Source organism: Trachemys scripta, chromosome 7 (genome assembly GCF_013100865.1).
Source record: "Trachemys scripta elegans isolate TJP31775 chromosome 7, CAS_Tse_1.0, whole genome shotgun sequence".
In the NCBI taxonomy this organism is placed as follows: Eukaryota; Metazoa; Chordata; order Testudines; family Emydidae; genus Trachemys; species Trachemys scripta.
The window spans coordinates 91,687,757-91,831,935 of NC_048304.1; the positions used below are offsets into that span (position 1 = coordinate 91,687,757).

General features: G+C 41.3%; 1 protein-coding gene across 1 annotated transcript; it reads left to right on the top strand.

Annotated features, from left to right (window-relative positions):
- Nucleotides 1-3,678: 3,678 nt before the first annotated feature.
- On the top strand, nucleotides 3,679-99,571 carry PTEN (phosphatase and tensin homolog; the record flags this gene model as incomplete). The annotated part of the gene is made up of 9 exons (XM_034776858.1): nucleotides 3,679-4,387; nucleotides 31,005-31,089; nucleotides 52,370-52,414; nucleotides 61,773-61,816; nucleotides 65,970-66,208; nucleotides 81,802-81,943; nucleotides 84,396-84,562; nucleotides 96,225-96,449; nucleotides 98,308-99,571. Coding segments are annotated over 9 exons (1,839 nt in total), but the record flags the coding sequence as incomplete, so codon positions are not given.
- Between the last annotated feature and the right edge of the window lie 44,608 nt (nucleotides 99,572-144,179).

Genomic DNA, 144,179 nt, shown 5'->3' on the forward strand with positions numbered 1-144,179 from the left:
CTTTCTGCTCAAAAAGAAACTGATAATTGATAGTATCCATTTGCTTTCCAAGTCAAAAGGCAGAAGTTCCATCTGCTGATGCGTGTGTGGCTGTGAGAGAAATCTCTCTCTGCAATTTGTCGGCTTTGGGGATTCTAGCTAACCTCATGATGGAAGCTTCTCTCATCTTAATCTGATGCAAAATTACTCCTCCCATCCCCACCCCTTGATAGACTCTGGGGTACCTGCTTCTTTTGTTTTGCCTTTTGGGAACTTTCCACTGCTTCCATCAGACAAGAGGAGGAAGTGTTTTCTCTCAGCGAGAGCAAACCCATTGTCCGAAGGTGTTTTACTTTGAATAGACGATCAGTCGAGTACTGATCACTCACCATTGTCTCTGGCCTGGCAGAGACTAATACACTCCTGCTATCTCATAGTGGATCCACATACATATATAGGCTTTCCATGACACAGTAATTTAATGATTCCGTTTAATAAAATATCCGACAATTCAGAAGTGATATGGAGAGAACCCCCAAATCGTCACACAAAGCAAGTAATTTTCCCATTCAGATGAGGCACAATTGGGTTCATAGGGGCAATTCCTCAGAACTAGCAGAAGTGGAGTACAAGTATTTGAAGTAGCAGATATGAGAGATTTTTATAATCTACACACTATGCTCTGTCTCCAATGCTCTTTAGCTATATGTATGGTGGGAATGATGCAAAAACAAGACATATAGCTGTGTTGAGTATGGAAGAGGTGAGAAAGAAACATAATTGGTGAATTGCAGTTGTTAATGTACTGCTACTGTGCCCTCCTGCTCTCTGTTCCTATTGTCAGGTTGGATTGACTCCTCTGGGACCTATGAGGCTGCAGGGGGCAGTAGGTGCCCATATACTAGCTCAGAAACCACCTCTATGTTGGAGCTTATTCTTTAGAAAATTTAAACTAATTAATTGGCATGACAAGTTATACTAAAATGTTGCTAAAATGTAAAGGAAAAGAGACCTCAGCTCTTTATCAGAGGTAGATACAACACATTGTTTTGGTAGTTTAATCTCATATACATTTCTCATTAAGTATCAGGTTGTTATATAGATTTCATGCTACATCCACCATTATCCTCATGCACAGATTTTTCATTGTTATTGTTTGAAGTCTTTGATCATTTCTCATAATTGATGAAATATCTCCTTCTTCCCTTCTATTTTAGACAATGGAGTAAAAAAATCTCTCTGCTTCAGTCTTTTCTGTTATGCTGATTACACAATCATTCCATTGGGTTTGTGTTTCCACTTCTTGTTAGTTATCATTGCATATGTGTGGACAGCATACCTTATTACACATATCTGTTTTGTGAGGTATCTGTTATGGTTATGTGACCATCCTGCTTGTGGTTATTTTTACCTTTCTTCCCAGTGTCTCATATATCATGCTTTTAGGTTTTGGTCTAATGTTTTTAGCATCACTCTGTAAGGCTATGTCTACACAGCGTACCTTACAGCAGCACAACTGTGCCGCTGCAACCGTGTTGTTGTAAGATATGCAGTGTATCCGCTCTTTGCCGGCTGGAGCTCGCCTGCTGGCAAAATAAAACCACCCCCAATGAGGGATGCTAGCTTTGTCAAAGGGAGCACATCTCCCACCGACAAAATGCTGTCCACACCGGTACTTTTTGTCCTTAAAACTTTTGTGGGTCAGGGATATGTTTTTTCCACACTCCTGACCGACAAAAATTTTAACAACAAAAGGGTAGTGTGGACATAGCCTTAGTTGTAGGACTTGTGTAAGAAGGGTATGACAGACAGCAACTATGTCCCTGAATTTTTGGGGAGAGGAGTTGTGGCTGGTTTATAGGTGTTCCCTGCTCATAGAGAACAGGTGGACCCATAACCCACGCTGCAGACTGATTACTTATTCACCCTAACGGGAAATGACAACTCTGTTTCACACCAACTTTAAAAAATTGTTTTCCTTCTGTATTTTCATTAAAACAAAATTGCATCAGAGGAAAGAGGTAGTTGTGAGTCTCGCTCTATCCTGGTGTTTAAGAGTACTGGCCTGGACTATAGGAGACAAATTCGAGTCCCTGCTCTGCATGATTCAGTGCAAGGACATGAACCTAGGTCTCCCACAAATCCCAGCTAAGTATCATAATCCACCCACCTATAGAACCTCTGCCCAGCACCCAAAATGTTTCCAAATGAAAGTTTCATGGAAACTGATACACTTCTGTTGACATTTAAACAATCTTTGCCAAGACAGCATATTTTACCAAAACATTTCAACCAGCTGTACTCACTGCAGCTATTCCTAATATTACAGGGCTTAATACAAACTATCTATCCACATATGGTTCCTGCTTCTCCTACACCTGATGCAGCCCCCAGGGCCACCACATTTGGTGATTGCTCTACTCCCTGAACTCAGCTATCCTGCAGTTTTTCTTGTATAGCATTTGTTCCTCCTTGGAAACAACTTTCCACTGTAGTCAGTACCTGGGAAGATGCTGCATGCTCTAGCAGTTCTCACATTTCCAGTCTCTACATGGTGGTCCCAGCAACCAGGAGCAGCATCTGCATTCAAAGCAGGAACCAGTGGACGCTGGTGACATCATCAGTATTTTCTACAGTTTTGAAGAACCATGCTCTCCTCCATACTGATGTTTGCTCCTGTCTCTTCTCCTTGGCCTCACTCCTCACCTACTCAGTCACCCTCTCCCACTTCCTTTAGCTTATTCCCACTCACTGTAACCCCCTAAACACCTCCCCAAAAATAAAAGGAACGGATATGCCATTTGCTACTATTAGATTGTTCACAGGGGCTAGGGTCCCATGTCCCTTCCCCAACGCTGGCCCGTCAGGTTACATCATATAGCCTTGGGGGTAGGGACCATCTGGTCTGTGTGAGCAGCGCCTAGCACAGTGGAGCCCCCTTTCTTGACCGCTCCCTAACATTAGGGAAACAACATGAACGACAGAAGCAGCCTATAGCGTTAGCACTGCATTGGCCGTACCTGGCCTTGCTACCCTGGGTGGGGGGGAGGGGGGAAGGAAGGTGTGTGTGTGGGGGGGTGTACGCGCGCGGCGGGCAGGTGCCCACATATTACTACACCCACCCCTCCGTAGGGCAGCCAGGCTGCATTGGTCCAAGGTCCGGTTCTGCCCCGGAGTAGCCGAGCTGCAGCCCCACCAACCAGCCCCCCAGCTCCTACGCGGGAGAGGCGGGCAGGCGCTGCGCCCCACCACAGGGAGAGGTGGGTGGAGCGCCGCAGGCAGAAAAGGGCCCCGACGAGCCCCACGTGACTCCACAGGCAGTAACTCCGTGGCCGCGGTAGTGTGAACATATCCTTCCGCTTCCCTGTGGCCTGCTCACCGTTTGCTCCCCGGGACGGATCTCCCAACCTCTCTAGGACCAGAGCGTTTCCCCGGGGTGCAGGAGAGGGCCGAGGAGCAGGCGGGGCAGCGGAAGGGAGGAACAGCGGTCGTAGCGGCAGCGGGACGCTGATGTGGCGGGACTATTTCTCAGTGGCGACGGCGGAGGAGGCGGGGGGCGGGACAGTCTCCGTCTCTCCTCGGAAGCTGCAGCCATGATGGAAATTTGAGGCGCTCAGTGTCGCTCGGGCGCGGAGGAGGCCGGGGCCGATGAGAGCGGGCGGCGGGCAGCCCCGCACGCACAGCAGCGCCTGAGCCCGCGCAGACTCGCTTCTCCGTGCGAGCCGCCTTCGGACACGCCGCCTTCTCCTCACGCGAGGCAGGGAGCGCCCGCCCGCCCGGCTGCGCGGCCCCAACGCGCGGGCTGCGCCGCCGCCCCGGGCGGGGAGCGGAGAGGAGCGGGACGGGGGGGCCCGACCCGCTGTCACCATTTCTGGGGCCCGGCGCGCTGGAGAGTTCCCCTCTCCGCCTCCATCGCCTCAAAGACGGCGGCGGCGGCGGCACATTCAGGGACCTGGGCCGACTCTAAACCCTTCCGCCGCCGCCGCGGCTCCAGCGCCGCTCGGGGCAGCTGGGGAAGGAGGGGGCCGCCGCCGCCGCCGGGAGCAGCCGCTGCCGCCGCAGGGGGAGGAAGGTTCGCTGCTTCCCCCGTCCCCAGCCGCCGCCTGCGGGCCTCGGGCAGAGCCGCAGAGGCAGGCCCTGTCCACGGTGCCATCTAGCAGTAGCAGCAGCCATTACCCGGCCGCCGTCCAGAGCCCAGCGGCCGCCGCTGCAGCAGCGGGGAGAGGGGAACCAGCCTCAACCAAGGCCAGGGCCGTCTGCATCCTGCAGAAGCCGTCGCCTCTGCCCTGCCTGTCCTCGCTGTTCCTGAGCAGCCCCCGGCTCCCAGACATGACCGCCATCATCAAAGAGATCGTCAGCAGGAACAAAAGGAGATACCAGGAGGATGGCTTCGACTTAGATTTGACCTGTATCCTTGCCCGGCCCACTCTGGCGTTTGGGTCGCCGTTCCTCTGGGAGCCGTGATCATCTCCCCAGCGACCTGTCGTGTTAATGCTGAGCAGGGATGCGTGTCTGTTCTCCCCTCCCCCTTCCACAGTGCTGCCATGTTCCTGACTGAATCCGCTGTGCTCCCCAGTGCAGCCAGAGCCCAGGCGGGCAGGCTGAGCGCTCGGCCTAGGCCCTGCACCCAGGATAGAGATGAGATTAAAATGAAAATGAGTGCTGCACCTACAGCTATTGCATCAGACCCTTACAGCAATTAGCTAGTGTGCCTGCCTGTGTTATTTGTATAGCTAGGGTCGGCATAGTTATTTCGAGCAAAATCAAATTAAAAAATGTGTGGCCAGGTGTGTACAGTTATTGTGATTGCAAGTTGGTCAGTTTTTAGCAACCGTATTACTTTGTTTTGTGAAAAATTGAGGTAGTCTGTTATAGAAAAAGCATATCCCAGGTTGAATGTTGTCTTCCTTCCAGTTGATTGATGTAGGATTGGGCATGAACATTACCTGCTCTGTACTTGTGTTTTAGGTTCTGTCATATATAGCTCAAAATAGAGATTGAGTATTTATTTGGTCCCTAATGATGGTGTCACTCAGATTATTGGGTATTATATTTAGCAAATGGTGATTGTAGAGATTAACACTGGTGCTCATTTGAAATTAAAGCATTCTAGTGTGGCCTGTATTGACATTTCTCTTACTTCAGTGTCCTGTCCCATTTACAGTGATTTCATTGCTCATGTTCAGAATAGTGCCTCTTATCTTGATATATGATTTTAGTTCAAATATAAAATGTAATTGTCCTACTGTGCTGCATGTACTGATGCCTTTTTCAATTGGTAACTCGACTACTTGAATCAGAGACATAATTTTAGTGGATGTGTAGTTTTGATTTGCTATTACCTGGGTCTTTGTGTAAACAGATACAAAATATGTACTGACTGAACAAATAAGTTCATGTTTGAATATAAGAAAATAACTATCCATATTTAAAAATCAGTCTTTTTTTTTTTTTTAAATACTAATTGGTCCATTCAGTGATATTTTATGCTGGTAGATCTTGTGTGCATTAATGTACTTATGCCTATGTGTATGAGGACATTTCACAAACGAAAATAGGAGATGAGGTTCTTTTTGTCAGCTGACTGCTATGTTTTGAATACATAGGACTCTGAGAAATGACCTGTTTGGGGATATGTAATCTAACTCTTAGTCCTAACAAGTCAAATCATGAAGCATTAGAACTGCATAGTCCTTTGAACAGATGTAGTATAGTAGCAGCAGTGGACAGATGTTTGTCTTTGAATGTGTGTTGCAAAGTTAATACAATATAAGGTTGTATTGTCATGTATTAAACTATGAGAATTAAGTTATTTATCACATGCTATTAACTAAAAGTAGAATTTGCTATTGAAGTACCTTCAGTCAAGCACTAAAACTATCTTAAGTATTGAAAATAGTATTCATTTTCAGAAGGAGGTTCGAATTTAGAATGGGTTTACAGTAAAGTCAAGATAAGCTTATTGCTCTTCAAAATATGAGCAGTATTGCATCACAGATACTAGATTTCTTCTGTATGGAGAGAGTGAAGTGTCTGTAGTACAGAATATGTACTGTTACATTGATTTGGGTGTCAGCCTAAAATTTTGAAGATTATTAAAAAACAAAATGTGTGATCCCAGGAAGTGACCATTTAGATTTTTAAAACACTAGCTACTACTTAGTAAAGCATTTGGGATTTTTGGTAAATATTTTTTATTCTCTTTTGGGAACATACTGATGGATTTAATGAGTTGCTATCATTTCAGACTTCCATTCTAAGTTCTTGCAACTTTTTATTTCTCTGTGATGTGGATAGTAATACAAACCTGGATTTTCAAGATATAGGTTAATATTATAAAACCTACAAGACTAATTCTTGCTTTAAAATAAAGCTTACGGACTTCAATGTTATTGCTATGCTAAATAGTGTACGTACTTATGACTTCTGTAATGATAGTAAAAATGGAAAACCAATAGCAAGAAACCTAATTTCATACTTCTCAGTTTTAGGGTTGGTCCTTAAAACATTTTTTTTTAAAATGTGTATGTCAAAAGGACATACTATAACAAAACGGAACTTCCTTTTAACTATTCATCTGCTTATACTTATTTTTGGCTTCTTGGTAAGAAGATTCTTGAATTTTAGTTAATGATTTTCTCACTTATCCGGCTCAGGGTTTTGCATGATACATTCAATATTGTTACAAAATGTGTCTACTTTGTACTTTGCTGACTTAAAAAAAAAATCATAAACCTATTTTTTTTTAGGTTTACATTAGAGGTTTGTGAGAAGACAAACTAATTTGGACAGAGACAACTCCTGGTTTTAACTTGTTTAAGTTTATGGAAAGATTGGTTTTAGAAATAGTTCAGAATATTTCACGGAGGAGTTAGTATCAAAATAGGTATTTTCCATAAGGTTCTTATTCACTGTAGAAGATTCTGAACAGATAATGAAGGAAGAAAGCTCCATGTACTGAATGACAAAATATAATTGGATGTATTAGAATACTAAACCTGATAAATTGGTGAGCATTTGATTTTTTTTTTTTTTTTTATTACGTTTGTGAAGGCTTCACAAGGAAGCCCTTTGACAAAGTTGTTAGGGGGTAGTTAGTATAACTTTTGAGGTACTGGATAGGACTAAGTTGTTTTCTCTATATAACTTAATCATTCTTTATACATGTAATCTGCAAATTAATCTTAGTTGAGTTAACTTTTTTTGTGGGTAGAGAGATTGCTCATAACTTTGAGAAGGAAAGACTAGATTTTAAATGTAGCACAGAAGGAGGTGTATGAGCATATGATCTCAGGATTGTCAGCTTTTTGGATTTTGATTTTTCTTGTGTTTTTTAATGTCAACAATCAGGATGTCCTTTTTTTCTTTTAAAACAAACATATTTACATAGCTTACACATTCCTGAACATACTTTACAGGCCATAAAAAGTCCCTTTCAACTACAAAATGTTTTTTTGGGGGTGAGTTGGAATTGTGTATGGGTAGTGGTCACATCCCAGGTTTAATAACAAAGATGTTTTTATATGTTGGTCTTAAGTTATGTGATCAAAACATCATAAACTAATCACTTAACAAGTGTCATACGATAAAATCAGTTTAAATTATTCATGCAGAAAGAAGATTCTAACTTGATTACACTGATTTTTACACATTACACAGGTTGAACTGCTAAACAAAGTTCTTATATGTCACACTACAACATGCACCATTTGTGGAAGTTTTTACTTGGAATAGCGGTGGAAAGGGATGTCTTCAACATTATATCCATTCATTTAAAAAAAGTTAAAAGTAATATAAAATATTTTTACCTGCCTCTGATTCCTTCTACCATATTTATCTCTGCTTCGGCATGAACATTTTTAAGTATAGTTTGTGAAATAGTAGGTGGGGGGCAAGGGACAAATATAACTTTTTTTATATTACTGGTTTCCCTTTAACATACAGTGACACCTTAACTGTATTTTTGAATAATTTTACAATGCTTGAATACCGGTATTTCTGAAACTATGTCCTTAATTTTTTTTATTTGCTGTGGTTGATGAAAGTTAAGTGGTAACAATTGTATAGAACTGTCTCATGTAACTTGGATTGAATGCATGTGTTTTAGATGTAGTCTGTAGAAAGTTACTTAAATCTTTTGTGGAGCTTTCAGTCAGTTAAGAAGTCTTAAAAAAATATATAGTTGGTTGATACCTATATTATATACCTGTTCACAGCTTCAGTCAGGCAAATTATGATCACTGCATTTTAAAATGTTCATTTCACACCAGAGTTCCATCCTGCATTGAGATCAGCTAGCAAGGACACCTGTACTGATCTTGAAGCAGGACTAGGACCCCAGTTGTGTGCATAGTGACTTTTATCCATATTAATGTCAATGAACTCCTATACAAGTTCTTACTGTTATTACATTTAAAAATAATTGTGCATATATTGGTTATTTAAATCAAAATTCTGAGCAGACGTTTCAGTGTAATTAACTAAATTTTCCCTGTTAGAACTACTGTCAGAGAATTGTGCATTTTTGAATGAAATCTTAAAATGATCATATAACTTCACCATAAATTATTGCTTCTTGGTTTTAGGAAAATAAATCCGAAGTAATGGTGTGATGTCTTAATCATCGAATATTTAAAAATCTAATATTCCATTTAAATTAGAACCAATATTTGAGGTTGAATATCTAATTAAATGCAGTCTTTATAATTGAGGCATAATATAGTGATTCTTATTAAATATTTTGTAATGGAAGGTTTTATTTGATATAAAGGTACTAAAATCCCCTATATTATTCATGACTCTTAAGTGTACTAGTAAATCATTGCATTTACTAAATTTACTGGTGAGAAAATATTCCTGTGTTTACATATGCATTATGTTACTTAGCAATATTAAAAGCTTGACAGGTTCGAATTGCTCTTGGAGAATTATCTAGGAAGTTGCATTTTGATCATGAAAAATTAGTTTCAGTATCACTGTGAATTACTCGTATATCCTCTTGTAGTATTGTACCTAATAGCTATTATTTTTAAATGTGCACCAGAAGAGTGTTGGGTCACGAGCCTGGGGCTCAAGAAACCCAGCTTCAATTTCCTGGTCCACTGCTAACTTCTTGAGTGAACTTCGGGCAAATCACTGCCTTATTTTCCCCATCTGTAAAATGTGTTAATAGTACTTCCCTACGTCACAGTAGTGTGTGTTCAGGATAAAAAGATTTTGACATGTCCAGGTACTGTGATACCATATAAGTACCTAAAATAGAAAACCAGGTGCTGTTAGATGTAGAAATTTGTGCTTTTATTAAAAAAACAAACAAATAAAAAAACCACTGATTAGATGAGCCCTTATCTTTTTGTGAGGAAGATTATTTAACTTTGCCACTTTTGTATTATGTATTTATGGATAGCACTGTTTTGGTAACTAAAGCCCATACAAAATATGTATTTCAGTAATTGCCTTTGCAAAACATGCACTTTTGAGGTCAGCATTTTTGTGCTGTATTAGAAGGGAGACTTAGTGTATTTTCATTCAAATTTGGGCTTGGCTCTTAGTATTTTCCTGTTCTATAAATAGTATGATAGTGCCAACTTCACGAGGAACTGCTTGATTTCTGCATTGTCTAACGATTTTAGTCAGTGTGCAGCTTTTCTGAAGACTGCACAAGGTAAACATAAAGTTAAAAATTAACAAATTACCTGTGTACACTTTTAAATGGACAGAAGCTGCCAACTCTTATTCCATGTGTTCACTTGTAGCTTCTAGTCAAGTGATGGCTAGATGTTCTGTTTGAATTCTTCTGTTCAAGTATGAGGGAAATGAATACAGAAAAATAGTGAATAACTTGTAAATGTCTGAAAAATGAATAGTGATTTTTTTAAAGAAATAGCTAGTAAAATTAATTCTTTAGTGAAATTGTATGCTCTCAAATATTAAACAGAATCTTTGTTGGACAAGTAGTTCTGGAATATATAATGGACTTGTCTAATCTTGTATTAAAATAGGTACTGCCCTGTAATGTGTAAAAATGTTGCAGGGTTTATAGAGCAAATGTATACTAAAATTGAAATTTGGTTTAAAAAGACTAAGGAAACTTAAGTTCAAGGCTGCAACTATGTTAACCAAACATTAATGTAATTATTGGAGATACCCTATCTCCTAGAACTGGAAGGGACCTTGAAAGGTCATGGAGTCCAGCCCCCTGCCTTCACTAGCAGGACCAAGTACTGATATTGCCTCAGATCCCCAAGTGGCCCCCTCAAGGATTGAACTCACAACCCTGGGTTTAGCAGGCCAGTGCTCAAACCACTGAGCTATTTTGTAGTGCTCTGTACCAAATTATGAACTCCCGGGAGATATCTGCAATACCATTTTGAGCTGTACAACTAGCTGTCTTAATTCTGACTCTACTTGCTTTTGAAAGGTTATTAAAACCATATTACTTTACAGTGGAATTTTCAGAAGTGCCGACTATTGGTGTTTGATCACTTACTTCAATGGGAGTGCAGTCAGGCCAATGCTGAGCACTTTCGAAAATTCCACCCTTTAAGCCTTTGTTTTAAGGTAATATGTCAATGGGTGGGTTAAACTTCAGCCTTTGAGAGTGTTGTCATCTTTATGGATGTGTACCCTATTTAGCAATTTGTGGCCATCACACTAATTCCGAACATTAAGTCTTAGTTCTGTCCTCAGATAGTCGCATGTAACTACTTTTGTTAACTTCAAAGAGTATATTACCCATGTGTCTCGGGGAATAATATAGTCCTGTATATGGAGCTTGTGAAACATTTGGGCTGGTTAGTATTGCTGCAGCATGGCATATATAGAAATACGAGTGAGATCTCTTCATATCTGTTGATTGTTGACTAATAGCTCTTAGTAAAGATTTTTTTTGTCATTGCATAGTTGGTTATTCTCAATACACTTAATGATTATATAGTAACTATTGAAAGTTTCCAAAGTGTAACGTTTGCTGTGTGGGTAGCAGTTACTTTCTTTAGAAAAACTTGTTAGTTTTTATCATGTGTTAAATAATTTTCAGAAGCATCTAAGTACCTTTGATTTATGCCAGAGGAAGGCACAATTACATGTGTGTTTTTGTATTATCTTGATCTGTAGCAATTTGAGTACAGAAATTCCTCTTAACTTGATGAGAATATACTAATTTATGGAAGTGACCTATGTGACTTAATGTAGCACAGTAATTCCTTACTTAAAGTCGTCCCGGTTAACATTGTTTCATTATTAGGTTGCTGATCTATTAGAGAACATACTCGTTTAAAGTCGCACAACGTTCCGTTATAAGGTTGTTCGGCTCACCCTATTCTGCCCGCCCAGTGCTCCTGTCGTGGAGTAGGCTCTGGGGCTTGCCCGCTTCCCAGCTGGAATGCCAGGTGGGCGGGGTGGGGCAAGCCGCTGCGCCCCATGTAGGCGGAACAAGCCCCTGAACCCGCTCCCCAGCTGGAACGCTGGGTGGAGTGGGGCAAGCCCCCACACTGTGACCCTGCTCCCTGGCAGGAGTGCCAGGCAGGCAGTGCAAAGCAAAACCCTGTGCCCCGACCCCACTACTCCCCTGCCTCAACCAAGCTTCACAATCATCATTGGTGAGTAAAACATAAATTGTTTAAAATTATTTAAAACGTATACTGTATATGTATATAATGTCTTTTGTCTGACGAAAAAAATTCCCTGGAACCTAACCCCCCCCCCCATTTACATTAATTCTTATGACGAAATTGGATTCACTTAGCATCATGTCACTTAAAGTAGCATTTTTCAGGAACATAACTACAATGTTAAGCGAGCAGTTATTGTATTTCAGGAAGCAAAAAATATTTGAAAGGAAAATTTTCAGCATGTGAGCTAAAACCATACAGAATATATTGCCCTTCAAAACATGATAAATTAATAATATTCTTAGGCAGGACTTTGTATATGAAGTTTCTGCCTAGAATGTAATTTTTGTTTGGTACATATTGCTGAACTTTAGTCTTTATAATGAAATGACAGAATTTGCCTGAATCAGTGTTGTCAGGCACCACGTTAATGCAGCACAAAAAAAAGTGAAATTAAACAACCTGCCAGTAAATCTAAAGTTAGTATTTTTAGTCCCTTTGCACTATGTGTAAAGTTACCACTTAAGACATTTTAACAGTAATAGACTGTATCCCCGACCAATGCAAGCCATAAAAAGCAAGGGAATAACAGGTAGGTTTTTTTTAAACACCTTATGAACACCCCTTCGTTCTCAGTCTAGTGTGTGGTGATTGCTCAGATTTCTAACCTGGTTTATTGGTTATATATATATTTGTCTTGGTATCCTGTTGGTGGTTCTTTTGTAATTACATTTTGTGTAATTCTGTACATCATTTTATCCATGTGTGGAAATGATACAATAACTAATTGCAAATAGTGGCTAGAAGATGTTTTTCTGTAATGTTTAGGAAGTGATGAAGGTCCGTTAACTCTAATTTGGTATTTATACATAGAAATTGCAGAATTGAAATCTGAATGTGTATGCAAGTAGAATGAAGTTTTTACATTAGTCTTTGAAGGTTAGGGTAGAGATTATGCAAGAGTGATAGTTGAGATCAAGAAGAGGAACTAGTAAATAAAGTGTAGCAGGGATGTTGAATGACTGACTTAATTATTTCCTTGATTTTCATGGTATGTGTTTGGTGGGATATGCAGTGTAGAAAAAAACTCAAATTAATTTTTTCTGTGTGGGGAATTTTCCATAGTTTTTAATCTCTGTATATCAGTATGGTTATTCATGTAGTTTGGTATCAACATTAATACGTATTGTATTAAAAACATAAATGAGAGGATTGAGGTTGCTTTTTCCTGTGCAGTCTTAATTCTGGACCTTGGTGTGTATGCATTACTCTAGTTCTGCCTAATATCACACATGAAGTCCTGAGGTAGAGCCAGCAATAGAACCCATTTCTCCTGGGTTTTAAGGCTTGTCTGTGGCCTGGTCTACAATAGGAAATTAGGTCAATATAACTACATCACTCAGGGGTGTGAAAAGTCTACAACCCTCAGTTACTCAGATAAAATGACCTCCTTCTCTCTCTCTCTCTCCCTCCTCCCCGGTGTAAACAGCACTAGGTTGATGGGAGAATTCTCCTGTTGACCTAGCTACCACCTCTGGGGAAGGTGGAGTACGTGGAGTACCTATGTCAATAGGAGAAGGCCTCCTCTCATTGGCATAGGTAGCATCTTCACTGGAGTGCTGCAGTGTTTTAAGTGTAGATGAACCCTACAAATGAAGTTACTTCAGAATAGCTATTCTGCAATAACTCCATGTGTAGGCACGCTTTTATTTGGCAATAAGAGTGCCTTGTTCTGGTTTAGCTTAATCTGATTTGGTAGTGGATTCAGGAATAGTTTCTGTGCTTTAAATTCACACCGTACCTTAATCTGTATTAATTTCTAAGACCTTCCTTAGTTGATTGTAACATAAGGTAACACCGTTTCTGTTCTTGCAACAGTCTGCTTCCTTCACTGCCCATCCTATGAAGTCAGTGGACAAGGTTCAGTAGGAAAAAAGTACATGATCATGCAATTAAACGTTATCAGAATGCATATATGCAGGGGATTTGAATAAAGGTCGTGTGGACAGTTTTTAATGTAGGGTAGTTCTGTTTCTCAAATGGTAGAAATCTGTGCTGGGATGCGGAAGTGCAGTGTTCAGACCCTACTAATGTACGATGGGGGGGAAGAGGGTATAATTTTTTAATTTTTCCTTTAAAACAAAAACACAAAATCTAGGAAATCACATGTGAAAACTGTTAAAAGAATGTTATTTACGTTTCAAAGTAAAGTGCAGAAAAGTTAAATACCGGAGTGATGGCTGCCCATGCAATCTTAATTCTGCTCTCTTGAACATATGCAGTACAAAACAGTTTTTAATTACAGGGTCGCATTTTTTTTCTTGCTAGGATCCCTGCATCATTCAGTACACTAGATGGATGCATAAAGTTGCAGAGAATTGTAAATCCTGCATTTCCTAAATTGAGTGCTTGATTTAGCAGCTAACATACAGTTTTTGATCTAATATTACAAAAACACCTCTACCCCAATATAATGCACCCTGATATAACACGAATTCGGATATAACACGGTAAAGCAGTGCTCTGGGGGGGGCGGGGCTGCAGACTCCGGCGGATCAAAGCAAGTTTGGTTTCACCCATAACACGGTAAGATTTTTTTTTTTTTTGGCTCCTGAGGGCAGCGTTATATCTGGGTAGAGGTGTATATCGAAAATAATAGCAGTCACTAGACTTCATTAGAATAAAACAAGTGTATTCCACCCCCAATCTGGTATTGAAGATTGCTTTGCATTCCTGCTTTTGTCTCTGTATTAATGATCTCCCAGAGGAAGTTATGATTGAGGATGTTAATAGTAGAAAATTCTTGTAAACCCCTAAATTAGATTTCACAAAACTTTCATACAAAATGTCTCTGTCCTCCAGGCTGATATGCTTTTGTATTTTTCCCTATTTATGAAAGTTTTGGATATCTCTTGGGACTTCTATAAAATTCTGTATTCTAGTTCTTGCCAAGAACAGTGATGCAGTGTGTGGATACATTAACTTGAAAGCAGCTATCAGAAAGATGTAACTCTCTAGCCTAGAAATTCTTTTTGGCTAAGAAGGAATACAATGTTGTAGCTCACTCTTAGTTGTGCTGGTCTTGCCGGCTAAAATGAGTAAAGAGTAGAAGAACATATTGTTTTTGAATATGAGCTGAAGAGATTCACATTCTTGACTGTACATATGCGCTCTGTCTTTGCCAGAAACATCTACGCAGACTTTGTTGGGGCCACATGCATGTTTCCTTGTGGAACTGAACACTTATACCTGAAGTTACATATCCTTCTAGCTGCTTTTGTTAGCTGATTTCCTTGTTGAACTATATTTTCCTATAGTTTGAATAGTGTAGTCATGCTGTTGCTTGGTTTGTTAGACCCTTTTTATTTTAATTTCTTATTGCTTATTTCTCTTGGTGGTGAGAGAATCTCATTCACATTCTGTAATATCAGCAACCACTTCTTAGGGAATTTATCAGCTTTCCAGAGGAACTCATGCCATCTTTTTCGTTATCCACATTTTTTGTGTTCATGAATCTGCAAAGCAGGTTACAACTAAAAATCCAGCACACCTTTTTCTTCAAACTCTTTCTCAAGCATCTCTTCTGGAGTAAATCTGACCCCTATGCATGGTTTCCCACATTACTATAAAATAGAACTTGCTTATAGCCTTTGTACTCCAATTAGACATTTTTATTGTTTACATGAAGTTTTGTAAATAGAGGATTTTCTCCCATGCACATAGTATAGATAAACAGAATTGCTTACTGTGCTTAAATTACGTGCTACAAGTTTCAGTTTAAAATATAAAAAGGATTTAAACTGAAAACATCAGACATTAAAAGGTTAAAATGTTACTCCTAAATTGCAAAATTGTCCTATCAATAAACCACATCTGAGACTCTCTTCTTCTTCTTTAAGTCACAGATGGCAGAGCTGGCAAAGTGCAGCTGATTGGCTACAAGGAACCCTCCTTAACTCTCTGAAGAACTTTCTTCCTGTTCATTTCTTTTCTACTATCTGACCATCCAGAATCGCTGAAAAATAGCAGGCTGATTATGTGTCCCAGACCAACTAACAGGAATGCAGCCTGTATCTAAATAGGGAGTGTGTGTACAGGATAGTACTGCCAACTGGCAAATGTCATGTGTGCCAACAGGCTTCTGTATATGCATATCCAGTGCAGCTCAGTGGATTTTTTTTATTAGGAACAGCCAAAAAAAACCCACACACACATGCGTTGGCTCTTGAGGTACAGCCAAACTTCTTTAAATCTGCTTCAGAGAATGCTTGTGGGTGTCACTTTAGGGGTGAATCCTGTCCCACATCTGTCACTGCTCTTGAATCAGTAGGATTTAGTGGTGCAGAGGTTGAGATAAAATTTTGGGAGCTCATGTAGAGGATTTGCACACTTTGTGTACCATTGAGGTCCAGCTCTGCAACACTATGCACCTCATACAGCTAGGGTTTAGCGGTAGTCATTGAATCCAATGTCCATTTCCTTTACACAGTGGAGCAGAAGAGACATTGAGACTATTCCAGCAAATGAGGAATGATGACTCTGCTGCTGCGGAGAGGTGGCATGGGGATTGATCCCAGCGCACACTTAATTTGCTTAGGATATGCACTCTGCCTAAGATTTGGGTCTTTGGCAGATTATAGTTCTAGTTTCAGACGGTCTGTAGACTCAGGAAGACAGCACAGCATTGATTACACCAGTTTCATATTTGAAAAGTTTGAAATCATGAAGGCTAAAAATATAATTTTTTTTTTCTATATAGAAGTTTAAGATTCGTAGGACTGGGTGAGAGATGGCTTTCACTTGTCAGGAAGTTGCCTACTCTCCATTGGTGATTTGCCAGGTGGATATGTCAAGACCTGTATCTATCTTAGTGTATTTCTTCACAGCAGCTGGGAGGTGTAATTCCCAATATGGGTAGACATACCCATGTTGGCACTTCCCAAGCTAATGCCTAAAAATAGCAGTGTGGCAACAACAGCACAGGCGGCAACTCGGGCACCTCCCCTGTGTTACATGCTTGGGCAGTAAGCCTGTGCCAGTGTGGCCATACCAGTATTATTAGGTGCTAGCTTGAGCAGAACTAGCACTTTCCACACTGGGGATTACACTTCAGCTGCTGTGTAGACATACCTTTAGTTACTTCTAAAGAATGTGGTGTGTGTGTATATATAGAGAGAGAGACACACCGAACAAAACTTATGAATCTAGAAAGAATGCTGGCTTTTCTTTGTTACCCCATATTCGAAGGAGCATGTATTGATATTACTTTTTTTAAAAAAAGTCTAATTGTCAATTTACAAAATGTCCATACACAGGAAATCCTCTATTTAGAAAGTAAACGTTCTATGGGCTCTCTAGTATGGTTTTTAAATACCATGCAGAACTTTCCATTTGTTGCATAGGTAATTGTTATTACCTGTGAAAGAAAATGTTTAAAAGTGTATTTTGTATAAAATTCATACACCAAATAATTCTTTAGGTAATCTAATGATTTAAAGCTCTAATTTTGTTGATTTAAAAGAGAATGTGCTCTATTTGACAAGCAAGGTTTTAGTTGGGTATGAGTTTGCAACTCTCTTGGGAATGGATTTAAGAGCATCTTAATTATTGGAAAATATTTCAGGGTAACTTATTAGGCTTACTTCCATTATTTACTGTTCCATAACAGATGAAGTTACTGAATAGAATTCTTACGTTTTTTCTGTTTTATAGTAAAACACTGGCTCACCCTAAATGGAACTGCTTAAACAAATGTATTAAAATACTGGAAAGGAAAAAAAAAATTATACTGCATGCCCTTTAATTGTTGACTTATACTCAAATGTAACTACAAAGGAGAAAAAGACCACTTTTTAAATTAATTACAACTTCTAATGGTTACATTATTTACAGTTTGTTCCTCTAGTAATAGCACAAATCTCAACTTTTTAAAAATGAAAAAAATTCTTTTCATTTTGGGAATTATTTCAGGGTTATGGAATAAAGAAATCTATTTACTGTCAAATCCAGAAATACAATTATAAAAGAGCGCGCTGTGATATACAAGTAATTCACTTGTATGTTTCTTTTTCACACTTTATCTTCTGTTTGTCTTACTATCAGGGAAGCATCACTTTTTCATTGTAATATTTGCTATTATTACCAGTGTAATTCTATTGTACTGTGTTCAAAAATTTATTGCGATTAATCAGTTTCAATTGCATTGTTAAACAATAATAGAATACCATGTATTGAAATATTTTTGGAGGTTTTCTATATTTTTATACAGGGCCTGCGAGGCCGGGCTCCGGCCTCCCTCGGAGTGCAGGGCTCCAACCTTCCTCCCTACCCTGCTGTTGGCAGAGCTGGGGCTTCAGCTTCTGCTGCCTGCAGAGCTCCTGAGCTGGGGCTGCCACTGCTGCCTCCCTCCGCAGCCAGAGGTATGCAGTTAACATATTAAAAAAATTAATGCATTAATTTGGTTTTCAGTTCATCGCAGGCGTTAACTCTGATTAATTGACAGCCCTGGTAAATACAATTGTCAGAGCTGAATTCCTTCCTTTTGTAAGTTTGTCAGTGCTAATGTTAGGGAAATACTTTACTCTTAAAATCTTTATCAGGTAGCAGATTAGGAGAATCTTTGTTTGACTAGAGAAGATTTTATTGATGTCTTTGAAACTTAACTTGAGGCTTACACTACTAATTTTTCTTTCCAAGGTATCCTGATGTTAAGCAGCCAGTGTTGAATTGGCAATGAGACGACAAAGCTATGAAAATGTTTGTGTTTAATAAAGCAGTAAACTATCAATATTGATGTAAGTCCTGATTCTGCAAACAGCTGCACCAGGAGGGATTTCTGTTCTCCTGCTGAGTTCCATTGAAACATGAAACAGTGCACTGGGGCCTTTGTTGGCACAAAAAATGAATGTTAAAACCAACATGAGCAAAACCATATGTGGTATAAAGGGAAAAATTGCTTTAAATAGGAATAGGGGTTTGAATTTTAATTTAAATAGGTTTGACTGTGATGATTTATTTGGCTGTCTCTGATTTAAATCCAGTGTAAGCTACCAATTCATGAATAATGTAGGTGAGTTGGATGGAATCTCCAGGTGTTGGAGAGGTAGCTCAAGATGAAAACAAGAAGATTCAAATACTGCTGTGGTCAGTTTGGATTCTGTTTGATCACTCAGAGCCACACAAAGAGAGTCATGCACATTTGTTGGAAAATCAGTCCTGACACCAGGATTTTTAACTGTGCGCATGACAATATGGTGTCTCCTCTCTTCTCTCCTCTTCCCCCCCACCACCCATTGCATGTGTGTTTTTCTTTGGGGTTTTTGTTTTTTGGGGGGGGGTATGGGGGAGGGAAAGGGGAAAGGAGTGGAAGTCTAACACATGGTCCAAAATCAGAATTTCCCTAAAAGCTATCTTCAGAATAACTTCAGTTATTGGTTTAAGGCAGAGGTGGGCAAACTATGGCCCGCGGGTCACATCGGGCCTGTGGGACAGTCCTGCCCGGCCCCTGAGCTCCTGGTCCGGGAGGCTAGCCCTGGGCCCCTCTCCCGCTGTTCTCTCTCCCCTGCAGCCATGATAAGGGGCAGGAGGTCCTGGGGGGCAGTCAGGGGAGAGGGAGCTGGGGCTGGTTGGATGGGGCAGAGGTCCCGCCGGGGGCGGTCGGGATGGGGAACAGGTGCGGTTGGATAGGGCAGAGGTTCTGGGGTGGGGGCAGGGGGTGGGGAACAGTGGGGTTAGATAGTCGGTGGGGTCCGAGGGGGCAGTCAGGGGAAGTTCTGAGGGGGGCGGGCGGGGGGGGGGGGGGGGGGGGGTCAGAGGGGGGTGAGGCCAGGCTGTTTGGGGAGGCACAGCCTTCCCTTCCCAGCCCTCCATACAGTTTCGCACCCCGATGTGGCCCTTGGACCAAAAAGTTTGCCCGCACCTGGTTTAAGGTGTATTATTTGCCTTCACGTTTGTAGCTAAATAAAGTTCCCCATTTTTTTTTTTCTTCATGCTATCTGAAAAATAAAATCTAGCTCACAGTTAATCTTGAGGCTCCAGTAATTTTGCTTTGCAAAATGGTAACTTTTTTTTTTATGCATTTAAACTCAGTTTAGGCCTTGAACTTAGAATCTCACTGCAACCAACAATTTTTTTTTAGAAAAACTTTTTTTTCTTGAGGGTAAGAGGTAAGGAATGTATATGGTGGGTTCAGGAAAGATTTTAAAACAAATGGTATACTTTTTTTATATTAATCAGTGCATGCGATTTAACTGTTATGTTTCATCTCATTGAGACTCCTTTTCAAAGGCATAGGTGGCTTCATTTACTATAAGTAAGTGCATGAATTTTTGTCTCTGTGCTATTGCCATATTACTTCAGAATAGTCTATTGTAATATGAGGATGCGTTTGTCCAAAGTTATTTGACAGTAAGTTTGACCAGGTTTATTTAGTTCTACTTTTCATGTTAAATAATTGGCTTCTTTAGCATGAGTTTTTTCTTTTAGAGGCATTTCCAGAAATAATAATAATCAGTATTTGAAATTTGCGAAAGCTAATTTTCTGCGTCTTTAGATTAATGGTTTCTCTTTTCAGTTTCTTGAGAGCTTCAGAATTAAAATGGTACTTGGATTTCAATGAATTTCACTAATTTCAAGATTTCTAGGTTTATCATTAAATCACTTTGGCATGGAAATCTGGCATGGATTCCCTATGGTGCTGTGGTTGGAAAAGTGTATAAGCAGTTGAGTATAACTGAAGTTTTAGTAAAATCTGTGATCCGTAATACTCTGCTTATTATGGGCAAGATTAAAATACACCGGGCCCTCGCTAGAACGCACGTCTGTATAGTGCGAATTCGCTTATAACGTTGTTGCGGCCATGGATCCCAAATTTAATTACTTTCATTGGAATTCATGTTAATGCGTTCCCCGCTATAACATGATCCCCACGTTAACGCAGTACCGCGCATGGATCCCAAAATCCCACATTCTAGCGAGGGTCTGCTGTCCTTGAGTTACTCCACAAGTAACTCGCTTCGCTTCCATGGAGCTACGTGCATAGTGAAGTATGTTCAGTGTCAGTAAAGATGGTGGAATTCAGCTTAGAAATGAAAAACTCTGATGAAACTTTTAAGTCAGTCAGCCATCTCTGCTGTTTAAAAATTGGGTTGTAGTATATACAGTCCATAGCCTTAAAATAAAGGCGTGTTAGATTTGGCCATAGTTGTTAATGTAAACATCTATAAGGGGTGGGCAAACCTTTTGGCCCGAGGGCCAGATCTGGGTGGGAAAATTGCATGCAGGGCCATGAATGTAGGGTTGGGGCAAGGGGTTGGGGTGTAGGAGAGGGTGCAGGTAGGGGCCAAGGGGTTGGGGTGCAGGAGGGGGCTCAGGGCAGGGGGTTGGGGTGCAGGGAAGTGTGCAGAGTGCAGGAGGGGGCTCAGGATAGGGGTGCAGGGTGTGGCAGGAGGCTCAGGGCAGGGGTTTGGGGTGCAGGCTCTGGCCTGGCGCTGCTTACCTTGAGTGACTCCGGGGTGCCAGTGGGGCTAAGATAGGCTCCCTGCCTGCCCTAGCCCCACGCCACTCGTTGAAGCGGCTGGCATCACATCCCTGCGGCCCCTGGGGGAGAGAGGGCAGATGGCTCCGCGCGTTGCCCTTGCCTTTAGGTACCTCCCCCGAAGCTCCCATTGGCCGCGGGTCTCCGAGAGCCGCGAGAGGCGGTGCCTGCAGGCGAGGGCAGCGCACGGAGCCCTCTGCTGGCAATCCTGCGGGCCGGATCCAAAGCCCTGATGGCTGAATCTAGCCTGCAGGCTATAGTTTGTCCACCCTTGATCTATAACTATCTTGGATACTGAAGAAACTTGTACTGCTTGAAAACTGACAGGTTGACGTCACCCCACGGGAGGGTTTTTTAAGTAATGGTGCAGGAAAGTAGGGGCAGAGTTTGTGTAAACCGGAAATCTGTAAACGAACTAGTCGAGGTTACAACTTTTCCCGTCTGTACCTTTGTTTGACCATGTATGCTGTTTGAAACAATATATCTATTAGCTTGCACATTTTAAATATCATAATTGCTTGGATGCTTTGTTTGGTCTGTCCTCTTTATGGCCTATAATTAAGGCTGCAAGTCTGTCACAGGTCACGGAAGTCACGGATTCTGTGACTTTCTGTAACCTCCATGACTTTTGCAGCTGCTGGAGATGGCTCAGGGGCTGCCTGACTCAGGCAGACCCTGGGCCAGCAGCAGTTTGGGTGTGGGGGAGGGGGCTCTGGCCTAGGGGCAGGAGGTTGGGGAGTGCGGGTTGAGGGTGCTTACCTTGGGGTGGGAGGCTCTTTGGCTCCAACTGGCATGGCCCCCCTGCAGCTCCTAGGTGGTGGAGGGGTGGGGGGCCTCTGCGCTGCCTGCACTCGTAGGCCCCGTCCCTGGAGCTCCCATTGGCTGCAGTTCCCGGCCAATAGGCGCTGCGGCAGCCAGCGCTTGTGGCTGGAGCAGTGGAGCCCTTGCCCTGGCCCCCTGTGTCTGCCACCTGTGAGCTGCAGGGAGGCAGAGCGGGATAGGAAGCCTCACCAACCTTCCCTCCCCCCAGCACCAGTGGGGGTCCTGGGCCACCTCCCCCAGTACCTGCAGTGCCCCCGGACCACGCCCGCCCAAGTTTTAGTCAGGGCAGGTATTTTTAGTAAAAGTCATGGGCAGGTCACGGGCCTGTGAATTTTTGTTTATGGCCCGTGACCTGTCCATGACTTTTACTAAACGTACCCGTAACTAAAACATAGCTTTACCTATAATCTATTGTTTCATCTGTAGATTACTCCATATAGAAATCCTGGAAAGTAGTTGCATAGATTGAGAGTGATAGTTTTCATTGTTTTGGATATTTTTCTGTCTTGAGAATAATGGCATCATGATTGTGTGAATAAATATTCTCAAATGTGTTTTGGAGTAGCAAAAACTAGATTTTTTTTTTTTTAAACGGGTGAATTAGTTTGCAAACTATCTGAAGTGTGTTTGAATTAGGGGGAAATTACTGATTAAATACGGTGTTTATTCCCAATTGTAGATGCAGAGGAATTGCTGTATTTAAGGTTGTTTCATGCAATATACTGCAGCATTGGATTTACTAAATATTTTTGTAATCTTTATGAAATGCTTTTATATATTCTTGAGTTGGAGAAATAGTTCTTTAATAGAAAGCTTTGCTCTTAGTTATGATGTAGCAAAATGATAAATACTAATTTGATTTTGTGTATGTTAGTGCATATCAGAGTAGATTTGATTTAAATCATGATTTAAATCACTAGTCAGGAAGACTCGATTTAATCATGGATTTCTACATAAAAGTGCTTTCATGTTGGTGGTTATAACCTTAATACATATTCTTCACAACTCAGTGATAGGTGAGACCCAAACTGGGTCTCTTTTACGGCCTGCTGCCATTATAGGTTTCCAGTTCCAGTGAGAGAATGGTATGGTAGATCTCAAATCAATGAAGGCTATGCTCAAAGACCTCAAGACTTCTGGAATACCTTGCTCAAACAGTTTCACTTTTGTTTCTACTGCCTGTCTCTCCCTTCTCCCATTTATCTCCAGACTTCTTCTCTTTGTCTAGATCTATTCCGCCCCCAACAATCTACTATTCATTGAACTTTTTGAAACTTTTCATGTTTAGAGAGAGGTAAGGGATTGACTCTGTGTACACATTTGCAGAGGGACAATAGGATTGAGGTCCGTTATTTCTCACCTCTGTATATTATTTATTTAAAAATATTTTTGCTGTTAACAAGCATGTTATCTCTGGAGACACAAATCCACAGTTTGAGACCTGCAAAATTAAGCATCTCTGATGGTATCTTCTAGACTGAGCATTGAGTCCCATTGGGAGAATAGAAAGATTAACCTAAATCTATACAGAAGCCCCTGGAACTCCCATAAAATTGGGTTCCCTAATCCATGAACTATTGGAACTCATTTACAAAACTGTTCTTAAACATTACATGAATATATTGTCTCATACTATGGAATTAGAATTTATGATCCCTATTCTATGATGATATGTTTGAGCTATAATGTATCTTAATTAAAACTATCTTTAGATAGGTTTATTCCTCAAAAAGCATTTTATCAAAAAAATCTGACTTAAATAACAAAATTCAGATTTTTTTTTTTTAAAGCTTTGATTTTTATCCACCCTGGTGCATATGCATTGTCTTTTTATAAAGGCAGTTGTGTTATACGTTTACATATTGGCCTGTTTTGGAACAGTGGTTCGTCATAGGTGAACTTTTTAGTGCAGGATGCAGACTATAAGCATTTTTGTGAACAAGACATAGTTCTGTAACAGGAATCTGGTTTTATCATATGCTTCTGAAACCTATGAAGAAGGTTATTGAGTATACTAATTTAAAAGCTAGCTAGTTGAGTAACTTATGGTTAACTGCTTAAACTATGTCCATGGACCACTTATTTTGTTACATAATTATTAGCCTCTAATGCTGTAGAGTACTCCTATGTTAGTAATTACTAAATTTGTAAATACAAAGCAGTAGCTAGTTTTTTGTAACTATACTAATTGAACACAGCTTATTACTACTTTTAACAGAAAGCTGTAGACTGCATGCAGTCTAATGTTCAAGACAGCATGTATTTTGGAGTTTCATATGGTATCCAACCATGTAAATCTATCGTTGGTCTGAAAGAAGAACAGCTTAGTGACTTAAATATTAAAATGGTAAATTTTATTTTTTAACTTTGGCTAAAAATTGAGGTTCAATAAAAGAAAAAGGTAACTAATAAATTACCCATTATACAAGATTGATGAATTCCAGAATAAATTAGAAAGCATTTTAAAAACTATTGAGTATATGTTTAACAGTAGGTATCTAGATGTCTTGATTAGTCATTTTTTAGTACCTGAGAATAAACTTGTTTTAAATCATTAAAATAGATACTGCTCTGTAATATTAGAATTACTATGTATTAAATGTTTGTGACTTTGTTGAAAGTTTAATACATTAAATTCTTAAACTGTTTTAAGACTTTATTGTACTTTCACAACTTGTTAAACATTTTGGTTAACACAGTTTGTAAATACTGAGGTCTCAAATTTATTACTTCAGTACAAGCCACATAGACTGCAAACAGATTTGTGGGGAGTTTGGAATGGTTAACTAAAATTACTTAACTGTTATCTTGTAGCTCATGACAGTCTAATTTTTGAGTAATACTGGATAATTTGTGTAAACATATTCATATCTTCAGAAGATGTGACAAATTACCATCTTAGTGATTTCTTCAGCTTTTTTCATTTTTCTTTGTATAAGGGTAGTATTTCTTTGTTTTAAAATATTCATTTATTGTATTAGTTTATTTAGCTTGATTGTGTACTTGCATCTTTCTATATTCTAATAACTGAAGGACTACAATAATATTCAGAAATGAAGAAAATGTGAAGACAAAACTGTGAATTCATGGTTTAAATTATAGTACAGTAACTCTTCACTTAACTTTGTCCAGGTTAATGTTTTGTTGTTACGTTGCTGATCAATTAGAGAACGTGCTCGTTTAAAGTTGTGCAGTGCTCCCTTATAATGTTGTTTTGGCAGCCGCCTGCTTTGTCCACTGCTTGCAGAAAGAGCAGCCCATTGGAGCTAAGTGGTGGGGGCTGGGAACTAGGGTGGACTGGCAGCCCTCTCATCAGCCCCCCGCTCCCTTAAGTTCTCTGTGAGGCAGCCGCCCAGCAGGCTATCAATTGCCAGGCAGTTCAGCTGTCCCTCCCCCCACTGCAGTGTGCTTCTCCTGCCCTCTGCCTTAGGCCTTGGCTACACTTACCCGGTAGTTCGACGGCTGGAAATCGAACTTCTGGGTTCGACTTATCGCGTCTAGTCTGGACGTGATAAGTCGAACCCGGAAGTGCTCGCCGTCGACTGCGGTACTCCAGCTCGCCGAGAGGAGTACCGCGGAGTCGACGGGGGAGCCTGCCTGCCGAGTGTGGACCAAGGTAAGTTCGAACTAATTCGAACTAAGGTACTTCGAACTTCAGCTACGTTATTCACGTAGCTGAAGTTGCGTACCTTAGTTCGAATTAGGGGGGTAGTGTAGACCAAGCCTTAGAGCTGCTCCCGGGAGCCATCCTGTGCAGAGGGTGGGTAAGAGGGTTGCTAATGTCAGGGTGTCCTCTCCCCCTGCTCCTGTACCTCCACTCCACAGAGTGTGGGGGACAGGACATGACAGGGCTCAGGGTGGAGGGAGCTTCTGGCAGCAGCTGCTCTCTCAACTTGCTGATCTACTTAAAAAGGCAGTGTACTTAGAGTGGGGTCAGCGTACTTAAAGGGGCAATGTCTGTCTCTCTCTCTTTCCTCTCTCTGCCATGCTGTCTCCTCCCTCCATTCATGCTGCCTTGTTGAATTTGAGGCTACATTAACAACAATGTGTTTAACCCTTGTGGGCTCAGTTGAGTGCTAGTTCATCTTTTGGCAGTAAGGTATTCCTTGGGAAATATCCCACCCTCTGACTCCACCACCTCAACAGTATTAAATTATTTGTTTAAAACTTAGGGAGAGGGGGAGAGTGTGTGTGTACACATACACACACAAAAATAGTGTTTTGTCTGGTGAACAAAAATGTCCCTGGAACCTACCTCTCCCTCTTCCCCCTCCTCCCCCCATTTACATTCATTCTTATGGGGAAATTGAATTCACTAAATATTGTTTTGCTTAAAATTGCATTTTTCAGGAACATAACTGCAACGTTAAGCGAGGAGTTACTATAATTTAAAGTTTAGTTCATGGATTACTATTTAACCCTACATTCATCTAATCAACATCCAGTGAGGATTCATCTTTAAATAGCGCATCTTGAATTTTGTTCAGTCAGGCTTTCTGTACTCAAATTCACTGTTTCTTTTCTAAGCTCTTTTGGTTTCATGTATCTCTCTTTATTTTAGAACTTAATTTATTTTTTCTCAGAATATCTCAACTATACTGAGATACTGATTACGATATCTGGGACTTTAGTGCAGATGTAGAGCACTGTTATGGTATGTAGCTGTTCATACTTAAACATTTAATTTTTCTTACAAACATTTTATTTACACATAAGAACGGACATACTGGGTCATACCAGTGATCCGTCTAGCCCAATGTCCTGTTTTCTGACAGTGGCCAATGCCAGGTGTGTCAGAGGGAATGAACAGAATGGGCAGTAATCGAGTGATCCGTCCCGTCATCTACTCCCAGCTTCTAGCATCAGAAGCTGGGGACACCTAGAGCATGGGGTTGCATCCCTGACAGTCTTGGCTAATAATCCTTGATGTACCTATCCTCCATGAACTTCTCTAATTGTTTTTTGAACCCCATTATAATTTTGGCCTTCACAACATCCCCTGGCAATGAGTTCCACAGGTTCACTGTGCATTGTGTGAAGAAGTACCTCCTTACGTTTGTTTTAAACCTGCTGCCTACTAACTTCATTAGATGACCCCTTCATTGTTGTTCTTGTTACCCGAAGGAGTAAATAACACATACTTATTCACTTTCTCCACACTATTCATGATTTTACAGACCTCTCATATCCCCCCCCATTAGCCCTCTTTTCTGGCTGAACAGTCCCAGTCTTTTTAATCTCTCATGTGAAAGCTGTTCCATATCCCAAATTATTTTTTTACTCTTCTCTGTACCTTTTTCAATTTGAATATCTTTTTTTGAGATGGGGTAACCAGACCTGCTCACAATATTCAAGGTGTGGGCGTACCATGGATTTATATAGTGCCATATGATCTTTTGTCTTATCTATTCCTAATGGTTCCTAACATTTTTTAGCTTTTTTGACTGCCACTGCACATTGAGTGGATGTTTTCAGAGGACTATCCACAATGACTCCAAGATCTTTCTTGAATGGTAATGGCCAATTTAGTTCCCATCATTCTGTATGTATAGTTCGAATTGTTTTCCAATATGCATTACTTTGCATTTATCAACCCTGAATTTCATCTGCCATTTTGTTACCTAGTCACCCAGTTTTGTAAGATCCCTTGGTAACTCTTCAGTCAGCTTTGGACTGAACTATTTTGAGTAATTTTGTATCATCTCCAAATTTTGCCACTTCACTGATAAGCCTTTTTTCCTGATCATTTACCACTGGTCCCAGTACAGATCCCTGTGAGGGACACCACTGTTTACTTCTTTCCCTTCTGAAAACTGATAATTTATTCTTATTCTTTGTTGCCTGTCTTTTAACCAGTTACTGATCCATGAGAGGACTTTCCCTTTTTATCCCATGATAAGATTACTTTGCTTAAGAGTCTTTAGTGTGGGACTTTGTCAAAGGCTTTCTGAAAATCTAAGCACACTATATCCACTGGATCCCCCTGGTCCGCATGTTTGCTTGCCTCACCTCAAAGAATTCTAATAGATTGGTGAGGCATGTTTTCCCATTACAAATACCATGTTCTCTTCCCCTAACAAATTGTGTTTATCTATGTGTCTAATTCTGATTTTTGTGATCGCTTCAACCAGTTTGCCTATTACTGAAGTTAGGCTTACTGGCCTAGAATTGTCAGGATCACCTCTGGAGCCTTTGTTTGAAAATTATCACATTAGCTATTTTCCAGTCATCTAGTACAGACGCTGATTTAAATGATTTAAAGGTTACATAGCGCAATTTCATATTTGAGTTCCATCAGACCCTTTGGGTGAATAGCATCTGGTTCTGGTGACTTATTACTGTTTAGTTTGTTCCAAAACCACCTCTGACACCTCAACCTGGGACAGTTACTCAGCGTTTTCACCTAGAAAGAATGGCTCAGGTATGGGAATCTCCCTCATATCCTCTGCAGTGAATCTGGCTGCAGAAAATGGATATAATTTTTCTACAATAGCCTTATCTTCCTTGAGTGTCCCTTTAGCGCCTCAATCATCCAGTGGTGACTCCGCAGTGTTGGCAGGCTTCCTCCTTTCGATGTACGTAAAAAATGGTTTGCTGTTAGCTTTTGAGTCTCTTGGCTAGTTTCTCCTCAGTCTTTTTTGGCCTGCTTTATTATACTTTTACAGTTGACTTGCCAACATTTATGCTCTTTTCTATTTTCCTCAGTAGGATTTAACTTAGAGTTTTTAAAGGATGCCTTTTTGCCTCTAAGCATTTCTTTCACTTTGTTGTTTATCTATGCTTCACCTTTTTGGTCCTCTGACCTTGTTTTTTAATTTGTGGTATACATTTAATTTGAACCTCTCTTATGGTATTTCCATGCAGCTTTCAGGTATTTTACTTTTGTGACCGTATCTTTTAATTTCTGTTTAACTAGCTTCCTCATTTTTGTGTAATCTCCTTTTTGAAATTAAAAGCTACTGTGGTGGGCTTTTCATGTGTCTTCCCACACTCCCCCATAAGAATGTTAAATTTAGTTAAATTATAGTCATTATTATCAAGTGGTTCAGCTATATTCACCTCTTGGACCAGATCCCTGTGCTCCAGTTAGGAATAAATCAAGAATTGCCTCTCCTCTTGTGGGCTCCAGGAGTAGCTGCTCCAAGAAGCAGTCCTCTTTTTTGGAAGAGGATGCTTATGTTCTTTCCTCAGATTATATGTATGGCATTGAGATAAATGTGTGAATCAGGAGCAATTCAGACAGAATAGTCCAATGCTGGGGCCAAAAATGGGGAAATAGGGAAAGCCCAATCTATACCATAAAGAAATACCTTCATAATACTTCCAAGATACTGTAAATGCTCCTCTGCTGAATGTTACATATTTAGGACTTCAGACATACTGAAGATAGAATGCCACCTCAACCATTAGCTCTGAGTGATAGATTGCATTATTTGTGTAGGGTTGCCAGTCCCTCCTTACCCGATGCATGTATTTCAGTATCTTTAAGTGTACTCTAGTACTGAGCTTCTACTTTAGGATCTTGCTGATGTCTTAAGGTAGCTTTTAGTTTGGAATGTTTTTGTAATTTAAAACTGCATAACATTTTTATTTTTAAAATAGACTTTTATAGGTGTGGATGCTATAGGTGTGAAGAAGTATAGCACTCTTTCCCCAAAGTTCTTGTTGTCTTGGTTCTGTAATGGATTGTTTTTCTAGTGAATGTTAGTGTTTTGTCCAACTGTAAATGTTTCTGATGGATTAATTTTGTCTGAGTTTGTAACAAGTGTGTTTTTTTTGTTTTGTTTTTTGTTTTTTTGTTTTTTTGTTTTTTTTGTGGCAGACATTCAGTGTGCTCTGGGATTACACTCCTGGGGAAATTCTGTGCCACTGCACAGAATTTGTCCCCCACAGATTTCTTTGCTTCCCCATAGAAAAATGACTTTCTGAGGGGGAAGCAAAGGAAAGCCACAAGAGCGGTCATGCGACTCTACCCAGTAGTATATTTCGGGGACCCAGGACAGCTGGCAGAGAGGTAAATCACTGTGGGGCAGGAGGCTGGACTAGAGAAGATCCAGTTGGAGGTGGCTCCTACCCTGCGCTGGTTTAGCTGCTAGTCCCAAGTGGGCTGGGGAGGACGGGACTTCCTCTTCCCTTGCATGGCATCCGCGGCCAGGTCAGACCCACCCCCAGATTTCTCCCCCAGCTGACGGAAGCTCTGCAAACTCTCCCTCCCGCTTACTGCACCCATTGCTCCTCAACTGCAGGAGGAGGGATCCCTGTACAGGGAGCTGCTCCCCCATCCACCCAACCCCTGTGCATCCAGACCCTCCTGCCGAGCCCCCTGCACTCAACACCCCCCCCGCACCCAACGAGCCCCATTTCCCCTGCACCACCCCGATGAGCCACCCGCATCCAAACCCCACTGAGCCTCAATCAGCTGCATCTGGACCCACTGTGCCCCTGACACCAATACCCCCTGCTGAGCTCTGTTCCTGCCACACCCAGACCCTCCCTGCTGATCACCAACCACTTCACCTGGACCCCCCCTACAGAGTCTCATTACCGTTGCACTCAGAACCTCTTGCTGAGCCTGCCTGTCCACTCCTGGTACACCTGGCACAGAGGGGCCCGGTTCTTGCGCTGTGTCAGGGTTGGATGCAGCCTCACCACTGAGTCTGTATCCCGGGGGGAGCTGCCCAGTGATCTCCTACTCTGTGCAGCCAGTGGCCTGTGCTCCCCATTGCCATGCTGGAGCCTCCACATTTATTTGAAAAAATTTGCTGTAATTTAAAATATTGTGTGCAGAATTTTTATTTGGCACAGAATTTTTAATGTTTTGGCGCAGAATGCCTTCAGGAGTAGGGATTCGTCTGTTATGCAAGATGCGCCCTCCCCTCCCCCCCCAACCACACACATTCTGGAAAGAATCATTGCTTTCGTGCATTTATTGCTTAATTTATTTTTGTTCCTTAATTAACAGCCATGTTTCCTTATTAAAGTAATTTTGAACTGTTGAACTTAATTCATAGTTTACAAATTTATTTTCCAAATGTTTCCTTAACTTGAATATTCAGATATTTATCCAAACATAATTGCTATGGGTTTTCCAGCGGACAGACTTGAAGGAGTATACCGAAACAACATTGATGATGTAGTAAGGTAAGATTTATATTTTTGCTGATACTCTGTGAATTATTTGCATATCTATTTTTTTTAAATACTCATAATTCATGTTGTAGTTTAACCTTTAATGCCTGTAATAAGTAGGTTGGATAGAGTACACGTGATCTTCTGCTTAGAGGTACTTAGGGGAGGGCAAAGTTTGGTGTAAAAGTGGTCTTTGGTTGTATTTCTGTAAAATGAAGTGTATTTCTAGGGATTGTATTCTAGGCCATTGTTCTATGTACACATCAAATTCATACAATCAGCTTTTAAGGTGTAACATTGATCTGGGCTAATTGTGTTGGAAAAGTGCTTAAATGACTTAAGAGCATGACCCCTAACTCCTTTGATCTTTTTGAAAATCTGAGTTTTCCAGAGCAGCTAACCTTAAATTTCTAATGTAAAATACCAAGCAGAAATACTTGCCAGAAACGTAAGTGAGTTAAGAGCACAAGTCCCATTTAAAAGTTGATGGAACTCATGTTCATAAGTCACTTCAGGTGCTTTTGAAAATTCCACCCTCTCTGTGGCAACTGGAGAATAAGTGAAATTATGATCTCACAAGAGTTAAAACTAAGGAATTGAGAGGGAAGCACAATTAGTTACATAAAGTATTTTTTTTTGTCCATTTAACTCCAGTGTCTAAAAAACACTTTGTAGAAAAATGTTCATAAGTTTCAGCATTGTTTCCTCTGTCTGAGGGGGGAATACTTAGGCAAAACCAGGGAAGACCTGGTTTGATATACCTGGTATTTCCAAGGTGTAAATGGCATTAAAGAAAACAACCTTAAACCCCAGTGCCTTGGAGGGGGAACTTCCAGGCTTCCTTTGTCCATCGTGCGTATGCCAAAAGTTACAAACCTAATTTAAAACACATCCTCATTCATATTTAAATTAAACGGGATTTTGCTATATTGGTTCAGAATATTAAGGCACTTCTCTGTTAGATAAAAGGCATTGTATTCAGTACTTGCATAGCGCTTTGGCCTTGTCTCCACTGTAACATGAAACCATTATGCACACAGTTGTCAGCAATTGGGTTGACTGAGCTCATACTGAGTGTGCTTGAGCTTCTAGTGTAAATGGGGACAAACCATGTTCAACAACATTTAGATAACACTACATAGAGTAAACGGAAACAATCATGGTTAAACCCTGCACAACTAACTGCCTCTGTCTACACTTGAAGCTTGACCATGCTCAGTACCAGGTTAGCGAAACCAAATTATTACAACTGTGTGCATAATGGCTTAATTTTGTGTTCCAAGTAAGCCTTTGTGTCCTAGTGCTCCTAATATTACATGAGCAATGCTAACACATCTTAATGCACTTCTTAGAGCAACATTTCTCAAAGTCTAGGGCCACAGCCTCCCAAGGGGCTTGGTAAAGGGTGTGTGAAGGACTGTCTAGTGGGGTGTGTAAATTATGATTGAGAGGCCTTTCACAACTCATAGTAAGGGAGAAGTGAGAGAGGTACAGTATTGATTTATTTACAAGTAACAGCGCTTATTGACCAGTTAATTGCATAGCTGTGTGATTCCAGCCTGGATGGGGGAAACTACAGATGTGGGTCCTGGTCTTCCCATATCAGTCCTGTCAATTCCCCTCCCCCTCCCCCACCACCACCCATTTTGTGCCTTGTTTATTGACCGTCTCAGTAGGTAGATCTGGGAATTCCCAAGGTGGTGCTTGACTGGTCTTTGTCCTAATTTTTTCTTTACAAAACAACTTTTATTTACAATTTTTAACAAAGTATAGTCACTCTGCTCCTCAGGAGAGATTTTATTCAGAATTCTCAGGGATCCCAGTAACTCAGATGATCAATCCATAATTAAGGCTATTTTTTAATGTCAGATATTTTTAGTAAAAGTCATGGGCAGGTCACGGGCAATAAAAAAAAAAAAAAATTCACAACCTGTGACCCGTCCATGACTTGTACTGTATACCCCTTACTAAATCTTGGGGGGAGGGGGAGCGATCCTGGGGTTGTCACTTGTACCAACCTATTTTAGAACTCCTTTTTAATAAGCATTTTATTTCTGAACTGCTAAACATTTTCTCTTATTCAGAAATATTCTGTTTTTTGATTTAACATTGCAAATACTTCCTGTTCTGATTGAGGGTTGAGTCTGGATAGTTGGGTTCTACTCCTATTACAGTTAGCCATCAGAGGCATCCCTCTTAAAGACCAAGCTACCAAAACTTGTCCCAAGATTCTGGTCTGATTTGCTTGAATCTGTTACTGGAAGGACTTTTTAGGCTCTGTCTCAAATCCTCTGATGATCAGGGACTCAGTCCACATTCCTGTTTCATGGCACAGATTCCAGAAGATGCTCTTTGAAACCAGTCCCTACTGAAATCTGGAACTGCCATTGGTAAGGAGTTGGCTTGCTTCTTCAGTACCACCACAGCTGTGGTATTCAGTCTTCAAGGTAGGTCACCCAGAGACCTCTGGTGACAAGTGACTTTCCTTGGTATAGAGTAATAACTACCTTGAGAACTTCAAACCAACAAGAGAGATAATGGAGTCTCCATTTAAGTCTTCAAAGCAAGATTAGATGTTTTTCTGGGAGACATGCTTTAGTTAAACACAAGTAATTGGGCTCAGTGCAGTGATAACTGGATGGCATTCTGGATGGCTATACAGGAGGACAGACTAGATGATCGAATAGTCCTATCTAGCCTTAATCTGAATCTGGGGAGTTAAAAGTTCCAACAAGTCTGTACTGAGATCATGGGTCTGATCAGTCAAAATTCTTGGCAGCTTGGAGTAGTACCATCTGCAATAGCATTAGTACTGTTCTTCACCAGGAAGCATAGTCAGCAGGGAGATGGCTTCCTCTAAGACGGAGTGCTTTTCGCTGTTGCTGAGCAGAGAAACAGTCTTTCTTCCCTCATTCCCTCTCTCCTCAACCGTGTACAGCAGTTATTTGGTTCTAGGGAATGTCAAACTGCTACTAGGAGTAAAGGTTAGAGCTCCATTGGTTCCAGGATTCCCATATTTATCCTGTCTCAGCAGCTTTCTTGTTGCCTTCCGTTTCCTGGGCTCCCTTAGGGGTATCTTGACTACAGACTTCAGGACTCCTCAGGTGAGTACAATAATTGAGGCTCTTTCTTTTGAGGGACCGGAATTGAGCTCCAACATGGATGACTTTCTCTTTCCGTGCCTTAAAGGCCTCAAGCAGCTTGAGATCTTTGACCATTACCAAGAAGTTTTAAAAGGGTCATGTGACTTCTGGTGGAGCAAGAAAGTAGCCCTGGTTAGCTCCCACTCACCCCTTCTCTAATTTTCAGCAAAATTTACGGCAGAGCCCTCCACTTACAGTGGCTCTATACCACTGAGGGAGTTGAGCGTAGAGACAGGTAAGAATAGATTGGTAGTAATAGGAGCAGAAAATATCCGAGCAGGCTGAAGGCCTTTGTTCCCCACCACCACTGGAGCTACACTGTCAGCATTGCTGGAGGTGAGCGAGAGGCCCATTTGCCTCCTTGCTGAGATATACACAGTGAAAGGCTTTACCACACCCGTAGCCTTTCTGGTAGCAGGAGACAGTCTGTCTTTATTTTCTGGGAAGCTGAAAAGAGAAGTGAATGGGTTGGCCTACTTTCTAGGAGGTCTGTAAGGTTGTAGGAATAGGTCCACCCTACTTTCTAGGAGGTCTGTAAGGAGCAGCAGAATTGCAGTCTGAGGACGATCTCTTGAACTCATTGGTACTGCAGCAGCAGGATGCATACTGTTTTCCAGTCTGAAAGTTGAAGTGGCATGACTGGCAGGTCCATCCCCTTTGGAGAATCACAAAGAACAGCAGCGGTGCCAGAAAACAAAGTGTGAAGTAGGTGGACTTAGTTAATATCTAGCTAGAAATCTGGGCAACAGTTGGCAACTCTGAAAAGTTCAGAAGAGGGTAAAACAAAAGAGGAAAATATACAAGTTAAAGAGCTGGAGTGAGAAGAAGACTTAGCAGTCCTGCAGATGGCTCAAGAGTGCCACATATTACTGCCAATTTAACTCTGGTGCTGGAAACCCGCTTGAGCAAGCTTGAAGAAAAATTAAATGACATTGGACAGTGAATAGTCAGATGAACTAGTAGTATCCATTACAGAGATGACTCTAGAATTACTGCATTGAGGATGACCTGGAGGGTCAAGAGGAGAGATGTATGACCCTAGTGTCTCCTAACAAAACATTGACTGAAAAGGTGGAAAATGGGGGACCTAGGAAAAAATACCAGGATTCTAGGGCTGCCGGAAGGCACCAAAGGCAAATAACATATAAATACTTTGAAACTTGGAGTCTGAAAGTCTTGAATCAGTTGGTCAGATCAGATAAAGTTAAGATTGAAAGACTTCAATCCCGTGTGCTATCACTGCACAACAGAAATTTGACTAGACCACATCCTGTCATAGTACGGCTACACAACTTAGAGACCAGGTTTTGGTTCTCAACACAGCTGGGAAGTTAAAAGAAATAAAAGTGGAGGGCGACTGAGACAACTCCTATCAAGACCCTTTTATCGGTGCACAGAGGAAAAGGGTTGAGTTTACACAAGTCTGCACACAGCTCCATAGGAAAAAGCTTTCAATCTGCATTGTCTCCCCACCCACCCACCCAAGCAAGCCTGAAAATATGTGGGGTGGGTCAGTCTTACACTCTTTATATACCAGAAGCATAAAAGTTCTTGAACTCAGTCCTGGAACCAAATGCAGGAGATCAAGAACTGGGAACTAATTAGATTAAAGTTAAATAGCGCTTAATCAAGGGCCCTATAAGTATCAGGAAAGTGGAATTTGGACAACTTTTGAACGTAATAAAACAAAATGGTTATGCGTGTTCAGGAAAATACTGCCTCCGTGGCAGAAATCTTTAGAATGATTTTATATTGTGTATTAGGAATATTAAATTTTCAATAAATCATGGCACGGAAATTAAAGTGAGGAAAATTTGTAAGTATTAAGGATATTAGAAAATATCAAGTATAAGGAGGAAATTAAAATAGAATGTTTCTTTGAAATACATCGTTTAAGGTTGTTATAGTTGGTAATGATATTGAATGTATATGCAGGGAATCTGATAATAGGAAGGACTTCAGTTTTTTTCCTCCAAAACTGCCAAAGGGCATACTAGGATAAATCTAATTTTGATACCAAAATTTCTTTTCCATTGAATTATTAATGTTAGAGTTTGATTAATACATATCTTGGACCAGGCACCTGTCTTCATAAAAATAGTCTAATTCATGAATAAAGGAAAAGAAGAAATTTAGTAATATATTGTTAAAAGACTAAAAACTTTGTAAATAAAATGGAAAAAACATTGATAGTTCTTGTGGCTATATCCTGTATATAATTAGGTGGGAGGCCTTTAAAGCTATAATTATCCCAGAAAGTGGTTGTAGGGAAAAAGACCAGCAAAAATAAGTGGACATAGAGGAACAAATTTACAGTTTGCAGAAGCATTCTTATTTGACTGATGATACAAAGTTAAAACCAAGAGATTAAAAACACCGAGAGCATTAGAAGCACTGGTAATAGAGGGTTTTTTTTGTTTTTTTTTTTTTCTAACAGCTCTCTTATTTGTTAGACAAAGGCTTTATGAATGGGGGTACAAATCTATCAGACTTATTTCCAGCCTAAGACCCAGAACAGCTATGCAGTACCTTAAGGACAAAATGGAATACACAAAAAAAAAAAAAAAGGGGGGGGGGAGATCTACAAATTACTAGTGGAATATTTGAGAGATACTAGCAAATATGTACATATGGAAGAACTGAGAACTAGTATATTGCAGTATCTTAACATGCCCAGACTGACATACAATGAAAGAGTAGTACTAATTAGCTCAGTAACACCAGAAGAAATAGAAATGGTGTAGTCATCACTAAAATCGGGGGAAAGTCCTGTTCCAGATGGATATGCTTCTGAAGTCTCTTAAAATTTTTTAAAAATAAGTAATGCCCTTGTTAGCAAATGTATTTGAAACCTGTCAATTGCCCAAGAAGATTGAGAGTGGTAGCTGTGTTAGTCTGTATCGGCAAAAAGAATGAGTACTTGTGGCACCTTAAGAGACTGACAAATTTATTTGGGCATAAGCTTTCATGGGCTAAAACCCACTTCATCAGATGCATGCAGTGGAAAATACAGTAGGAAGATAGATATCTATCTTCCTACTGTATTTTCCAACTGCTTATGCCCAAATAAATTTGTCAGTCTCTTAAGGTGCCACAAGTACTCATTCTTTATTTTTATATATATATATATATANATTGTAGCATAAGCTTTCGTGGGCTACAGCTCACTTCATCAGATGCACGTAGTGGAAAATACAGAAGGAAGATATATACACACACACACACACACACACACACACACACACACACACACACACACACAGAGAGAGAACATGAAAAAAGGGTGTTGCCTTACCAACTCTAACAAGACTAATCAGTTAAGGTGGGCTTTGTTGCAAGGATAGGTTCCTGGGTTAGTGTTTTTGTTGTGTGGTTGCTGGTGAGTATTTTCTTCAGGTTGGGGGGCTGTCTGTAAGCGAGGACTGGTCTGTCTCCCAAGGTCTGTGAGAGTGAGGGATCGTCCTTCAGGATAAGTTGTAGATGCTCTGGAGTGGTTTTAGTTGGGGGCTGAAGGTGACGGCTAGTGGCGTTCTGTTACTTCATTTGTTGGGCCTGTCCTGGAGTAAGGCCTTATCTACACTATGGGGTTAGGTCGAATTTAGCCGTGTTAGGTCAATTTAAAAATGACTGCATCCACACAACCAACCCCGGTCCGTTGACCTAAAAGGCTTTTAAAATGGACTTCTGTACTCCTCCCCGATTAGGTGATTGACGCGAAAATCGACTTTGCTGGGTCGAATTAGGGTTAGTGCAGACCCAAATCGACGGTATTGGCCTCTGGGAGCTATTCCAGAGTGCTCTATTGTGACCGTGCTGGACAGCACTTTGAATTCTGATGCACTAGCCAGGTACACAGGAAAAGCCCCGGGAACTTTTGAATTTCATTTCCTGTTTGGTCAGCGTGGTGAACTCAGCAACACAGGTGACCATGCAGTCCCCCCCAGAATTGTAGAGTGTAGAATGTTTCTATACTCCCCCAATCATCTCTGTCCCTGAGGTTATATTAGAAGGCGAAAAAAACGCACTCGTGATGACATGTTTTCTGAGCTCATGCAGTCTTCCCGCACTGATAGGGCACAGCTTAATGCATGGAGGCATTCAGTGGCAGAGGCCAGGAAAGAATTAAATGAGCGCGAAGAGCGGAGGCAGGATGCGATCCTGAGGCTAATGTGGGAGCAAACGGACATGATGAAGCATCTGTTGGAGCTGCAGGAAAGCCAACAAAAGCACAGATCCCCGCTGTGGAGACTGCAGGAACTGTGGGATAGCTCCATAAGTGAGGACACACTCCACCGAGTTAATGTGCTTAGTGTGGACATACGCAATCGACTGTATAAAATCGATTTCTAAAAATCCATGTCTATAAAATCGACCTAATTTTGTAGTGTAGACAGGCCCTGAGTGACTTCTAGGTATTCTTCTGGCTCTGTCAATCTGTTTCTTCACTTCAGCAGGTGGGTATTGTAGTTTTAAGAATGCTTGATAGAGCTCTTGGAGGTGTTTGTCTCAGTCTGAGGGATTGGAGCAAATGCGGTTGTATCTTAGAAATTGGCTGTAGATAATGGATTGTGGTGATGTGGTCTGGAGGCATGTAGGTAAGTATAGTGGTCAGTAGATTTCCGGTATAGGGTGGTGGTTATGTGACAATGGTTTATTAGCTCTGTAGTGTCCAGGAAGTGGATCTCTTGTGTGGACTAGTCCAGGCTGAGGTTGATGGTGGGATGGAAATTGTTGAAATTATGGTGGAATTCCTCAAGGGCGGCTTTTCCATGGGTCCAGATGATGATGATGTCATCAATGTAGTGCAAGTAGAATAGGGGGGTTAGGGGACGAGAGCTGAGGAAGCATTGTTCTAAGTCAGCCATAAAAATGTTGGCATACTGTGGGGCCATGCGGGTACCCATAGCAGTGCCGCTGACTCAAAGGTATACATTGTCCCCAAATGTGAAATAGTTGTGGGTGAGGACAAAGTCACAAAGTTTTAGCCACCAGGTTAGCTGAGACATTATCGGGGATACTGTTCCTAACAGCTTGTAGTCCATCTTTGTGTGGAATGTTGGTATAGAGGGCTTCTACATCCATAGTAGCCAGGATGGTGAAAACTCCATTTCCATTGCCAACTCTGCCCACATCTATTCAAGGGATACCATCATAGGACCTAATCACAACAGCCACACCATCAGAGGCTCATTCACCTGCACATCTACCAATGTGATATATGCCATCATGTGCCAGCAATGCCCCTCTACCATGTACATTGGCCAAACTGGACAGTCTCTACGCAAAAGAATAAATGGACACAAATCAGACATCAAGAACTATAACATTCAAAAATCAGACAGAACACTTCAACCTCCCTGGTCACTCAATTACAGAACTAAGTTGCAATTCTCCAACAAAAAAAACTTAAACCAGACTCCAATGAGAAACTGCAGACTGGAATTAATTTGCAAACTGGACACCATTAAATTAGGCTTGAATAAAGACTGGGAGTGGATGGGTCATTACACAAAGTAAAAACTGTTTCCCCATGCTAATTTTTCCCCTACTGTTACTCACACCTTCTTGTCAACTGTTTGAAATGGGCCATCCTGATTCTCACTACAAAAGTTTTTTTTTTTCTCCTGCTGATAATAGCCCACCTTAATTGATTAGTCTTGTTAGAGTTGGTATGGCAACATCCATTTTTTTCGTGTGTCTTCCTACTATATTTTCCAGTACATGCATCTGATGAAGTGGGTTTTAGCCCACGAAAGCTTATGCCCAAATAAATTTTAGTCTCTAAGGTGCCACAAGTACTCCTTTTTTTTTTTTTTTCTCCTTTGGGCAACTGAGTGCTTACCAAATACCTTTGATCAAGCAGAGAGATATTTTTGATACCTAAACCAAATAAAAACATAACAAATCCAGCATTTTGGAGGCCTCGCTCATTAATAAATAGATTAGAGATGACAATGCCTAAATTAATGGAACAAAGCCCAACTGGATTTATAAAAGGAAGAAGCCCCTGAAATAATATAAGAAATCTCCTATGTGTGCTGCAGCATTCCTCAAGCGCTTATAGAGGCCTACGTTCTTACGATAAATGCAGAAAAGGCTTTTGACTCGGTAGAATGCCCTTTTTTATTTAGAATGTTGGAGATGTATAGGTTTGGGGAATGCTTTCAAAGTGGATTTAAAATCTACAGAAATCCTATGACATGTATTTGGTGAAATGTCATAAAGACCGAGCCTATACCTTCAGACAAAGAAACAAGACACTGGTGTCACTTATTTGATTTGATCATTGAACATTTAGCACAAAAGAACTTAAGATCCTGAATTCAGGGAACTAAGTATATTGGGGATAGAAAGTTTCATTATACACTAATCTTATTCTTTTGATAAAAGATATCAATAAAGCTGGCCTCTATTGCAGGAAATAATTGAAACATATGGTACAGGAATATAGATTTAATTGGTCTAAATTAAAGATACTATGCCTCGGCTCCAAAAGATGCTTAATAAACGCCCTCTGAAAGTAGTTGATGATAAAATTAGGTATTTAGGCATTAATATAACACCTGAAGTGGGAGAGCTGTTTAATTTAAATATTGAGCCATTAATGAAAATTATTTACAGTGATGTGGGAAGGTTAACATACCTATGTTTGACTTTGATAGGTAGAATTCATGTACTTAAAATGAATGTCTTCCCAGGGTCTTTTTCTATGGTTCTCTTTACACCCCCTGAAAATTTCTTCAAGGCATTTAATGTTAAGATTCCTGTGGTCAGTTGGGAACACAAGAATCAAAATGGAATGGCTGCAATCTCCAGTTGAAATGGGAGTTTAGGTGCTACCAAACTTCAGAGATATTGTAGGTAGCAAAAATTAGACCAGTATTGGAATGGATCTCTAACAGAGCAACTTTCTCATGCATATAGATAAAACAAAAACTGCCAAACTCAATATAATTGTATAATTATGTACCAGATTGTATCCCAAAATTCTAGCATCCATGAAACATCACCTACTACTAAAAAGTTTAGTGTGTTCAAACCCAGGTTGAATAAGTAAGTTTTTAGATGTTGGTCCAAATTTGCCCGAACAAATGGAAGACTTTCTTTAGGGATGGGCAACCCTTAAACAGATATATGATAAATTGTGCATTCTTTTCTTTAATATAAGTTTGTACAGATGGTTTACTTTATTAAAAATCACTTTCAGAGAAGAAAGGAACCAACAAGGCAATTAGTATTAGAAAATGTTATATAAGGTCTCAGAGTTTCAGCACTCAGGAGTGTCTAGAATGTATAATCTCATGACTGTTTTTAAGAAGAAATTATACAAAGCTATTAAGTTATGAAGTTCACACTGTACTTATGAAATAACAGCAAAAGAATAGAATGAAATAATGTAATGGTAAATATTGGATCTAAGACTAACCAAATAGTACCAATTCAGTACTATTCAGTTTATAGCAGGAATAGTCCCTTGGCGGACCACAGGACAAATCCAGACTGCCAGACGCTTTTGAATGGACCTCAAAATCTTATTTGCTTACTATCATTTTTATTTTTCTCTAGTCTGGACCTTGACTATACCTTGACAAAGAAATTTGGACCTTGACAAAAAATAGACTACCCCTGGTTTAAAGAATGTAGGTTTCTCCATCTCAGTATTATTTATTTTATTATATAGCCCCCGATGTCTGTCTGAAATGTAAAACAGTCAGCCCTCTTTCATATATATGATATGGTACTGCTGGATGGTAAAACACTTTTGGAAAACCATAATGAAATTTAAAAAAAAAAAAAAAAATCAGTGATAGAACTTGAATTGGACTTACAAGATGTGTTGGGAATTAGCCTGTTAAAAAGATTCAAACCAGGAATAAGGAAGCTATTCTTGCTATTGCTATGTTTTATAAGCAAAAAAAAAAAAAAAAAGCTATCTTAAACTTGTGGACCCAGGATTCCTATTGTAGATAACTGGAATAAAATATTAATAAACTATTTTGTACTGAAATTATTTTTCGTGAGTATAGTGCCAGATGGATTTCACCAAGGAAATAGTACACCTTTCACAGGAAAACATAATAGAAATATTGAAATCACTGAGATGCTTTGAAAGAAACAGTAATTCTATACTTAGGCAAGAAGACTGTTCAGAGGATAATTGAATTACTCCCTCCCACACACCTTAACTTTCCTTTCTTTCTGTTCTTCTGAGGCTTTTTTCCCCTCTACTCCAGAAAACAATATTTTCTAAAAAAGAAAAAGTTAATATGAATGAAGCAACAGAGTGTCCTGTGGCACCTTTATGCTCCAATACATCTGTTAGTCTTAAAGGTGCCACAGGACTCTGTTGCTTTTTACAGATCCAGACTAACACGGCTACCCCTCTGATAATTAATATGAATGGTTTATGTATTACTGACCACCCTCCCAGTGTGTTCTTTTTTAAAAAGAAAATGTTAATGATATAACCTATGGTAAATATACAATATGTTGCTTAATATTAACTCTGTATTAAGATATGTACCTATACATGTCAAGACAGTGTCATTGTAATGTCTTGTTGTAAATGAACCAAAATATCAATACATAAAATCTCTCCTCAATTAAAAAACATCTTTAAAAAGAACAAAATGTCCTGGTATTGGGTTGTTCCTAGGTATCAAACCACTCAAAGTTTACCATTAGCATAGAAGCCCTCCCAGAAGGAGTCGAAGCACAGCCACATATTGTGCTTAGAAGCATGGTTGATTATGCTGTTTGGTAACTTCGGATCTAGCAACTATTTGGGGATCTATACCCCTTTTGGCAACCGCCTTTTGTCCTTCCTTGTGGTATGAAGTGAAATTACTTTGACCAAACTGGTCCTGGAAAGAGTGGATCAAGGATGCACCTTCTAATTCTGCTCTTGTATTCCTATCGTTTTTTCCCTCTCACAAGACAGTGCTAAGTGAATAAATTGCATCCTTCCTCTAGATGGTGTAATAGAGATGGTCCCTAATATGTTAATGGAAGAGGAGTTCATTGTCATTACTTCCTATTACCAAGACAGGGTAGGGGTTTCATCCCATTGTGGACTTCAGATGACTCAACAAATTTGTCATGCCTCAGAAATTCTGCTTGGTGACCAACCCCTTCATAATCCAGTGCCTTCTACAGCAGTGTTTTTCCACCTTTCAACACTACTGTACCCCTTTCAGGAGTCTGTTTTGTCTTGTGTAACCCCAAGCTACACTTCACTTTAAACTGCTTACAACATCAGACATAAAAATACAGAAAAGTGTCAACACACTATTACTGAAAAATTGTGTACTTTCTCATTTTTACCATATAAAAGAAATCGATTGGAATATAAACATTGTACGTACATTTCAGTGTATAGTATATAGAGCAGTATAAATAAGTTGTATGAAATTTTAGTTTGTACTGACTTCGCTAATGCTTTTTTATGTATCCTGTTGTAGAACTCGGCAAATATTTGGATGAGTTAATGTACCCCCATAAGACCTCGGCGTACCCTCAGGGGTACAGTGTTCTCCTGGTTGAGAACCACTGATCTCCAGGATTGGTTTCTGGCTCCCAACCAGAAGGACACATTTAAATTTAGTAATCCCGGAAGCTCATGGAAAGTATTCTCAATTCACTGTAGTTGATCAACAGTATCAGCTGCCCATAGTCTTCAGTGTCTAGCAGTGGTGGTAAGTATTTTGAGACTGGGCTCTTGTACTCACCTTCGCTAATATGGGATAAGTCACTTCAGGGCGTGGAGAACCCTGAGGACAGTCTGCTGATTATTTTACTCTTTCAGACCAAGAATTAGTCTAAAAAATGTCCATCTTGCTGCTGCTGAGACACTAGAGTTGATTGGGCAGTCCTGCAATATAGATCAGTGAAAGCTTATTTTCTGCAGAACCAATGCTAAACTGTGGTTAGATGAGATGGGCTTGTGAGCTTATGTAAGTTCACTTACATCTTCCTTAAGGATGGTTAAGGACTGTATACTGACCTTGTTGGGCTGACATCATCTATCATCTGTGTAACAATGGCATCACTTTACTATGCTGATGGACAAAACTTTGCCAAAGCTGCAAAGGCGTCCCATTCTAGACATTGCTGCCTACAGTACTACTCATGGATGCTTCCACTTGGCAATGGGGAGATCACCTGGACCAGATATTAACTTAGGTGCTCTGGACTCGAAGAGAGTCCAGCCTTACTGCTTTGCAGGAGCAAAGAGCAATTTGCTTGACTTGTGAGGCATGCCTATCTCAAAATGCTCACAAATACTACCCTCTATCTTGTATGTCATCTCTCATGGTTGGTTGAGCTCTTCTTGAGTCATAGATTCTAAGGTCAGAAGGGAGCATTATGATCATCTAGTCCAGGGGTCGGCAACGTTTGGCACGCGGCTCACCAGGGTAAGCACCCTGGCGGGCCGAGCCAGTTTATTTACCTGCTGACGTGGCAGGTTCGGCCGATCGCGACCCCTACTCGCTGCGGTTTGCCATCCCGGGCCAATGGGGGCGGTGAGAATCGGCATGGGCGAGGGACGTGCTGGCCGCGGCTTCCCGCCGCCCCCATTGGCCCGGGACGGCGAACTGCGGCGAGTGAGGGCCGCGATCGGCCGACCCTGCCGCGTCAGCAGGTAAATAAACTGGCTCGGCCCGCCAGGGTGCTTACCCTGGCGAGCCGCGTGCCAAACGTTGCTGGCCCCAGATCTAGTCTGACCTTCTGTATAGCACAGGCCATAGAAATTTCCCAAAATAATTTCTAGAGCGCATATTTTACAAAAACATCCAATCTTGATTTAAAAATTCAGTGATGGAGACGCCACCTTAAACCTTGAGAACCACTGGAAAAATTTACCATTAAAAATTTACTTTTTATTTGCAGTCTGAATTTGTCTAGCTTCAACTTACAGCCAACTTAGTACAACAATTTGATTGTTATACGTTTCTCTCTAGATTGAAGAGCCCATTATTAAATATTTGTTCCCCAGGTAGGTACTTATAGACTGTAATCAAGTCACCCATTAACCTTCTCTTTGTTGAGCTAAGTAGATTGAGCTCTGAGTCTGTAGCAATAAGGCAAGGGAGACATCCAGGTCAGTGTCTTGAACTGAAAGTGCAGTGCTCAACATAAGTGATCCCCGAAAGAAACCGTCTTCGGGTTTCTGTTCCAGAGGGGAGGAAATTGTTGGGTAGATCCGTGTGCCCTCATTGGAACAAGAAACAATACCATTTTTTTTCCTCCGGGGGAGGTTGGGGAATCATGGCGTACAGTCGTCCATCTTGTGAACAGTCTCAAATCTCCTTGTGCATTTCTTCCAATCCCTTTCATACCCAGACTGATAAGTGTAGGCAGGAGAGGAACACTGTGTTAAGCAGCCCTAGCCTGGGCAAAGCACTTTGGTGATCAGGCCAAGGATTTGTTACTGGATCTGTAAGTCCCACTGCCTGGCATTCCAGATTTGATGTCACAGAGCCGAAACTGGATTCTCCATCCTATGTCTCTGTATTGAGACATTCAAGACTCTGCTTGAATGTGGACAACCAAAACAGAAGATAATGAAAAGGAAAGCAGAAAATCTTTTGCTATGAAGCAGTTTTCTGTACAGCCACAATAAAACAGAAGTGATCTCTTTAAATCCATCCTTTTCATTATAGTCTTTCTTCTGTATTTTTTCCTCTGTTCAGTGAGTTCAACTTGCCATAGTCTGCTTTCAACTCCCTAGTGCTAAATTGTTTTCTCACCTTCTCTTCATTATGACTAAAATGATTACTCCATATGCTTTGCCTTTGAGTCACCTTCATCTTAAGTTATCAATATGATGCTCACACATCTCATCAGATTACTTTCTTCAAGTCCATTGAATCAGCCTACAGTGGCAGAGATACAGATGCTACTGGCTGACCCATTTTACATTGTGCTCCATAGGACTTGGCTGGTGCTTCACCCTTACTCCCAAATTTCTATCTCAGGTGATTTCTGGTTATTCCAGTGATTCACTGGTGATTCCAGTGAATCCAGTCAGCCTGCCTGTTTTTTCCTAAGCCCCACTTACATCCCTTGTTGAGTGTGGGTTCTACGCATAAAATGCCAAAAAGGGTGGGAAATCTTCCCCAACCTGGTGGTCCAACCCAAATTAATATTGGGAGTGTATCTTTGGCTGTCTGCCCTCCACAGTTCCAAATATTAATTCTAATTGCTTTAGAATGTAGAAGAGATGTACTTGGTTTTGAGAATAAACACTGTACATTATCTGCAAATTATAGACTTTAAATAAGTTAGATGAGCAAAATAACATTTCCATAAAGTTAGATGGCTAAAGGAGAACTTTTCATTTTGCAAGGCAATATCATAGGTATGTAATCAATGACATTTGGGTATTTTAAAATATGCAAATTAAATGACTCTAGGGGACCTGGATGTGACTTGGGTTATATTATCTTGAGTTCCTTGTTTTCAAACATGAAGCATGACTTTACAAAAGTATAAGCATGCAATATTTCAGCAGCAGTAACCTTTTTTCATTTTATGAAAAATTTTTGAGTTTACTAATGCTTTACACACAATCCATGTACATTTACTCACGGTCCAGGAGAAATTAGTATCTGGTTCTAAAGACATAACATTTTTCTTGAATAGTGTCAAATATGGTGTAAAACTAACTAATGACATTATTGTATTGGAAATATTCTGTTTTTAGAAAACTACCATTACTCTTCATCTTTTAAAATGCAAGCAGTTACTTTTAAGTTTGTTGTACCGCTGTGTTGAGGCTTTTTAACTTTTTGTGAAGGCTTAGAAAAATGCCTTATTTGACAACCCTGTAAACTAAAACTCATCCACAAAGCCAGTAAACTACTGGCAGAACCAGTGCCAGCTTCTCCCCTCCTGCCCTCCCATGTATTCCAACTCTAACCTCATGGGGCTATCTCTAGGGATGAATCTGTGTTCATTAAGCCATTTGACCCCCCCTGAAACTGCTTACAAGGGTGCCAGTTGTAACTGTGTTCTAAAATATTTTTCTGTAGATAAAATTGCAGTCCTAGTTCAGTGCTATACTCACATCTGTTCTTATTTTAACACATCAGTTTAACCACAGAGGTTCTTCTGGAGTATTATGACTGATAACTTGAGCTTGTTTTTGCTTGAGCTTTCCAGGATTTTAGCAGCTCATGTTTCTTTTCAATGTGAACAGCATGTACTGCCATGGCTAATTTAATTCATTCTGGCTGATATGCAAACACACTTTGTTGATAAGTGTAAACACTTGTATGTTGTTTCTTATTGAACATTGCCAGGTGACACATCATATATAATAGCGGCACTTTTGGTGTATCATGGTTATAGTTCAGCTCGTAGAGCTGCTACATGAAGTGTAGAAAAGAGACTTTTTCCTCTTCCCCCATCCCCACCATTAAGGGTGGGGAGGGAGAAGGGTGTTTGGACAGTGCTTTAGCTGACCTGAACAAAGCAGGGAAAACTTGACCTTGTTCCTACTTAGTTCAGAAAATTTATCACTTATTATTCTGTGGGTTCTGTTCCTCGAATTCCAATTGACTGACTGTGGTAAGTGAGGGACACTTAGAGGGAAGCTGTCAGATTAAATTTGACCTCAAATTTAGACTTTTATTTAAATAAACTTCTACAAAATCCAAGATTAATAAGAAAAAATACTAGTATTGTTTTAAAAACAGATCAAAATTCCTGTTAGGTTTTGCAACTCAAACAATCCAAACTTGTGCTAGTGTGTGAGAAGATAAAAATGAAATGGGAAACAGTGAAATTCATTAGCCTACCTCAGGGGTAGGCAACCTATGGCACGCGTGCCAAAGGCAGCACGTGAGCTGATTTTCAGTGACACTCACTGCCCGGGTCCTGGCCACTGGTCCGGGGCGGCTCTGCATTTTAATTTAATTTTAAATGAAGCTTCTTAAACATTTTTAAAACCTTATTTATTTTACATACAACAATAGTTTAGTTATATATTATAGATTTACAGAAAGAGACCTTCTAAAAACGTTAAAATGTATTACTGGCACGCGAAACCTTAAATTAGAGTGAATAAATGAAGACTCAGCCCACCACTTCTGAAAGGTTGCTGATCCCTGCTCTACCTAAACTGTGGTCTATGAAAAGTAGATTATGTTTATTTTTAAAATGTCCAGTTTCATTAATTTATGGTGCTTTCTGTAAAATAGGTAATAACACTTTAAAAAAACCCACCCAAAATAAGCAAATAAAAGCTATTCTTGTTTAACTTTAAAATGAGTGTACTCTCCACATCAAGAGGATATGATGAAACAGATTTGAAGGGCTTCGAGAATTTTGATTGTACCACATTATAAAAACACAACGGTCTAACATTGACACTCACTTAAATCAGTGTAAGTATCAAATTTAGCCCAAAGTATTCTTATCTTCATGCTGCTATCTGAAACTTTAGTAATATTGTAGAGGATTATATTGCAAAATGATCATTAGCGTTTTAGCACTGGAAAAAACATTTAATCTATTTTTAGAGATTGATGGCTGTTTAAGTGATGCTGGTTCAAATAATTGGAAAATAACATCCTTCCTCCCTCTGTGTGCCCAAAGTACTAATTGGAACTCCTTATGCAGTGTGTTAATGGATAATAATGGCTATTTCAATCCATTTTGGAATTTGATTTTTAATTGCACTAGTGGAATGAGGATAATCAATGGGACACCGTAATACCAGGGTACAAAATATATGGACAGAATAGGTTGTACTGGTGGGGGAGTGGCACTGTGTGTGAAAGAAAGCATAGCGTCAAATGAAATAATAATCTTAAATGAACCAAACTATACTATAGAATCTCTATTGATAGTAATTCCATGCTGTAATAAGAATATAGCAGTAGGGATATATTACCGACCACCTGATCAGGATGGTGATAGTGACTGTGAAATGCGCAGGGAGATTAGAGAGACTATAAAAGTAAACTCAGTAATAATGGGGGATTTCAACTATCCCCAGAGTGACTGGGTAATGTCACCTCAGAATGGGATGCATAGAGAAAGTTTCTTGACACCTTAAATGACTGCTTCTTGGAGTAGATAGTCCTGAAACCCACAAGTGGAAAGGCAGTTCTTGATTTAGTCCTAAGTGGCGCATGGGATCTGGTTCAAGAGGTGAGTATAGCTGAACTGGTGACCATAACATAATAAAATTTAACCTCCCTGTGAGGGGTGGGGAACACTGAAGCAGGCCACCATGGTAGCATTTAATTTCAGTAAGGGGAACTATACAAAAATTAGGAAGCTAGTTAAACAGAAATTAAAAGGTACAGTTCTAGAAGTGAAATCCTTGCAAGCTGCATGGAAACTTTTTAAAGGCACGATAAGAGTCTCAATTTAAAGGTATACCCCAAATTAAAAAACATAAAGAGGGCCAAAAAAGTGCCATTGTGGCTAAACAACAAAATAAAAGAAGCAGTGAGAGGCAAAAAGTGGAAGTTAAATCCTAGTGAGAAAAATAGAAAAGAGCATCAACTCGGGCAAGTGAAGTGTAAAAATATAATTAGGAAGGCCAAAAAAGTATTTGAATAACAGCTAGCTCAAGATTGAAAGGGGGGAGGGAGGGAACAGCAAGAAATTTAAGTACCTCACAAGTAGGAAGCCTGCTAAACAACACATGGAGCCACTGGATGATATGCTAAAGGAGCACTTAAGGCTGTAGCCCACGAAAGCTTATGCTCAAATAAATTTGTTAGTCTCTAAGGTCCAACAAGTACTCCTGTTCTTTTTGCTACTATTCTGAAACCTGTCATTAAGGAAGATTAGCCATTGCAGAGACACTAAATGAATAATTTGCATCGGTCTTCATGGCTGAGTGTGTGAAGGAGATTCCCAAACATGAGCTGTCTTTTTAGGTGACAAATCTGAGGATCTGTCCCAGATTGAGGTGTCATTAGATGAGGTTTTGGAACAAATTGATAAATTAAACAGTAATAAATCACCAGGACCAGATGGTAGTCTGAAGGAACTCAAATGTGAAATTGTAGAACTACTAACTGTAGTTTGTAACCTATCATAAATCAGCTTCCGTACCAGTTGACTTGAGGATAGCTAATGTGAGACCGATTTAAAAAAAAAAAAAAAAAAAGGCTCCAGAGGCGATCCTGGCAAGTAGAGGCTGGTGAGCCTAAATTTAGTACCTGGCAAATTGATTGAAATGATAGTAAATAACAGAATTATCTGACTCACAGATGAGCATGATTTGTTGGGGAAGAGTCAACATGGTTTTATAAACACAAATCATGCCTCACCAGTTTATTAGAATTCTTTGAGGGGTGTCAAACATGTGGACAAGGGTGATCCAGTGGATATAATGTACTTAAATTTTCAGAAAGCCTTTGACAAGGTCCCTCACCAAAGGCTCTTAAGCAAAATAAGCTTATCATGGGATAAGAGGGAAGGTAGTCTCATGGATCAGCAACTGGTTAAAAGATAGGAAACAAAGGATAGTAATAAATGATCAGTTTTCAGAATAGAAAGAGGTAAATAGTGGTGTCCCCCAGGGGCCTGTACTGAGACCAGTATTGTTCAACATATTCATAAATGGTCTGGAAAAAGGGGTAAACAGTGAAGTGGCAAAGTTTGCAGATGGTACAAAACTACTAAAGGTAGCTAAATCCAAAGCAGACTGCAAAGAGTTACAAAGGGATTTCACAAAACTGGGAGACTGGGTAACAAAATGGCAGGTGAAATTCAATGTTGATAAATGCAAAGAAATGCATATTGGAAGACATAATCCGAACTATGCATATAAAATGATGGGATCTAAATTATCTGTTGCCGCTCAAGAAAGAGATCTTGGCGTCATTGTGGATAGTTCTCTGAAAACATCTGCTCAATGTGCAGAGGCAGTCAAAAAAGCTAACACAATGTTGGGAATCATTAGGAAAGGGATAGATAAACAAGAATGAAAATATCATATTGCCTCTGTATAAATCCATGGTACACCCACATCTTGAATACCACCTGCATCTCAAAAAAGGTATATTGGAATTGGAAAAGGAACATGAAAGGTCGATAAAAACTGTTAGGGGTATGGAACAGAATCCATATGAGGGGAGATTAATAAGACTGGGACTGTTCAGCTTTGAAAAGAGACCTTGAATAGAGGAATATGAGAGGTCTGTAAAATCATGAATTGTGTGAAGAAAGTGAACAAATACGTGCTGTTTATTCCTTCAGATAACTTCATTGGGTGATCCCCAGTTCTTGTGTTAACCGGCAGCAGGTTTTAAAACAAACAAAAGGAAGTATTTTTTTCTCACACAGCACATAATCAACCTGTGGAACTCTTGGCCTTCACAAAATCCTCTGGCAAAGACTATAACAGGGTTCAGAAAAGAACTAGATAAATTCATGGAGGACAGGTCTATCCGAGAATATTAGCCAGGATGGGCAGGAATGCAAAACCCTTAAGTGTCTCTAGCTTCTGTTTGCCAGAAACTGGGAATGAGCAATGGGATGTTTATCTGTTCTGTTAACTCCCTCTGAAATACCTGGCATTGGCCACTGTAGGAAGACAGGATACTGGGCTGGATGGAGCATTGGTCTGACCCAGTATAGCTTGTTGTGTTCTTATGATATTTATACTTGATTGGTGTATCAGTACAGGTGCATCAGTAAACTTTATAGAGAAGCGCATAAGATATGTTTCTGGTAAATATTCTGTGTATATGATTACATTGGAAATAATAATTATAGCAGTTATTTTTATTGAAATAGGTAACTAGAAATCCTTCTGGTAAAAAATGTAAAACTAAAACGCAGTAATACAAGTTTAAAAAAAATCTATATTGACAAGTGGAGCATGAATATTAAAAATACATTTTTGTAATTAACTATATGGGCCTAAAACCTGCTGCCTTCACTTATACAAGTAGTCCTGTTGATGCTAGTGAGGATACTTATGTGAGCAAGGCGTGCAGGGTTGGGCCCCATCACTGTCTCTCAAGAGATATTGTGGGGAAATAGCCTGAATTTCAAACTCAAAACTGCTTAGTTTGAAATTCATATGAAAATGTTTTTTGTATTGTAAATATATTAAAATATCTTTGAAACAGTAATAGCCAAAATACATTTATGTAAATTGCCTTTTTTCTTTTAAGGTTTTTGGATTCAAAACATAAAAACCATTACAAGATATACAATCTGTAAGTATACTTTTATATCTACACCTTTCAAAACAATGTTATAAACATAGCTCATGAGTGAAAATGGTTTCTTTTTATGCTTGGACGTAACTGAACATACTGTTTTACAGATTTCTTAAAACAATTATTTCAAGAAAACTAATTGAGAGCACTGTTACTTCATTTAGTAAAGTGTAATGAAGAAATTACATGGAATGCTTGTATGGGCTCGTGTTACTTGATCTACTTTTAAATTGCATGGCATACAGCTCATTTTAGATCCTGTAACCATGTGGTAAATTCAGAAGTAATTCACATCATGGTTTCTGGTAATACATTAATGACATCTTCAGTGATGGAACTGCAAAATAGATATCTTCTGTTATTCTGAAATTTATTTATTTATATAGCACTGTATCAGTAGCATACACTTTATTTAAACAGCTCTATTTTGCATCTACATGAACTCTTGCTATCCCTATGTGCAACTTTGAATAAGTTATTACAACAGTTGAGCTTACCTTAGTGTTATAGGTACAATGCTTGCTTCTGTGGATTGAGTAGTTATACATACATTTATCTATTATCAAAATATTTTGTAGGATTTTGCTAATTATCTCCTGTCATCTTTTTCCTTTTGTTTTAAACCTGATCCTGAGTTTGTTTCTGCATTCTGAAATGTACAGTAATGTTATGTTGTTTTCAGCTGAAGTTTGCGAATGTGTTTCAAAAATGAGGTGCAGGAAAAAGTAAAACTTAATAGGAGTTACCCTGGAAGCTGGTTGATCTATTTTGAGCTTCTCAAAGCTTTATTTTGCGTAATCCTATATATTTTTTCTTCCTTTTTGTTGATAGAAAAATCAGTCCAATAAATCAGTCCACACTGTAAACAGTAAATCATTAAAAATAATGTAAATGTGCCTCAGAATAAAAATAGGTTCCTGTTGGATTTGTTATCTTGACATAGATGAAGATAGGTTAAGACTCTAGATGTACATAACATTAAAATTAACAAGAAATTGAATGCTTTTTTAAAAGTTGCTATAAGATTGACCTTTAAAGATGGGAGGTGGGAAATTTATTGATGTTAACCAAACTATATATTAAAATAATACAACTTGAACAATTTTGAAAGCAGTTTATCATACAGTCCAGTAATGAGATTCTTTTCTTGTGCCTGTAAATTGTTCAGAAGGCAACCTAATCGGAATCTAACCTCCCACTGAAAGATGTGCCAATTCTATTCACAGCTAAAAGTGAAAGTATTTCTAAAAGCACTTGATAAGACATTTGAATATACTCTTCCCGCCTTAAAGAGCTAACTAGGTATTTATTGGGTGTCTATCACCACTTCACTCCTCCTGCAGTTCAACCTGGTCACCCAAAGCTAGAGGGCTTTAGTGTACATTCTGATCTTTTTAAAATATAATTATCAAGGGGAGGGCTTATCATAGTCATCAGGTTGCATTTCAAGTGTGTTTGGTTTTAGTTATTTTAAAATGATAATTTGTTGAATAGCTCTTGAATCAGAATTAGAGCCCTGTGCAGATATGAAAAGGTATCTGCATCCGATCTGCGAGCCGCAGATTTGCAGGGCTCTAAACAGCTCCTCAGGTCACTGTGCAGCAGTGACACAGGGCTGTGTCTAGCCCCCAACCATCCCCCTACCCCCCCAGCTCCACTTCTCCCTAGAGACCTGCTGCCCGCTCTGCCCCTGCTGTAACTCCTTCCCTGCCCCAGCCAGGGAGGCTACAATTCTGGGTCCTTCTATGCAGCGCCACCCTCCCCATGGGGGGCTTGAACACCCCTATGCAGTTACGGCAGCTCTAATGCACGCAGTCATTGCCGCCTGCCTGTTTAAAGAACAACCTCACCTTCAAAGTGGTGCTTGGCTCACTACTTTCTGGGAGTTGTTGTTTACCCCCTCTTTCTGAGCAAGTTGGGGTCTACAACTCCCAGAATGTCCAACACACTGCTGCGTGATTCAGAGAGCTGAGTTGAAGCCTGCAGGCTGGGTGACAGCCGCTCTGTTTGGGTGAGTGTGTGCTGCAGAGCCCTGTGGAGACACAAAGATTTATATCCACATGCGTGGTGTGATCCGCAAAAATGGTCCACGGATACCTGCAGATTTGCTGGTCTCTAATCTGAATGGTCAAGATTGAGCGAAGTATTTTTTATCCTTCCATCCCCTCTGGCCCCCAAATCCTATTTGTAGGAGCCAATTTTTTTCTGGAAAAATGTGAAATAGGATAACTAACTTCCTGCTTCTTAAGACTATCAGTTTTTAGTGAGGTGTGGCTTTGATATTAGTCACAAGATCAGGGAGTGTTGAACTGCTCAGTACCGAGCATGTCATTTGAAACTGGCACAAATAATGACAGGTTAAAAACACTAGAAGTGTTATAATTTCTAAATCAGGTCAGCATACAAGAATTTGTATGGAAGAGGTGAGGAAAAACTTTTTAAATATGTAGATGGTTAAAGTAAAGTTGGAGGCACAGAGCTAGTAGATGGTAAAGAAGAGGAAACTATTACTCTTTAAAACTTTGGGGTTAAAAATGAGGAGGATGTGATAAGAGCCATTGTTTTTTCTCTGTATTAAGGGAACAAGAGCCTTTGATATATGTATATTACTAATATGCCATTCCAGATTTTCCAATGTTATCTACTGTATTTATGAACCAAATTTGTCAATGTGTCAGAGGCTTTTATTCAACTTCCTGGCAAGTTTTTGAAGTTGAAATGTAAGTCTTTTTCAGTTATAGGAGTATAAAAAAGTCTTGGTTTTGTGTCCTTACAAGACACACATTTCACTTTTTTCCTGCGTGGTTAACTCAAGACTGGTGCAGGTGACTTAATAATGTCCCAGAATCACCAAATTTACTCTTTGGATGAGGCTTTCAAGTGAAAAATGTGCCTAAAGAGTTCTCCTTCTCTCTCTCTTCTTCCCCCACCCCCTCTCAAGTGAAGTGATTGGGAACAGGTTCAGAATAAAATGACTCTACAGCCATGGTAAACATACTTTGTAAATGCCACTCATTTGTGTAGAGAATCCAGGAAATCTCTTAATTCTTATTATGTGGACAAAATCTGTACAAACGCTTACACTAGGTAATCATAAATTTAAGTAGGATTATAAAGGGGGTAATTCAGCACAGTGTTTGTCCCCAAGGTAGGAAAAGGATCAAATGCTAGCTTTTGGGCACCATTGGAGGGGCATGTTAGTTATGGCATGTATGTATGTATATCAGTCCCCAAGACATTCCTTCCCATTGTAGTTACTAACTTTTAATTTAAAAATGAGCAAAGTTGTTGACAGTACTAATTTTCTTACATGAGTATTGAAAAAATGAGCTGGAGTCCTGTGGAAAAAATTTGATCATGTAATTAGACTATCATAACAATGGTATATCTGAACTTTGAGTGCTTGACTTTGCAACCTCAAAGTTGTTTTAATGTAATTTGTTGTATGAAATCTCAAATGGTATCTACATTAGACAGGTGCATCAATTTAACTTTTGGTTTCTAAACCATGTTAGTTAAATTGGTGTTCAAACTGTGCAGATAAAGCCTATTGTAACACTTTGGCATTTCACTTCCTAGAAAATATTTGTAAATGTAACTGTTTTCTTTCTTTCCTGTCCTTCACTCTTACTTTCTTGTATCCAACATCTTAAACCACTTGCTCTTAGTTTCCAGTATTCTTATTTAACCCATGTTTTCAGTTTTTCCTCTATTTTAATACACCCCAACATTGTAATCTCATTTTATTCCCAATCTCTCCTTTGTTCCTGATCCTCATTAGTATATCTCTTTTGTACTTGTACACAGCTTCTTGCAGTCGTCTCCTTTGCGTAATTAGTTGTGAGGCTGTTCCTTTGTGTGTCCTCTTACTTCTATGCAAAGTTCCTCAACATGGGGGAAGGTGGGGGTTTAGTTGGCTCTGGCATGAAGCCACATGCTGAAAACAGGCTGTTGCCTTCTCTTTAGCCTTGAGACCTGTCAGGCAGGTTGATGGATAATATCTCATGTTTGTATGACAGCCAGGAAGGTGCAAATTGGTTGCAAGTTAAATCATGGCCATTTTAAAGCTTAAGTGACTTTTCAAAAATTTAAAGCCACTGAAGCTGCTAGGGATTCCTGATGGCAGGATTGGCTACAAAAACACAGCTGTAGCTTGGATGAATAAAAAAAAATAATTGAAGTCTCAGAGGCTCGTTTACTGTCTTACATTTTATTACACTTCTAATTGGATTTTTAAACAGAAACATGTAAAATTCTAAATGAGTAAAGAATAGGTAAGATTTACTACTTTGAGTGTCTGTGTGCCTCATGCGTGAGATTGAAATCTTGCATAGCGGTGTTTGAGGCTGTGTGCGCGCCTGGTGCCTTTTTGTACTCCTGTGTAACTACATAAGATGGATAAGCTGTGGCCCTTCCACCATTCCCTCTTATCAAATATGACAGCGAGATGGAATCTAGCAACTGTCCAACCCACTACTCTGAGAGCTTCAAAACTTGTGTTTTTAACAACAAACTGTGAAGAACTTTGTCATCTCCATTTCTTCAAATTGGATGTTTCCTTAAAAACAAAGAAACAAACAAAAAAACGTGCTGGCAATTTCTCAGTATCTCTCTCTCCCCCCCCCTCCCCCATTTCCCCCCTCCTAGCAAGATGTGGATGGCATTAAGCTGGCCAACCTCAACATGGCTAGTACCCTTACAGAACGCTGCACTGGCCATGTTGGGTACCATCACTGCATGTGTACTTAAGGAGATCCCCCTCCCACACATTGAGGAAGAGAAGATTTCACTCTATAGTGGCATCATTAGCCAGGCCATTCACTCATGTCAGCCTTTGATCTCCAGGAGCATTTGACAGTGGAGGTACAGCAGCCACCCCAATCTGTACCTTAGGGAATCATCATCACCACTAGTTGGGTAACAGGACTTCAAAGCTTCCTGGCCTGGATTACAGAGACCCGGGATACTGAAATCACAGTAATCCAGTAAAAATCCCAAAAGCTATTTGAAATACTAAGCTTTACAACCATTGCCAGGATCACCCTCCCAATCAATGAGGGCATACTTGAGCTGTCAATGGTACTATGGCAGACCCTGACAACTTTGCCCTATACATGTATATGAGTGGAAAGGAGATAACGGGTGATTTCAGAAGGCTTTGAACACTTCTAAACTCTGGGGTCTCTGCTGGTATCAGCAGTACAAGAGAAGTCTATGCTCATAAAAGGCACATCAAAGGAAAAGGACTTAAAAAAACAAACAAAAACCCCTCCAAAACCAAAAACCTGTATCTCTTCAGACACAACAGATATTCTTCCACCTCATTGCAGCTCTGCATTGTGAACTACCAAGCCCTGTTCGCAAAGTGTAACTTCCTCAGCTGGGAAAGATAAATTACTTCTGTCTGAAATTCTCCAGGAGAAAGGGGTGGAACTGAAATGGATTATAAAAGGGCTAGGTGGTAGTCAGAAGAGCATTGCAAATATGCATCCAAATATGGTTTGAGATCAATGACCATGGCTGTCACCATGAAGAAAACCTTATGATTGCTAGTATCAGTTATCCTGAAATGACTGCTAGCATTCAGGCTTCCCGAAAGAGGTGCAAGCCACCAGAGAGGGACCTGCCTTTTGAAGGGATGGAGCTCTTTTAGATGCAGAACAGAGAAAGCACCCCATTTACTGAAGGACTCCTGGGCCACGTTAAGGGATCTATCAGAAACAATACAAATAGTAAGCTCAGCAAGAGGCACCTTCCTTCTCCTAGAGCAGACAACTTAAGTATCTGCCAAGGAAAAGACCATTATACTAGAGGAGCTGCCCATTGTAGTCCTTAGGTTTAGTTCTAGTATAACAGGCAAGCAGGTATTGATCATCACCAACAGCTACCCTGTTCATTTCCACACCGTATTCCCTACCTGGTCCCCTTTCCTGTCCCTTGAGAGACTTTGCATGAGAGCCTATTTAAAAAAAAAAAAAAAAAAAAGTTGGCCTTGTTGCTTCATCTAGGAGCAGAGGAGGGAGATACTTCAGAAGTACAGAGGAAGAGACTCACTCCTGATACTTTCTTATCCTGAAGAGGAAAGGGGTCCTATCCTAGACCTGAGGAGACTGAACAGATAGATATGCCACCTCAGATTCAGGATGGTAACCCTTGCCTCCATCGTTTCATCTTTTCAGGATCAAGACTGGATCTGGCTGTCCTCTTGCAAGGCATGTAGTTCCACATAGCTATCAACCTGGCCAATAGGAAGTACTTGAGGTTCACACTGGGGCCAAATCACTATCAGTACAAGGTACTGCCATTCAGACCCTACACGGTATCAAGAATCTCCACAGAATACCTAGTGGGGGGAGGGGTGGCGGCCCATTTGAGAAGACAGGATCCACATCTACGCTTACACTTGGCTGATCAGAAGCAGATCCCAGCAGGAGACGGCAACAAGCCTAGAATATATACGTGCACATGCTTTCTCTCTGCTTTTTTCCTGACTTAGATCTCATGGTGAGCTTTGAAAAAACTCTCATCCCATCACAGATTATAGAGTTTATAGGAGCTATGGTCTGTTCCAAGCCAGAGAAGGCATATCTGCACAAAGACAAGTACCTGTTGTTGTGAGGGCTGCTACTGAGATAAGATAAAACCAGTCTGTGACATACATGCTTGCCTTGGTATATTGGACCACATGTTGGCATGTGTGTACAAGACACTGCTTATCAGATTTCACTTGTGACCCTTATAATTCTGTCTGAGGTCAGTCTGCTCTCTACCAAAACACCAGAAGGTCTGAGTACCACCTCACATTCTTGCAGAACTGGGATGTTAAAACCCAAGAACATGAAGGAGCATAGTACTGTTCTCCAGCTCCCTCCCTGACAAGGACACTAATCATGGGTATTGGGGAATTCAGCTAGACCACCTGCAAATACAATGGCGTTGGTCCTCAGGAAACCTGAGACTTCACTCAGACATCCTGGAACTCAGAGCCATCATATTAAGTAGGAATGACATACAAGCTGTCCTCCAAAATTCCAGTGTAGTTCCTGATGGACTATGCCTCAGCAATGCACTGTATAAACAAGCTGTGAATTGCCATCTCATCACCCCTCTGTAAGTCATCAAACTTTGGACTTGGAGCCATCAATACAGGATCACCCTGATGGCTCTTCACATCCAACGTGTCCACAACAGTCTGATAGACTTCTTGAGTAAATTGGTAACAATCATAAGTGGTCACTGAAGAGGTCCATCATCAAACAGATATTCCATTGTTGGGGGAGAGAATTCTTTGCCTCCACGCACAACACCAAGTGTTAGAACTTTTGGTCTAGAGGGGCCATGAGCTTGGGCTCTTCACGAGACACCTTCATTCTGCAGTGGAATTGAGGTGTGCCTTTTCTTTGATTCTCTGGTCCCTCACGGTGATATCTGAAATCAAATGAGTCAGAACCATCGTCATTTGCATAGCTCCCTACTGGCAAGGGTAGCTTTGGCTGACAGACCTGCTACAGATGTCTGTTTAGTTGCTTGCTTAGCTGCCATACTGCCTGGACTAGATATCGCAGTACCACAGTCATACACTTCAGACCTGACGTTACTACATCTGACAGGCTGGATGTTGGCTGGCTAAGTACTATAGATAGCAAGTTCAGGGTATCCTTTTACAAAGCAGGATGACATTTACTAGAAACACTTGTCTTAATGGAAAAGGTTTTTGATGTGTGGCCCAACATAACTTTCACTCTGCAGGCTACACCATCAAAGATCCTCAACTCCTTGCTGCCTAGCTTTTAAAATGCTCTGGCCTAGAGTTCAGTTCCATTAAGGTCCCTCTTGCAACGATCTCTGCTACCCATCTACTGGTACAGTCATGCATGGTCTTCCTCTTGAGTCATGGTCATGGGCCCTCTCTTTGACCCTGTCAGAATGCTCTTTCTTTCATCTCACTGTGAAGACTGCATTCCTACTTACTCTATTCCTTTGGTTAGGAGAGCAACTCTGAGCGCTTATGGCTGATCCTTCCTATATAATCTTTCATAGAGACAAGGTGGTGTTGAAACCTTACCCAAAGTTCATCCCCAAAGTGGCTTCCAATTCAGATGGAACTCAGTTAACTTGTATTCTTTCCAAATTCCCACTCTATACTGGAAGAGAAGTTACACACTGGATGTTTCCAGAGTATTGCTTTACTACATCGATTGAACTAAGTAGTTCAAATTGTCTACCCACTTATTTCTGGCAATAACTGGTCATTCAGAAGGCCAAGCCATCTCCACTCAGAGAATATCTATGTGTATAACACAATGTATCTCTAAGACTAATAGATGTATTGGAGCATAAGCTTTCATAGGTGAATGCCCAGTTCTTCACATGCATCCGAAGAAGTAGGCATTCACCCACGAAAGCTTATGCTCCAATACATCTGTTAGTCTTAAAGGTGCCACAGGACTCTTGCTTTTTACAGATCCAGACTAACACAGCTATCTCTCTGATACTTGATACAATGTATCTCATATTGTTTCCAGTTGGCTGGTATACATGCGTGTCACGGCATCAGGGCTCAATCCACCAAAGCTCAAGTGACATTCTCCACCTGCTTCAGAAGTGTGCCAGTTTCTGAAATGTGCAAGGCAGTGACATAGAGTAACCACTGATCTTCACCAAACATTTGTGCGTTGGACTTAGCCACAAGGGCAGATGGCAAGTTCAGGACAGCACTGTTCAACTGATGCAGCTGGTATTCCTTCTCACCCTCCAGAAGGAGTACTACTTGCCTGTCACCTGCTGTGGGATCCACACTGACATACTTGAACAGTTTTTCTTACCCTGCAGTTCTTCGAGATGAGGATGTCTGTGTGGCCCTTATAATCCATCCTCCTTCCCTGTTTTCAGTGTCTTCAGCTAACGCAAGTTTCAAAACGTGGGGGAACTGAGGGAGAGTCACAGCCACTCTGCCCTTTATGCCCTTGTACAGGAGCAAAAGAGAACAGGGTGCATGCATGACCTTGATGAACACCGCTATTCCAAAAAGTCTAATCTTGCTCATGAAGCATATGCATATTTAAAGGGAGATTTACAATGACTATAACATCTCAAAGAATCAGTTACTGTAGGGTAACCATTATTTTTCAGTAAAATCTTTTGAGTTTGCCATAGCAACTTAACCAATATATTTTAAAACAAAATATTCTGAATTTCATGGACCAAGTCTAGCTGTGGTGTTGAGCTATAAAGGTGATGTGGACTTAAGGTTTTTTTCTTGGCTTTCATATGCTGATCCTTACATACAAAAGTGTGATAGACACCTTAGACTTACCTAACATACTTATGTTGAACTTTAATCTTTTCTTTTTAGATGTGCTGAAAGACATTATGACACCGCCAAATTTAACTGCAGAGGTATGTTTGTGCTGTCTAAGCTATTAGCTTTTTTTTTCCCTTCCAATTTCTCCTTTTATTTTTCTGAACTAAGGAACAAAGTAAAACTGTCATATTAATGTAGTGTTTGGGGGGAGAGAGAAGAATGGTATTAACATAACTTAAGATTCCTTCATGAGAAGCTTACTGTGGTGCTTGACACTGTATAGAAAGTATATTTTTAGCAATTATCTATCATGGGCTAAGAACACAAATAGTTGAAATTTCAGTGTGTAAGCCTGAGGTTATGACTTAAAGCTGATTTTAAACCAAACTATGAAGTACTCCATTTAATTTGATCAACACATATTTAACCAAAAATGGGAACTTTTACTGAAATTGTGACAAAGGTCCTTTCTAATATAGAAGAGTCCATAGAATGAAAATGGAGAATAAGCCATGCTTACTGGTCAGAAGGTACATCTACACTGCAATAAATAACCCGTGGCACCAAGTCTCAGAGCCCAGGTCAGCTGACTTGGGTTTGGAGGGCTTGGGCTGCGAGGCTAAAAATTGCAGTGTAAACGTTCCTGCTTGGGCTGGAGCCTGGGCTCCAGTCTGAGCCTGAAAGTCTATGCAGCAATTCTTAACCCTGCAACACGAGCCTCATCAGCGTGAGTCAGCTGACTCAGGCCAGCCACAGCCATGCTGTGAGTCTTTTATTGCAGTGTAGATATATCCACAGGCAGCTCTGCCAGAAAGTTCTGGAATCAGGGCTTTCCCTATATAGGGAATTGAAACTACATAACACTTCAGTATTCTGCCTTTGTTTAAATGGGGCAGCTCAGTGTCACTCTGACTTGGAGCTTTTCCAGCTAATGAGGGGATGTTTTGGGTGCTACTGAGAATTCTGCCTCTAGACCCTTAGTTAACCAAAGTCTTTTGGTAGGAAACCTGCTGAAAGTAAACTAATGTCGCTTACTTTCCTCTGCCAATGCTACCATGCAGGAATCTAGAGCCACTACTAGAGAAATCTCTCTGGACACCATGCATTAGTAGTTCACTTTCATACCATTGTTCAGAATGGGTATGATGGAATGGGTGAATAGATAAATAGAAGCTCTTCAATATGGATGACCTAAGAGCATTTGAAGGAGCTTACTTCGCTTGAGATGGCACTGTAAAGGGAAGCACCTCCAGCATGTTATCTAACAGAGTGGATTTTAGTGTTACTAAGGCCATGCTGCAGCTGTAATCCTTGGGACTCCAGTCTAAGTTCACTAGGAGCTCCAGTACCCTTCTTATCTAGTCAGTGGTGTAGTCTCCTTTAGTGTTTGTTCCAAAATTTTCCAAAGTGTGGGGTGTGTGCCCCAACTGGGGAGCATGGACAGAACTCTCAGTCATTTTCCTGAGTCTGTTTAAATGTTTTAGTAGAAGCTAAATCTCTAGCTGTTACGGTTGTAGAGGAAACCATCAAAACACAGAGTTTAACTGATTCTGCAGTGTCTTCCTGGGTTTACAGAGAGGCAGAAAACAGTAGATGAGAGGTTTAAACTGCCCCATTCATTTCAGTGAGTGCTAACTCAGATGTCACTTGTGATCCTTTAAATGTCATCTTTCTTACATGCTTTGACAATCAGTGAAATAGTTAAGTAAGGAGAGGAAGCATTCTGTTAAGATAGATTCCAGGACTTCCAAGAGTAGGAGGGAGTTATGCATAAATGAAGTTGGATGGGCCTTTAACAACACATGGCCAGATGTCATCATTGCTTTCATTTTTATTTTGCATTATGAAGAAGAAACTTACATTTCAGAAATCACTGATTTACTGAAATCCTTTTACTCCTAGAATATTACGAAGAGTCCTTAACACAGTTGAATATTTATGTATCATCCCAGTTGCTCTATCCTGCCTTAGCTGAGGTTGCTCAGTTAGAGTTGCATTACTTTTTTATTTTTGTCTTTTCCCTTTCATCACAAAAACAATAATCCTCCTCTCATATCTGAGAAAGTGACTCTTAGACTCCCCTTCTTCTATACACTTTGCCTTTCCCTAGGAGAAGAGGAAGCTTTAGTAATGAAGGTTCTCAGAAATGAGAAGTGATTTTGGGTGCCCAACATGAAGCATCTCGAAGATGTCTGATATTCAGACGGTGGGTTGTCAGCCAAATCAAGTATCTTCCTTGCCGGGCAAACTAAGTCCAAAACAAAATGAAAAGCTATCCAGAACAAGATCACGACCCCCTGTGGACCCATAGCCCTCTGCCTAGGGTTTGTGTAACCTTTAAGTCCTTTCCTCTCAGGATTGTCTCTCCTTATTTCAGGGATCAAGCTGTCTTTCACCTGTCTTATGCCTCAACTTCCCTCAGTTCTTGCCAGTGTGTAGGGATTTCCCACAGTCTTTAGGTAGGTGGTGTAGAGGAGCCTGGGCCCTCCCAACTACTTTAGGATCTAGCCCTTGCCCTGGGTCTCTGAACTGGGAATCACCTGGCCATCCCAAACTCCAGACTGTCCACTTTTCCTAGATCCATTTCATACATTAGCCTTAGGCCTTCTCTGGAATCTTCAGCTGAGCCCTTCCTAGGCCTATGGCTCCTTCTCAGCAAGGAACCATGTGAGCCTTGACTCAGCTCTAGTCCCTGGAGAGCTTCCCCAACAAGCTGTTCTTCTCTTGGAACTTTCTTCCAGGACTTCCTCTGTGGCTTTCTCTCCAGAGGGAACCTTGGCTGGTTCTTATCTAAAATGGAATCTACCTCCAAATTTTGGTGGCAATATTCTGAGATATCTCTCAGAATATTGTCTCCCTTACCAATGTCATGTTGGTAGTGGTTAAAGGACTGCTTCAGTTTCCTTTTATACAGCTGTCTAAAGGGCCTAAGACTGTAATCTTCACATGGAGGTGGCCATTTTAGGAATACTCAGTCTTCCATGTGAAACGAAGCATAGTGGTGCATTTTTACATTGGGGTAGTTTGCAAGACTAGCACTCATTTCTGCTGCTTTGATGGAATCTGAATCTAGTTGTGAAGTGTCATGGACCCTCCTTTTAAAGCCATGTCAATTTTTGTTCATTTTTGTCAGTTATTTGGGGTTTTTTTGCTCTTCCAGAAGACCAAGTGGATGTCCTGTGCTGTGAGCCTATAAATCGTCCTTACATTTTGTTCCAGACAAAATAGTACTCTGCACTGCACCAGAATTTTCTGCTAAAAGAATCTCATGATTCAACCATAATCGTCATCTTTCTTCTGCTCTTATGACCTAAACTGTCTCTTCCAAAGGAATTTACATAACCTGAATGTATGACAAGCCAATAAAAAATACTTGACCAAAATTGGATGCTTTATTCATTCTTTGTTGGCCAAAACTAGAGAGAGAGCTTCCAAGGTGATAGTTTCTGACTAGATCTGAGTGGTGATTTGTGCAAGAGCCGGTCTGTCCTCAAAGTCACTGAGGGATCCTATTGGGCAGAGAAAATATAGCTTTGTATGACTAAATATACTGAGCAGCAATATGGATATTATCTATTTTTGTTTGATACACTGCAAGATAGGTGTGTTTGTTTTTTGGTTGCTGCAATCTCCTGGTTATGGCTTATTTCACATTGAAAAATTGAAATGTTTTTGGGTTTTACTGTTAAAACAATAACAAGAGCCTGGGTGTGTGGTTTTTTGGTTTGTTTACAATTAGCAGTTATGATTACGTATTATTACACGTGTTTTAGAGCCTCTTGGAACTAATTATGTGGACATGACCAGTCCAGTCCCTGGAATAGGGTAAACTGTAATCTCAGAACTCTTCAGCAGATTTGCCTCATTTGATCAGTGGGCCTGGCTTAACCCTATATTCTTGTAATAATAGGTTCTGGTATAAGACCACTTCTGGGATGATGGATTGTTATAAGACACATTGTCAGATACGAGCAAAATTGCTCTATTGAGAAAGACATTAAGAGTATGTATAATTGGGAATTTGCTGAAATTTGAGGGGCCAAGCTATTGGCATGTGCTCCACATCTTGTACACCACCTTTCTGGAATCGATCATTACGGTACTTGTGTCAGACCACTTAACCTATTCAGTTACCTCTTTAGACTGTTAATTGCATGATATGCATTTTGTAACGTTAACCTCTCTGGTTAAACTAGTTAAAATGCATTAAATTTGAGACTTCATTGTAAATCTTATCTTCTATCACAGTTGCACAGTATCCTTTTGAAGACCATAACCCACCACAGCTAGAGCTTATCAAACCTTTTTGTGAAGATCTTGACCAATGGCTGAGTGAAGATGACAATCATGTTGCGGCAATTCACTGTAAAGCTGGAAAGGGACGAACTGGTGTAATGATTTGTGCATATTTGTTGCATCGAGGCAAGTTTTTAAAGGCTCAAGAAGCTCTAGATTTTTATGGGGAAGTAAGGACCAGAGACAAGAAGGTGAGTTATTGTACTCTGCTTTTTTCCACCCTGTCACCCATTCCTTGGTACTTTTTCTAATTAAGATCAATTCAGTTGGGATAGGCTCCAACAGAAGGTATGATTGTGTTTTGACTTATTAGTTTAACTTTCGGTTTAAAGAAACGACACCATTAGTGTTCTTGATACTAATTGATTCTATTGAAAGCAAAATCCTTGTTTCTGTTATGTCCAAGAAGATTCTGAATGTTTATGCTAGCCATAAGAATATCAGACCACCTCTTCAAAGTGTGTTTTGCATCATATTACATCAAGTTGGTGATGGATGGTGAATTTTCCCATTCAGCTATACAGGCATCAACTTCAACCAATTGAAAGATAGGACTATTCTAGTTTGGTCCCTTTAGTGGATGAGCTGTCCAGTTCCTCCATTTCCTTTATTCCTTTATTTACTTGGCTTCTGTTCTGTAGGGATGAAACTTTCAGGGTAATTGGCCAAGGCAGAAGCTGCCATCAGCATCTGTTTATAGCCTGCCTCATTGAGAGCATTACCTTTTCAGTCCCTATACCAGCCTCTCAATGAGAGGAATCTCTCACTCCTTGAACTGAGAATGGTAGAAGGCTTTCATGGCCTTAACTCCTTGCTAGTAGACTTAGTGGCAGCCCGGCATAAAGCTGTCTGGCACAGGCAGGTCTTTGTTGACATGCTGTGGCTACAGCTTGCTGATAGTAATCTCTAGTGTCTCAGGACTTCAGAATATTTTTTTTCCTCATTTCTGCATCCTAGTCAAAATAATTTCCAGCTACATTGGGGTCTGTCTTTCAAATTGGGATTATCAGTCTCCCTCCTCTCTCCCAATTTCGTCTGTAGTGTTACAGCAGTTCATACATCTACTCTGGAAAGGACTGGAGTTGATGTATGTAGACCACGAGTATGTAGATCATTTTGAATTTTAATCCTATCCTCTAAAACACTTGCAACACCTCCCAGCTTGATATCTGCAAACTTTATAAGTGTACTCTATATGCCATTATCTAAATCATTGACGAAGATATTGAACAGAACCGGACACAGAACTAATCCCTGTGGGAACCCCACTTGATATGCCCTTCCAGCTTGTCTGGGAAACCACTGATAACTACACTCCTGGAACTGTTTTTCAACCAGTTGTGCACTCATCTTATAGTAGCTCCATCTAAGTTGTATTTCCCTAGTTTGTTTATGAGAATTTTATTGAGACAGTATCAAAGGCCTTACTAAAGTCAAGATATATCACACATGCTACTTTTACTTATCCACAAGACTTGTTACCCTGTCAAAGAAAGCTGCTTAGGTTGGTTTAACATGATTTGTTCTTGATAAATCCATGCTGACTGTTACTTATCACCTTATCTTCTAGGTGTCTGCAAATTGATTGCTCCATTATCTTTCTGGGTACTGAAATTAAGCTGACTGGTCTAATTCCCCGGGTTGTACTTATTCCCCTTTTATAGATTGGCACTATATTTTCCCCTTTCTAGTCCTCTGGAATCTCACCCATCTTCCAGGAGTTTTCGAAGATAATCGCTACTGGCTCAGATATATCCTCAGTTAGCAACCTGAGTATTCTAGGATGTATTTCATCAGGTTCTGGTGACTTGAAAACATCTAGCTTGTCGAAGTAATTTTTAACTTCTTTCCCTATTTTAACCTCTGGTCCTACCTCATTTTCAGTGGCATTCATTAAGTTAGATGTCCAATTGTTACTGAACGTTTTGGTGAAAACTGAAACAAAAAAATCATTTAGCACTTTTGCCATTTCCACATTTTCTGTTATTCTCTCTGCCTTCTCCCCTCGCCCCTCCCCCACATTTGAGTAATTGGCCTACCCTGTCCTTGGTCTTCCTCTTGCGTCTAATGTATTTGTAGAATGTTTTCTAGTTCTCTTTATGTCTCTAGCTAGTTTAATCTCATTTTGTGCCGTGGCCTTTTTAATTTTGTTCCTACATACTCGTGTTATTTGTGTTTATTCATCCTTTGTAATTTGACCTAGTTTCCACTTTTTGTAGGATTCTTAAATTTTGAGTTTCATATAATTTAAGATCTCCCGGTTAAGCCCCAGTGGTTTCATACTGCCTAGCTTTCCTATGCAGTGGGATAGGTTGCTCTTGTGCCCTTATTAATGTCTCTTTGGAAAAACTGCCAACTCTCTTGAACTGTTTTTTCTCTTAGGCTTGCTTCTGAAGGGATCTTACCTACGCACTCCTTGAGTTTGCTAAAGTCTGCCATATTGAAATCCATTTTCTTTATTGTGCTGTTTTCCCTCCTACCATTCCTTAGAATCATGAACTCATAATTTCATGATTACTTTCACCTAAGCTGCCTTCCACTTTCAAATTCTCAACCAGTTCTTCCCTATTAGTCAAAATCAAATCTGGAACAGCCTCTTCCCTAGTGGCTTTCTTCACCATCTGAATAAAAAATGGTCTCCAATACATTCCAAGACTGGTTTGATGATCTGTGCCCTGCTGGGTTTCAACCCTCTCCCCCCCCCTCCACCCCCCCAAAAAAAAATTCTGGGTAGTTGATAGTGATGGGGGACATCGTCCTGTGCTTTGGATGATTTTGTTAGCTTGTAAAAAGCCTCATCCACCTCCTTTTTCTTGTTAGGAAGTCTGGAGTAGACCCGTACCATGACATCACCCTTGGTTTTTGTTTTTTTTTTACCCCTCTTATCCTTACCCAGAGACTTTTAACAAGTCTGTCTCCTATTTCCATCTCAGCCTCAGTCCAACTGTATACATTTTTTTATATACTAGGCAACACCACCTCCCTTTTTTCCCTGCCTGTTCTTCCTGATCTAGCTGTGCCCTTCTATACCAGTATTCCAGTCGTGTATTATCCCACCAAGTCTTCGATGCCAGCTTTCATAGTTGTATTTATTAACTAGCATTTCTAGTTCTTCTTCAAGAGATGTCCCTGTGGGTGCTCCACTCCAGGTGTTGGTGTGCCCCTGTACCTTCGCTCAGATTTTTACAGCAGTATTTGCATGGGCCACACATGCATGGTGCTTGCCTCACCCGCCGAATTCATTCCAGTGATTTGCTAATCTTGCCAACGCCAGATTCTCCATTATTTGATACTGATCTCTCACCAGCACAGTCGTCACGGCACCAATAGCTATCCCCTATTCCCTCTCACTTTTCTAGTGATGGGGACAACAAAATGGAGGGAGTTTATTCACCATACTATTTCTCCCCTCTTCACATTCCTACTAGCATGGGACCATGGAGACCAAGGTCCTCATATTCCAGGGACTTACCACCCTGTTATGGACACCCATGGATGGGACCACCCATGCCCTTCCCTGGACAATGGCATTATTAGAACCCATGCGGGTCCTACCCAGGCACCACGTTAGCTGGTACAGCCCATGCAGAGGTGACATTAGATCTCCTCTTGTACCTGTTCACGCTTCTGAGATGGACGGACAGGAGCAACCTGCAACAGTGCATGCAAACGAGGAGGCACGTGAAGCCTCCCCAAATAATAATAATAATTCATTCACCTCACCAGAAGAGACTATAATGTCCCCACCCCCAGCAAAAACAGATGATTTTACTCATTTTCAGGACGTCTTCAAAAGAGTGGCGAATGAGCTCAAGATCACTCTGGTGGAGGTGTCGGGGACTCAGCATGAGCTGACCAACATATTACAGCCTTCGACCTCCTCCAAGATTCCCCTACCTATTAATGGAGCCATTATGGACCCTGCCAAGAATATCTGGCAAACCCCAGCCACCATACCCCCTACCTACAAAAGGGCAGACCGGAAATACTATGTATCGTCCAGGGGCTCAGAATTCCTTTTCATGCACCCAGCACCAAATTCACTGGTGGTAGAAGCAGCCAACCGAAAGAACAAACAGCAGCATTTCCGGTCCACTCCCTCTGACAAGGACAGCAAAAGAATGGACCTACTTGGCCGCAAAGTTTATGCATCATCCATGCTACAATTTAGAGTGGCAAACTACGCGACCCTATTGGCCAAATATGATCACAGAAATTACGGGAAACTCATGGACTTTATTAATGACCCAGAGGACAAGAGACAACAATTCAAAGGAATAGTCTCTGAAGGGCAGATTATTTCCCACATGGCATTGCAGGCTGCCCTTGATGCCGCAGACACCACTTCCAGATCCACCATGACGACCGTAGTGATGCGCTGGGCTTCATGGTTTATCTCTCCTTTCCCATGCGAGATACAAAACACCATGGAGGATCTCCCCTTCGATGGTGAGAAGTTATTTGCAGCAAAAACCAACAAGGTTCTACACAGATGTGCTTGGATCCCTTGGTATTCGTACCCCGGCAACTAGAAGAAGACAATACAGGTATCAGCCTTTCCAATGCCCATGAGTGTGTGGGAGTCAGGGCCCTGCACCCCCCACTTCCTGCGATTCACCGTGACTCTGAGCCAGCTAGTAAAACAGAAGGTTTATTAGACGACAAGAACATAGTCCAAAACAGAGCTTGTAGGTACAGTCAACGACCCCCTCAGTCAGGTCCAGCTTGGGGGACAGGGAGCCTAGACCCTGGCCCTGGGTCTCCCTCCGTTTTCCCAGCCAGATCCAAATTGAAACCTGCTTCCACAGTCTCAACCAGCCACATCCCTCGGCTCTTCCTCCAGTTTCCAGGCAGAAGGTGTCACCTGGCCCCAGCCCCTTCCTGGCTCAGGTTACATGCGCAGGTATCATTCCTCAAGTGAAGTCACACCCTGATATCCCATCACCAATGCAGGTGGTCCCAGTAAAATTCCCACGCAACATTCCCAGGTCAATCCTCCCTACTCTGTCACACCCGGCCTACACATAACAACAACAGAGGCCATACGACCACGAGCAGCAGCACCGCCAGAGACCCAGGCATCAACTACGACGCCTCATAACACTGGCATCATCCCAACTCTCTCCACCTAATAAGCAAATTTGAAGCCTTGCTCAAGGATATAGAAAAGCCCCCACCCACTGTAGCGCTTATACTTCCCATCCAACTTTTTGGTCACCGTTTACTCCCATTCTGCCACAACTGGCAAGTCAGCACTATGGACAGATGGGCCCTAGAGGTCATCCGATTGGGCTTTTCCATCACCTTCCTGTCCATACCCTCTACCTTTCCCCTCCCCACCCCCCATCCCATCCCTCTTCAGGGACTCCTCTCATGACAACTTGCTCCACCAAGAGGTGCAACATCTTGTACAAATAGGAGCAGTCCTGATGGTTGCCCGATCAGCACAGGGGCAAGAGGTTTTTATTCCCACTACTTTTTGACAGAAAAGTGGGGGATGGCGTCCCATCCTCGACCTCAGGCGACTCAATAAGTTAATCAAAAAGCAAAAATTCAAAGTGGCTACCCTCACAACTGTAATTCCAGCCCTGGAGCAGGGATATTGGTTTTCAGCTCCCAACCTGTACAACACTTATTTTCATGTAACTATACACCCTGCCCACAGGCATTTTCTCAGATTTGTTATGGGCTCAAATCACTACCAATACTGGATTCTGCCCTTTGGCCTCTCAACAGCATCTTGCATCTTTTCCAAGATTCTCATGGTGGCAGTGGTGCACCTACAGAAAGAATTAGTCATAATTTTTCCTTACCTGGATGGTTGCCTGCTCAAGGCACAGACTCTCGGGGAGTCCATTCAAGCCATGCAGATGACCATCGACTGCTTCCAGGGTCTGGACCTACAAATAAACACAAACTAATCCACATTAACTCCTGCTCAATGGCTAGAGTTCATAGGCACTCAGCTTGATTCCATCTCTCCCATCCGACAGATTCAACACCATAAAGAATCTTATCGCCAAGTTGCAAAACAGCCTGCAGGTCACTATCCGGGACTGTCTGCAACTTCTCGGCCATATAGCCTCTTGCACTTCCATGTTCAAGAATGCATGCCTCTACATGCGGTGCCTTCAGGGTTGAATGACCACTGTCTACAGACTGCAAATGTGCACAGCCTAAACAGACTTCTATCCATATCTACCACAGTCAAGGACTCACTCGCTCACATGGTGAACTCTTCTACACAACCTCTGCTCCGGAGTCCCATTTGTGCAGGAGCCCCCCTCTGTTATAATTACCACGGATGCTTCCTTCACGGGCTGGGGAGCACACATGGCACACACCACACCACTCAGGGTCTCTGGTCACCTACAGAACCTCACTACACATAAATCTTTTAGAGCTTCGAGTGGCCCACAATGCCTGCCCCCAATTTCTCTCCCACAACCAGAACCAACACATCAGGATCATGACCAACAACGTCGCCTGCATGTTTTATATAAACAAACCAGGAGGAGCTCGATCTCACTCACTCCTCATGGAGGCTATGAAACTTTGGAATTGGTGCCTCCATCACGATATCCAAATTTCAGCCTCCTACCTACTTGGTTCACGAAACACCACTGCGGACGAGATTAGCAGACCTTTTCCCCTAGATCACGAATGGAGATGAATGATGCCATTCTACACAATGTATTCAAAATATGGGGCTACCTGCGACTGGATCTTTTTGCCATCGCAGCCAACAAAAAATGCCCTAAATTCTGTTCCAGAGCGGGCCTAGGAAAGCATTCAATGGGAGATGCATTCATCATAAAATGGAGCGACAATTTCTTATACGCATTCCCCCCAATACCGCTTCTTCACAGGGTATTACAAAAAATATGAGCAGAGAGGGCCAGGGTAATACTAATAGCCCCTACGTAGCCCAGATAGGCATGGTACCCATTTTTAATGAGGATGTCAGTTTGCCTGCCAATTCCACTCTCTAGCCCCCCCCACCACCACCACCACCACGAACGTATTTATTACAACACAGGTCAGCTACACCACCCCAACGTAATGATGCTGCGCCTGAAAGCTTGGCTCCTCAAGGGTTCTCTAATGAGGAACTAAACTGCTCTGAAGAGGTACAAAGAGTACTGTTACATAGCAGAACACAATCCACAGGTACCACCCATCTCCAAGCAAACCGCTCCTGCTTCCACCAGTCTTTCACTAATACTAGACAGTTTAATTTCTAAAAGATAATCTGGGGTCTCCTTTAGCCCCATAAAGGTCCATCTAGCAGCAATTATGGCATTTCACAGTAAGACCGGAGACTCTATCATCTTCGCCTGCCCTCAAGGGCCTCCAGATCCTATACCTGGACATTAGACCACCCACTCAACCCTGGGGCCTAAACTTGGTCCTCACTTGCTTGATGCACCATCCATTTGAGTTGCTTGAAACATGCTCCCTCCTACATCTATCCATGAAAACTGCATTTTTAGTTGCCATTACATCTGCCAGACATGTAGGAGAACTTGGATACTGCTTTTCAGGCACCTGGAGTGGAGCACCCACAGGGACATCTCTCTAAGAAGAAGAGGAGGTTACGTTCTTTGAGATGTGTCCCTGTGGGTGCGCCGCTATCCACCCTCCACCCCTCTACTTCAGCGTTTGGAGTGGTCTCCATTGGAGAGAAGGAACTGAGGAGCCAGGCTTCACATTTTATTGAAGCAGGCACCGCGTGAGTACTGCTGTAAAAATATCCGAGCGAAGGCACGGCGTGCACCAACACCTGGAGTGGAGCACCCACAGGGACACTCATCTTGAAGAACGTGAGTTACTGCACAGGTGAGTAACTTCCTCTTCTACTGCTTTTCCCCATACTTCTCACATTAGTATACAGACATCTAAGATACTGATTTGATTTCCCCCCATATTTTCTCTTCTCTTCCTTATTCCTGCTATAACTGCCCATGCTCCCCCCAGATTTTGACCCTTCTCCCATGTCTCTAATGATAACGACCAAATCTAGTCCTTTCTCAGCAAACCCCAACATCAATTACTGTGATTCCAGCTTAGATTTCGCTCCATAACTATAAAGAAGATTAACAAATCAACGAATATTAGATTCTCTCTCTCTCTCCTCCCCCCGCCACACACATTGGTCTTACTTCACAAATAGACAAACAATAATTTAACCATAGGCATTTGGAGAGCAGAATTAATGGTATAATATAGGTCTTTCTGAATGGGAAGATGAGAATGACTTGTATTCTGAAATGATACTTCAGAATGGTCACAATTGAATGAGATCAGATATCTAAACAGAGTACTGACTGTTCCAGCAAAAACTGGCAAAGGTAACTAACAAATATCTGTGGAATAGATATCTGACTGAGATTATCTGCAAACAGTATGAAAAATGTGAATCTTCAGTAGGTTATATTAATCTCCATTAATAGTCAAATGGATAGATGCTGAATGTAGTAGCTGTCATCGTACAGTATGTATGATTAAGCATTGTACAGTAGGAAGGTGATATCTACATATTATTGGAACAAGCTATGGTTCAGTGTTTTCTTTTGAAGGAGAGATGATGAAATCCCTATGGAAGTTCTAGTTAGGAAAAAAAAAACACTTGCTAGATAATTTGTATTGATTACAATGGTATTTTGTTCTGATGTGTTAACTAAATATTCTTGCCTGTAGATCTTGAGTCAGTCCTTAAGATCCCGGTGTCTGTTTATCTACCTCAAGGATGGTTTTTAGGGTAAAAAGTGAGGTCCTCAGATGTGACTTGAGCCATAAATACTTATAGATGTTCTTATGAAAACCCTATATCTTTAAATAGGGCTCTGACCCTTTGTTTAAAGTCTCATTGTAAATTCCTAAATATCATGTTGATGATGATAAACAGTCTCTGTTCTCTAAGATCTGCTGTGTCCCCTCCACTTGGACCTGATTATTTGGTTGAAGGATAATATGCACGAAGTAATTAACTTTAGGAATACTGTTTATAGACAAGTATCATTTTAAAATTAAGTTTCCAAGAGCTTTTGTACTTCCCTATATGTCCATTGTATATCTTAATGTTGTATTTCAAGTGCTGTTTGAAGATTTATAGTTCCTGATAAATTAAAATCCTAATTGACTTAGTGAGTTGGAAGTAGAATATGGCTCAAAAGAACAAATTCTGGCCCAAGACAACCAACTGCCTTTTTCTTTTGGGGCAAAAACCAAAAATTGGCTTTAATTTGATTCTAAATTCTCTGCCCAAAGCAGCCCACAATATGCATATAGCCTGTTTAGTGGTTCAAATCCCAAGGGACAGTAACTAGAAAGAGTTTTGACGTTAACAAGCAAGGCAAATTAATTCTCTCAAGGGTCTTGTGGCACTTAAAGACAATGTAGACAGGAAGTATGAATCCAATTGCAAGAGGAAGTATTACTAATTGAAGAGTATAGCCGCCAATATTTTTATGGCTCACTTTTCCAGTATGTCTATATGGAAGAAGTTTCCCACCAGCACCAGATGAGTAAGAGAAGCTGAGGCTACTCTTGAATTTCCTACACAAAGGAAACATATCTGTCCTACTCTTGGCCAAAATAATGGGAGGACAGGGAAGGTGCTGCGTCTGGCAGGAGCCATTTCAGATTCTGTCAGTTATCTGCAGCAAAACTTTGTTGTTAGATACTTTGGCTCCAGAGACAGTAGAATGTATCTAAGCCCAGTAGAATGTATCTAAGAAAACTTGATGCCAGAAATACAGGCCATCAGGCCCTTTCCGCCTTGAAGTCAAAGTTTAACTTCCCCCCCCAAAATATGGACAGACAAAAGATTAGAACTGAGTGTTTGAAGTAGTGGATAGAAGATAGCACATTAGTTCTGTTCCCTTGTGTCAGGGTTCCCACCCCACTCTGAACTCTGGGGTACACATATGGAGACCCGCTTGAAAAACCCCCTAAGTAAGGGTCTCAAGTTGCAGTGGGGGAGGTTTAAGTTGGATATTAGGAAAAACTTTTTTACTAGGAGGGTGGTGAAGCACTGGAATGAGTTACCTAGGGAGGTGGTGGAATCTCCTTCCTTAGAGTTTTTTAAGATCAGGCTTGACAAAGCCCTGGCTGGGATGATTTAGTTGGGGATTGGTCCTGCTTTGAGCAGGGATTTGGACTAGATGACCTCCTGAGGTCTCCTCCAATCCTGATATTCTATGATAAACTTATTTCCAGCAGCTTAAGTTAAAAACTTCCCCAAGGCATACATCCTTTCCCTGTCCTTGGACGGTTTTGCTGCCACCACCAAGTAATCTAGACAAAAATTCAGGAAACGGACCACTTGGAGTCCCTATTTCCCCAAAATATTCCCACAAGGCCCTTCACCCCCTTTCCTGGGGAGGCTTGAGAATAATATACCAACCAATAGGTACCAAAAACTTTGGTTTTTAGAACACTAAAAATCAGGTTCTCAAAAGAAGAACTTTATAATAAAGAAAATAGTAAAAGAATCACACCACAGTTACAAAAAACAGGAATAAAACTACCTCTTAGCATAGGGAAAATTCACAAGCTAAACCAAAAAAATAACTCATTTCCTTGCTTTACTTACAATTTTTGTAATCTTAGATGCTCATTTCAGGTATGTTTTTAGGAGATGTTTTTTCCTGCCCTGGTCTCTCTCCCCGTCCAAAGAGAGCATCAAACCCCCCTCCCCCCCATGCCTTCCCACTCCCCTCCAGATTTGAAAGTATCTTCTTTTCCTCATTGGCCCTTTTGATCAGTGCCAACTAGGTTATTTGAGCTTCTTACCCCTTACAGGTAAAGATTCAGTACAGCTACCCAGGAGGAATTTTATGCTACTCTTAGCTGTATGTTTGACACCCTGGAAAAGGGATTTATCATGTATCCTCTACTCTTGGACCTAGGATACCAGAATATAATGCTTTCTAAAATTCAGCATAAAAATGTATTCATACAAACAATACTTTTCAGAGTCAATAATTATTTCAGGAGCTCTACTTCCTCCTTATTGTAATTACAAAGAGATCTGGAATGCTTCAACCAGTGGTTGATCTGGGAATGCCTGGCTTTATTGCACATAGCGATTTTAAGATGGACATTAAAGCATCATTGTGACAGTGAAGCCAGGGAACTTTCCTGCATGTTCCCATAAAGAGAGGCACTGGCATCCACATCTAGTGCCTTCTCAGAGGTGGGTCTAATAGTAGCTATGGCACTACTAGTAGGTGCAGACTTGGTCCCAGATGGAAGCAACGATGACCGTGTTTATAGTTTGGGATGTTTCATTCAAGGGCCCTTTTTAACATCTGTCCACATTTTGATGTTCCTTTTCTTTGGAGGAACGGCTCCTTGAGCCAGTGGAGTTGACGTCACGATTGTTAAACATAGTTCTGTCTGAATAGATCAATGGGTACGAATTATGTTCTGATTAACATATTGTACTCTTTGGGTGATATCCTGTGTTAAATCTGGCAATGCTTGTAGCTTTTGATGTTGGTCGTGCTACCCCAGTGAAGAATCTACTAGAGAGACAGTGTTGGAAAAAACTTGCGGGTTTTGCTTTTCATGACATACTGTCCATTTTATGGTGCAAAAGTAAAGGGGTAAGGAGCATCAGCACATTTTAGAGTCAGCTCAGGAATACCATCCAGGCAGAAATGCTCCATATCAATATTTTGCAGCGTTGGATCTTTGCGTTCAAATCTGTTTATTTTGTCTTCTGGTACTGGTGTAGAAAGACCATATCAGTGAATTCAAAACTCTGGTACACGTTTCAGTAGATCTACTTCTGTGGACATACACTTGCCTAGCATCCATACAATAAACTAGTCTATTGGGAAAACACCAGCTTCTCTAAGGAACGATATAGATATCAAGGTGGAAAAAATATATTTTTTTAAATCAAATTTTAAAATTTAAATTGGATTTTTTATTAAAACTAACCTATTTATAATTAAATTTGAAATGACAACCTATGTTAAGGCCTGGATTTATTGTAATTTGTTAATCATTTGAATTAATTAAAAATTATTTTGTATATATTTGCTGCCAACCTTTAAAGAAAGTCAAACCACTGCACTGGTGGAAGTCACTAGCTAAGAACCTGGTACCAGGGATTGTTGAAGTGCTAAACCAGCTTTTTGACATCAGTAGCCTCATCTGCAGGTGCAAAACGAATATTTTCTTTATTTTAGTTTATTCAACTAGTTCAGCTCGCCGACTAGTTCTGTAAAAGTTAAGAAACCATTTGGGTTTTGAAAAGGCAGGAAAGCTTGTTTTCCTCTTCTAGTCTCTGAATAAAAACCAGGCGTGAGAGAAGATCTAATAGTTCTAAAATTTTTGAAAGGCGCAGTGACCAGAAACTGTTAAATTAATTCACTACAGATTCTTTTGTTTAATAATTGTTAGTTTTAAATGCAAAACACATTTTTGATAAACACTTTTCTAATGTATCCAGCACATAAAGGTAATTTCATTTAATTAATAAAAAATGAACTTTTTGTACATTTTAATTGAATTTTAATTTCTATCCAAATAGAGCTTAACAAAAAACGCAAATAAAAATAGTAAATAAGAAATGCTTCATTTACCAGTTTCTAACCAAATAACCCCAATTTATTCAGAGTCTTAATTTTTACTTTAATTGCTTAACTGCATAGATATAGCATGTCCTCTTGGTTAGCAAACAGAAACACTAAATTTAGTGCAAAACCTCTATTTAGTTGCAAATCAATGTATTGTAATGGTTATCAAGCTTTCTTTAGGAAAATAACTCAAATACAAATGCAAAACAAAATCAAAATCTATTTAAATCAAGGTTTCCCTGTTTGCCAATTGAAATCAGGATTATAATTAATCCACCCTAATAGATTTCTTCTTTTTTTTGTCATAACTTTCTTTAATAAGGATAAGCAGACATTCCATGGACTTGATTAAAAGTCTCAAGTATTTTTTTTTTTTTTCTATAAAACTATACCACTTAAGCAACTCTCTGCTTTTTTCCCTTTCTGCTTTAAGGTCCTCAGGAAGGCCAAAAAAAAAATAAAATTGATATTCCACTTTAGTTTAGTGTACCTATCAGTAAGTTCGGACTTGAGGCATAAAGACCCTTTCCTTTGAGAATAAGAGCCTTGTTGATTTGAGGCATAATTGCTGCCTGGGCTGAAAAAAAATTGGTCTTTGTTTCCAAGATGTGCCAAGCTACCACTTGGCAAGACTGGTGGTTCACCATCTACAGTAATTCCTCACTTAGTTGTCCCAGTTAACGTTGTTACGTTACTGATCAGTTAGGGAACGTGCTCTTTTAAAGTTGTGCAATGCTCCCTTCTAATGTCGTTTGGCAGCCGCCTGCTTTGTCTACTGCTTGCAGGAAGAGCAGCCCGTTGCAGCTAGCTTGTGGGGGCTTGGAACCAGGGTGGACCGGCAGCCCCCGATCAGCTCCCTGCTCCCCTAAGTTCCCCGTGCTGCAGCTGCCCAGCAGGCTATCAATTGTTGGCAGTTCAACTGTCCCTCCTCCCACTGCCACGTGCTGCTCCTGCCCAGGGCCGCCCCGGGGGAGGGGAGGGGGCAAGTGGGGCAATTTGCCCCGGGCCCTGCAGGGGCCCCACATGAGTGTTTTTCGGGCCCCCGGAGCGCGGTCCTTCTTTCGCTCCGGGTCTTCAGTGGCAATTTGGCGGCGGGGGGTCCTTCAGATCTGGGACCCACCGCCGAAGTGCCCTGAAGACCTGCGGTGGGGGGTCCTCCCGCGCCGGGTCTTCGGCGGCAATTCGGCGGCGGGGACCCCCACCGCCGAAGACCCCAGATTCCCTGAATCCTCTGGGCGGCCCTGCTCCTGCCTTCTGCTTTGGAGCTGCTTCTAGAGACTCCTGCTTGTTGTGCAGGGGGGAAAGGGAGGGGACTAATATCAGGGTGTCCCCTTCCCCCCTGTTCTTGCACCCTGCTTACCCCTTCTCCATGTAGTGCGGGGGGGACACAGACAGAGAGAGACAGAGAGCTTGGGGCAGCAGCTGCTGTCTCAACTTCCTGATCCACTTAAAAAGACAATGCACTTAAGAGTAGATCAGCTTACTTAAAGGGGCAGTGTGCATCTCTCTCCCCCACACACAAGGTGTGTGTCTGTCTCTGCTATGCTGTCTCTCCTCCCTCCTGTTCTTGCTACCTTGTGTGAGAGGCTACATTAACAACAATTGTTAACCTTTAAGGACTCAGCCAAGTGCTAGTTCATCATTTAGGAGCAAGGCATTCTCTGGGAAATGTCCCTCCCTCTTCCACCCTCTAACCTCACCACCTCAACCAAGCTTCACAATCATCATAGCTGTGAACAGTATTAAATTGTTTAAAATTTATACTGTGTATATATCTATATAATACATAGTTTTTTGTCTGATGAAAAGAATTTCCTTGGAACCTAACACCACCCCCACCCCCATTAACATGCTTATGGGGAAATTGGATTCTCTTAACATTGTTTCGCTTAAAGTCGCATTTTTCAGGAACATAACTACAGTGTTATGTGAGGAGTTACTGTACTTGAAGTATATTTGTGCCTAAGTTGATACAGCGTTCAGAGTATCAACTATTACCATATAACTACTTCTTCCTCGGTCTGGTCTCAATGTTAGCTGTCTTGGTAAGGATTGGAGAGATTCCTGTACAAAGTGTGTGTTCCAGAGTGGAGATGATATAAGTAGAAGAGGAAACTTTTTCCTATCTGTTTTTCTGTGTAGCTTCCCCCCTTCTGAAGCTCTGCCAAGCTGCATGTTAGTCATTTTTAGGCTAAGGGTTATGTTTCTGAATTTAAACAAAGTTCAGTCTTGTATTAGGAAAATATTTAAAAGCTTCTTTAAGAAATGGATCTGATAAAGCAGCTGTTGAGGTGATGCCTGAAGTCAAAACCTTGTCATCAGACTGAGTTGTCCATGACAACTACTTGCAAACATCCATTGTACAGGTACCATAGGGGGGGAAAATCTATTGTATGTAGTATAGAAACATTTGGAGTTGTAAAAGGCCTTATTTTTGCAGCATTTTTATAAAGGCAAAAAGTAGGGCTGTCAAACATGGACCGACACGTTCATTTTCATCATCTGAGTCCGATGCCGTCAACAGAAGATTGATAATCCTTCTTTCAGGCCAAATGCTGCATGCGTCTTCAGAGTTGAGATGTTTCGTAAATTAACATGTTCAGCTTCATACTAGTTACTGAGACCAAAATGTTTGTGGACATGTATATACATGCAAAAGACCTTTCTGAAAAAAATTATAGCTAGTTTTCTCTTATTGGAATGTGAATATTAATATGTACTACTTCTGTCTGAATCCGTATACTGTAAGTTACATACTACATTGTAGATTGTTTTGAACTGTATAATTCTATAGGGAAAATATTGACCATGTTTTGCCACTAATTTTGTTCTGAAAATACCAAAAATGAATAAGCCAGGATATTTTCTGAGGAAAAAATTTTATAGAGGGCGCCTTCACCTCTCCTTCCCCCAACCCCCAACCAGGAAATTAGTTTGGAGGCAATTTTTCCCCTTGGCTAGTGCATTTAGTCTTTCCACTAATGGGTTTGGGTAACTTTTTCCAGCCCCTGATTTCCAGCAGTGAAGATATTACCACTAAGATGCATAAATGTTGAACTTGTGTCCACTATGACTTTATACTTAACTGATTTTATTAGCTTGACTTGAATTATTAACAGGCAGGAGCCAATTAATGTGAACACTAATTAATGGTTTGGATTGTTTTTGAAGTTTGGTTTCTCTTTATTTAGGGAGTAACTATTCCCAGTCAGAGACGCTATGTGTATTACTATAGTTACCTGTTAAAGAATCACCTGGATTATAGACCAGTGGCACTGCTGTTTCATAAGATGATGTTTGAAACAATTCCAATGTTCAGTGGCGGAACTTGCAGTAAGTACCATTTACTCCATATTAATGGATCTTATCTGCTAAAATGTATAGGTATTTGAATTTGTGTATAGTTAACTTATGTAGCTCCTTGTGATTGAGGCAACATACTAATGCCATTACATAGCAGGGCCAAGTTACCTTTTTAAGCAGTAGGATGTCTTAGCAGTATAAAGAACTTTTGTTTAGAGTCTTGGAATCTGTTAGGTTCAAATCCTGGCAGGATGGGGGGGCTATGCACTCCTTCATCCTTGCAAGAGTTCCAGGTAGTCTGTGTGGGATTTGTTTTACACCACCTTACAAACAGGTGCTGTTTCATTAAACGTTAAATTGGGAAACATTTAAAGTTGTTGAGATGTTAAAAGTGCATTGGTTTGGTTCTACAAAAGTCAATTTAAAACACCGCAACATTACTGAAATAATACTTACTGCTGAAAAATAAAGTTTTGGTTCTGTGAATGGTACATAGACTCTCAAATGCAATGAGATCCCCATGATTGTTGAACCAGCTCATGACATTTTTCTTCAGTGGTCTCTAAAATATGTGATTCTATTGGATATGTTATGTCTATTTGCTTCTTTCTGAAGGAAGGGCTTATTTCAGATGCTTATAAAGTAACATATCTAGCCAGATGTAAGTCTGTCTGATTTGCGAATAGGCTGTATATTGGAGAGCAGCTCAAGTCACCAGACAATTTCTTCTTTAATGAAAATTTGTATTCACCTTTGTCTTTGAGACTGCAATTCAAAGTAACAACTGCGTGGTAGCATGCATTCATTTTCTATTAATGTACAAAAATGTTGCTTTTCATCATTTTGGTATTGGAATTACTGTAAAGGGCAGTATACTGAAACTTAATGCCATTGCAATACACAACCTGAACATACATAGACTTAAAAAAGTAACCAAGTGCAGGTTTTTTAGCAATACCTAAAAACTAGCTTGATTTGCAGGAACAGGAAGGGAGGAGGCTGTCTGCAAACAAAAAAGAGAAACCACCAAAATGGTAAAGTGAAGATTGCACAGATATATTTGCAAATATCTGTTCAGCAAAATTCAGGCCTCATCATACAAAAAGTTAATGCTAAGTTTTTAAATTATCCTTAGATGGTTTTCTACATTAGCAATCTGCATATAAGTTTAAACCTGTACTTTTTGATACGCTTCTCTATTATGTCTACTCCTGGTGAGTTAATGACTTAGACAAATGCATTGAAATCCATAATGTGTTTTCCTCACAAAAGTGTGATTTCTATGAGGTTTTAAATTGCATTTCAGGTAGCAAACCTGTAATTGACTACTTCTTGAATCTCTGTATGTTTGGTTTGTACCTGTTGTGATGATATTAACTTCAACAGGCATAAAGAGCTAAATATTACCACCCCTTCAATGAGTTCTGAGGCCCCTGACTCAGCAGGATCAATGTGGTTTTTCTGCAGAAAGAGTGGTGGTGGTAGGATTTGAAGACCCTGTATGTGAGGGTTTGAGCGAGGAGATGTAGTTGCAAGTGTCATGCTATTCAGCCCTGTAGCTAGAGTGCTCTGGCTGTAGACTCTAAAATTCTGAGGCTGCAATAATAGATTCAAAGTTGCTTCACAGTCAAGTTCCCCAATCCTTTAGATGCCCAGTGAACAGCCTGGATTAGATCTTAACGGATAGGATTTGACCTAAAGTGTGTTTCTAGTCTTAAAAGTGATTGTGATAAAGTTGCTGGATTTCATGTTTTTCTTTCTGTATGCTTAGTTTACAAGTAAAAAAGATTTTCTATCCCTACAGACTTAACTTGAGTTAAAAGTTCAATTGCTAATGTTTTATGGATCATTGCTAGCAGTAAAGTTTCTGTGGGCCGGATTAATTCAGATTTCATAGCCCTGTTGTCATTGTCAGTGTGTCTGTACATTTGTCGAGTGTCCAATTTGACACAGTAATTGGAATTTCGTTAACAGTTCTGTTTACGTGTAAATCAGAATAGAATCCAGTTTATTCTGGCACAGCTGTCTTGGCTCTGCAGTGCAAACAGGATTAAAAGGGAGAAAACTTACTTTTGTCATTAAAATAAGCAGACACTACTATACGTGTCTTGAATATACAAAGGGATCAAATTATTAAGAAGTTGCCATTTTTACATGGTCACTTTTTACCCTAATTTTATTATAAATTAGAATGTAGAATAAACTTGTAAACCTCTTACTGTGGTATCATAGGTTGAAATTCTGACATGAGTTACAGGATTCTACTAGGCAATGTTTCTATGCTTTAATGATTTGAAAGATCTTACAGAAAAGTGGTGGTTTATTTTCTTGTTTACCATATCACAGTGGATAGTTCTAAATACATACTTTTAAAATTTGTTGTACATATTGTAAATGATAACCCTTTGTGAGTCTAACCCATGTTTTGACAGTTAAAAGGTATTACCTGTGAAATAATACTCTTCTGTGTTTTACCATGCAGATCCTCAGTTTGTGGTATACCAACTAAAGGTAAAGATATTTACATCCCCTTCAGGACCCCCAAGACGAGAAGACAAATACATGTACTTTGAATTCCCTCAACCATTGCCGGTGTGCGGTGATATCAAAGTAGAATTCTTCCACAAACAGAACAAGATGTTGAAAAAGGTTTGTTCTCTCCATCGAGGGAAATATTGTAAAGGTGCAGTGCAAGTGGAAACTGGGTGCTTCTGTTGTAGGGCTTTGGGTCTATTAGGAGTTATTTTCAGTGGCGAGGGTAGCTGCAGAGTTGAAGCCTCTGACGTCTTATTTGCCAAAATCCTGACTCCTGCCACAAAACTAATACTGGCTAGTCTGAGAACCCTTTTGAAAGAAGGATAATGTGTTTGGAAGGTAGGTAAAAATTATGCTAGAGAGGTATGCATGCAATAGCATAGTTATGGGGATACCTAACTGAAAGAGGCAGTCCTGTTCTTTAAAAAAAAAAAAAAAAAAAAATGCCTGTACACTCGTATGTAGTGGATTAGCTTTCAGAGAAGTTACGGAGAAACATCTAAAGTGCTAACAGGCATCTGAGATCTTAGTTTATGCTCATCAGGAGACAGAGGTAAAGTAAGTTTGGAGGGTTTTTTTTTGTTTGACCTGTCTATGGGAGGGAGTAGTTGAGGGCAAAAGGTAATGTTTAGATTAACTTGGAACACTTGCTTTTCACTCTTTTATAACCAATTCTATATTTAATTAATAGCTATTATTACAATGTCACACTACAGGGGCAAGATTTGCTGCCCAGAGGAGCTTCAATTCTGAGTTAAGACAAAACATAAACAAGATAATACTGGAGTAGTTTAGGAGACAAGAATGCAAGAGATTGTAAAGCAAGGAGATGCCATCATTTTATAGCCAAATGCATACATCTGATGTCTGTGAATAACGTGTATGCAATACATTGTGGTGGGATATAAAGGTTTTATCAGCTGAATTTGTGGATGACTAGATTACTGACAATTGGCAAAGCTACGAACAAATTATGCATGTCATTCCGAACAAGCGTTATATTGGGTCGCGTTATATCGGGGTACAGGTGTAGTTGTGAATTTTAAACTTTTGTATTTATTTGGGACTATTTCTTATTTCTCACCTGTTTAAACCAGGCACCTTAGTTCAGGAGAAGCTACACAGGGCTCAGAGAGTTATCAGAATTTTCTAGAAATGTTTAAAATTCCTTTTCTGAACATAAAAAGTAATGAATATAAGGCACACTGGTAGGTGTGGAGAAAGTAACATCAAGGGGACTTCCAGTTGTATAGACTAGTCTAAGAAAGGTGGACATATGGGAAATAAAAAAGAAAAGAGAGGTAAGAAGGAGCAGTATCCTTGTCTTACTAGATTTATCTTGTGATTTCCTCTTAGAGTCTTAAAGTATAAGGAAATGTATTTTAAATGTAAACTTTAATTTAAAAAATTATCTTATAATATTATATGTACACAGTTCTCATGCCTGAATCTTAGCTCTTTAGCACAAGCTTGGAACTCTTCCTTTTTTTTAAACCTTTGAGAGCAATTGGGTGAAAGTTTGAATGTAAGCCAGGCCCCCTACTGGTCATTTCATGCCAGCTCCTCCCTGGTATAATTGCTGTCCTTCCAAACTGATGTGAATGTTTTTATATTGCCTCTGTTCAGCCAAGGTGCTCCCCACGAGGTCCAGCATGTCATCTGCTATTGCTTCAGGATTCTAGTGATTCTTGTTGGATAACTTGTTAATCTTTTGTGCTTCCTTCCAGCACAGTCAATTACAATACTAAATTTGTAGGTTCCATGGCACTCTTATCAGTGCTTTTTTTCAGCACAGACCAAGAACCCTTTTCTGCCCTCCTCTGCAGCCTGGTCACTTGCAGGTTTAAACTAGTGCAAATGGTGAATTCTCTGTAAATTAAACTCTTGAAGTCCTCCAATTATGGTTTAAATAATTCAGCCAGAGATTAGGGGTCTAGGAGTGTGTGGGTGAGGTTCTATGTTCTGCAATGTGCAGGAGGTCAGACTAGAGGATCACAGTGGTCCCCTCTAACCTTAAAGTCTGAGTCTGAGAACCAGGGAGGACAAAATTCTATTCTGGCAATTTCTATGCCAAGAAATAAGACGCACTTCCCTGGTCAGACTGCTTCCTGCATCTGCAGGAAAACCTCCCCATTGCACTGCAAGGAAAAATCACCATGGTCTGTTCTCTGTTACTCTTGTCCCGCTTCTTGATTGCTCTACACCTTGTGTAGCCATTAACACCAGTGCAAAGTGGGTGTGAAGCACTACCATTCTTATTTTTGGTATTTCATACCTGTGCGAAATAACATCCCCTGAGCGCAGGAAGTTTCAGCGCTCTAAAGCACCAGTGTAGACAGTGCACCAGCGCTGGGAACCGCGCCCCTCGTGGAGGTGGGTCTGCACTGAGACCACACAAGGCACATTAAAGTGCTGCTGCGGCAGCGCTTTAGTGTTGCCAGTGTAGACTAGCACTTAGGCCCTTAGATTCTGCCAAATTACAAACTTGCTGATAGCCTACCTATCCAAGAGGTTAAGGAGCAGAAGAATGAGTGAAGAAAGAAAACTTGATTATTAGTGGCAAAAAAAATTGGTACAGATAGTTTTGGTATTCCATTGCTGTGTAGGAGACAAGAGTTTCTTCTCCTCTGCCATGAAGGCAGCGAAGTGAGGCCCTGTAGGTCTTTTCCAGACTCTGAATTGCTTTGTATGCAGACTGCATCTACTCAACCTCAGGGCTTGTCTACACTGGCACTTTATAGTGGTGCAACTTTCTTGCTCAGGGGTGTGAAAAACACCCTCCTCCCCACCCCGAGTGCTGCAAGTTTCAGCGCTGTAAAGTGCCAGTGTAGACAGTACGTCAGCGCTGGGAGCTATTCCTGTCAGGGAGGTGTGTTTTTAGAGTGCTGGAAGAGCTGTCTCCAGCGCTATGCTGCGATTTCACAAGCCACGTTGCCAATGAAACATGCTCTCAGACTGCAGCATCTCCCACTGAGAGGATTTCTCTCCCTTTAGAGAAAATCACCTGCATTTATGATGTCATAGGCTTCCAGAAATAAACCAAGAGCAGAACTTAAAAATAAGCACTTTCCTTCCAAGATTCTGGTTTATTCACCCAGGCAGTCAGGGAACCATAGAGGGGAATTGGGGCTGCCATCTCTGAAACCTGCCCTTCCTGGGTATTAAAAAGAGATTAGGGAACACCTCATATTCCTAATAAGACTATCAAAACCTCCTTTTCACCAACCTAAAATAGTCTATGCTAGAGACCCTCCCAGTGTTTTAATCTTTCCTAAACATGCTAATCAAGAAGCTAATGAACTCAATACTGCTTGTTAACTGCTAGTGTCCTGGATCCCCTCTAAGGCTTCAGGGAAGGATATTGAGATAGCATTTTTTTGCCTTGCTTGATAACCACCTTCTCTCCATGGTCAAGGGAAGTACACCTGTGCTTGTTCTGAATCTGTGGCATTTGATACTCCTGATTACTGAATACTCCTGTCCCAGCTGCAAGAAACTGCAGTGTTAGCAGAAGACCCCTGAAAGGGCTCATATCCTTCCTAACAAACCAAACTCTGTTAGTCATGGCAACACTTCCTTCACTTCCAGAGTTCTGTAACACTGAGTCCCATAAGACTCAGTAATCTTCCACTTTATCCTCACGCACAATTATTTCAAATTTGGTGACAATATATACCTCCAGACCAGTGGCACCGCTATGGGCACCCGCATGGCCCCACAATATGCCAACATTTTTATGGCTGACCTGGAACAACGCTTCCTCAGCTCTCGTCCACTCATGCCCCTTCTCTACCTACGCTATATTGATGACATCTTCATCATCTGGACCCATGGGAAGGAGACCCTGGAAGAATTCCACCATGATTTCAACAGCTTTCACCCCACCATCAACCTCAGCCTGGACCAATCTACACGGGAGGTCCACTTCCTAGACACCACCGTACAAATAAGCGATGGCCACATTAACACCATCCTATACCGAAAACCCATCGACCGCTACGCCTACCTTCATGCCTCCAGCTTCCACCCCGGTCACACCACACGATCCATCGTCTACAGCCAAGCACTGAGGTACAATTGCATCTGCTCCAACCCCTCAGACAGAGACCAACACCTACAAGATCTTCACCAAGCATTCTCAAAACTACGATACCCACACAAGGAAATAAAGAAACAAATCAACAGAGCCAGACGTGTACCCAAAAGCCTCCTGCTACAAGACAGGCCCAGAAGAGAAACCAACAGAACTCCACTGGCCATCACCTACAGTCCTCAGCTTAAACCTCTCCAACGCATCATCAGTGATCTACAACCCATCCTGGACAATGATCCCTCACTTTCACAGACCTTGGGAGGCAGGCCAGTCCTCGCCCACAGACAACCTGCCAACTTTAAGCATATTCTCACCAGCAACCACGCACCGCACCATAACAACTCTAACTCAGGAACCAACCCATGCAACAAACCTCGATGCCAACTCTGCCCACATATCTACACCAGCAACACCATCACAGGACCTAACCAGATCAGCTACAACATCACCGGCTCATTCACCTGCACGTCCACCAATGTTATATATGCCATCATGTGCCAGCAATGCCCCTCTGCTATGTACATTGGCCAAACTGGACAGTCACTACACAAGAGGATAAATGGACACAAGTCAGATATCAGGAATGGCAATATACAAAAACCTGTAGGAGAACACTTCAACCTCCCTGGCCACACAATAGCAGATGTAAAGGTTGCCATCTTACAGCAAAAAAACTTCAGGACCAGACTCCAAAGAGAAACTGCTGAGCTCCAGTTCATTTGCAAATTTGACACCATCAGATCAGGATTAAACAAGGACTGTGAATGGCTATCCAACTACAGAAGCAGTTTCTCCTCCCTTGGTGTTCACACCTCAACTGCTGGCAGAGCACCTCACCCTCCCTGATTGAACTGACCTCGTTATCTCCACACTGATTTATACCTGCCTCTGGAGATTTCCATTACTTGCATCTGAAGAAGTGAGGTTCTTACCCACGAAAGCTTATGCTCCCTATACTTCTGTTAGTCTCAAAGGTGCCACAGGACCCTCTGTTGCTTTTTACAGATTCAGACTAACACAGCTACCCCTCTGATACTAATCTTCCACTTATTATTCAGATCAACAGTCCACTGAGAGCTGGTGAAACAACACAAGCTGAAGTGCCAGCAGTATGCAGACACCCAGCAGCGCAACTTGTATGTCAGATGTAGATAGCAAACTCCCAGTTTTCTCAATACTTAGCTAAATTCAGCAGCTGGCTAAAGCAGAACCCAGGCAAGGTAAAGGAGATAGTAAGAGGGAAATGCTTTGAACAACTTGTAGCCTCTCTAGCATTCTCCATTATCAAGAGCATCAGTTCTGATTACTAAATCAGTCCACAGCTTTTTATCTCTTCTGTGCTATTGGATGCCTAAATAGCATGATATAAATGCCCACTTTCATCCTTCATTGTCCACACTATTTGAAACAAAGCTGGCCACAGTAGTGAACACAAGCTTTATTGTTGCAACCAATTCTATATATCTATCTATCTTTATATAGATAGGTATAAAGCAAAAAACCTGGAAGGGCTCCAACAGGTACAAAAGTCAGCAACACAGGTTGCTGTTAACTCTTCATTGGTACTCTCCTTTGGGCACTGGCATTCCCATTAAAACAGAATGCAGTTCAAGCCTTCTGTTGCTGATATTCATAATCCTCCATGGGATTTGACCCTTACTAAATCATAGGTTACCTCTCTTCATGGCCATGATCTCCCATGAAACTATCATCCAGTTGGTGAGTGCAGGACACTGACCTTTAATAGGAGCTTGCACTTAGACTATGGAACTCCCAGAAGCGGTAACAGTGGCCATAAAACTGGCAGCTTTGAGAGAAATACAAAATTTGGAGATATACCCATCTCCTAGAACTGGAAGGGACCCTGAAAGGTTATCGAGTCCAGCCCCCTTCCTTCACTAGCAGGACCAAGTACTGATTTTGCCCAGATCCCTAAGTGGCCCCCCTTAAGGATTGAACTCACAACCCTGGGTTTAGCAGGCCAATGCTCAAACCACTGAACTATCCTCCCTCTATCCCCTCCCCCCATTTCTCATCTTAGCCTTTCCTCGGTTTCTTTGCACACACATTTAATATTTATGAACACACACATGCATATGAATACACAAGACCCTGTAAAGCTAATTAAGATTGTTCTGTTCCTGCAGTTAGAAAGGAAGAAAGATTAAGTGCTCAAATACTAAAGAGATGGGATGGGGTTAGGGGGGAGACAAACAAAGGGAGAGACTAGAGAAGGAAGGCAAGCATTTTGCATTGCTTACAACTTCACTTGCCTTAAACTAAAAACCATGTAAAGTCTTGATCACTAGCAAGACCACTACTATTGCCTGCTTCAAGAATGCTTCCATCGGTTTTTGCAAAGTTGTTCTATAGTCTTTTAACCACAGATTTAGAAAGTATCCATCATTGCTTACATTTGGCCGCCAAAAAAAATTTCAGTTCAGACTGTCCATGATTTAGACCTTGTTTTCAAGGTAGTGGAGGCCGCTCTCCCTTCACCCAAGATGATTTTTTTTTTTTAATGATATCCCTTATTGGTCAACTGAAATTTTTTCCTGGTGTTTTGCCCCTGGTTTCTGTCTTGAAGTACAGTAGAATCTCAGAGTTACGAACACCAGAGTTATGAACTGACCGGTCAACCACACACCTCATTTGGAACAGGTAGTATGCAATCAGTCAGTAGCAGAGACCAAAAAAATAAAGTAAATACAGTACTGTTAAATGTACACTACTTTAAAAAAAAAGCAGCATTTTTCTTCATAGTTAAGTTTCAAATCTGTATTAAGTCAGTGTTCAGTTGTAAACTTTTGAAAGAACAACCATAATGTTGTGTTCAGAGTTACGAACAATCTCAGTTCTTGAGGTGTTCGTAACTCTGAGATTCTACTGTATATTGGCAGTAGGAAGCCTGCAAAAGTTGGGTCCGTTGCTTCCAGGTTCTAAATGGACCAATTAAGGAAGATAAGGTCAGTGCTAGATGCTAAATGACTTCTTTGCATCAGTTTTCCTAGGGTGTTCGGGAGATACCTACCCCAGACCTGGTCTTGTTTATTTTTCAGGCATATATTTTTATTGGCCATCTTGAATTGCCTTACCTTTCTGGAAACATTGCCTTCTGTGCAGTTGAATAAATGGAAGTGGGTGACACTTAAAGTCCAGTAGGGGATTTGGCTCACATTCTACTGCAGTTGCTTTTGTAAGGGTTAAAATAAATCTTACGAATTAAGGTAGTTCTACCACTTTGTGCTAAGGTGCTAAAGCTTGAGAATCCTGAAAGGTATGGTCAAAGAAGCAGAAGTCCAAGGTGAGTAAATTTTCCTTATTTTGAACACTGTATGTTACTAAAAATAAGCATCACTTGCTCTGATAGACTTCAGTTAACTTTCTCCTTGATGTGACTGAAGAGCATTTTCAGTAACTTGGAAGAGTTAATTTATCTCCAGAACCGCTGAATATTGTCTACATCAAGGGCAATGTATTTTATGAAATGAAGATATTTTGTCAGTTTTCCTGTCAAGTTATGTAACTGTTAAATAGTCCCTTATAAAGAAGAGGGATTGCTAAATGACCCTAGCATTAAAAGTGGTGGAGACATAGCACTCTTAATCTTTTAAGAGTACTGTGTAGACACTGAATGTCAAAATTAAAATATTTTTACATATGCAATTCTAGAAAGAAGACTTTACATTTTTCTCTCTTCATTTGTACCTATTTTAAAAGCTCCAAGGACATGTACAGGATAAAAAGTTTAAAGAACATTGAAAACTAACAAGTCAAATGGACACCTTCCTTGAATAGCCCTACCATCCACACAGGCAAAGGATTAAAGATCTGATCAGTTGGAGATGGCCATCGTAGAGCCCATGCAAATCTGCGGATATCTGCTTTATACCCTCAGATATCCGCAGATCATTTTTCCAGATCGCACTTGGGTGCAGAGCTCTGCAGCACACACTCACCCAAATAGAGCGACTGTCACCCAGCTCTCAAGCTCCAGCTCAGCTCTCTGAATCGTGCAGCAGCAGCAATAGCCCACTGGGCATTCTGGGAGTTGTAGTCCCCTGCTTGCTTGGATGGAGGAGGTAAACTACAACTCCCAGAAGGGAACGTGACCATGTGCTCCTGCGCGGTGAGCCAAGCGCAGCTATGTGTTAGAGCAGCTGCAGCAGCGTAGGGAAAGTGGGGCTGCACACAAGGCCCCAGGATATAGTCTCCCTGCCTGGAGCAGGGAAGACAGTACAGCAGGGGTGGCGGGAGGTCCTGGGGAGAAGTGGGTGGTGCTTGAGGGTTTGGCACAGCCCTGGGTTATTGGAGTAAGGTGACCTGTGGAGCTGTTAGCAGAGCCTTGCAAATGCACAAATATCTGCGGTTATTTGCATCCACGGACAATTTATGTGGATCATGGATCAAATGCAGATACAAATTTTTGTATCCACACAGGGCTCTAGCCATCAGGGCATAGCATAAAGCCTGATCCAATGGATTTGAGCTCAGAGCGACCAGGGGAGTGGACCTAGTTCCCAAGTTCCAAGAGTGACGTGCCCCCAGTTCAAACATTTTAATCTAGTGATTGTTCACCATCACCTCAGCTAATCTAAAATGTTGGCCATGTAGGAGAGTTTCTGTCCAGTATCCAGGACCCAGACAACACATGACTTTCAAGTTGTGGATTTCCACATGTAATTTCACCTGGAAGCTAAAGAAAATGAATGCAGCCTTTGGATGACAAATGATGTATACTTGTTTGATATTGTTGACTGAATGGGGATCCATGTTCTGCAATAGCCTTCAAGGCTAACTCCACTTGCAGTGCATTCCAGTAATCCAGTTGGGAGATCCACAAAGGCATAGATGACATCAGTGAGGTACATTAATTAGAGGACAGTGATAATTCTCTAGCTAATTGTACATAAAAGCAATTTTGACTCTCATTGCCACCTGTCTCCCCGTTAGGGATCTGCAAATCCAACCTTGATTTCAAATTTCCTTGAAGGTGGGTATATCCTCTCTATAATGACGAATATATACACATGCACGGGAGGATGTGTTTATGCAGATGTATATGTAAAATAGTAATGAAACAGTTGCAGAGATGAAATACAAAGCTAGTAAAAGATTCTTGCAGCATAAGGAATGCTGAATTGGTGAAGAGCCACCGCAGCTTCTGTGCTACCCTCAACCCTTCCAAATCATCAGCACTGTGGTGTGGTCTGGAAGGGTTGGGCTGCCTTTTTTGTTGTTTCAGAGTAACAGACGTGTTAGTCTGTATCCGCAAAAAGAAGAACAGGAGTACTTGTGGCACCTTAGAGACTAACAAATTTATTAGAGCATAAGCTTTCGTGGACTACAGCCCACTTCTTCGGATGCATATAGAATGGAACATATATTGAGGAGATATATATACACACATACAGAGAGCATAAACAGGTGGGAGTTGTCTTACCAACTCTGAGAGGCCAATTAATGAAGAGAAAAAAAACTTTTGAAGTGATAATCAAGCTAGCCGAGTACAGACAGTGTGATAAGAAGTGTGAGAGTACTTACAAGGGGAGATAGAGTCAACGTTTGTAATGGCTCAGCCATTCCCAGTCCTTATTCAAACCGGAGTTGATTGTGTCTAGTTTGCATATCAATTCTAGCTCTGCAGTCTCTCTTTGGAGTCTGTTTTTGAAGTTTTTCTGTTGTAATATAGCCACCCGCAGGTCTGTCACTGAATGACCAGACAGGTTAAAGTGTTCTCCCACTGGTTTTTGAGTATTTTGATTCCTGATGTCAGATTTGTGTCCATTAATTCTTTTGCGTAGAGACTGTCCGGTTTGGCCAATGTACATGGCAGAGGGGCATTGCTGGCACATGATGGCATATATCACATTGGTAGATGTGCAGGTGAACGAGCCCCTGATGGTATGGCTGATGTGATTAGGTCCTATGATGATGTCACTTGAATAGATATGTGGACAGAGTTGGCATCGGGGTTTGTTACAAGGATAGGTTCCTGGGTTAGTGGTTTTGTTCAGTGATGTGTGTTTTTTGTTGTTGTTAGAAATGTATCTGATTCCATCATGTTATATGGGCACTAATAAAAATACATAGTTTCATTTGTTCAGATGGAGCCCAATCCCAATTTTACTCATGTATAACACCATTCAATGCTTTTTTTTAAAATACCATTGCTTTTTTGTGGACACACATCCCTCTCCTTCCCTTCCTCCCCCCATTTTGCCAGTTCATTCTTCAGGGTAACTATTATGGAAAGGGCTGTAGCAATATTAAAAATTGCTCTGCATTTTGTTCTGGAGGTAGTAAAATCCATTTTGAGTTTTATGTCGGGGGGGGGGGGGGAGATTCAAAAGGGAAGTAAATTTGTCATGGTGGGTTTCAGGGAGAGAAACAATCTTAGAGTCTGGACCCAGACTTTAATGGCATTGAAGATCTGGTATTAGTTGGCCAGTATGGAGGAGAAAACCAGATGTGGACATTATATATATTAAGGGGTTATAAAGGTTAAGTTTAATAGTATCTTAACTTTCATCAGAGATTTAACCCAGTAAAGGATAGAACATCTTTATAGCTGCTTGCCTAGGAATGTATGTGAAAAAAACAGGCATCTGCAGTAGTATCCCACAACACCTCTAATTAAAATCAGGAGCATAAATTATCGGTACTTATTAGTTGTATGTTACATCAGTGAATGTATAAATCAGTCTGAGACTTGGATTAAATATTTACATCTGTTTGCATGTGCACACTGGAACACTGCAGTGCAAGATAAAGTGATTTATACTTTTTTGCAGGTAATAACTATTCCCTGCTTACTGTCAAAGGCAGATCATTTGGAATGCTTGAGAGAGAATGTTTCAACCTTGATTTGATCAGTAGATATGCCAGCAATATAACTGGGCATCTCAATAAACATTTATATTATTTTCCTTTCTTTTCAGAAGGTCTGCAAATACTTTTTTCCAGGGGCTCACCTCCTGTTCTCTTTCTTTCCCCCTTCCCCCCCACCCCCCGCAGCCATCTTAGCAAACACTTGCTTTTGGGTGATCTACACAAGGGAATAAAATTAATCCTTTTCAGATATTTTCTGTATTGACAAGTGCTCTTTCTTACCAAAACTTTTTTCATATAAAATTAAGAAAAGCAACACATTTTGTTGAATGGAACACTAATTAAATTACAAATATTAAAACAGATGTCCTTCACTGACTATCAGTGCTACTGATCCAAGTAGCCTGGTAAGGATTGTCTGTCAGGAAGCAGCTACTATATGTATCTGTATACAAAATAAATTTGTTTTATATGCCTAGTAACTATTTTCTTGGCACTTTTTGCTACTTGTACTAAGTTTTTAATCTCCCATTTTGTATATTTGGCCATTTAATTTATTGAAGCCTTTTTGGTTTATGAAAGACCCTTTTTAAAAAAAATAAAATTTGATTACCTGAGGAAAATCCATGTGGTGATTAATATAGATAAGGTCTGTACGTTATGTAGGAAGACTAATGAAAATCTACTTCCTGATAGTTGATGTGCCAATGATGTAGTATTGTCTAGATTTTTATTCCTTTCATGGTTTGGTATTGTTAAACTCATCAATTTTTAAAAACCAGATGATGCTTGTATTCAAATAAGATAATATACCATCTGTAAATACTAAAGCAAGCTTGCTTTTTCCCACAGGACAAAATGTTTCACTTTTGGGTAAATACATTCTTCATAGGACTGGATGAAAATTCAGACAAAGTAGAAAATGGAAGTCTAGTTGGAGATCAGGAACTCGATGGTATTTTCAGCACAGAACGCTCAGATAATGACAAGGAATATCTAATCCTTACGTTAACAAAGAATGATCTAGATAAGGCAAATAAAGACAAAGCCAACAGATATTTCTCTCCAAACTTCAAGGTCAGTATTTTTTAAGGAGCATAGAATAAACAGAATTTTGAAGAGCTGTGTGTAGTTATTTAATATATACTGCATTATCAGAACATGTTTATCTAGGAACCATTTGTTATATTACTTGCCTAAGTCTAGAAAGTTATGTATCTGGATATGTCATTGCTTAAGTTTATCTGTTTAAGAATTCAGTAACTGATCCTGGAATTATTGCAAAAGAAGGGGGTAGATTTTTCAGGAGTTAAGATATCATTTTTTTTAATTGTAACTTTTGTCTTTAATTCTGAAGAGTTTCTTTGATCAACTTACACAGCCTAAATTATGAATATGGTCATGGTCTGAAAAATTAAAACACTCAAACTTGACATATCTACTCTGGCAGCAAATAGGAAACCTCAGGGATATAATAGTCTCTATGCTGCTTGTATTTCCTCTTCATGGGCTGACAAGTGGATCCACCAGCTCTACCCTAAATATTTGATGAGTTGAGTTCCTTGATGTGCAGGATTGCATACTCTCTGCTTCCTGTCTCAGCATTTGATCCATAATCTGATTCCGTTCATGTCACTCGGAAGCTTGTGTTTTAAGTCCTTGTCTCCACTAAAGAAATGTCTGGTTCCAAGAACCCTTTGGTACTCTTACCTTGCTTATAAAACTTTTGTTCCCACACACACATTCTGCAAATGACGGAATATGAAAATTATGGGGGATCCCAGAACAATGTGACCAAATATTGTTTCGATTAACTTGCTTTTAGTAGTTTTCTGGAATCTATTGCTCTCGGAGCTGTTTGAAACCGAAGAGGTATTGCAATTGAAAAGGTTTAGAAGAGTGCTAAAGAATGGTGGTGATATGGTTAACTGCAGTGATTCAGAATACAAATGATTGATGCACGTACAGAACCACTTGTGCTTAAACCAAGTCTAGTAAATTAATTCATTTCAGTTCCCAAATGTAACTGTAATTTTATTAATTAACACTGTTTACTTCAGTGTTCAACCTTGTTTTAAGTGAATAGACATGACTGAATCCTCATGGGGAGTGTATTTGTGGAAGAAGATGCCATTTCTGTATACTATCTTTCTAGCCATAAGACTACTTTTAACTGAGGATGCTTCTGCTATTTGGAAACATCACTACAATATCCATCTGTTTTAACCACTGTTCTAACCATCTGTTAATACCCACTGATATATAAATTGTATAAATATGGGTAAAGGGAAAAAGGATAATTGATAGTGAGTAATTAATAGTGCCACAAAGGGCACTGATTGTAATTGGGTGTTTCTTATTGCTTATGATTGTGGTGGGAACTCCTAACGGTCCCTTCCTAAGGTACTTGTTTATTGACATGGGTTCATGACCTTACCATTTGTGCTACTGAAAAATTTGTAAGCGTTTTAGATTTGAGACTTGGAATTTTGTATGCCAAAAGTTTAATATCGAAGGTTGTATGTAGTTGGAAGTTTTTAAACAAATGTACGTGGTAGAATGATTTTAAAGGACCTGTGTGTTTTGGCAATCTCTGAAGCCAATACTGTCATCAAGATTACACTACAAACTTTTTTGCCATTATATCTATTTTGAATAGAGGTATGATTTGTGACTGATGTAGCCATGCTGGCAAAACCCCCCAGTGTAGATGCAGTTTTACCAACAATACTGTGCTTTTGTTGGCTTAATTTATTTCACTAGGCAGAGCTAGAATAAGCTTTCTGGTGTAAACTGTGTCTACACTAGGAGCACTTTACCAGTATAGCTATACAAGCAAAGCCTTCCAAGTTTAGGCTTGGCCTGTATTGTCTCAACTACTTTAAGAAAGAAAAGCTCAGACTATATTAACTTTTTGTTTTTCTTTCTTTCTTAGGTGAAGCTATTTTTCACAAAAACAGAGGAGCCATCAAATCCAGAGGCTAGCAGTTCTGCTTCAGTAACACCGGACGTTAGTGACAATGAACCTGATCATTATAGATATTCTGACACCACTGACTCTGATCCAGAGAACGAACCTTTTGATGAAGATCAGCATACGCAGATTACAAAAGTCTGAATATTTTTTTTATCTGGGAAAAAAAACCACAAAGAGACAAACTTGAATAAACTGAAAAAGGACCTTTTCAAATGGCAATAGAACATTGTGTCAGATTACCAATTATAGGAACAATTCTTTCCTGACCAATCTTATTTTGCCCTATAAATCTACAGGGTTTGACACTTGTTGTCCAGTTGAAAAAGGTTACGTAGCTATGTTATGTATATACCTTTTTGTGTCAAAAGGACATTAAAATTTCAATTAGGAAATATAAAGATGGCACTTTCCCATTTTATTCCAGTTTTATAAAAGTGGAGACAGATCTGATGTGTATGCGTAGGAATTTTTCCTTTTGTGTCTGTCACCAACTGCAGTTGGGGGGGAAAAAAAGCTTTCTGATATACAGGTTCACATCCTGCCCCTTTCTTTGCACTTAAGTGGCAACAGATAGGTCCGCGGTTGGCTAAGAGAAGTTTCTAAAGGGTTGTACTACATTCTAATGCATGTATTCTGGATAGGGGAATGGAAAGAAATGCTCTGAAAGGAATATATTATGCTGGACCCTGGACTATGTACCGTATCCGGCTACTTACATGCACCTTTCTTTAGCATGCTGCAGTAATTAATCCTGGACATTTGAGGAATCGGCCGCTGTCACTGCTTGTTGTTTGTGCATTTTATTTTTTTAAGCATAATGGTGCTAGAAAAGGCAGCTAGAGGGAGTGATTCCATATGGGGTACAGGAATGAACCTTCCACAACATCTTAAAGACCCACAAATGAAGGGATATGAAAATAATGGGGTCACAGATAAGAAACACAGCAACAATGACTTAACCATACAAATGTGGAGGCTATCAACCTAAAATGGGCTTGAAACAATTGTTCTAAAAAAGACAATGATTTATTAAATGTTTTTCTCAATTGTAATGGCTGCTCCATCTCCTGTGTAATCAAGGCCAGTGCTGGAAGTCAGATGCTATTAGTACATACATCAGTCAACATCTTACACTTATTTTATTAGTTTTTCAATCATATACCTGCTGTGAATGCTTCATGTGCTGCATTGCAAACTTTTTTCTCATTAAATATAAATTTTATAACAGTGCACGAGAAACTTCAATTTGAGATTCTACAGGTTAATGTTTATTTTGAAGATTTATGGATGCATTTATTCAAACAGCTGTCAGCCCTTCCACCCCTTTGACCTTACACATTCTATTACATTCATTACAATGAGTTTTGCAGTTTTGCACACTTTTTTTTAAATGTCATTAACTGTTAGGGAATTTTACTTGAATACTTAGTACCTACAATGTTTAAAAAGAGACATTACACATGGTATAAAGGAAACCAGTCTTGCAATAAATTCTCAACACTGCACAGATATAAAGATGTGTACTTTTTAAAAGTAGAACATGTCCCAAATATTCTATCTGTTGTTTGCTATTAAAAGAATTAGATATCCAAACTGGCAGTGTTGTATCATTCCTTCATAGCCAGAAATAGGGATTGAGCTTCACTTTTGAATATTATGGTGATTGACATGCTCAGACTGCAGATAATTTAAGAGTACAACTACCGTTGAATACAGATACGAAGAAATTTTTAAAAATTCGGTTCACTATGAAATACACCATGACCTTCAAACTTTTGGAATATCTACCCCAAAATTTACACTTTATGGTGTAAAGTCCAATTTTAATTAACTTACTGGCGCCGAAATTGTTCATTAGCTGTGTTCTTACCGAGTTAACAAATGAATCTGGGCCTAGTACAACAGCATTAACCGAGAATATGAATTGTAAAAAGACAAGGCAGGACTTCACCTAAATTTTGGTAAACAAAGGTGTAACATGCTTTTTCAATATTGGTCAATTTTGCTCCTCAAATTCATGAACTAAACTTATAACACAGCTATTATAGGATTTTCTGATTTATAAGTTAAATTAGATTTTAAGGTCTTAACAAAAATGCTGGTCCAGCACTCGGAATTCCCATTGTTAAATTGGCCAGCAGGCAATGGCTACTTGAAGACCAGACTTTATGCCTTGATACATGTTTTACCTTATGTCTGCTTTTAGCAATTGAAAGTCATGTTGGCTAATAAACAAATATTCATGCTTTAAAATACTTTGATTTTGACACTGTACTATGTCCCACTTTTGGGCTCATGATATCAAAATTAAATGTGTGGTTCCAGTATGTAACACTGATGGCCAGAATGGAAATAATGACATTATAATGGGCTTTTGCACTGTTGTTGTTTTTCCTTTGGAATGTGAAGGTCTGAATGAGGGTTTTGATTATGAATGTTTCAATGTTTTTGAGAAGCCTTGCTTACATTTTATGGTGTAGTCATTGGAAATGGAAAAATGGCATTATATATATTATATATATATTATATATATATTATATATATATAAAATATATTATACATACTCTTCTATACTTTATTTCAGTTACCATCCCCATAGAACTTGACAAGAATTACTATGACTGAAAGGTTTTTGAGTCCTTATTAAAACTTTATTTATGACAGTATTCATAATTAGCTCGAAATGCATTCGGTAGGTAATCTCGGAGTTTCTGGACTGTATACTTAAACTCTTGGATGTGCAGCAGCTTACATGTCTGAAATTACTTGAAGGCATCACTTTCATAAGAGCTTACTGTTAGGCCCTGTACCATCCGTAGTCATCTGTAGTCCCACTCGAAATGTTTTGCCACAGTTAATTTAAGGGCAGTTGTATAAATAGCATCAAGATTCTTTGCTGTGGCACAAATTGTAAACTAAAGTGGAGTTTACATACAGCATCAAACGTTTCAGCTTTAAAAAATAAAAATAGGGTGCCAGTGTGCAAGTTCCATGTTTAGTTATAGCAAATTTGTGCAATATGTTAACGATGCCTGTGGTTGCCAGAAAGTGCCTCGTTTACCTTTAAATACTGTTAAAAATGTCATGCATGCAGATGGAAGGGGTAGAACTGTGTGGTAAAAGGCTTTAACTGCAGTTTGGCAGAGCTGCCTTTTACTCTGCCAGTTCAAAATTTTCAGTCTGTTTTCATATATATATAGAGAGAGAGAGTGTGTGTGTGTGCATATATATAGAGAGAGTGTGTATGTATGTGTATAGAGAGAGAATGAATATATGTACGTACACACACACACGAAAATTGAGTCTGTCAAGCAGCCTTACTCTGATTCAGCCTCTTCAGATACTATTGTGCTGTGCAACAGTGGCTCTGTGTGTAATGCTATGCACTGAGGATACACAAAAACAACAAAATATGACATGTACAGGATAATGCCTCATACAAATCAGATGTCCGTTTGTTATTGTGTTTAACAACCCTTTATCTCTTAGTGTTAAAACTCCACTTAAAACTGATTAAAGTCTCATTCTTGTCACAGTGTGGGTGTTTTATTAAAGTATTTTGGGTGTAAACTGCTCAGATTATATTTTGCTATTAAGAAATGAAGAATCAAGTGTGATCGTGGGAGTAAGGGACATTTCTCTAAAAGGAGCTCCTTGTGTATCAAAACGGATTTCAGGAAAGCTGCATGTTAACATGCTTTGGGATTGAGTCTTAACAAATTAATGTTGGAATAGGAAATGTGGGTTTTGCTTGCATTGTTTTTCAAAAACTAGAATAAATAAAAGAAGGTGGCCTTTCATTTTGATGCTCTCCAACCTATGAAATATAAAACAGTACTCTGATTTCTTGAATTAAACCAAATTACTGGCTTTCAGGTCAATTTGTATTATAGCAATACATATTTTTTTTCTTTCAAATAACATTGAGCTTCCCATACAAACAAGCTAAACTTTTCAGGAAAATGTAATGCAGATCACTGAGATACAATGTAATTTTTTCTAACCTTAAACTGCCAATGGCCTAGTAAAGTCTGCAGGATGTTTTTTCCAGTGGGACTAGTATAGTGTGTGTGTGTGTGTGTGTGTGTACACACACACACACACACACACACACACACACACATAAAAGCTTGAATTTTTTTCATGCCTGCTAGTCTCTCTGAAATTAATTTTAAAATAGATTTTGTACGTCTTAATGTAGAAATACTGTATCCTCTGTTACTTTTTCAGCTTGTCTTACCATTTGAGCCTTAAGGAAGAAAGAAGCTACTTGATTTGTGCTTAAATTCAATGAAGTTGTTAGATTCAGTGGCTCTGTAAGAGTGAAAAGAAAATGTTTTACTGTTTTGCATGTGATGATGGGTTAGCAGGATTTTGAATTATGAAAATTACACATCTGACTACTTCATTTCTAAGTGCTCTATTCCTGCCTCCTTACTGAAGCTTTTTTAATTTAAAAATGGCTTAACATATTAGATGTTTGACTAAGAAAGTCTTCAAAATGATTCCCATACTGCTTTGTGAATCAATTCACAATATGTATACTCAGTGCTATAGCCATTTCCATATAGTAATTGAAATGAAAAACATGTTGCTGCTTTAATATTGCTTGATTTTGCCAACTTGGGTGGAATCTTTCTCCTAGTTGATGTTTGACACAACCAAATTGAATTTGTTAATAACTGTTGCATTTCAGTAAACAATAAGACAAATATTAATTGTTTAGAGTTAATCATGTACATCTTTCTACCTGTATTCTTTATTTTTATGGTAATCGTTTTTACATTCTGGAAGCAAAAGTTTTTAAAAAGGCTTACTTGTCTGGGGGCTGGAAGGTGGGGAGGAGGGCTGTTTGGTATCAGAGTAATTGGAAACTTTTCGAAAGTCCCTTCAGCACTCTGTTCAATGAGTGGCTTCTAAAAGAATATTAGAAAAGAATCTACATGAAGAGGTTCTGGTGTCAGGAAAATTGTAATTGTTTCTGTATTTGTTGTATGAGCTAGTGGTGTATAGTTTACTTCAGTGCAGAGTAGGATCCTTGTGAATCCCTATGCAGTTGTAGTAGTCTAATAATGGTCTGCTTCAATTGCTTATTTTTTGTCTCCAATAGAGCTACAATATAATATTTCCAACTTGTACTTCGAGGCCTTCTGTTGGAATCCATTCTGGGTTTCATCTGTCTTTCAAATTGTATGCTACTTGCTCTTGAGAGACAACTCCTCTGATATTTCTGTAGTTTATTTGTATCCATTTGCGGGGGGTGGTGGGGGAGGGGAGTTGGTAATTGCTGTTGTTTTTTTCTCAGATGAAATTTTTGGAATGTATTACCATTTAGCTCAGCATATGAGCTGTAATCCCCACTTTTTTCTTTCAGTAGGCAAAAGCTTAAGCTAAATGCTATGTTGCTTTTCATGCCTTTCATTTTTTTCAAGTGTGCAGCAGTGCTTACTAAAATGTCAGTTTCAGAGCATCCTGTTTATAATTCATGTATGTTTGTGCATGGTGGAGCATGGGCAGCAACAATGCCAACATTCTGCACAGTGTACTTTAATTGAGTTTCTATGTCCATTCTGTCTGTGACCTCTACTTAGCTGCTATCCCATGAAGGTTTTATCTTGGTTTTATGTGAATATTTTTTCCACGCAAAACTGTTCCAGAATACCAACTCAATTTATGTAGGCCACTTCAGCCATAAATGGGTAGATTCTAAAAAGCATTTTTAAAAATTGTGGCCATAAAATTGACAACATAAAAATGACTTGATAAAAATGGTGGAATAGACCATTTTAAAATAAGTGTATCGTAATCAAGACTATTTTCAAAGATGAGTATGTTTAAAAGTAGCATGCTAAGAGTTTCATGTTGGGTCTCCTAATACAATGTTTAGTATTGGGTAGGAGCCAACAATAGAGAAGAGATTTGGTCAGGGTCCCAGAGGGAGCAAACAGAGATATGGAAAGATCTTTGTAAGGAAGGTATTTGTAGAGAAGAACACAAGCAACGTTTTAAAAAGGCAGTCCAGAAGCCTGGGAAATGAAGCTGGGATTGAACCACAATCAGGTGGGAGAATGTATTTTTGCTTTTGTTCTTCACCCTTGGCTTAATTCCCTGGCTGTCTCATTATTGTGTGCATTATGCTAGGACAAACTGCTTGAGAACCTCTCGTCCATTCACCTATATAACTATTTTTATCTCAACCTTTTGTGCCAGCCAAGACAGTGGCTAAATGTATCCCTCCTTTTAGTAGGAGACAGGAAAAAGCTTTCAGTGGTTTTACTCCTCCCCCCAAATATAAAGTGATTGCTGATTCAGACTTGCAGTGCTGAAAGAATCCTACCTGAAAAATCTAATAAATCTTAGCTATCCTACTGGAAAGTAGGGGGGAAAGGCAATAGTTGAACCAACTTTTAAGGGAGGGAACTCTGTGCTTGCATAAAAAAATGCATAAATCTAATTGCCAAGCAAATTATCATTAGTCTATGCCAGCCCTGACTGCCAAATCAGTACTGAAATAAAATATGTAGAACTGCCTAGAGAGTGTGTGAAACACCTGGATAAATTACCACTGACTGGGGTAGAATAAGATGCACACAAACCTAAATATCGAGTGAGAAAATTATTCATGGCGCCTACGTGTGCTAGGTACTTTACAGCCAAATATGGAGAGGTTCCAGCCCAGTGGAACTTCCCATTCATATTACACAAAAATTGTAGCTAATTACAATACCTCTATTTTGAACAAGCTATATGTAAAATAAGCATTTTTTCAAAACTATTTAATTGCCTTTTTCCTACAATTTTGCACACATAACACAGATGTGTGCATTGAAGAAAGAGCGAGGAAGAACAGAGCATGACAAGGTAATGGTGTGATGTCCTGATCTGCATGGATTTAAATCTTGAAACTAGCATGGCATTAATAAAGCTTTACAATTAATGACAAATTTTCATTTACAAAAATAAATTAATGCAAAAGGTGTTAAAATAGTCCAGGAGTATGTTAATTGATATAGTAAACATCAAATGTTCAACGCTGGCTTTTAATTTTGTGCTTGAGCACCTGCAAAATTAGAAATAACGTTAGATTCTTGAAAATATTTAATTCTTTTTAACACTGACTTCCCCTTCATTTTCCTGTCAGACACACCCCCATTCTCCCTTTTCTGTTCTTCATCTATAACCCTTACTTATTGTAATGGAAAATATCATGCAAAAGCAAAGCAGTTTTATTATAAAACTGAGTATTGGAATTATAGTCAATGTTCCCTTCTCCTTTTGGCATCTTTCCCTCTGTTATTTCTGTAGATGTTCAGATTTTTGGGGCATTCTTTATCTGTTTCTAATGCACTCTCTCCCCTCTTACACTTGCTACTTTTTTTTATAACTGCGAAAGGTAACTTTTGTTTTCTGTCTCTTGGATTTTAAGTCTTCTATTTTTTCGATAATGCCTTCAGAATAAATCCTTTCTGCTCCTCCACTTTTTGGTAGCTTTTCCACTTTCCCCTTGAGGAATGACTTCAGGAGAATGTCAGGATTGTATGGGTTAAACAAATCCAAACTGCATTTATACATGCCTGAGTTAATTTCTGGTGCACTATAAACAAGCTGGTGTGCAGACAATATAATAGGAAATGGTGTACATGTGTACTGAATTTGTTCAGTGAGCTGAATGCTAACTTTAATGTTTGCTCTTAACACACACAATTATTTAACCTGGACTGTGTTTTTCAGCAGTACACTTTTCTTTGTGGATTATGCTGGTGTTATGGCACAAAGGAAAGATTTTTTCCATTTTTGACTGATTTTGTTCCTCTCAACTCTGGTGCACACTCACTGGTGAAAATGTGGTGGCTTCCCTTCTTTTATTTCTGGGAAGATCCTCCTGCTGTAAGCCAAATTCCGCAGCTGGTCATGTTCCATGTGATTCTCATTAAATCTAGTGGAAGCCAGACATAAGCATGGCCATACTGGGTCAGGCCAATGGTCCATCTAGCCTTGTATCCTGTCTTCTGATAGTGGTCAGTGCCAGGTGCTTCAGAGGGGATGAAGAGAGCATGGCAATTTATTGAGTGATCCAGTTCTTGTCATCCAGTCCCAGCTTCTTGTAATCACACATAACAGGCCAAAATTTGGCCCTTAAAATCTCCATGTCAAACAATGCAGGCTTTGCTCAAGAGCTCTGTTTAGTACCTTGCCAAATAATTCTTTTGAGCTGCAGTAAGGGAATTTGCTTAAAGAAATTAGCAGAAGTCAGGATCATGTGCGGCTTGGAAGGTGAAGAGCCTCCCCTGGAAGGGCTGTGAACAAGTAAGGAACTTTTAGTCACTGAAGAGATTCAAGAAAGCAAGAGACTTGATCAGTGTCAAAAACACTGTTTCTTCCATAGATAAAACAGGAGGAGAGGGATGGTTTTTGAGAAGAAAATAAGCCAGGGAGGAAAGAGACACCAATGGAAACAATATTGAAGTGCAGACAAGCATTTTTTGCAATGGGGGTAGTGAGGAAAAGGATGGGTTTGGTGACAGAAGACATTACAGGACTTATACGAAACTGTATATGGGGATGCAGATGACAATTGAGTCTTGGTGTGACAAATCGACCCTTGAGCGTTCTCCCATCGACTCCTGTACTCCAGCTTGATGAGAGGCGCAGGTAGAGTCGACTGGGGAGCAGCAGCAGTCGACTCACCGCGCTGAAGACACCACCATAAGTTGATCTAAGTATGTTGACTTCAGCAATGTTATTCATGTAGCTGAAGTTGCGTAACTTAGATCGATCCGCCTCCCAGTGTAGACCAGGCCATATAGGAAGTATGCAAGGGAGAGGGTTTAGAAGGACAGATTAGTTCAGTTTTGGCAAGACTGAGGTTGAGATGATGGAAAAGATCCAAGTAGAGTTGTTTGGGAGACAGCTGGAGAAGCAGATAAAGGGGAAGTGGTTATGGCTACAGGGGAAAACTTGGGAATTATTTGCATAAGGGTGGTAGTTGAAACTAAGGGAGTAGATGATGTTACAGACGTTGTAATTGGAGAAGTAGGGGATTGAGGACAGAACTTGGAGAGATGCCAAGAAAGGAGGGGTGGGAGGATGAGGAGCCATTAGACAAAATGCTGAAGTGGTTATTAAGAGGAGAGAACTGGCCAAGTACAGTCACAGGAGCCAAGAGGGAATTATACAAATTGTTATGAAGTATCACAAGGTAACATGACATGTCACACTTCAAATAGTGATGTCTTAAGCTAAAAGATGGGGGTAGTTCCCAACTTGTTACTCCCTGTATCAAGTTATTTAAGAAATTGTTTTCTCCAAAACATAAGTGTTGAAAATAATACAGGCTATACGTATGCTATAATTTGATTTATCTGCTGCAGCAATCATTTTGTTAATTTTGCATGTTTACACTTCCATCTTGGGAGCTGAATGCTTGTGGAGATCTATTTCATATTTGTAATATTTGTAGATGCTTGTATTTCTTTAACTGGGCTGTTAGAAGAAACAACTCAAGAAGTTTGGGCTAGTTTTCCTAATAAAGAATTAGATTTATGAAACAGTTACTAGTTTTCAGTCTCAGAGGCTTACAAATAAATATAACTTATCAACTTTTTAAAATCACCTGCTATTTTTGATGTTTATAGAAAGAGTACATTGTTATGAACTGATTTACTATTTTATACAAATATTAATTTATACTATTTATACCAATATAGATTAAACTCAGATTTTAGTGATAACATGCTGTAAATCATTTGTTTTTGTGTATTATAAATTGAACCAGAGAAGAATGATCTTAGCAGGTTGGTTATGTAGGAAAGCACTTGTGAGATGGGCATTTCAATGCTTGACTTATGTTTTTGTTACTAAAACTCTCAGCCTAATAATTTGATCTACTTCCTGTAACATCTAAACATGCTGGTCAGGTGTTATACAATTGCAAAGGGAGAGAAAGTTGGAAATCAGTTGATCTATTTATATTCCTTATCTTACACAACACATTAATGTAATTCTTCATTACTTACCTTATACCTACAGTCTTTAACATTCCCAATCTGAAGTTTGCTAGTAAAAGTAACCCATGGAGGAGAAGGTCAGGGCAGAACATAATGGATGGTAGTGTGGCTTTTGAGTTGCCAAAAGACGCCCATCAGCACTGTGTTGGGGATGAGTGTGCTTGTGTTTAAATTTATTTGTTTGCATGTATATAATCAAACTGGAATGATTTCTTTAAATCATACACCCTTGACCATAGTGAAGCTTCCAAGCTGCCATCTATCTTCTCCCATGTCTTCTCCATGCAAGTTGTTGTTGTTATGGCTAGAGGATTTAAAAGCCCTTCTGGACAAGATACAACATAGTGATGGAAATACTTATCCATAATAAATTTGATAAACTACTTGTGACCTTCTCTTTGTAGAAAAAAATTGAAGTACTCATGGCAAGAGGACTTAGTGTGGCTGGGGAGAAGGGGATGGAATGGAAATAAAAGGGAGATGTGGGGAAAATGAGATGGGGGTAACTGCAGATTAGATGGAAAGGGAGGAAGATACCAAATATATTGTGTAACATTTTAGAGTTGGAGATTTTATTTGGAAGGAACAGACTACTTCAGATCTTGGCTGAATGCAAGTCCAGTCTGTCTCAGCACTGGCAGAAAGAAGCAACGGGGGAAGTATTCTACAACTGAGAAGGGGGGATGACCAAAATGTGGTTTGCTTTCAACAGGTTGGGGCAGGGAGGGGGCATTTTGTAACCCATTCTGAATGACAGCATTGGCAGAAAATCATCGTCCTGGTGTATTGAGTTGATCTGCACAAAACTAAGACTGATATTGCTCTGCTTGCATCATCATTGTCTGGATGTTCTTCACAGGGCTACTCTTTTAAAGGTTTTCTGCTCATCTTTCCTACTAAAACAAGTACTTTCTCCTGATCTCTTATGTGCAGCTGGAGAAGATGGTTAAATGTGTTTTCAGAAGCACAACCCTTACCATCTTCTTTTGAACACATTGTACTAGGACCGTCCTAATTCATCTGACCCTCAAATGGCAGTCAGTAAATTGCAGGAAGTTTTGCATGTCTGTGGTTTGAAAAATGCTGAGTTTCTGAGTGTATTTTCCATTCTCCTCTCTTCTCTCCTCTCCCGTCTCACCCCTCCTCCCCCAAAATGTTTGATTACGGTCTTAATCTAGTTCTTTAAAATACAGATGGCTAAAAGTTTTTTTAAGATTATTATTTTGTAAGAACTTCAGATGCAAACATAGAGAGCAGATTGATTAGATTTTGTCCTAAGAAATGTCCCTTGAGAAGACCAAACAGTAAGAGGTGGAAAAGTTTCATTTTGCTCCAAAGTTTGTCAATAGGTGTGAAAACATAAAATAAACATTTAAAGTAGGTAGTTACGTTAGAGTTCAAGCCGGCAATAGTCAATTAACTTCTTATGGATCAGTCTGAAGTAAACGGAAGATGGTGAAATGAGAGATGAAGGGAATGTTGGGATATAGAAAGGAGAATGCGGAAGGAGAGGAGCCTGAGAGTAGAAGGTGCTAGATGAGGAACCACTAGCCTGTAAATTGTGGATTTACAATGCAAGATTTAAAAAGATTAGGATTAGAAGAGACCTCAGGAGGTCATCTAGTCCAACCCCCTGCTCAAAGCAGGCCCAACACTAACTAAATCATCCCAGCCAGGGCTTTAAGCTGGGCCTTAAAAACCTCTAAGGAAGGAGATTCCACCACCTTCCTAGATAACCCATTCCAGTGCTTCACCACCCTCCTAGTGAAATAGTTCTTCCTAATATCCAACCTAGACCTCCCCCACTGCAACTTGAGACCATTACTCCTTGTTCCGTCATCTGCCACCATTGAGAACAGCCTAGATCCATCCTCTTTGGAACCCCCCCCCCCCCGCTTCAGGTAGTTGAAGGCTGCTATCAAATCCCCCCCTCACTCTTCTCTTCTGCAGACTAAATAATCCCAGCTCCCTCAGCCTCTCCTCATAAGTCATGTGCCCCAGCCCCCTAATCATTTTTGTTGCTCTCTATTGGACTCTCTACAATTTGTCCACATCTTTTCTGTAGTGGGGGGCCCAAAACAGGACACAGATGTGGCCTCACCAGTGCTGAATGGAGGAGAATAATCACTTCTCTCGATCTGCTGGCAATGCTCCTACTAATGCAGCCTAATATGACGTTAGCCTTCTTGGCAACGTGGGCACACTGTTGACTCTCATCCAACTTCTTGTCCACTGTAATCTCCAGGTCCTTTTCTGCAGAACTGCTGCTTAGCCAGTCGGTCCCCAGACTGTAGCACTGCATGGGATTCTTCCCTCTGAAGTGCAGGACTCTGCACTTGTCCTTGTTGAAACTCATCAGATTTCTTTTGACCCAATCCTCCAATTTGTCTAGGTCACTCTGGACCCTATTCCTATCCAGTGTATCTACCTCTCCCCCACAGCTTAGTGTCATCCATGAACTTGCTGAGGGTGCAATTCATCCCATCATTCAGATCATTAATGAAGGTGTTGAACAAAACCAGCCCCAGAACTGACCCCTGAAGCACTTTGCTTGATACCAGCTGCCAACTAGACATTGAGCTGTTGATCCTACCCATTGAGCCCGACAATCTAGCCAGCTTTCTATCCACCTTATAGTATAATCATCCAATCCATACTTTTTTTTTAACTTGCTGGCAGGTCTCCCACAGTATTCTTGGCTTTAGCAAAGCTTTTGATAAGGTATATCACATCAACCGCTTTCCCCATATACACAGTGCCAGTTCTCATCATAGAAAGCAATGAGGTTAGTCAAGCATAATTTGCCCTTGATGAATCCATGCTGACTATTCCTGATCACCTTCCTCTCCTCCAAGTGCTTCAAAATGGATTCTTTGAGGAGCTGCTCCATGATTTTTCCGGGGACAGAGCTGTTGCTGATGGGTATGTAGTTTCCCAGATTCTCCTTCCCTTTTTTTTTAAATATGGGCACTATATTTGCCTTTTTCCAATTGTCCGGGTCCTCCCCCAATCACCACAAATTTTCAAAGATAATGGCCAACGGCTATGCAATCATTTCAGCCAACTCCCTCAGCACCCTCAGATGCATTGCATCCAGCCCATGGACTTGTGGATGTCCAGCTTTTTTAAATAGTCCTTAACCTGTTCTGTCACCACTGAGTACTGCTCAGCTCCTCCCCATACTTTGCTGCGGTGCAGCAGTTTGGGAGCTGACCTTGTCTATGAAAACTGAGGCAAAAAAAGCATTGAGTACTTCAGCTTTTTCACATCTGTCACTAGATTGCCTCCCCCATTCAGTAAGAGTCCCACATTTTCCCTGACCAACTTCTTATTGCTAACATACCTGTAGAAACTCTTCTTCTTACCCTTCACATTCCTTGCTAGCTGCAACTCCAATTGTGCTTTGGCCTTCCTGATTACACCCCTGCATGCTCGAGCAATGTTTTTATACTCCTCCCTAGTCATCTGTCCAAGTTTCCACTTCTTGTAAGCTTCATCTTTGTGTTTAAGGTCACCGAAGATTTCTCTGTTAAGCTAAGCTGGTTGCCTGCCATATTTGCTATTCTTTCTGCACATCAGGATGGTTTGTTCCTGCGCCCTCAAAAAGGCTTTTTTAAAATACAACCAGCTTTCCTGGACTCCTTTCATATTTAGTCTCCCAGGGGATCTTGCCCGTCAGTTCCCTGAGGGAGTCAGTTTGCTGCTTCTTCGAGTGATTGTTCATGTCCATTCCAAGCAGGTGTGTGTGCGCTGCGTGCACGCCAGCCGGAAGATTTTCCCATAGCGGCGTCAGTAGGGTCGGCTCCGGCGCCCCCTGGAGTGGCGCCTTTATGGCGCTGTATATAGGGGCCAGCCGACCCCCCACCGCCTCAGTTCCTTCTTACCGCCGGTGACGGCTAGCTGGAACTTCTCTTGCTCTTTAGCAATCGTGGCAGTGTTCTATAGTTCTTGTACATAGTGTATTAGTTAGTAGTTAGTGTTACTGTTAGATAGGTGTCAGTTGGGGGGGTTTTCTCCAACTTTTCGTCGCCCCGCTGGGGCATGCCCGGATCCCCAGGGTTTAAACCCTGTCGGGACTGCGGGAAGTTTATGCCAAAAAGTGATCCGCACTCTTCCTGCTTGCGGTGCCTTGGGGAGACCCATCAAAGGGACAGGTGTCCTATTTGCAGGGCTTTTCGCCCCAGGACTCTCAAGGATAGAGAGCAGAGACTTAAAGTCCTCCTAATGGAGGTGACACTGCGGCCGCAATCGGATCCTGGACCTTCAGAGCCGGCACCCAGCACTTCATCCTCGGTGCACAGTGCCCCAGCACCGGAGATAGGTCGTGAAGCCAGGGCCCCAAGACCCCGGCACCACAGAGAGTTGGCACATAAGAAATTGTCTTCAACAAGACGCCGCTCTCGTTCGCCGGTGCCGGCTAAAAAGAACAGGCCGCGGACCGAACAATCTCCCCACCGGGACTCTAAAGGTCGGGCGCAGTCCACGATTGTTACGGGGCAACCCGCGCCGCAGACCCATCTGGCCATCCCGTTGACTCCCACCCCGGAGAGGGAAAGGTCAGTCTGGAATGCCATAGATCCCCGGACATTATGGAGGAGGTCTGCCTCCCATCGATACCTGAGGCGTTTGAGGCTGCCTCAGACCTCTTGAACCTTCCGGTGCTGGCATCGCCGCACCGGTGCAGACAACCTCCGGCTGCCGCCGGGCCCCAGTATCACTCTAAGGGTAAACCGGCAATGCACTCACCGCACTCTCCACACGGCGTCACAGTAGCGGCACCAGCGCTAGCACCCCAGCCGGCGACTGTGGGTACCGTTCCTCCGATGTCCTCCTATTCAGAGACTTCTGACTCGGAGGCGGACTCCTACCGTTCTAACAGATCGAGGAGCAGATCGTCCTCGCGTAGGAGTGCCCAACCATACCCGCCACAGTGGCATCAGCAGCAGGAGTGGCAACCACCTCCACAGTGGCCATTCTGGACGCCATGGGCCTACCATCAGTCAGTGGGTCAGGCGTACGGGCCCCGCTCACGAACCGCTTCCGTCTCCTCAGTGTCTGGGGCACCACTGCTAATGCCACCGGCACCGCCGTCTGACAGGAGTGTGCCACAAGGCATTACGGCACCCCCAGGTCAAACAGCGGCACCGACAGGGGCTTTGCTTCCTTCAGCGCAGGCACCGCCCAGCACTCCTCGGCGTTCGGTGGCGACCCCGGTACCGGCTGCGGTGCCACATCTTGAGCCCGCACCGGCCGCACAGCCGGAGTACCATGTGCCACAGGCCCTTACACAGGGAGACATGCTAGATGAAGGGCAGCTACATGGAACATCTTCCTCTTCATCTCCGGATGAGGCAGTAGCGGGGACTTCTGCTGCTCCGGCTTTAGAAGATAATAGACTCCTCCAACAGCTCCTTACTCGAGTGGCCCAGAGTCTCTCGATACAGACAGAACAGATCGAGGTGGACATTGATCCTGTAATTGATATCCTGGCCCCGTCGGGCCCATCTAGGGTGGCCCTACCCCTCATAAAAACCATTGCGGACACAACCCGCACTTTGTGGCAAACTCCAGCCTCATTGGCCCCTACAGCCAAAAAGACTGAGAGGCGGTATTTTGTCCCAACCAAGGGCTATGGACATCTTTACACGCACCCCCCGCCGGACTCCCTGGTGGTGGATGCCGCCAACCAGAGGGAGCGACAAGGTTTTCAGGGATCCACTCCTAAAAATAGAGAGGCTAAAAAGTTGGATCTCTTCGGACATAAGGTCTATTCAACAGGGGGCCTACAGTTGCGTATTGCCAATCAGCAAACCATAGTGAGCCGGTATGGACACAACACGTGCTCGGCTTTGTCTAGGTTTACGGACCTCCTCCGGCAGGATTCACGAGCCGAGTTCTCGGCCCTTGTCGAGGAGGGCAGATTAATTACTCGAGCTTCCCTTCAGGCAGCCTTGGACGCAGCCGATTCGGCCTCGCACACATTCACTACTGGTCTCCTCATGAGGCGTGGAGCCTGGCTTAAAGTTTCCAGCCTTCCTCATGAAGTCCAACAGACTATACAGGACTTACCTTTCGAAGGGCCCACGCTTTTCTCAGAAAAGATGGACAAACGGCTCCATAGCCTAAAGGACTCGTGGACCAGTCTCCGTTCTTTAGGCCTACACACCCCTGTTACTCAGCGTAGGCAGTTTAGGCTGCCACAAGACCCACCTCCATATCAACCTCAAAATCAAGGTGATGCCGTGCGCAGGAGACCGCGGACTGGCAGGAGGAGGCAACAACAGCAGCCCTTCGGACAGTCTTCTGCCCAACCAAGGCCTCCTCAGGGGCCTAGGCCACCATTTTGAGGGTTCGGTCAAGGTCGGCCTACCGGACAGATCTCTGGATCCTCCCAACCTTACCTTTTCATCATGTCTGTTCCCCTTCTATCATGCGTGGGCCCGGATCACGTCAGACACTTGGGTGCTTCGCATGGTAGAGGGATATTCTATCCAGTTTTCCTCCCTCCCGCCCCACCAGCCCCCCTCCCTGTCCCTCTTCAGGGACCCCTCTCACGAGCAACTTCTCCTTCAAGAAGTTCAGTCCCTCCTTACAGCAGGGGCAGTGGAGGAGGTGCCTCCTGAACTACGGGGCAAGGGCTTCTATTCTCGATATTTCCTAATACTGAAAGTGAAAGGGGGCCTCAGACCTATTCTGGACTTGCGGCGTCTCAACAAGTTTGTCAAGAAGCTCAAGTTCCGCATGGTCTCCCTGTCCTCCATCATTCCTTCCCTGGATCCAGGAGACTGGTATGCCGCCTTCGACTTAAAGGATGCATACTTCCATATCGCGATAATCCCTCGCCACAGGCGTTACCTCAGGTTTCTCGTCGGCGACGTTCATCTACAGTTCACGGTCCTACCCTTCGGTCTATCAGCAACCCCAAGGGTCTTCACGAAGTGCATGGCAGTCATGGTAGCCTTCCTCCGCAGGCAAGGGATCCAGGTATTCCCTTACCTGGACGATTGGCTCATCAAGGACAGGACCAAGGCACTCGCGGAGGCTCAGGTGGTCTTCATCAGGCACACCTTCAGCTCCCTCGGCCTCTTACTCAACGAGGCCAAGTCCACTCTTTCTCCAACACAAAGAATCGAATTCATAAGAGCACTTCTGGACTCGACACAAGCCAGAGCATATCTCCCAGAGGCCAGAATCCGAACTTTGTCCAACATCATTCTCAGCCTCCAAAGTTACCCTACCACCACAGTAAGAAGCTGCCTCAAATTACTAGGGCACCATGGCAGCATGTACCTATGTCGTCAGACACCCCAGGCTCAGACTGCGCCCTCTCCAATCTTGGTTGGCAGGGGTTTATCGGCCAGTCAGGGACTCCCTAGACTTAGTGGTGACTTTACCTCGTCCGGTGTTGGACTCCCTCCAATGGTGGCTCGACCCATGGGTGGTCTGCGAGGGGGGTCCCTTTCCTCGAACCAGAGCCCTCCCTGACCCTGGTAACAGACCCATCGGATCAGGGATGGGGTGCACATCTGGGCCACCTCCGGACCCAAGGTCTTTGGTCGAGGGAGGATCTTTCATCTCACATCAATGTCAGGGAATTGCGAGCGGTACGCCTCGCATGCATGGCATTCAAGTCCCAGCTTGCGGGCAAGTGCGTTTCTGTCCTCACAGACAATACTCCAACGATGTTTTATATCAACAAACAGGGTGGTGCTCGCTCCTCTCCCCTTTGCCAGGAGGCCCAAGCATTATGGGACTTTTGCGTACAGAACGTAATTCACCTGATAGCATCCTACCTCCCCGGCACGCACAACGCGCTCGCGGACACTCTCAGCCGCTTGTTCCAGGGTCATGAGTGGTCTATCTGCTGGGACATAGTTCTCTCAATTTTCCGACTCTGGGGTCATCCCCAGGTGGACTTGTTTGCTTCCAACGAGAACAGGAAGTGTCGTCAATTCTGCTCCCTCATAGGATGCAGTCAGGGATCCCTATCAGATGCGTTTCTCCTCTCTTGGGCAGACGGGCTTCTTTACGCCTTCCCCCTGATTCCCTTGATTCACAAGGTGATCCTCAAGGCCTGCAGAGATCACACTCAACTCATCCTCATAGCTCCTGCGTGGCCACGTCAGCATTGGTACATGTCTCTCCTACACATGTCTACGAGGGTTCCGCTCAGGTTGCCCCTACTACCGTACTTGATCACGCAGGATCGCGGTCGCCTCCTTCACCCAAACCTGGAGTCACTCCACCTCACAGCTTGGATGTTCCATGGCTAAACCCACTGGAGTTACAATGCTCCCATCAGGTCAGACAGGTCCTGTTGGGCAGCAGGAAGCCGTCGACAAGGTCTACGTATTTGGCCAAGTGGAAGCGCTTCTCCCTCTGGGTTACACAGCACGGTCAGGGCCCCTTGCTCGCCCCGATCCCTCTCATCTTGGACTATTTGCTACATCTGAGACACCTGGGACTAACTCTCTCATCGATTCGAGTCCACCTTGCTGCAATCTCCGCATTCCACCCTGGAGAGGGGGGGACCTCAGTGTTTGCAAACCCACTTGTTGGACGGTTCCTTAAGGGTCTTGACAGATTGTTCCCACATATCCGTCAACCTGTCCCTGCTTGGGACCTCAATTTGGTCCTGTCTGTCCTCACGGGGGCCCCGTTCAAGCAGCTGGCTTCATGCTCGCTGTTATACCTCTCATGGTAAGGTCGCGTTCTTGGTGGCTATCACATCAGCACGGAGGGTATCGGAACTCAGAGCTCTGACATCCGAGCCTCTATACACAGTCTTCCACAAGGACAAGGTCCAACTCAGGCCGCATCCTGCGTTCCTACCTAAGGTGGTTTCCCTGTTTCACGTGGGTCAAGACGCTTTTCTCCCTGTGTTTTATCCAAAACCGCACTCCTCGGCTAAGGAGCGCAGGCTGCATTCTCTGGATGTTCGCAGGGCTCTCGCATTTTATATAGAAAGGACGAGACCCTTCAGGAAGTCGGCCCAACTTTTCGTAGCTGTGGCTGACAGTAGGAAGGGGCTCCCGGTCACGTCACAGAGGATCTTGGCTTGGATCAGAACCTGTATCCAGGAGTGCTACAGTCGGGCCAATATACCAGCCCCGCCTATCACGGCCCACTCCACAAGAGCGCAGGCCTCTTCAGCTGCGTTCCTGGCCCACATCCCAACACAGGAAATTTGTAGAGCGGCGACCTGGTCCTCAATCCACACTTTTACGGCTCACTACGCCATTACGCACCAGGCTAGGGAGGATGCTGCATTTGGCCGTGCAGTCCTCCAGTCTGCAGTGACCTCCGACCCCACCACCTAGACTTGGGCTTGTGAGTCATCTGCTTGGAATGGACATGAACAATCACTTGAAGAAGAAGAAACGGTTACTCACCTTCTCGTAACTGTTGTTCTTCGAGATATGTTGTTCATGTCCATTCCAATCCCTACCCTCCTACCCCTCTGTCGGAGTATCGGCAAGAAGGAACTGACGCGGTGGGGGGTCGGCTGGCCCCTATATACAGCGTCATAAAGGCGCCACTCCAGGGGGCGCCAGAGCCAACCCTACGGATGCTGCTATGGGAAAATCTTCCGGCTGGTGTGCACGCGGCGCGCACACACCTGCTTGGAATGAACATGAACAACACATCTCGAAGAACAACAGTTACTAGAAGGTGAGTAACCGTTTCTTTTCTGAAGTCCAGGGTTTGTATTCTGCTACTCTCCTTTCTTCCTTTTGTCAGGATCCTGAACTCCACCACCTCATGATCACTGCCGCCCAAGTTGCCCCCCTACCAATTCTTCCATATAGATGACTATATTAGGGTCTTTTCTGCGTGGAAATATCATCCAGTCCTAGAAGACACGGTGGTGGGCAGAGTTCAGGCTGACTCCTAAAGTTGTTTTTAATCTGTTCTGAAGGTAGGTACTGGGTGTGATTTGCACTCTAAGATTCGGGGAGGATGTGGAAGTTTCCATAGTCTTAGTGAAACTTGTGTATGGTAAGAGTTATGAAGACTTACTCTCTTTAGACTGGATTACCTGGGTTATCCTCATAGCAGAACAGACATAATTTAACAGATGGCTAATGGGACAACTCAGCATTGAGCTGTGAGTACAGATGGTTGTTCACATGAGCCTGTTGTGGTAGATCCTAGACATATGGGTATCTGCATCTCCACCAGGCTGTAGATGTTCTGCCTGTCATCTAGCTGGTGTCCAGCACAATCTTTGGTATTTTATTAATGAAGTGCATTTGAAATTTGCACTCCTAGTGCTGAATTTAAAAATGCGAGTACATAATCAATTTCTACCTTTGTGTATCTTAATTTTTCTTGTTACTAGCATCAAACAGCCTATTATGTAGTTTACATTAGACTGTTGCTTGCCATTTTTGTCACTTCTTGTATTGTATATACCTGTAGTACATTTGCACTAACTAGCAAGACAGTCGCAGGTTCAAAGCTTGTCTTGCCACAACACCTTCACTGTGATGCCATCTATTCTGGCAAGCTAAGCAGTCCTGCTAATGCAGCATTTGGAGGGGAGCATTCCAATAAATCACATGAGTCAATGATGGTCTATCTCTTCTGTTTGGGCTTAGATTGAGTACTAGCTCAAAGTATGGTGCTAGAGTGTCCTTTCCTAATGATCAAGGACATGTTTCATGCTAGACAATTCACTGGAGGTAATTTAAAGAGCGCCCCCCCCCCCCAATATTTTTGCAAGCATAGGGAGAATTAAACTTGGTAACACAGCTGAATTACAACTTTCAGATAACCTACAACCCTCTGCAGTTTCAACTGCTTAAAGTATGTTTGGATCCTGTTCTGTTGCTGTACAGTTATACAGCCACTGACTGCTTCATTTCAACACTAGATGAAATGATCCCGGTTTATATTACAGCTTAAATTGTAAAATATTTTGGGCTACTTTGAGATGAAAGGTCCTCAATAAGCATATTGTCTTTCTGTACTCATAAAGAGAGTTAATTTATAAAAAGTTTACTCAAGCTTTTGCAAAAAGTTTTTTCTTGCATCATTTTCTTTATTGTAATCTTCTTTTCTTCCATGTTTACATTGCAGAATAGCTTCCTAGATTTTTAAGTCCAGAAGAGACCATTGCAATCGTCTAGTCTGACTTTCTGCATAATGCAGGCCATAGAATTTCACCAATTCCTAAATCAGGTTCATTATCTGTGCTTGAGTTACAGCATATCTTTTAAAGCGATTACAACCTACTTCATGCTAACAAACAGGAGCGGTTAATGGGAGTTTTGTGGGGGAGTTTAGAGGGAGACTGTGACGAGGAGGGCTAGGTACACTTAATGTTCTTTAAACTTAAAGCCAAAAATGCCCCACGATAAAAACTAAACCTCAACAAAGGAGCAAGCTGCGGGAGTAAAAAGAGAAGGCAAGCAGAAGTCCAGCAGCAGAGTGCGGGCTATCCAGTTTGTTCCACCCAATGCAGCATGTATTATTACCTACCCTATGGGCAGGTGCCATATGTGTGCATTTGGTGCAAGGAGCTCCTGGCCCTCTGAGACCATAAACAGGCTTTGGAGACAAGAGTGGCTGAACTGGAGGAGCTAAGGGAGACAGACTTTTGGGGATACAGTGGAATGGTCCCACCCCTGGTGTGACCACCTCTGTGCTGTTGAGGAGGATGAAAGTCTCAGGGAAGGAGAACATCCAACTGGAGCAGAGGAAAATGGTCTCATAGTTGGGATCCTCCTTCCAGATAATGTCATGGTGTCCTCTTGTACTGAGAATACCTATACAGGAACAATGGGCTTCACATAAACCAAAATGGAACCAGATTGCTGGCACTTAAAATTAAAAATGTCATAGAGCAGATTTTAAACTAAGGGCTGGGGGACAGTCGACAGGTGCGGAGGAGCATGTAGTTTGGACAGAGACCTCTCTTAGGGGAGGCTCTATTAATGGAGATTCTCTCTGTCCTAGTAAGGAGGAGAAAATGGAAGATGATAAAATATGGGTAGGATCTGATGAGAAACAGTCAAATGAAAGAGTCCCATTCAATGACATCATGTAAGGGCAGACAGCTAAAAAGTGACAAGTTTTTAAAGTGCTTATAAACAAATGCTAGAAGTCTAAATAATATGGGTGAACTATAGTGCCTTGTATTAAATGAGGATATTGATATAATAGGCATTACATAAACTTGGTGGAATGAGGATAATCAATGGGACACTAATAGCAGGATACAAAATATATTGGCAGGACAGAAAGAGGTTGTGCTGGTGGGGGAGTGGCATTATATGTGAAAGAAAGCATAGAATCAAATGAAGTAAAAATAGGGAATGAACCAAACTACCAGAGATTCTCAATGGATAGTAATTCCATGCTCTAAGAAGACTATAGCAGTAGGGATATCCTGACCAGGATGGTGATAGTGACTGTGAAATGCTCAAGGAGATTAGAAAGGCTATAAAAATAAACTCAATAATTGGGGATTTCAACTATCCCCATATTGACTGGGTACATGTCACCTCAGGATGGGATGTAGAGAGAGTCATTTAAGGTGTCAAGAAACTGCTTCTTGAAGTAGCGAGTCCTGGAACCCACAAGAGCTGAGGCAATTCTTGATTTAGGCCTAAGTGGAGCACAGGATATGGTCCAAGAAGTGACTATAGCTGGACTGCTTGGTAATAGTGACCGTAATATAATTAAGTTTAACATCCCTGTGGAGGGGAAAACACTGTAGCATTTAATTTCAGAAAGGGGACTACACAAAAATGAGGATGCTAGTTAAACAGAAATTAAGATACAGCACCAAAAGTGAAATCCCTGCAAGTTGCATGGAAAAATAAGAGGCTCAATAATCGAGGCTCAACTTAAATGAATACTCCAAATTAAAAAAACAGAGAGAACCAAAAAAGTGCCGCTGTGGCTAAACAACAAAGTAAAAGAAGCAGGGAGAGACAAAAAGGCATCCTTTTAAAAAGTGTAAGTTAAATCGTAGTGAGGAAAATAGAAAGAAGCATAAACTCTGGCAAATGAAGTGTAAAAATATAATTAGGAAGGCCAAAAAAGAATTTGAAGAACAGCTAGCCAAAGATTCAAAAAGTATTAGCAATTTTTTAAAGTATATCGAAAGTAGGAAGCCTGCTAAACAACTAGTAGGGCCACTGGATGTTCAAGATGCTAAAGGAGCACTCAAGGACTATCAGGCCATTGCGGAGAAACTAAATTAATTCTTTGCAGCGGTCTTCATGGCTGAGGATGTGAGGGAGAATCCCAAACCTGAGCCATTCTTTTTAGGTGACAGATCAGAGGAACTGTCCCAGATAGAGGTGTCATTAGAGGAGGTTTTGGAACAAATTGATAAACTAACCAGTAATAAGTCACCAGGACCCGATGGTTTTCTTCTAAGAGTTCTGAAAGAACTCAAATGTGAAATTGCAGAACTACTAACTGTAGTTTGTAACCTATCCTTTAAGTCAGCTTCTGTACTAAATGACTGGAGGATAGCTAATGTGATACCAATTTTTAAAAAAGGCTCCAAAAGTGATCCTGGCAATTACAGACTGGTAAGCCTGACTTCAGTACCAGGCAAACTTGTTGAAACTATAGTAAAGAAGAAAATTCAGACACTTACATTAACATAATTTGTTGGGGAAGAGTCACCATGGTTTTTGTAAAGGGAAATCATGCCCCACCAATCTACTAGAATTCTTTGATGGGGTCAACAAGCATGTGGACAAGGGGAATCCAGTGGATATAGTATACTTAGATTTTCAGAAAGCCTTTGATAAGGCCCCTCACCAAAGGCTCTTAAGCAAAGTAAGCTGTCATGGGATAAGAGGGAAGGTCCTCTCATGGATCGGTAACTGGTTAAAAGATAGGGAATAAAAGATCAGTTTTCAGAATGGAGAGAGGTAAATAGTGGTGTCCCCCAGAGGTACTGGGACCAGTCCTATTCAACATATTCATAAATGATCTGGAAAAAGGAGTAATCAGTGAGGTGGCAAAATTTGCAGAGGATACAAAACTACTCAAGATAGTTAAGTTCAAAACAGACTGTGAAGAGTGACAAAAGGATCTCTCAAAACTGGTGACTGGGCAACAAAATGGCAGGTGAAATTCAATGTTGATAAATGCAAAGTAATGCATATTGGAAGACATAATCCGAACTATGCATATAAAATGATGGGATCTAAATTAGGGTTACCACTCGAAAGATCTTGGAGTCATTATGGATAGTTTTCTGTGGATAGTTCACTGTGCAGTGGCAGTCAAAAAAGCGAACTATGTTGGGAATCATTAAGAAAGGGATGGAAAATAAGACAGGAAATATATTGACTCTATATAAATACATGGTATGCCCCCATCTTGAATATTGCATGCAGATGTGGTTGCCTCATCTCAAAAAAGATATCGGAACTGGAAAAGGTTCAGAAAGGGGCAACAAAAATGATTGGGGTGTGAGGAGAGATTAATAAGACTGACTTTTCAGCTTGGAAAAGAGTCAACTAAGAGGGTATATGATAGAGGTCTATAAAATCATGACTGGTGTGGAGAAAGTAAATAAGTGTTTACTTTTAACACAAAAACTAGGGGTCACAAAATGAAATTAATAGGCAACAGGTTTAAAACAAACAAAAGAGGAAGTATTTTTTCACACAATGCACAGTCAACCTGTTTGACTCCTTGCAAGAGGATATTGTGAAGGCCAAGACTATAACAGGGTTAAAAAAAGAACTAGATGAGTTCATGGAGGATACATCCATCACTGGCGATTAACCAGGATGGTCAGGGATGGTGTCCCTAGCCTCTGTTTGCCAGAAGCTGGGAATGAGCGACAGGGGATGGATCACTTGATGATTACCTGTTCTGTTCATTCCCTCTGGGGCACTTGGCATTGGCCACTGTCAGAAGCCAAGTACTTTCGCCAGTGTTTCCAGATGTTCACCGCAAAAGCAGGTGGAGAAAAGAGTATGCAAGAACCAACAGATCTGTGCTGGAATTTTTATATTTTTATTCAGATTTTGTGCTTGATATTTGTTTTGCTGTCTTTATAATGTGAACTGCAGCCAGTTTAAAAGTAAATGCAAAGGTACTTCAGTTTCTCTACCTCTAAAGTGTAATATTGAAATGTCTTTTCCCCAAGCTGTGCAGGGAAAATGAGCAAGAAAATAGTGGGATGGTGCTAGTGTGATACTTACATGAGAGCTATATCCATATCCAGTGTTTCCTTCCCTGTAAAATTAATCTTTCTAGCTACTAGATGTTAATGCTTTGTGTACAAACAACTTATGCCCCTTTAGTTTTTCTAAGCTATAGGGTTTGCACAGCCATGTTCTCCACAATTCTTTTTCACATTAACTTTTGTTTAAAAAAAAAAAATCTCTCCTTCCTCAGTCCCTCTGAGTCTTACTCCAAATATAAATCTTTGTACAAATCAGCACATACTTCTATGTTGTCTGTGCTGTTGGGGGTGTTGCATGAGGAAGTTGAATACTTGCTATCACCTTGACTTTTCCAAAGATTAGAATCTCTATTGCATCTAGTCCATCTCCTTTATAGATTTCATTCTTATTCGTTAAAATTTTCAAAAGCACTTAAGTCCCATTTTCTAGAGTAATATATGCAATTAGCAGCCCAGATGTCACAAAGTCAATGGGACTTAAGTTACTTGCTGTCTAAGTCACTTTTCAAAATGCAAATCAGTCTTCAGTAAGTTTTTGGTACTTTAGAAATTTTTACTCCTTTTGTGTACACACAAATTGCACAGATTTAACTAAAATCTTTTTAAATTGATTTTAATTAAGTTGCTGCCCTTGGTGGATACTTCTCAACTGACTTGCATCAGTCAGATTGATTATGCTTAACTTGGCAAATTACTGTAGACTACAATATTGCGTAGGCTAGCAATTAAATGGTATATGGGTTTCTGAAATTTTTTAGGTAACTTAAGAAACAAACCACCAAGAACAACAACAACAAAAAAGTATGTGAACAAAGGAACCTTTCCCCTCTCATATGACAATCCATTATCATCACCATCATACTATATATTGCAATGTGAAGAATTTCCTTGATTCCTGGCATGATGCTCTATAACTGTCTAAAAATCGAGGCCTCATTGAAGATATCAGTGCTAATTATTACACACACTGACAGCAGAATACAAGGCTTGGGCTCTAAATGGCTTGCAGCATCTGTTTTTAGAAGAAATGTCTTTACAGTTATCCCTCTGGGGAGCAATAACCCTTTCCTCAGTGTTGAGAAGGACCTGGGGGTGGCACATAATATTATTCCTATGAATTCCATGCAGCGATTAGTGTCTTATAATTTAGTTTTGTTGCAAAATAAAATAGGGACATTCACCATTGCAATTACACCAAGCAAACATGATTTTGTAAGCTTATCGGAGTGTCTGTCAGAAATTTTCTGGACAGGCCAACATCATTGCCTGAATTCCCATGGATGTTGCTTGTTTCTCAGAATGGAAAATGTTCTATTTTTGGCCTTGCCATTTTTTGGAAAAAAATTAAAGCACAGCAAGAGTTTTTGTGTAGACTTTACTAGTGTATTTGGAAGACTGAGACAGGCCTAACAAATGTAACCATTCCAAACTGATACATGAGAGTTATTAAAGTTCTACTGCATATTCAAGGCTGAGAAAATAAATGCATTAATCAAGTGGGATGATCAAGGGAGCACTGGCATGAGGGTTTGTAGTGGAGGCAGATTTGGGTGTGTGAGAAAATTCCTTTTTTGACCAGAAAAGATGAAAACAAATGGATAAATGCATGAGCATATGTCTCAAGACCTGAAGAATGTACTATAAATCAAAGGAGAGCGTCTTTCAGGAAAACAAGGAAGCCCCTAGTGAGCAAAGGAGCGATCAACCACCAAAATGACAAGCCCCGGGACTGATTTCAAGCTGTCAACCTGTTTAAATAGCCAGTTTCAGCCTGGAATCTGGCTGTCTGGGTTAGTAGCCAGAGGGGGAGCACAATGTGGTAACCTTTAGTTATGTCCCATTAAGCTCATTTTTAACTAATAATGATTTGTTTAATATACACTGCTTAAAAAAACAAGAAGTCTGCCTTTTGCTGCCACATGGAAAATTAGGACAACAGCTCAGGGTACAATTAACCCAGTGAACTTTCACAACCATTTTGATCAAATATCCTATTAAACATGTATCTTCATTTGAGACACAGGGCTAGACCTTGACATCTAGTACAAATAAAATTGTATCTTTGAAGTTTGGGCTGTAATGTTTCCCTGTAAAGTGATTCACTCCAATTTAATGTCAAGTCCCCAAGAAGGAAGGCTTAAAAACTATGGTTAGGAAAACTGGAACTACTACCCTTCCCTTAAGCTAATGGTTGTTTTTTTTTTTAATTTGATTTTTTTTTTGGGGTGAATTTCTGTTCCTGAAAATGGTTCCAAGTTGATTATTTCACTAGGCAGCAAAGTGCTGGGAACACTTCTCTGCTCCTTCCTCCTGCATAGGATGACCAGATGTTCCGATGTTATAGGGACAGTCCCGATATTTGGGGCTTTTTCTTATATAGGCTCTTATTGCCCCCCCCACCCCCTGTCCCAATTTCCCACACTTGCTGTCTGGTCAGCCTACTCCTGCACCTAAACTCACTTTAACTCTGCCCTTTCTCCCATCAGGAGACCACCGTCCCAGTCAACAATGAAGCAGACAGGGACTGGGGTGGGAGTATGAGACATTGAGATCCCTTCAGTGCCGCTCTTCAAAACTGTTAGAGTTGTCATAATCACAGTTCTGAGGCACTCTAGGTCAAATCCTGGCCCCATTTAAGTTAATGTCAAAGCTCCTATTGACTTCAGTGAACTAAGATTACACTGTCTAGAAGCTGAGGGTGAAAGCCTGGCTCTGTTGACATCAATGTGTAGAAAGAATAGTAAATATGGCAGGAGACCAGCTTGGCTAAACAGTGAAATCCTTGCTGATCTTAAATGCAAAAAAGAGGCTTATAAGAAGTGGAAGATTGGACAAATGACCAGGGAGGAGTATAAAAATATTGCTCAGGTGTGCAGGAGTGAAATCAGGAAGGCCAAATCACACTTGGAGTTGCAGTTAGCAAGAGATGTTAAGAGTAACAAGAAGGGTTTCTTCAGGTATGTTAGCAACAAGAAGAAAATCAAGGAAAGTGTGGGCCCCTTACTGAATGAGGGAGGCAACCTAGTGACAGAGGATGTGGAAAAAGCTAATGTACTCAATGATTTTTTTGCCTCTGTCTTCACGCACAAGGTCAGCTCCCAGATTGCTGCACTGGGCAGTACAGCATGGGGAGAAGGTGACCAACCCTCTGTGGAGAAAGAAGTGGTTCAGGACTATTTAGAAAAACTGGACGTGCACAAGTCCATGGGGCCGGATGCGCTGCATCCGAGGGTGCTAAAAGAGTTGGCGGGTGAGATTGCAGAGCCATTAGCCATTATTTTTGAAAACTCATGGCGATCGGGGGAGGTCCCAGATGACTGGAAAAAGGCTAATGTAGTGCCCATCTTTAAAAAAGGGAAGAAGGAGGATCCGGGGAACTACAGGCCAGTCAGCCTCACCTCAGTCCCTGGAAAAATCATGGAGCAGGTCCTCAAGGAATCTATTATGAAACATTTAGAAGAGAGGAAAGTGATCAGGAACAGTCAGCATGGATTCACGAAGGGGAAGTCGTGCCTGACTAACCTAATTGCCTTCTATGATGAGATAACTGGCTCTGTGGATGAGGGGAAAGCAGTGGATGTGTTATTTCTTGACTTTAGCAAAGCTTTTGATACGGTCTCCCACAGTATTCTTGCCACCAAGTTAAAGAAGTATGGGCTGGATGAATGGACTGTAAGGTGGATAGAAAGCTGGCTAGATCGTCGGGCTCAACGGGTAGTGATCAATGGCTCCATGTCTAGTTGGCAGCCGGTTTCAAGTGGAGTGCCCCAAGGGTCGGTCCTGGGGCCGGTTTTGTTTAATATCTTTATTAATGATCTGGAGGATGGTGTGGACTGCACTCTCAGCAAGTTTGCAGATGACACTAAACTAGGAGGCGTGGTAGATACACTAGAGGGTAGGGATCGGATACAGAGGGACCTAGACAAATTAGAGGATTGGGCAGAAAAAAACCTGATGAGGTTCAACAAGGACAAGTGCAGAGTCCTGCACTTAGGACGGAAGAATCCCATGCACTGCTACAGACTAGGGACCGAATGGCTAGGTAGCAGTTCTGCTGAAAAGGACCTAGGGGTTACAGTGGATGAGAAGCTGGATATGAGTCAACAGTGTGCTCTTGTTGCCAAGAAGGCTAACGGCATTTTGGGCTGTATAAGTAGGGGCATTGCCAGCAGATCGAGGAACGTGATCGTTCCCCTTTATTCGACATTGGTGAGGCCTCATCTGGAATACTGTGTCCAGTTTTGGGCCCCACACTACAAGAAGGATGTGGAAAAATTGGAAAGAGTCCAGCGGAGGGCAACAAAAATGATTAGGGGTCTGGAGCACATGACTTATGAGGAGAGGCTGAGGGAACTGGGATTGTTTAGTCTCCAGAAGAGAAGAATGAGGGGGGATTTGATAGCAGCCTTCAACTACCTGAAGGGGGGTTCCAAAGAGGATGGAGCTCGGCTGTTCTCAGTGGTGGCAGATGACAGAACAAGGAGCAATGGTCTCAAGTTGCAGTGGGGGAGGTCCAGGTTGGATATCAGGAAAAACTATTTCACTAGGAGGGTGGTGAAACACTGGAATGCATTACCTAGGGAGGTGGTGGAGTCTCCTTCCTTGGAGGTTTTTAAGGCCCGGCTTGACAAAGCCCTGGCTGGGATGATTTAGCTGGGAATTGGTCCTGCTTTGAGCAGGGGGTTGGACTAGATGACCTCTTGAGGTCCCTTCCAACTCTGATATTCTATGATTCTATGAATGAGTTTGATAGTGACAGGATTTCACTGTGAGCATCCAGCCATTGCAATATTGGCAGCCCAAGCAGCATAGGCAGCTAAAGACCAAAACTAGGAATCAAGACTCAGACTCTGTATGGCTCTAGAAAGGCCACCAGTCTGATTCCACTTATTTTATTTTTTAATCAAAAAGTGGGCATTAAAATCAAACCCAACAGTGAACAGATGGCTATTTCCTTGTAGAAAGTATTGCTGTTTTGTGTGTTGTCTCTGTCTTATCCTTTAATGAATAGTAAAGGCTTGTGTGATGGGTTAGATGACAGAAAACCCCTTGGGAACTGCCAACTGATGTGCTGAGATTACCGCTGAGCCCGCTTTCCCTGGCAGCTTGGGACTTCAGTGCCCTGCTTGGTTCGAGCCAGACACTCTAGCCTGCTACAAACACAGACCCAGGTCTGAACAACATCCCTCAAAAGCTGCAGGTTAAACTGAAAACAACTTAAGAAGTGTTCCTGTCTCCAACACTCAGATATCCAGCTCCCACTGGGGTCCAAACCCCAAATAAATCAGTTTTACCCAGTATACAGGGTAAACTCATAAATTGTTCGCCCTATATACCATTGATAGAGAGATATGCACAGCTGTTTGCCCCCTCCCCCCCGGTATTAATGCATACTCTGGGTTAATTAATAAGTAAAAAGTGATTGTATTAAATAAAGTAGGATTTAAGTGGTTCCAAGGAATAACAGACAGAACAAAGTGAATTACCAAGCAAAATAAAATAAAACACACAAGTCTAAACCTAATACAGTAAGAAAGTGATTACAGATGAAATCTCACCCTCAGAAATGTTCCAGTAAGTTTCTTTTACAGACTAGCCACCTCCTAGTCTGGGTCCAGCAAGAACTCACACCCCTGTGGTTACTGTCCTTTGTTCCAGTTTCTTTCAGGTAGCCTTTCCACCCCCAGAGGATATCCCCCAGCTGTGGACCATGAGGAGTCACATGGGCAAGTCACATGTCCATGCATGACTCAGAACTTTTACAGGTAGCAGCCATTGTTCACGTGCTACCTTGAATGTTCCCAGGTAGACTCCTTATGTGGACTGGAGTCTTCCAAGGTTCCATTGTCCATTAAGTGTTTCTTGATTGGGCACTTAACTTGCAAATTCATTTATTAAGAAGCTGACCAAATGCCTTACTAAGGCTACTTAATATCAAACAAGTACACAGCCAATATTCATAACTTTGAATACAAAAATGATACATGCATACAAATAGAATGAATATATTCAGTAGATCATAACCTTTACAAAGATATGTTACATGGCATATGTAACATAAAACATATTCCAGTTATGTCATATATACATTCATAAGCATATTTCCATAAAGGTGCAATGTCACAGCTTGTATGAGTCTCAGAGCCTGAGGCAGTTAACTTGGGCCCATGGGGCTATGGCTAAAAACAGTGATGTAGATGTTTGGGCTCATGCTCTGGGACCTTTCCCGCATGGCCAGGTTTCAGAGCCCTGGCTCCAGCCTGAGCCCAAACTAATATGCTGCTATTTTTAGCCTCGCAGCCCTGAGTCAATTGATGTAGGCTCTGAGACTCAGCGCTGAGGGTTTTTCTTTGCAGTGTAGACGTACCCAAGAAGGCCTTGTTTGTTCAAGCAAAGAATACCACCTTAACTCAATCAATTTAAAAAAAAATTGATCCAGTTAAACTGGTGCACACTCTTAGGGCATGGCTATACTTGCAAATGTAGAGCGCTTTGAGTTAAACCAGCCTTCGGAGAGCACAGTAGGGAAAGCGCTGCAGTCTGTCCACACTGACAGCTTCAAGCGCACTGGCATGGCCACATTTGCTGCACTGGCAGCAGCATTGGGAGCGGTGCATTGTGGGCAGCTATCCCACAGAGCACCTCTTCCCATTCTGGTGCTGTGGCTTGTAGGAAGAGCATGGGGAGTGCGGGGCATTCTGGGTCCTTTCACAACGCCCTATGATGCATTGGTTTGCATCCTAGCAATCCCTCTGCTTCCGTCCAATTGGCACCATCTTTCATGTTTTTTTTTGTATTGTGTGCTCTGTCTTCCCTTTCGGTCTGTGGGAATGGAGCCCGAACTGCTGAGGAATACGCTGACGAGTCTCGCCAGCACGTCCCGTTTGGCAGTTGTTATTCCTTAAGATCCAAAGTGACAGTGAGGACTCAGAGGATGATATCAACTCGAGTAACACATATGACACGAGCTTGCTTGTGGCATTCACAGACATGCTCACCACCGTGGAACGGCGCTTTTGGGCTCAGGAAACAAGCACTGAGTGGTGGGATCACATCGCCATGAAAGACTGGGATGATGAACTTTCAGATGAGAAAAGCCACTTTTGGAGTGTGTAATGAGTTCGCCCCCACTCTGTGGTGCAAGGACATAAGATTGAGAGCTGCCCTGCCGGTGGAGAAGTGGATGGCTAGTGCAATCTGGAAGCTGGCAACTCCAGACAGCTACCGATCGGTCGCTAACCTGTTTGGAGTGGGAAAGTCAACCGTTGGAATCATGTTGATGCAAGTTTGCAGGGCCATTAATCGCATCCTGCTCAGAAGAACCATGACTCTGGGTAACATGTATGACATTGTGGCTGGCTTTGCACAAATGGGTTTCCCTAACTGCGGAGGAGAGATAGATGGGATGCATATTCCAATTCTGGCACCAGCCCACCTTGCCTCCGAGTACGTTAATTGGAAGGGGTATTTCTCGATTGTTCTCCAAGAGCTTGTGGATCACCATGGTCATTTCATTGACATTAACACAGGCTGGCCCAGAAAGGTGCATGACACACGCATCTTTCGAAACACTGGCCTGTTCAGGAAGCTGCGAGCCAGGACTTTTTCCCCAGACCAGAAGATCACTGTATGGGAAGTCGAAATGCCCATTGTGATCCTTGGAGACCCCGCTTACCCGTTAATGCCATGGCTCATGAAACCCTACACAGGGAGTCTTGACAGCAGCAAGTAGCAGTTCAACAAGAGGCTGAGCTGGTGCAGAATGTCTGTGGAGTTTGCTTTTGGCCGTTTAAAGAGCCGCTGGTGCTCTCTGTATGGGAAGCTGGACCTGGCTGATGACAGCATCCCCGCGGTTATATCCGCGTGCTGTGCCCTCCATAACATTTGTGAAGGGAAGGGTGAAAGATTCACTCAGGCACGGAATTTGGAGGTTCAACACCTGGAGGCTGAATTTGCACAGCCAGAGAGCAGGGCTATTAGAGGGGTCCAGCGCGGGGCTGCAAGGATTAGGGATGCCTTGAGGGAGCAATTTGAGGCTGAAAGCCACCAGTAATGTCTGGTGCCCTGCACGGGAGTGAAGTTCATTGGTTCCAATATTAGTAGGAATCTGTGTTTGCTATGTATGATACACTGACTTGCAGTGCCTGTTTCTTTCCTGGGCTAAGGTATCTTTTACTTTATGCAATAATAAAGAATGTATTCAAAGCAAAAAAAATCCATTTATTGAAAAGAAAATTCATTTATTGAAAAGAAACACAACTGCTTGGGAAACAGAAAGGGCAAGGGGGTGGGGTGCGGAACGGTACAATCACAGATTTGCGTATGTCCTCTTATCATACTCAGCATTCCTGTTTGGAGTGCTGTGCAATGAGTGCTGCACTTCAGGATGGCTATACTGCATAGTGATGGGGGTTGAGTGCAGTGGGTAAGGGTCATAGTTTTCAGGGCCGGGTGGTGAAGCTACAGGTATTGGAGGCAGCTGGTGGCAATAAGAACCCGGATGTTGGGGAAAGTGGGTTGGAGGTGACATGGAGGCACAAGGGAAAGAGTTTTGGGACAAGGGCTGCGGAGGGGTCGGGAGCACGGTAGTGCTCTGCCTGCATGGCTACGAGTGCCTGGATCGAATCTGCTTGGCGCTCCATGATGTTTATCAGCTGCTCTGTGCTTTGGTGCCAGCGATCCACATTCTGCTAGCGGACCCTCCTTTCACTCTCCCGCCACTCCTGCACTTTTTGATTTTCATTAAGGGACAGTGTGTCCTTTTTGCTTCTATGTGGCCTCTTCCTGATTCTTTGCAGCCTCTTGGCCGGTGATAACACAGACGGCTGAGATCTCAAGGTTGCATCTGTAAAGGAAAATGCAACACTTAACAGAGGCAGCATTGTTCAGACCAGACAGAGCAATGATTCCCCCATACTTAAGGAGGGCAAGCACAGTCTACACAATAGCATAATTTGCCCATCCCAAAGTGAGCACACATAATCCACGGGAGCCCCAAAATGGTGAGTAAGCACAGGGTCAAGGGGGACTGATTCTTTCATGGCTGTACTGACCTCTGGGTTTCTGTGCCTTGGGGAGAGCCAACAGCTGCAGGGGTCCCCACATATTCCACAGGAGTTCGTTCTGGAAGATATCTCGCTGCTGAGGGTGACCTGGGAAGCAAGGGAGGGTCTTCTACTACAATGCGACTTCCGCCCTGGTTCATATGCAGCTTGCCTGTGTGCAGCAAAGGTCCCCCCGCCCCTCACGGCACAGTGGCGCGGACACGTTAGCCTGATTGGGACAAGGACCACAGTGGCTCTCCCACGAAACCTGTGCAAGTGCATTGCCCAAGTTCTGGATGAGACCTTTGAAGAGATCACTGAGGCTGATTACCGCGATGTGAGAGAGCACATCAATGCCCTATTCCGCATCTAGGCATGCCTGCAGCCCTAAGCCTCCTCGCCTCAAGAGCCCACACCAAATAACTTCCTTCCCCAAATAAAAGCCACTTACTGGGAATCTCCTCTGGTGTTTGTCCTTCCCCAAGCACCGGCCGCCGCAACTGGCTACCTTCCTCCTGGCTTGAGAACGGCTCCTGGCTGCATACATCTAGGGATGCCGGGGTGTCATCCTCCTCCTCAGCACCTTCATTCCCACTTTGTTCCTCCTCCTCCTCCTGCCTTGTTGGACTGGGCTCTGACGTGTCCATGGTGGTACTCGGAGTGGAGGTGGGGTCACCCCCAAGTATCACATCCAGCTCTTTGTAAAACAGCAGGTCGCAGGGGCAGCACCGGAGCGCTGTTTGCCTCGCAGGCTTTTTGATAGGCAATCCGCAGCTCCTTCACTTTAACACTGCACTGCAGAGCATCCCGATCATGGCCCCTTTCCATCATGTCCCTTGATATCTGCCTGGAGTGCAGCTGGAACTGGACAGCTTCCTCCTCCCAAACACTGATGAGGTCCAGCACCTCGTCATTGCTCCATACTGGGGATCGCCTGGTGCGTGGAGGCATGGTCACCTGGAAAGATTTGCTGAGAGCACTCCACGCCTGACTGCGCAAACAGGAAGGGGATTTTCAAAATTCCCAGAGAATTTAAAGGGCGGGTCTGACGGTTGGTCACCTGAGGGCAGAGCAGGGCACTAGACCAGAGTGGCTAGAACAGGCATTGTGGGACACTTCTGGAGGCTGATTAGAGTGCATTAATAGACCAGGGTGTCCACACTGGCGCCGTGGTGCTCCAGCGGGGGGCGCATCAAACATTATTCCACTCGCCGAGGTGGAGTACCAGGAGCGCTCTAGCCGCAGAGTCAGAGTGCTCTACGTGCCTTGCCAATGTGGATGGGTCATGGGTTAGAGCGCATGAGGCTGCTTTAATGCGCTCTAACTCGCAAGTGTAGCCATGCCCTACGTGTAAACTCGCTTAAACAGGTTTAACCCTTGCTGGTAACTTAGACCTGAGCTAAATGAATATAGAGCAGGATTAAGGTGGCTTAAGTGTGTCTGCATTATGGGTTGCACAAGTTTAAGTAGATCTCTCTTTAATTCCAGTTTTTACTGGTGTACTTTTAAAAAATATAGACAGTGCCAAAGAGTCAGGAAATTCATTAGGAAAATATATTGTTTACCTTGTTTTTAAATGTAAATGCTAATTTGGGAATTATATAATTTTTAAAAGTCTTGGATAAACAAGTCTGCAACTATTTTTTCAAATATACTACAAAAATACTGTTTAAAATCTTTCTGAAATACTTTGAAGTACTAGTACAGCAGGAAGTTAATTAGAGCGACTCTGATATCTCACAGCATGTTTTAACAGCTGCTTAAGAGCCAGTTCAAACAATAAGAACTAATGTGGTTTGGGACATGCTTGTGAAAGTCTGCGTTGTCCACACTGAAATGTCTATGCATGTTAGAGCAACAGCAGTTTGTTTTAACTGTAAACAAAATTCAAACTAGCTTGTTTTCAAACCTATAATAGAGGAACTTTTAAGAAGGAAAGTGGCCAAATGTGAATATAACATTGACTACTGTATCCAATGCCTGAATGAAACCCTTTAGCATTTAGCATTGTAGCGGCAATGCTACCGTTAGTTCTGTTCTAAAGTCCTATTTTCAGTCACTGACTTTTTCAAATATTTTGTGGGCTAAAACTTCCCAAGTTCAGTGACCGCACAGAAGTGACACTTCCTTGAAAAAATTTGAATGAAACCCAAATAGCTTTTAATTGCAGCTCAGCTTTAGTTTTCAGTTCTTCAGTAAGAAAATTATTCATATTCCTTTTTCCACTTGGAGAATATATATTAAAACATTAAAACTTCAAACCTGCATTGCTTTCAGTTGTTGGTCAGGTTCCTGATAATCATAGTAAGTCCATCTGAGTGAAGGGTTTTTAATGCAATCTAATACTATTGCAATTCTCTGTATCATGGAAAGAAGCACATGTTTGAGAACTTTTATCCTCCTTTGCTTTTCTCGTTGGTCTCCCTGCCTACTCTTACTTATGTGTACTGTTTTAATTACATGAACCCAGTAAGGTTGAGATTTCAATTGTACAAAAAGTCTGTCCTTGTGCATTACAATAAAGCCTTTCATTATGGTTGCACAATACTGGGCAATGTGACAGTCTTTGTCATAACATAATGGAAAGGGACTGCACCTTTTCCTAGAACTGTGGCTGCTTATAAGTAGCGTTTTGTAGTACTTACATATACGTTACTCTGGGAATCTTAACTCTGAATTTTCTAACTTGAGTTTAAAACGTCATCAGCTTTAATAGCGTCCTAACATAGTCTCTGTATGACTATATCCAGTGTAAGCTAATAGGTGCCTAAATATTGACTAGAGAGCCTAATCTGAGGCAGCCAGGTTGAAGATTTTGGCCACAATTATATAAAAGTCTGACTAATTTATTAGATTTACAGTCCTTCTTCCAAGACCAGGAAAAAGCCTACTGCGGGCAAACATATTTCTTTTCTTTTTTTCAATTGCTACATACTGAACTTAAGCTAAAGTAGTGATAAGCATTTCTTACACACTTGCAATCTATACACCATTTACAAAACCTTCAGCTTTGTTAGCATAGGATAAATATTCAAGTTGGCAGTCAGCTGAGGCCAGATTGTCAAGAGGCAGTTCCATTTTGTACGCAGCTGAACACTTTTGGATAGGAAGCGATGACTGGAGCTTAACTGTGGAATGGGGAAAATGTTGTGGAAGTATTTGGGCTTTTTTAACTTCTCGGCAAATTGTGTACTTAACAATTTACTGTATCAGTCCTCTGGTTTTTGGCTTTATATAGGCTGCAGGATACACTTTAGTGTCAGAAAAGAATCCAATACTAGAAGGCACATAATTCATGAATACTTTGGAGCAGATTCTTAGCTGGTGTGAACCAGCACAGCCCCATCAAAGTTGATGGAAACAATGCCAGTTTATAGCAGCAGCAGAGATGGTTTGTAGAAGTTTCCCATAAATACTACTGAAGAGATGCTACTGGGGAAGTGCATGTATACATTTTGGGAGACAGAACAGTCTAACTAACTGTGTTAGCTAATGCACTAGATGTTTGTCATTAGTAATAAGTACTTTAATGAGATGGAAGACATGAGCATTGGAGGGAGTGAGCATTATATTTTTTCCAGTCTCTCTAACAAAATCCAGCTTCAATACCAGTACTTATTGCACACAACTCCATTTTTTAAAACTTCCCTGCTTTATCCATTCAGGAGGCCAGATCAACATCCCTCATGCAACCCTTGGCCATCAGCCCATCTAACTTTTGCAATGAGTTTAGCAACATCTGCTTTGCCCATTAAAGTGATTTTCCTTTTACTGGCCTCGAACCTGCATGCTCACTGCAATTGATTAATAGCAATTTCCTTCCATACCTGTGAGTTCACTGAACTCCTGCTGGATTGTAATCTACTGGTCATCTTGAAATTTCTGGTGTTTGTGTGTGTGTGTGTGTGTACGCACATGCACACACAGATGTATAATGATCTTGTTTCACTGCTGAAAATCATTTCAGCAATTGTTTTAGTCATATCTAAAGTTCCCATAAAATACTTGCAAGGCTATCTTCCAACAGCATGGATGTAGCTTACTTTAAGCCACTTGATTTTAATTCTAGTACCAATTATGTCTTGAGTCACACGTGTCTTACATTCTTACTCTTCTTTCTCACTAAACTTTAACAGTTACATAGAAGCAAAATGAGTCACTTGGCAGTTATCATTGCCTCTAAGGAGCTTGTGCCCAATGAATAGTAAAGTCATTTGAGGAACTCACAATTCACTCCTAGGAAGTAACAGACAGAAGTTATTTTTAATACTGTAAATAATACACAAATTAAATTATGATGATGCCAGGACAGTGTTATGGTGTTAATTAAATTTTGTCAACAGGTGGGTAAGACCTATCAAGTTGGAAGATGCAGCAATAGAATTTTTATCCTTTGGCACTGCTGACCTTTGGTAAGGCAGCACAGTATCTCTCTAGTCCACTCTCTACAGGTGCCATTCTCCGAGAGAATGGAGGGTTAATTTAGGGGAATGAAAAATCACAAGTATTCTTCACCATGTACTTTTCTTAAAAGAATCAAATCATCCCATTACACACCAGACTGCTGCAGATGTGACCCTGGTTTTTGCAGCTGTTAACACAGTGCTACGTGGGTGAAAATAATAGGTAGGTCAATGAAGTGACCAGCTCTTACAGCAAGGTGCTGATTGCCTGAAGTAGTTTGTCATTGCATTTTCTATATTTTGTATTGCATTATAAGTTCCTAAGGAAACATCTTCTATTTCTGTGAACATGAAAATCATACCTATCTGTTACAACTTATGATATTGTTCCCTATTCTCCCGGGGAGAGAGGGCTGTTTAAAATCCATTCCTCTAATGCTGGTTTTAGATAATTGAAGTATACTTATGATGTAAGATTTTTGTTACGTATTTTCAGCAAAAATACCTCTCAACGTCATTTTATTGTCACTTGCATGCAAAAGTAGCAGGGTGTGAAATATATCCTATGTACTTAAAGACTTTCCTATCTGGGACTCTGTGCCATGTCTTGGGGCACTCTAAGAATTAATAAAATAACACTCCTGCCCCGCAGACTTTCCCAGAAATAGCACAATACACTATAGAGCAATTGAGAAACATAAAATTGCAGAGCCTCATTTCTTGCTTCCAAAAAAAAAAAGTCAGTGAGGAGAACATTAGACACACTTCCAAACTGCCTGCATTTGTTCTTTACAGATTATGAATCAAACACAATTTAACATTATAGCCCCAAAATAAACAGGAGCAATGGATCAATTAACTAAGGCTGCAGTGTACTGAAATGGGCTCACTCATTCTGTTTCAGTTCCGCTGCCAGTTCCCCCAGTAACTGGGATTTAAAAGATATCTCTCCCCTTTCCACAGCTTGGTAGAAGCCCCCAGGTGATAGCTCTATTGCTGAAGCCTCTTGCAGAGGATCCTCTAAGGTTCATCTTTCTTCCCTTTCCATGGTGCTCTGGACAAGCTATGTAGGTTACCTGCACTGCACTTTTCTTAATGAGCAAACAATTAATAAAACAGCTCATTTAATGCATTACCTGTGTCTGTGCACAATCACCAAAATGGCATCTCAGAGGGATAGTCTAACAGTGGTTCTCAAACTGTGGGTCGGGACCCCAAAGTGGGTCATGACCCTGTTTAAATGGGGTTACCAGGGCTGGCGTATGGTTTGCTGGGGGCTGGGCCCGAAGCTGAAGCCAGAGCCCCATTGCTTGGGGCCGAAGCCCAAGGGCTTCAGCCCTGAGTGACGGGACTCAGGTTACAGGCCCCCCGCTTCAGGCTGAAGCCCTTGGGCTTTGGCTTGGCCCTCCCCACCCAGAGCAATGGGGTTCAGGCTTTGGCTTTGGTTCCCCTGCTCAGGGCGGTGAGGCTTGGGCAGGCTCAGGCCTCGATCCCTCCTCCTGGGGTCATGTAGTAATTTTTGTTGTCAGAAGGGGGTCATGGTGCAATGACGTTTGAGAACGCTTCACTATCAAGAAGAGAAGAGGGAAAAAAAATAGGGCCTGATTCTCCATGGCCTGGCAGTCTTGGGTATTTACTATGAGGACCTATGAGTGTGAAATGCTACCAGTTCAGAGTGGGTAAATGGCATAAGGTATAAGGAAGAGGAACAGCAGGCCCTTATTCTACTTTATGTAAATACTCATGAAGTGGGGTGGATTAACTGGTTCAGATTATATTAACATGTTATGAAATGAGGCCTGTTTCTGAATATCTGAACCACTACCATCCACAAGCCTGCAAAAAATTATTTCCATCTGCCACAAGAATGAGAACTATATTCCCACTTTGAATCCTGCTTTTAGTGAGAATTAAGGGTGGGGTTGTAGCCACATGGTCTATAATTGTCTGAACTTTAAACCAAAACACAAATTTAGCTCAAATTTAACTTTTTTTTTTTTTTTTTTTTTTTTAGGTTTGAAAGGTTTCAAGGTAATAACTTTTTTCTAATTGTAACCGATATTACAACCATAGGCAATATCTTTGAGGACCATATTTTAAGTCTATGTATCACTGTGTGCCAGGGATTGTATGCAACCTCATGTGGGAGGGTTACCACAGCTCCGACAAGAACTAAAAACGGTGGTGGTGGTGGGGGGAGGGTATGAAGGCACGTCACTGAGAATAATCCATGCTAGAGAGGTATTAACCTGCTGGAGTAGTGTGCATATACTGGTTCAAGCTGGGTTTTCCAGAGACTAGGAGATAAAGAAAGGGCATTTGGTATAAAAAGGTGAGCATGGATTGATGCAGGGCCATCTTTCTCATGCAAATAGACAGGACCTTCTGTCCAGTATTCCCCAATCCTTGAGGAAGTGTTGGAAAAACTTTGGCCTAGTAGGGTCCCATAAGACTGATGGGTGACTCCTGTTACGTTTAGTGTGTGTTTTATTGGTTTATTGTTTTCTCTGTAATGCTTTTCCCTTAAGAATAAATGTGTTTGCTGAGAAGGAGCTATGTGGTAATTTGTAACTGCTGGCAATATACTGGTCATAGTCACTGGAGAGAAAGCAAAGTACAGGTGCTGGCCTTATTAGGCAGTCTGGTTTGCTTGGGGATATTGCAGTGTAAGGCAGGGAGCTATACATCTTTAAAACCCTGATAAGGCGGGACAGAGATGCGAGTCTTCATACAAGAAAGGTTACGACTCGGAGCTGGACATTTATAGGGGTACCCTCAAGGAACAACAGAAGGGGAATACTGGTGCAGTTATCCCAAAACTGTGACACTAACTATTTGTGTTTCTTCACTTTCTGGTTTGGGCAGAGATGCTTGTAGTGCATTACATTCCTGCAGCACTGTGCAATTATTAACTAATTTGTAAAACACTCTGTGAAGTTACGTCAATAGGTATTTCTCTCTCTCTCTCCCTATTTCTTACAGGAGGGGGCACAGTAAGTTTAATGACTTGCCCAAGGCCACACAGTGAGTTAGGAGGTAAAACTGGGGTTAGAATTCAGGAGCTCCTCATTCATTGCTCAGTCTGCTAGATCACTTTGTCTTGCTTAGTCTCTGAAGTGTGAGGACTGGCAAAAAGCCATGCTTTACAATTAGTCAAACACTCAAAGGGCTAGGATCATCCCCACTTACTTTTGGAACAAGTCTCTAGTCAAGCAGAGTAGGTAGTGGATATCTGTGCTTCCCACATTTCTGCACTGCTGTGGAGATGTGATTTCTAGCCCATCTCTGTCGTGCTCTTAATGTTTCTGAACTCTCCCCAAACTACTGGCCCTTTGTCCCATGACAGAGGAAACATTCTTTTTAAGTGACAGTTTTTGTCTAAACATTTAGCTCAATGTTGCACAATATTTGCAAGTCTTCTATATTGTATCACAATCAGTAGCAGTGGAGTCAGAGGGACCATGTTCCCTGGAGGGATTGTTATTGCCCGAACACCAAAAAAAACGGGAATGCTGGGAGCTAGGCTGAAAACAACCCAGTCTTGTGGACAGAGCAGTGCCCAACTTTTAATAAAGTTCCACTTGTTCAACTTAACCCGCATTCAGCTTCACTCTTTGCAAATGAAACCAGAACATCTGCTGCTGGGAATTTTAGTTCAAATGTGTTCAAATCAGCAATTTGTTCCTACTTTCAAACTATGATTACAATCATGTTGGCAAGTGACTCTATTTTGGAAGGAAAGATAAAAATGCTTCACAACATTTACATGTAAATAACATGTTGAATGTAAATAAAGAGAAAATTAAATCCAGAAGGGCAAAACCATCCAGTCTGGCTAATCCTGCTGAAGACCTGTTGGTAGTTCTACAGCTACCATAATGGCCAGCCGTGAAGCCGAACAACAAGCCAGAGAAGAGGTCAACCAAATGCTACTCTTAGAAAATTATATGCCAGTATTTGACATCTATTACTGGTCTTAATGTCTTGGTCTGAAGTTAGAGCAGATACAGGGAAAGAAAATTAAGGGCAGAACTTTCACCATCACAGCCCACAGATACAAAGTGACCGTTACAATTGCTGTCCTGTGTCAGCAAACTTTAGAAATGTGTTGCTACAGCATTCTGTTTTGTTTCATGCTATGTGCTGCCAAGTAATGCTATGAAATAAATGTATCCAGTCTTATCACTTCTGAAAGGTGGTGTTTTATGGTGGTATTCTTGACGGGCTGGAGCGTAATAAAAAAAGAATGGACAAAGTCATAACATGATATGAATAGAAAGATCAGGGAAAACTTTACAAATACAAAAAAAAAAAAAAATAGACAGCTGCTGGGAGTTGGCTTAGGACTGAGCAAAAATTCAATGGCCATCTCTACACTGGGGAAAAGTAGCATGTTTGAAAATCTGTTAACTAACACAGTTCACTGATGTTAAATGTGACTTAGCATCTGGTGTTGAAATGCTAAGGGCAAAATCATATTTAGCATGTTTAAGAATCCAGAGGTCAGATTCTTGCCACTGACTTTTGCCTGTGGTCATCCCAGGGAAAAGTCACAACCTGGCTGTTAATTTCCCTATCTGTAAAATGAGATAAAACCCACCTTTGTAAAGTCCTTTGAGATTCTCAGGTGACAAGTGCTAAATAAATACTAAACTTTACTATTATTAATGCTGTAGGCAGCCAATTCTGAGTTTCTCTCAAATGCTTTCTATTGCCAAAGGACTGGCTTTCTGGGTGGGGTATATTTGTTTCTGGGGCCTGTCTCCAGTGGTCTGACTTGCTTCCTGGCACAAAGGAAAGTTTCTGCTTTAGTTTATTATATTTTTGCCTTTATACTTGGCAGGAGCTCAGGCTAGGAAAGAGAATTGGTTGTTTTGGTCCTTGTGGGTTGCTGGGTCAGAGGAAATATCCAGTCTGTATTTATCAAGATTACTTTTGGAAGATTGCTCCCGAACTTTTAATTTTGTTTCCAATCTGAAGATGCTGCAATGTTTGTTGAGGACATTTTGGTCATGAAGATCTGTCAGTTTTTTACCCAGAGTTGATGAAGGAAAGGAGTTAAACAGTCCAAAGACATTTTCAAAGAGACTTGCTATTTCATTCAAAAGGCGTTTGATAATTTCCCTCTAAAACTAGTTGCGCTTGAGGGAACTTTGGGGAGGTAAACTCTTGTTATGGATTAAAAACTGGCTAATGGGTAGGAGACAAAAAATAGGAATGTACACTGGCCAATATTCCAGCATGCAGAAGGAAGAGTGGAGCATGTACTACGTGCAGTGTTAATTGCAATATTAATTCTCTAATCTGATAAAAAGGTGAATTATTTATTATTATGGTTAGGGTGCATTTTGGGTAGCTTATTGAAGAGGCCTGCTCAATGCAAACCAATGGTTAACAAATGGCATAAGATACTACATCTCTACCTCGATATAACACTGTCCTCGGGAGCCAAAAAAATCTTACTGTGTTATACGTGAAACCGCGTTATATCGAACTTGCTTTGATCCGCCGGAGTGCGCATCCCTGCCTGCCCCGGAGCACTGCTTTACCAGGTTATATCCGAATTCGTGTTATATCGGGTCGTGTTATATCGGGGTAGAGGTGTGTCTATATAATATAATCAGAGGCTATATTGAGAAGAAAAAAACCCATGGAAAACGTATGCCTTTTTATAAATCAGTGGTATTCTATTATCACCTTGAATACTCCATTCAGAATGAATTACATTGTCACTAGAAGAGATGACAGAAATAGAGAAGGCCTACAGAAGGACAATGAAAAATATTGGAGGCCTGGGGCATATATAAGGAAGCAGCACTGCTGAGTTTGAGATGGGAATGAGAAACAGGTGAAATGAGGGTGGTATGAAAAATCTCTCTGAAATGCATAGAAGAGGTCATCTTGGATGCTCCTGTTTGCCTTTTCTTTCAGTTCAAATGCAAAAGGGAACTTAGAATTACAGGCTCCACATTTAAAATCAATCAAAGGAAATCCTCTTTAAACATCTAAGTCTCTCTCTTCTGTTCCTGTTGCCACCAAACTCAGGGAATCCTAAAGTGAGAACTCGTACCTTTTGGACTATAGGGCCACTGCAACCATGTGGGAAAAGTTCCAAAAGGAGATGACAGTGACGGGTTCAGAGATCTGGATGGCTGGTCTTATATAGACAGTTTCAAATCCACTTACTCCCAGACTATACTGGCAGTGCTGGCTAACTAACTTTGTGGGGCCCTCCTCCCAACTTCCCTTTCTCTCTCTCTCTCTCTCTCTCTCTCTCTCACACACACACACACACACACACACACACACACACACACACACACACACACACACACACACAGAATGCAAATTACAAAAGTTGCAGTTATGAAACTGTCTGTGCTTAGTGGTTCCATTAGGTTCCATTTTGCCTTTTGTAGATATGTATTTCACTGCCTCCAGTATCAGAATGGAGTGTATAATTACAGGACAAAGGGAGCAAAACCACTCCTTCTCTGATAGGTCATAGAAGCCTTGAAAAATTGCCTGTACAGCATGGAAATTGACTGTACAGTGTGCTGAACTTAGCATATAATGAGAACAAGGGGGAAAAAAACAGTCCACTTCTGTTTGATTCTTCTGTCCGCTTGCTTTGTTTAAAGCCTTGCTACAGTGGTGATTGGCATTCTATAAACACTTACAATTTGACTGGGATTTCATTTACTGTTTCAGTTTAAGAATTGAAAATAGGAAAGAGTTAATTCAATCCATATTATTTCAATTTAGATTAATAATCTGGCAGTCTGTGTATAATCTGGCTCCAATAAATATCCGTTCATAAAGGTTTCTTGTGTTGTGGAAGTAGCTAACAGAATGCAAAGAGTACAAAAACATGTTGTAAAAGTTTGATGCCATTGTTCCTTTTCCATTTTTAATGAGTATCTTGTAGCATGTGTTACTGATTTTTCTTTTCTACATTGTTAACGTCCAAGCAAAACTGTTATTGTAGTAATTTAAGGGGAGAAAGGATCTCATTCTGCAAGTCATCTGTGTGCAACGCTCCTATGACTGGAGTTCCACGCTCTGAAGGTTTTCAGGCCCAGACTCCATAATGTCAGCACCAGGAGAATATTGTAAATGTGTAGAATACTAATGTTCTAAAACTCAAATGTAATTGTATGGGTTGCTCTGAAAGACGTGTAAACAATCTACTGATCTTATGCTGGTT